The following is a 144,179-nucleotide window of genomic DNA, read 5'->3' as shown; positions in this document are numbered from 1 at the left end:
CTTGCTATTTTCTTAGGGTTATTTGTTTTTATCCATTAGAAAAGTCATCTTGAAAAATGTCATGCCGATCCAGGCTGGTCTAGTGCAACAGGTGATGTGTCTATACTAGGCATGAGAGCAGGGAAATTATGCCCTGGGCAGCAGCGATGGTGATAGCAGGGGCCACACCAGACTGAGATTCTAGAAGGAATGAATGGAACTGGGGGCAGGTCCAAAGAGAAAAATAGGAGAGGACTCAGGTTAGCTCAGAGCACTAATCTCTCCTCCCTGTGGTTTTCCTCTTAAAGTTAGACCCAGAAAGACTAACTTGCCCCAGGTCATAGATATATGTGTTAGCAGAGCTGGAAATACAAATGAAATCTCCTCTCTATGTCCTGATGTTATTCCCCTCTAAAATGCATTTGTGAAGGGAAAAAAAAATTATTGTTAAAAAAACATAAGCTTATTTTATTTCTGGGTGTTAATTGATGAATCCATTTCAACCCTAACCCTTTGATGTTGAATATGTTTTTTCAACAACCTGGATGAAGAAAAAGAAGGCAAGCTTATCTAATTTGCATGTGACACAAATCTGGGGGAACATAGTTAATATCGTGAATAACAGAACCATGATCAAAAAGATGTTGATGAGCAAGAGCAATGAACCAAAACTGAAAAGATAAAATTTAGCAAAAAAATTAGCTACAAAAACATAGGAAGGAAATATGATGTCACAGCAATGCTTATGAAAACTGTCGGTGCTTCAGGCCACAGCAGAGGTTTAATCAGAGGAACCTAATGGAATATACAATACTGAGCCCCAAACTCTCATTCAGGAGATTCTGATTCAGCAGGCCCAGATATCTGTACACTTTTTAAATGTCACAAGTGATTCAGAAACACACCCCGGTCTGAGGACCACAGTCTATAGCAAGATCAGGGTCAATCCCACATGTAATGTGACATGCACAAAGATCAATGTGGTCTTAGGCTGCATTAATAGAGAAATAGATTCTAAAATAAAGGTGATCACACTTTCTATTGTACATAGATTCAACTTCTTGTCCATTCATTCATTCATCAAATTTTGACAAAGGGCCTATTAAGAGTCAGGCATTGGGTTTACTAAAATTAAAAGATAGACATAGCCTGTCCTAGGATTGGGCTGATTTTCCTAGGAATCCTTGCCCTAGATATTTCCAAGTCTCCAGAAGTGTTTATAATTGTCCACAATTCACTCTGATTTCTTCTCACTTCTTGGCAGGAAAATGCAAACCTATACTTAGCCTAAGAAGCCAGACTATAGGACCAATGGCTTTAGTATTTTTTTTAATTTTTTATTGTTATGTTAATCACCATACATTACATCATTAGTTTTAGATGTAGTGTTCCATGATTCATTGTTTGTGCATAACACCCAGTGCTCCATGCAGAATGTGCCCTCTTTAATACCCATCACCAGGCTAACCCATCCTCCCACCCCCCTCCCCTCTAGAACCCTCAGTTTGTTTTTCAGAGTCCATCGTCTCTCATGGTTCGTCTCCCCCTCTGATTTCCCCCCCTTCCTTCTTCCCCTCCTGCCATTCTTCTCTTTTTTTTTTTCTTAATATATATTGCATTATTTGTTTCAGAGGTACAGATCTGAGATTCAACAGTCTTGCACAATTCACAGCACTTACCAGAGCACATACCCTCCCCAGTGTCTATCACCCAGTCACCCCATCCCTCCCACCCCACCCCCCACTCCAGCAACCCTCAGTTTGCTTCCTGAGATTAAGAATTCCTCGTATCAGTGAGGTCATATGATACATGTCTTTCTCAGATTGACTTATTTCGCTCAGCATAACAACCTCCAGTTCCATCCACGTCGTTGCAAATGGCAAGATCTCATTCCTTTTGATGGCTGCATAATATTCCATTGTATATATGTACCACATCTTTTTTTTTTTTTTAAGATTTTATTTATTTATTTGAGAGAGAGAATGAGACAGAAAGCATGAGAGAGGGGAGGGTCAGAGGGAGAAGCAGACTCCCTGCCGAGCAGGGAGCCTGATGCGGAACTCGATCCCGGGACTCCAGGATCATGACCTGAGCCGAAGGCAGCCGCTTAACCAACTGAGCCACCCAGGCGCCCCATACCACATCTTCTTTATCCATTCATCTGTTGATGGACATCTTGGCTCTTTCCACAGTTTGGCTATTGTGGACATTGCTGCTATAAACATCGGGGTGCACGTACCCCTTTGGATCCCTACATTTGTATCTTTGGGGTAAATACCCAGTAGTGCAATTGCTGGGTCATACAGTAACTCTATTTTCAACTTTTTGAGGAACCTCCATACTGTTTTCCAGAGTGACTGCACCAGCTTGCATTCCCACCAACAGTGTAGGAGGGTTCCCCTTTCTCCACATCCTCGCCAACATCTGTCCTTTGCTGACTTGTTCATTTTAGCCATTCTGACTGGTGTGAGGTGGTATCTCATTGAGGTTTTGATTTGGATTTCCCTGATGCCAATGGCTTTAGTATTAATTGTAAAGGAAATTTCCACCACAGCCAGTCTCTCATCCTTACGGTGTTATGATCTTTTTTTTTTTTTTTTTCAGTGAAACAGAGAATTCTCTCTCCCTCTGTATAGGGTACCCCCACAGTAAAGCTGTCTGTGCCTGGAAATATTACCACTCCTGGACCTCTCATCTATATAACCAGAACCACCAGCACCCACACCACCACCACCACCACCACCCACCCTAACCACCCACCCTAACCTGGCTAGGTCAGGATGGGTTCCCTATCTCATACTATAAAAATGCCCCAGGTATCAGACTGAGAGCATCTGAACTAGATAAGGGGCAATGAGAACAACAACAACAAAAAGAATTTGATGAAAAAGATATTATAGAAATAGAGTTCTGAACACCCAGCAACCGAGTGGATGGGGGGAGGGAACCAAGATGAGGAAAGAGTCAGACTGGACCTGCTTTTTCAATTCCAGGTCTATGGGAGCAAAGTAATGTCATCATGAGAAATTTCAAAATCAGGAAAAGATTTGGGTTGGGGGAGGAGAGTATGGAGGGATTGAGACAGGTAAATAAAGAATGCTATTTCCATTTTGGACATTCTGAGATTGAGGTCCTGGTAGACACCCAGCTGAAAATGTCTAGCAGATGGTAAAGAAGGTAGAAGTGATCTCCATTGGAGTAGGTTGAAGTTAAGGGGGAGGGGGGAAAAACCACTATTGTGACCCTGGAGAGAACAACTTCAGGAGAGATAAGGGGATAGAAGGTGAAATTCAAGGATTAGTTAAGAAGGGAGTTAGTTAGAGGAAGACAAATAACAACAATATAGCTCTTTTTCTGATTATAAAAATTAACGCCATTTTTTTAAATTTTAAGAATGTATAAGGAAGAAACTTTAAATTTCCCATACTCTCTGCCCAGAGATAACCACCATTAACATCTTGGGACAGTTCCCTCCAGACATTTTTCTATGCCTTTATTAAGGAGGTTCATATTTTTTATTTGGAATCATACCTTATATGCAAGTCTTGTACACCTGATTGTTTCATTTACATTATATCTGAAGAATTTTCCTATGTAATTAAATACTTCTCAAATTCTGTTTTTAATTTGGGGGATAAAAATCCACCTTTTGCCTAACCCAAAATGTATGTCAACAGCTAGGATAGTCGGGGTTGTTTCAAATCTCTTACTGTTGTAAAGATCCATCTTTCTTGATGAAGGAAAGAAAAATAAAGACAGGACGTTTGCTCCAGGGAGAGAAGAGTGATTTGAGGGGTTTTGTTTGTTTTTAATGTAGGAGAAACCTGAATTTGTTTGAAGACCTATCCAAGAAAACTTGAGACCGAAGGCTTTAAGAGGAAGTCTCTGGAGAAGGCATGAGTTTATGGGAAGGTGGTGCTCGTGAGCCTTTCCCCAGCCCGTGGATGACAGTCCAGGAAGACCTCACAGAACCTGGGTCACCAGGCTACAGAGGAAGGAAACACCGCCCTACTTCCCTCGAGGCTCCCTGCCCTCCCCTGTTGAGGACGTGATATCCTGCTCAGGAAACCAGGTGTCACTGGGGGACTTATCCTCACATAGCTGCCCTTAGGGCTAGTGAGATCACATCTTCTGAGCTCCTCAGAGAAAGAAACTACCTAGATTCAGGAAAAAATTCTGTTCTAATTATTTTGATAGAAGCAAAATAATTAAGGGCCACGTTGCTTCCTCACTTCCTGTAGGATGATCAGTCCAGGCTCCAGGGGCTCAAGGTTATTTCCTTTTCCCTCGTTTTCCATCCCTCCCAGGAGCTGTGGGTCTGTTCCTTCCTCCCCTCCCCTCCCCGTCCAGTTCCCACCCAGGTCCAAAGCACCAATTAAGACCTCTGAATGCCAGCTTCTGAGTTCAACTCCCACACACCAGAGCAACCCTTGCTGCGTGGTTCGAGGCCCAGATCCCTCTTGCTGAAGTTCTGTTTGAGCAAACCCCACCTGGGGTGTTATCTGAGCATCAGCCTATCCTCTGCCAAAAACTCTTGACGTCTCTGTTCTTAAAACCAACGAAATAGTGCATTACCCGAAGAAAAGGCAAACAGATCTCCAAAGGGTACACATCCCTTTGCATATCTGGTTGTCTGAGACGGTCATGCCAGGGAGTAAATGAAGCAGCATTTATGAGACCACGTGCACTGGTGCCCTTGCCAGTTTCCCCAGAGACAATGCTGAACAAAAAAAATGAATGGGAAGATTAAGCAGGGGGCCATTCGGTAGCCAGGAGCGCCCTCTAGTGTTCCATCGGAGGCCTTAGCTCCCCCCACAACCTGACAAGAGGAATAAAAACAGTATGAAGCTACAACTGAAACTGAAGTAATATTGTATGTCAACGATACTACCACAATTTTTAAAAACCTAGGAAGCTACTTATTGCTGCATAGTGGATATTCATCTCACAATATCTTAATTTTGTATTGCGTTACTGTTACCAGTCTAGGTCACACAGAGAAACGCTGTGTGTTCTCTTGACAAATTATCAGGAGTGAATAAAAGATTTTTTTAAAGGAAACGTGGGTCAGGGGTGCCTGGGTGGCTCAATCAGTTGGGAATCTGCCTTCGGCTTGGGTGGTGATTCCCGGGGTCCTGGGATAGAGCCCCATGTCAGGCTCCCTGCTCAGTGGGGAGTCTGCTTCTCCTTCTCCCTCTGCCCCTCCTTCCCTGCTTGTGCTCTCTCTCTCTCAAATAAATAAAATCTTAAAAAAAAAAAGAAAGAAAATGTGGGTCATTTAATTCACTATCCAATAGCAGTAGTTACCATGTTTAAACCCTGAGCAGAGTTATTATCATTCTACATAAACCCAGGAAATGTTTCTATGGTAACATCCAGCACTGTCAAAATGGTGGAAAACCATAAACTCACCCTGTGCTGGCATCACTGTATACTGGAAAGCAAGGTGACAATAAGTTTAAGCATCATGAAATATATTACCTTTTGATCCTGACTTCAGGAAATAACGCAACAGGATTTTTTAAATTATATAGACAGGAATGTGGACCATCATTTTATCTGCAATAGCTTTTCACTATTACATTATCCACTTAAAATAATGACTTTAAAACCTCTATCTGTGTTTGATGTGAAATGAAAAGAGCTGATTATAAATTGCATGCACAGGATAATTACAAGTTGTAAAATGTGGATATTGTGTGGATATGTACAATTACTGGATTAGAATATGAAGACATGAAACTTGAACATAGTCATGTTGATGTAAGGAATGATTGCTAGGGGTTTTGTTTTGTTTTGTTTTGTTGTTTGCTTTTAATTTTTTCAACTGTTTTTTAACTGCTTGTTAACAGATATCTAGCTTAGAATAAATTTCTCAGGTCTACAATATCCTTTTCCAGTCAAGGCTAAAGCTAAGTCCCTAACAAACTCTCAGCTTGTAGCCTGAGGCCTAATGATCATTTCAAGGCTTTTGTTTCTAAAGGCCAAGAGGCCTATAAATTGAAAATAAAAAAATAAATACACAATTTTAAAAAAAGAATAACTAAAAACAGTTTATCAACAAAGCCACATTATACAAATTATATGAACATCACAATGAATGTAAGGTTGATACAAATAAATTGGAATAAAGACTCAAGAAAAATATTAGAACACAAAATTGTACATTCACATCGCTTAACAAGTTTAATCACCAGTATAGGTACATGGATCAGAGGTAAATTTGAAGGGCTTCGTGTTGAGGAATTGTTAATTCTTGCTATAAAGTTCCTGTGGTTTAGGGAAGCCTGGCTGGCTCAGTCAGTAGAGCATATGACTCTTGATCGGAGGGTTGTGAGTTCGAGCCCTGTGTTGGGTGTAGAGATTACTTAAATAAATAAAACTTAAAAAAAAAAAAAAAGTTCCTGTGGTTCAGAATTTTTTACAACAACTAAGCTTAGAGATTAAAAACACTGGGGTCAAGCAAACATGAGCTTAGTCCAGGCTCATCACTCAGGAGAAATTCCTGTGCTCTCAGCAATTTCCCGCATGACCCAGAAGTATTTTCAGAAGCAGGAAAGCAGTAGCCAAAGCAAGGCCATTGTCTAAAAGGCAGCTTTGGAGATCAGTAGTAACATCCAGTTCAGGATGTGTGACAAAGATAAAAATCCCTGACAAGTTTTCGTCTTTCCCTGAAGGTTCAGCTTAAGCCACTGCAATGGTCATAGGACAGATCTGAAATCACAAGTCATGCTCAGGGTCATACAATCTAAAACAAATGACACAGCTATCCAAATATCTCTAGAAACATGAAATGGGGATAGAGATCCAGCCAGGGAATGCTTCAGAAACAGCCAAACCATTCAAAGGCAAAACAAAAAAAGGTAAGGTATGTCCTTAAAGCAGGTCAAACCATGGTTCAGGGACAAAGAAATCAATCTTGGCACATAAAATTAATGTTCTCATAGATGTTTTCCTGGCTGAAACTCATATGCAAATCAATTTAAGAGTAGAAAGATAAGGGGAAAAAATGGAGACTGTTCATAATCAAAGTAAACAAAATCCTTCACAAAGATAAACTTATTATACTAACAAAGAAAGCCCTGGGGGAATATGAGTGGTTCGGCATGTAAGAATATGCCTCACGGTTGTGGCAAATGCAATATGCAACTATCATTGCAGAACGCGTGAATATCTGAGCTGGAGTTCCCTTTATTTTCATGGTGTCAAATTCCATGTGAGTTAGACTTAGGGGGAAACAGGGCTTTATTTTCTTTTGCTGGAATAAATTCCACTACTCTACTTCAGAACCACTGTTCAGAGTTCTAGGCTGTTTCTCATACCCTCCAACTCCAGCTTCCTCTTCTTGACCTCTTTCCTCCTTCTGACATTTCAACCTTCAAAAGTAGGGAATAACAGATGGGGGTGTTTCTGGGCATACTCCAGTATTATGCAAGGGCCTATATCTTTTCTTTTCAGAGCTGTTTTCATGGCCCTTAAATACACCACTGAAAGCTCACTGGGATCCTAACACTCACTTTAAATGGCTTACCTAGAAAGTGGATAGCACGGGGGGGAAGGGGGCAAATGGGGGAGCAGGTGGCCCTAAGCTGAAATATGAGTGTTAATCAGAGGGAGAGTTTAAAAGGAATATTTTTTTTTTTTGTAGGAAAAGAAAAAGGCATAAAGGTAGCCAGCAGAAATAAATTGGGTTAAATTAACAAATTTAGAAGAAATCAAACCGAACAGCCAGAACTTGTAGCAAGAGACAGGGAGTGGGGAAACGGAAAAGATAAAAAGCAGAACTGTGGGATGCTTTGCATCTGTGACTTCAAAAGTCAGAATAATATCCAACTAATTCTGAGCCACATATGCCCACTGTTAATTGACCTGGTGGTGCATTCCCCTGCTTTTGGAAGCTTTATGATAAGGATACAGAAGCTTTATGATAAGAAGCTTTATGATAAGAATACACTCCAAACAAGAAAACAGTAATGTAAGTCTACATGCAGACTACATGCTGATTAATTGGCTACATGCAGACCAATTAGCTCCATCTTGGAGATGGGAGGTCAAAAGAGAAGTTTGAGGGAACTTAACACTTTGGGCAAAGAATGAACATGAAGACAGGAAGCCAGGCTCCTTCTGCTTTGTTGTTCCTAGAGCCTTGACCTCATGATCCAAGATGGCAGCCTCTTCCTCCCAGGCAAGAAGATGAGGAAGGTTCTCAAAATCTATTGCACAATATTTCCACTTATATTCCTTTGGCTAGAATTTAGTCACAAGGCCATACCCAAGGCCAAATGCAGTGTTTATTCCAGACAGCCAAATGCTGAACTAAAAATCAGGAGTTCTACTACTACAGAAGAAGGAGAGAACAAATAATGGGAGAAAATTAGCCATCAGGGCCTCCTGTCCTTGACTTTACCATTATCCAGACAGAACAGGGAAGGGAGAACAGAAATAAATGTACAGCAGCATGTGTGTTGACTTTAGAAACATCAGTGCCCAAACACGCTTTGAGGTTTGGTCCAATGTATATTGTGGTTTTAATGGCTAAGTAGACCAAGAATTGACCTTTTAGAAGAAAAGTGTTTTTGGATGGCTATTACCATAGCAGCAGGAGAGGGGTGAGGGGAAGGGCAAACAGGAAAGGGACAGCGTTGAGATGCTGGAACCTGAGAAGACAGGCTTCCAGAAGATAGAGAGGAGCAAGGAAGGGAATGTTAGCAGATGTCAAAAGCAAACACCATCTCCATGTTGGTACCACAGTAAAACCTCTCCGAGTATCTTGGGTTGCTGATACCTCCATCAATTTTAAGCTCTACCTCCGGGATCGTTAGCTCCCAGAAGCTACATCCTGCAAGAGCTTAGGGCGCCTGCAAAGCACCTTGTAGATGGGCACCAGGGCGGCGGGAGGGACAGAGGGCTCTGATTCCGCTCTGCTGACTCTGGCCTGCGCCAACTCCTCCACCAGGCCCGCTATCCCCAGGGACCAGCCACAGCCCAGCCGGGTGGCCGCCTTGGGTGGGTTTGTCTCACCCACCCTCCGGGCCTGTGACCTTGCGGAGCAAAGCAATCCCCGAAGCCGGCCACGCCTCCCCCAGACCCTCCCCGCGCGTTCCCGCCTCACCAGCGCCACCTAGCGCGCATGCGCCGCGTGCTAGCCGCCCCCACCGGCCCCCCTCCCACACCCCCCCCCCCCGGGGGCCGCCCCTACCCCAGAGCTCTGCCCCGCTCGCTTGGTCCGGCGGGCCCTTCTCCTTCACCCAGAGGTCCCCACCGCTTCCAGTGGCTAACACGACTTCGTCGGCCACGCGCAGAGCGGAGCACTTACCCCATAGCGCGACATCTCTCGGCAAGCCTGGCCGTCGAGCAGCCCCTCAGCTCATTGTCCCACAGGCTGAGGCTCCCTGGCGCCCCGCGTTTTCCCGCCTCCTCGGCCTCCTGACCTCCGCGGGGTCTCCGAGCTCACCTTTAACCACCTCACCTCTTGGTGAGAGCCTCGGCCGGCGCACACTGGTCCCCTGCCCGGGACTTGTTGGAGAAGGTCACGGAGAGGACGTGACCTCCGGCTGAGGCGCAGGCTGGCCCGGGCAGTTGGGGGTTTCTCCCCGCCCCCTGAGCCCCTGAAATGTGCCTTGGGGCCACCATCCCTGCAGCTGGAGCCGTTTTTCAGGGTGCAGCCCTGAAAAAGCAGTTTGTTGTTCAGATCGTCTGATGGCACGGACATGACTGAACCCAGTGAAGGCCTCATCAACTCAAGAGGCTGGCGGGCAGGTGCGGACAGCTACTCAGCTTGCAGTGCCCAGGACGAGTCTCCTAGGTAAGTTCCGTCACTTATTATATCTGCCACCGACCCATCCGGAGTGGTCTTCCCCCTTTTTTGGGTCTCCCCTTGCCTCCCCTGTGCGGGGGTCAGTTTCAGATTCCCCCTGGGAAACTCCGAGCCAACAGGACTGCAATGTCCTGTATTCAGCATTTCCACCCCAGCCCTCCTCCACACTCACATGCCCCAGAATTTGGTCCTCACAGACCCTTTATTTGGTGCCAAAACACCTATGACCCACAATTCCAGGAGAGGCGGAATCTCTTGTACCAGCAGCTTTCCAAGAAAGGAAGGAGAATGTGCAAATCCATCTAGAGCAGTCAAGCCTGACCTCTCCCTCCTCTCATCCTATCCTCCTTCCCAGAACCAGCAGCTACTCCCAAAATCCCTGAGTGTGCCAGACCTTTAGGTTACAAATTACAGAGTTTGACTTAAATCTCATAGGTGAATGGACAAATATGTGCTAAACACTACATAAAAAGAAATCGCCTTCTAAAAACCTTACCATCAGATGAAAGAGACAAGAGTAGCGCACATAACATCAAGAAAGAATGAATAGCATAATGATGTATAACAGTGCAGAACTCCATGGCATAGTCTGTAAATCAGTTTCTTTAGTACACATCAGAGCACCTGAAAAAACTAATTTAAAAATGTATTAAAACTTGGGCGCCTGGGTGGCTCAGTTGGTTAAGCGACTGCCTTCGGCTCAGGTCATGATCCTGGAGTCCCGGGATCGAGTCCCGCATCGGGCTCCCTGCTCGGCAGGGAGTCTGCTTCTCCCTCTGACCCTCCCCCCTCTCATGTGCTCTCTCTCATTCTCTCTCTCTCTCTCAAATAAATAAATAAAATCTTTTAAAAAAATGTATTAAAACTTTTATTTAGAAAAAATAAAATAAAATAAAAAGCAAATCCACAGGGTGCCTGGGTAGTTCAGCCAGTTAAGCGTCTGCCTTTGGTTCAGGTCATGATCTCAGGGTCCTGGGATCGGGTCCCGCATGGGGCTCCCTGCTCAGCAGGGAGTCTGCTTCTCCTTCTCCCTCTGCCCCACCCCGCCCCTCCCCCTGCTCATGCTCTCTCTGTTTCAAATAAATGAATAAAATATTTTTTAAAAAATAAATAAAAAGTAAAAAGCAAATTTAAGCCATTAAAAATTTTTCTACTCAGTAGGTCTGGAGTGGGCTTATGTTCTTTAAAAAAAAAAAAATCTCAGTTGATTTTGATGCTAGGAGGCCAAAGATACAACACAGAGATATACCACAATAGGTATCGTGGATTACTTAGGGTTTTCCTTGCCATAATCAAATTATAACTAAAATGATTTAAAACGATCTGTTTTCTATACTAGCCAACACCATTACTGCACCAATCATCACTCTTAGCAAAACCAACTAACTACTCTATTTCAGAAAGGAAAATCAAAGACTAGAGAAGCACCACTCTGTAAAATCTCAGACATGCTCCTTGCCTTAAACAAACAAAAAACCTATTGTGTACCTCTGTGAACATGGGGCAAAAAATATATTCACCTTTTCTATTGAGGGATTACTGAATTCTGTTGCTGTGGGTTGGATCGGGTATTGTGGGAAGCTACTGTCGTTGGTACTGTGAAAACTCGAATATTTTGAACTTACTCAAGCCTTCGAACCTGAAAGCCTCAGCGCCCCCCCCAAACCACCACTACCATGTCTCCCCGAGGACCTTCAAACTTTCACCAGCAGGATCCAGCTCAGCATCACTAGGAGGAAAAACAAGAAAACCGTAATTTGTTTTCTGTCTGTATTTCCAGCTCAAAACAGGTTCTCAATAAATGGTGGGGGTTTTTTACTATAATAATGAAAAAAAAAAAAACCCTCTAAGTTGCCCAAATTATTTTTCTGTAACTGAAAGACCTCTGAAAAGGAAAGAAAATAATGAGCCCTTTTAGGGGGATTTATGTGAATTCTTCGGTTGACATAGAGATAGAGGATACCTCTGGCTTCTTGTCATTTTGATCAATGGCCTCAGCCTCCAGGGCCAGAAACACTCATTCCCCAGGCCAGACCTGCTCCAGCTGCACCCACAGCAGCAAACTGGGTGACCCCTCCTTAGTCGTGGGCAGCTACTTGTGAGCCATTGCCAGTCCCACCTGCTAGGAGAGGGCCATGCAATTCTAAAATGGAAAAGATTGTGTTCATCATTTCACCTATTACAAACCTCCTCATTTTACAAGTAGAGAAACAGACACCCAGAGACTTAAGGTCACAAAGCTAATGCCACCCCTCCTGGAAGTCAGATAGGAGAAGCCCCCATGCCCACTGCAGCCCAAACTCGGTCTCTTCAATTTTCCTTCGTTTGGAAAGTTTACAGAAATGAGACTGAACTCCCCAGCCTTGTTATGGCACTATTTTCAGCCCCCCTCGGGCCCAATAAAACCCGTTCACCAGTGGAAAGGGGACTAAATGACTTGGGTGAGTGAAAATCAATTCTCAAGGAGACAGAGGATGTCAGGTAGGAAACCTGCACTCATGGGGTCACTGTCTCCCTACACAGAGCCCAGAGCTAAAGGGCAAAGGGAAGGCACCATCCAAGCAAGGGAGCAGGCCAGGCTTTGGTTCAAGGTTTCCTTTCTGCAGACTGTAGGGAAGAGTAGCTCCCAGAAAAGAGGAGGGTTCGAGAATGCTCTGTCTACACCTCCAAGGTCTGGCAGGGCCAAGTGCCTAAGCACACGGAAGAGCATCTCAGCAGCCCAGGCAAACCTAAAGTGGGTCTGGGCAGTCAAGTGCTGGCAGGGGCAGGACCAGGAGGTTGGCCTCCGGGTTCCAGTGCCAGAGGTGTGGGCAGACAAGGAAGGAGGAGGCTCTTTCCGCTGACTCACCTCCTCCCCCTGCAGCTGCTCTCCCTCTCCCACTCTGCCCGCTCCACTCCCACCTTTTCCTGGTTTGGGTTCAAACCTTAGCAACTAGCTCCAACAGCTAACAACACCTGCCCACTCAGAAACCTGGCGTGCCATCAAGGGACCGGCACAGAATCTACTATTTTGACACAGCACCTTCCGTTGAAGCCAAGATGTTTGAGAGAAAGAAAGAGCTCAGTGGGCTGGCTCCTGGCAACATGGTCGCCTCATAAACCCGCATTTGCATTTGCTTTCTCGGGTCTCCACCCCCTGCCCCAGTTAGTGGAGCGCGCATGGACTCTGGCGATGCACCAGGCGCCCACAGCAGATGCAGCGTCACTCTCCTTGCAGGTTTCTTGGCACCTTCTGGCCCTTCATGAGCCAGCACCTCACAGGAGCTTGCTTCCTTGTGCGGGATCCAGCCCCTTCAGTATAATCATCCAGGACGTGTCACTCACCCCACGAGAACTGGGGGCCTGCGTTTCCTAGGTCACAGGAGCCTCTGCCTCACCGCCTACAGCTCCTGCCAGGTCACAGAGACATGAAGGACGATGAGACAGAGGCCGAGGTCATACAGGCCTTAAGGAGGAAAATGAACGTCCCCAAACAATGGCAACAGCCAATAAGAGGATCCTTCACCCCTCTGAAAAAATAGGGCTTCAGAGCTAACCACTTACTTGTCCCACCCTGGACAAGCCAAATGATGCCCCATTTTCACACAGCTCTCCCCACACTCATCAGCTGTCTGGTTAAAAAAAAAAAAAAAAGATTTTGTTGTTGTTTTTGTTGAAATGGCTATTGAATGTTAGATTTCAGGTCACTGGAACTTTCTGTGTATGAGGTCAATGCCTGACCTCAAGGCACCTATGGGTAGCTGGTTCATGAAGCTCCAGGACACTGGGCCTGTTTTTGTTTTAATTAAGAAATGCCTTTTTTTTTTTAAGTTAAATTAAATCTAATGAGACCCTATTTTCCAAAGGTGGTAAAAAGTCTAGTTCTGTCATGTAAGAGCCCATGGAGCTTATAGGATCCAAAGAGATTCCTGATCATAACCCCGAGATGAAACACACTGCTTTTGCTCCTAATCCAGGATGTATACTTCGTGTATTCAGTGGCAGGCAGTTTTATTCCCTCCTCTATGCCAAGTTCAACCATGAGGGAGAATCCCTTAATAAACAGTATTTGGATAGTCAAGCAGCCATTGCCTTTGTATGTCTTTCCATCTCTGAGATGTTCAATTCAAGTGAGTTCAGCTCTTCCCTGTTTATGGAACTCACAATCCTCTTTCTAGCCCCAGGGGACTTAGCCACTGCCTCCCAAGCTTCCAGTCCTCGGCTCAAGTAGCACCTCCTGATGCTCAGCTCAGATAGAACCTCACTTCTATGTCTCACAGCCCTGTCATAGGTCTTCGTCATAGCACTGATGACTCTCTGAAACCAGTGGATTTATTGAGTCTGTGTTGGTTGTCTGTATTCTTCAGAAGAACATAAATTGTATGAGAGGAGGATCCCTGTCAATCATATTTGCTAATATATATCTAATACCTAGAAAAGTGCCTGGCACATGTCAGTGACAAGTATCTGTTGAATGAATAATTGAATATGGCAGATCTTCAACTTCTTCCTTTTCTTACACTACCCAATGTTCTTCTGCCAACAAACCCTATCCCTAATGGATCTAGATCTTCAAACACAGCATAACTCAGGGATGTAAAAAAAAAATGGGAGTCTTTCCATTCTTTCGAAACAAGTCCATAGCAGGAGAAAACCCAATTGTTCTATCACTTATTAGACATATACATACAGATATATATATAATGTCAGGATTATTTTTAGGATTGATCAGGACTGAGCTGGACCACATCACAAAACTGATCTGAATTCAACGATCTGTAGAAAGAGGATTCGGACTGGCCTTAATGTTGCTTTCCCATCGGTTTGTTACCCAACTAGCCAACGAGCAGTGAAAAGAATATACACGAGAATAAAGATACAGATGAGTAGAATACTTCCTGTTGCCTTCCTAATTCCTCACACTGAAGGCCCCAGAAGTGAGTGGTTTCATCAGGTCAAGTAGAGTAAGGAATCCACCAAGACAGAAGAACCCAGAATCATTCACTGACTTTCATAGGAACTTCCTAAACCATATGGGGAAACTTCTGCTGCATGGTTATATTCATCTGCACTTTATTTCCCACAGTACCCATGGGCCAGCTTCAGGTGTGAGCCCCTAGGCCTGGCCACAACCCACTGTAGGGATTATAGTAGAGAATAGCTTGGTATCTATTTAACTATCAGATTATTCTTTGAGTCTTGATCTATGGTTTAAGCAAGGAAAGTAATGTGCTATGGAATATAGGAAGAAAAAGATGTTTTCAAACTTAAGAAGAGGTTTTGTTTAAAAACTTGGAGAAGACGGGGCCCCTGGCTGGCTCAGTCAGTAGAGCATGTGATTTTGATCTTGAGATTGGAATTTTGAGCCCCACACTGGGTGTAGAGATTACTTAAAAATAAAAAATAAATGTTAAAAAAAAAAAAAAAACTTGGAGAAGAATAGAAATTGAGTGTGCAGAGAAGAATAACTCACAAAAGCAAGCCTGGCTCAAAAGGAGGCTGTGGATAGGAGTTTACATTGAGAGACTAGAGCCATCTGGTGGAGAATACTGAAAGCAACTAAGAATAATAATCAGTGAAAATCTGCTAATGAAAGCAAATCCCAGAAATGGTGACTGGAAGAGACCCTTAATTTTCACATATGAAATTGAGACCCAGCAAATTTAAGTGCCTTGCCTAAGCTGAAAGAATTAGATAGTGGCATTATCAAACTGGTCATCCTTGGATGTGATTTAAGCCCAGTATGAACCAAAAAGTGGAGAAACTAGTTTTGAAGAGGCTCAATTATCAAGGGATTTGTACATGACCCTAAAACTTTTCAATTCTTGCCTCTCCCTTAAGCCAGGAATCTATAAAGGAACAATCATGATCACTTAGTCGATCTTGATTCTCCACCTGGTTGATCTCCAAGATCACATAGCCAGATTTCCAGCTATGTGTCTCAGCCTCACTGCCCACTCCCCCTCCTTCCCCAACAGGGAGGGAAACAGAAGTGGCAGCACCCCATCTAGGGTTAGGTCTGCACCCTCCAGACCACCTCTTGTCATTAGTGGCAATGACGAGATTCCAAATGAGGCAGTCCTACCTCAACTTCAGAAGAATCATGAATATTTACCTTGTTCTCATTTAGTTTAGGAAGGTTCTCATTTAGTTTAGTTTAGATGTCTTTGGGCCTGACACTTGCAAAATGGGTCCATTGTGAACATGCTTTTGTACACATGTGGCCTTAGGTTTGTTGTTAACATAAGTAGGGTATACAGATCTCTGTGCAGAAAGGGGTAAACACTATTACTTATTTCAGTAGAGATAGTCTCTGAGGCCCAGTCCCAAAGACAAATACGAATAAGCCAAAGAAAAAGACAATTAAGAAACTAAAACACTCAGGATTCTTAGCTACAACCCATGAAATCCTCTCAGGCTCATCTAAGCAGTAAAGGAACTTGCTGAAGGATATTAGACAGCCAGCGGAATTACTGGGAGGGCTGGAAGGCCAAGCGCTGAGGCTACATGAGCAGGAACAACACACAACTACGTTGTGGAGGCTTCTACGAAGTACCTTTGTCACACCGCTCGGAGATTTAAAAACTCCACTATCACTTTCCCTAGGGAACCAGCCAACTGTCACCACACTAGCCAAAAGATCATTATGCCGTGTAGCAGAGCTACTATGCATTTATCAAAAACTCATGACTAGATCATATTTCTGATACTGTTAGGTGTGGCATGTGCCTGAGTTCTGGCCAATAGAATGTAGGCAGACAAGAAGTGTACTGCTTCCGGGAAAATCCTGTAAAAACCTCCTACCGATGGTCCTCTCTTTCCTCTTCCATTGCCCAAGTCCCTGAGAGACCACATGGAAGGCTGCTCCACCAAGAACTCCCACATCAGACATTGATATGAGTGAGAAGTAAATGTATATTGTTTCGGTGCTGAGAATAAGATTTATCTGTTATAGCAGCTAGCGTTGCCCTAAAGATACCACTCACATTGCTCACTTCTAAATTAAGTCTTACATCAGCCCCTCTGATTGGAAGAATCTAGGTTATGCAAAAGAGCCTGGGGTTGCAAGTTTTCTGACATCATTCTTGTGAAAGCAGGATTCTGAATGTGCACAGTTACCAAGATGTAGAGAGATTACTTAGAGAAATTATAAATGAAGCATGACCCCTATAGAAAGGAAGAAACATTCCACAGAAAATGAAGCCCAAATGGCCAGTAAATATATGAAAGGATTGTCAATTTCACTAGTCATTGTGGAAATCCATTTTACACCAAAAATAGACCATTGTATAACCATTAGATTACAAAAAATTTTTAATTATTTACAAATTGGGTAATGATGTGGAGAAATGGGTTCTTTCTTATCACCTTGGTCAAAGTGTCAATTATCAAGCAAAGCTGACATTATATAATATAGTTGAAGATGTACATAACAACACAACCCAGTAAGTCTGCTTCTAGACATATATCTTAGCAATGGAGAGTCTCACATCAACAGATAAGTGCTTCAGCTCAGAAATGACACACATATTGCTTTTACTCATATCCCATTGGCCAGAACTAGTCACATGCAAGGGGCAAGGAAAAGTATTCCTCCCACATGCCAGAGGGGGAAGAAAACTGGAGATCACTCAGTACTAGAAATCTCTACCTGACTTTTCAAAGAACATCAATGTTGAAGCCTTTCTTGCATGCATCAGCAAAGAAAGCCTAACGACAAGACCTTCTCACAATGCTGAGACTTGTGGTTATTGAAGGGTTGCAAGAACTTTTTACTGGAACTGAACCCATAGTTGATGAAAAGGAAATTTTTGTAGAGTTAAATTTAAGAAAGGTAAAAAGTAAATTCCAGTGATGAGATCAGAGGGATTCATCCCTTGCCCATCCTATAAACCCAGTCTGTGATGACACCCTACCATCTGTTGCATCTGAGTGTCCCAGTAACCTACATGTAAAACCGATTCTCAAGAGCTCTTGATCGGGGCGCCTGGGTGGCTCAGATGGTTAAGCGTCTGCCTTCGGCTCGGGTCATGATCCCAGGGTCCTGGGATCGAGCCCCGCATCGGGCTCCCTGCTCCTTGGGAGCCTGCTTCTCCCTCTGCCTCTCTCTCTCTCTCTGTCTCTCATGAATAAATAAATAAAATCTTTAAAAAAAAAAAAATTTTTAAAAAGAACTCTTGATCGATAGTAACAGTGTCTTGTTTATTTAGTGTGGTCCATTCCAGGAAGGCATCTTGATATCGCTATGTTGAAAAGCAGCCAACTGGTAGCAGCGATTAGGCCTATGAAGGATATAGATACAATCATCTAGATAGTCCAAGTTCAGACAGGTCTGTCCTATTGAATCCACACAATCTCCTAGACAATTTAAGCAAACAAACCAGCAAAATCGACTGCCTTCTACCTCAATTACAATTCAAATTAAGGTGATGTTTTCATACTTGGTTCTCACAACAGCATCTAGCTTAATACCCACCTGGCACACAGATAGTTTGTTAAATGAATGGATCAATCCATCAATCAACCTGGATAATCATATGCATACCATCAGTATCTGCTTTACAAGCTAAATTCCAGGATAAACGAACAGCCAATAAATTCACTACCAGAGCTAAATGGTTGTATATGTACAAAGATTTTTGTCCAAATGCCAAGGGGAGATGGAGGAGGAAGATGGGAAACATCCCAGCTGGCAGAGCTCGACATATCCCATTGCCAAAGGAAGCACAGAGGCAGAAATGCATCTTGGTGCCAATCTGGTGAATTCAGAGGCTGAAAGATTTCATCCCAACTCTCCTCATGAATGACTGAGGTGAATCATTTATTCTTTGTTCCTGTTTTGCCATCTTTAACAAGCAGTGTGAGACAGAGGGAACTAAAGTTCTCATCAGCTTCCCAGGCACGCAGGAAGGAAGAGCTTATCTGGCTGCTTACTAAGATCCCAGCTTTAAAAGCTCAATTTTCCTGCTTGAGGTAAAAATCCAGGCAGATAAGAAATTGCAAATTTTACCTGTGTAAAGCATATATTACCCCCCTCCCCAGGCCTCAGTGATTTAAGTCCAAATCCATCTTGATCTTTGCAGGCAGTGGTCTCTGAACAAAGTTTTCACAAGACCATGGAAGGATTATAGCCAAGCGGAACTACCTAGATATTAATGAGTCATTGCCCTAGGAGAATGCAGGCAAGAAAAGAGATGCTGTTCCTATGATAAACAGCAAAGGGAGGATCCTGGGAACATCCTTACTCAATTCAGATGGCACCTACCCAAGTGTCTGAGTAACTCAAATTGTTCTCAGACGCCTTCTTCTCACCTTTTCCCCTCTCTTAATTTAGTTTGCTACTTCTCATGGCTCTAGATTTTATGCTATTAGAGTTTTCCTCACTCGAAGTCCGCTAAAAACAACTCATATTATTATAGTTACCACCTACGAAGGACTTACCATGTGCCAGGCCTTGTGCTAGTGCTTTACATTACATCTCTCTCTTCACACACCCCCCCCCATTCCAAGAGAAGCGTCATTATTCCCTTGTAACAAATGAGGGAGCTGAGGCTCAAAGATGTTTACTGGAGGATTCGAGGATTCGAGCTCCCAGGGCCAGGGAGGTGTATAGCTACACCTCAGCTGTTCTCTTTTAAAGATCATATCAGATACTGTCTTCATTCTCATTCCTGAGTTCAGGAACTGACTATTATCCTTCCCGAGTGCATTTGCACTCTGAAAGACTTCCACCCCATGTTAGGGGTTTTGTTTTCTAAAATGAGTTTTTGTCTTTTAGTGACATCCACTAAAATATTTCCAGATGAAATAATATGATGCCTACATAATCTTGAGGTGGTAACAGATGAAGCAGCATTGGCCAAAGTAGATACAACTACTTAAGTTGGGGGTTATAGGATTTTAAAACATATTGCTTTATAATATATTGGAATTCTTCCAAAATGCTGAAAGAGAGAAAGAAGAATGAAGCTGAGTTGAAACTACCAGCACACAAAATTTAAAACAGAATCAGAGAACATTGTGTTCTGAAAATTGAGCTAGTGAACATTCACCAAAAAATGGATGATAGTAGTTATCAACTGAAATACCCCAAGCTTTTAGATTGCAAAAACATTTTTTCCCCGGCCCATAAAAGGACATCATACAAAGATAACTGAAGTATTCATCACATACAAATGATTCACATTTATCACTGGTTGGTTGTGGTCCGCAGAACATTTAGAAAAGGGGTTGAAACATTAAGAATGTGTCCATCCTATCTTCAAGGAATAGTGGTTCTTTCTGGCACTGGGGTCTGTATAATAAAGGAATGACCAAGTTCGCACAGTTCAGTGACAGAATCCCCCAAGTTTTTCGAATCCTGACTCTGACTCTACAGATCAAGTAACCATCTGGTATTAATTTAGTTTCATGAAAGAGGCAATATACCATAAGATTCAATTACTGAGTGACATCAGTGAAAATGGCAAAGAAGGGAAATCTGGAAGTCCATCTCTCCATACAAGCAATGAATAAACTGGCGAAATTTGTCAGAATCAACTTTTTCAGAATGCTGGAATTTAATCAGCACACGGCAAATAGGGGGTGTTTAATCGAGGAAAAAAACAGCTGAGTCTTGGGAAGAGCAAGTTGCGGCATTTGTAACTTACCCTGGCCCCATCCTCCACCCCAGCTTGGCAGTGGTCTTGAAGACAACAGCCCACATTCCCAGTGTTGTCACCTAGTACTGGAGGGAGCGGGGCAGATCTTAAAGATGGTTGTTTATTTTGACTAGTCTGGTGGTGCCCTGAAGGACTAGCTTAAAGGGCTTGCCACTATTTCACAGAAGTCAGAACTTGCCCAGAACTGAGATAGCTACCTAGAGGGAGAAAGTTTGGGGGGCAGGGGGGCATGTTTGTTAAAAGTATTTAAAGGAAAACATATTAGCTGATGCCATCTAGAGTAAAGGGTAAAATTTGGAATGAACAAGAGACAAACTGAAAAGCTTGGGAGCAAAGGCTAGGATATAAAATGCTTTGGAGAATAAGGGCTTTGAAAAGGTCCCATGGGCGTGCCTGGGTGGCTCAGTCGGTTAAGTGTCCGTCTTGATTTCGGCTCAGGTCATAATCTCAGGGCTGTGAGATTGAGCTCCATGTTGGGCTCCACCCTCAGCAGGGAGTCTGCTTGAGATTCTTTCTCTCCCTCTCCCTCTTGTTCTGCCCCTGCCCCTACTCATACTCTCTCTCAAATAAATTAATAAATCTTGAAAGAAAGAAAGAAAAAGAAAGAAAAAAAGAAGAAAGAAAGAAAGAAAGAAAGAAAGAAAGAAAGAAAGAAAGAAAGAAAGAAAGAAAGAAAGAAAAAGAAGGAAGGAAGGAAAGAAAAGAGGAGAAGAGAGAAGAGAAGAGGAGAAAAGGTCCCACATATTCCTTGGAATCTAGAAGGACACACACATGTGTAGGGCTGAACACATGCTCACAAAAGACCGGAGAAAGCTCCAAGCTCTCACTTCTGGCTGATTTTCAGGCTCTACACAAGCAGGAAACAAAGGCTAAAGCAGAGTTATAAACTGTCTGGCTGAGTGTTGAAGGCATGCCCAACACATGCAGAGCCCATCTCCAAAGAATGGGAGATTTTTGTTTGGATTCTAGGCGTTTAAAGACATCTCTGTAGAATCACTAAACTAACAGAATAGAGATTTCAGTAGCCATGCGTGACAAAGAATACAGACTCTACAAAATTAGTTCAGGAAAGTCACTAAGCAAATAACAATTACTACAACAAGCAGCAACAAGATACCATAGGGGGAGAATAGGAAGAAGAGTGGGGAGAATCTGCTGAGTGGAATTGCCATGTTTGAATATTCAACAAGTTCAGCTTTCAACAAAAAATTACACGGCATGAAAAGAAGTAAGAGGGGTGCCTGGGTGGCTCAGTCGTTAGGCGTCTGCCTTCAGCTCAGGTCATGATCCCGGGGTCCTGGGATCGAGCCCCACGTTGGGCTCCCTGCTCAGCGGGAAGCCTGCTTCTCCCTCTCCCACTCCCCCTGCTTGTGTTCCCTCTCTTGCTGTGTCTCTCTCTGTCAAATAAATAAATAAAATCTTTATTTGAGAAAGACGTAAGAAAGTCAAAAAATAGGATATAAAGAAAGTAATAGAAACTGTCCCTGGGGAAGCCCAGGCATTGGACTTACTAGACAGAAACTTTAGATTAACCATTTTAAATATACTTAAACAGGCAAAGGAAATAATGTACAAAGAAGTGAAGGAAACCATGAGAATGATATCTTACCAAATAGAAAATATCAATAAACAGCCAGAAATTATTTTTTTAATATTTATTCATTTATTTGAGAGAGAGAGAGAGTGCACAAGTTGGGAGGAGGGGCAGAGAGAGAGAGAGAATCGTCAAGCAGACTCCCCACTGAGCATGGAGCCCCAACATGTGGGGGCTCAATCCCAGGACCCTGAGATCATGACCTGAGCTGAAACCAAGAGTTGGACTCTTAATCAACTGAGCCACCCAGGTGTCCCAGTAAACAGCCAGAAATTATAAAAAGGAGCTGAATAGAAATTCTGGAGTTAAAAAAAAAAAAGTGCAATAATGAAATGAAAAATCAGTGTCATTACTAAGGAAATACAAATCAAAACCACAAGGAGATACTATTTATACCCACGAGGATAGCGTGATTTTTTTTAAAAAATGGAAAATGGCAAGTTTTGGCAAGAATGTAGAGGAACTGAGGGGCACCTGGGTGGCTCAGTCGTTAAGCGTCTGCCTTTGGCTCAGGTCGTGATCTCAGGGTCCTGGGATCGAGCCCCGCATCGGGTTCCCTGCTCCCCAGGAAGCCTGCTTCTCCCTCTCCCACTCCCCCTGCTTGTGTTCCCTCTCTCACTGTGTCTCTCTGTCAAATAAATAAATAAATTCTTTAAAAAAAAAAAAAAGAATGTAGAGGAAGTGGAACCCTCATACATTGCTGGTAGAGATGTAAAATGGGGGTGCCTGGGTGGCTCAGTCAGTTAAATGTAGCTAAATCTTGGCCTCAGCTCATGGTCATGATCTCAGGGTCATGAGATTGAGTCCCACTTTGGGCTCCACACTCAGCACGGAGTGTGCTTGAGATTCTCTCTCTCCCTCTCCCTCTGCCCCTCCCCCTGCTCATGCTCTCTCTCTCTCTCTCTCTCTCTCTCTAAAATAAATATTTTTTAAAAAGAAATGTAAAATGGTGCAGCCACTGTGTATAAGTTTGACAGTTCTTCACAATTACCATACAACCCAACAATTCCTCCCCTAGGTATATACCTAAAAGAATTAAAAATGTATGTTGAAATAAAAATTGTACACAAGTGTTCATAGCAGCATTATTCATAATAGCCAAAAGGTGGAAACAATTCAAATGTCATTAATTAATGAATGGATAAACAAAATGTGGTATATCCATACAATGGAATATTATTTAGCCATATGAAGGTATGAAGTACTGATGCATGCTACAACATAAGCCTTGAAAACTAATGAGAGAAGCCAGACGTAAAAGACCACATATTACATGATTCCATTTATATGAAATGTTCCAGAATAGGGAAATCCACAGAGACAGAAAGCCAATTAGTGGTTACCAGAGACTGGTGGGAAGGGAAAGTGAGAAGTGACTCCTTAATGGGTGTAGAGGGCTTTTCTGGAGTGATGAAAATGTTCAGAATTAGATCATGGTGATGGTTGCCCCACCTTGTAGATATGCTCAAAGCCACTGGACTGTATAATTGAAAATGGTTAAAATGGTGAATTTATGTTGTATGAATTTTACCTCAATTTTTAAAGAGTGTGTGTGTGTGTGTGTGTGTGTACCATAGTATTAAGCTATCAAAGCTATGGTCAGTCCATTGACTGGATGTGAAGCCCAGCTCCACCAGCTAGCTGAATAAGGGAAAAAAACTTAACCTCTCTAAGTCTCAGTTTCCTATGTAAAAAATGGGATAATAATAATAATAATGCCTGTCTCATAGAGCTGTTAGGAGCCTTTAATGAGCTAATGAAAGTAAAGAACATGTCAGGGGCCCTAGAACATAGTAAGCACTCAAGAAATAGTGCAAAACATAAATAAATGCTCAGATATCAGATACCTAGGTAGGTAGAGGCAGTGAGAGAGAAGGCAGGTAAACAGACTCCTAGTGGGAAGAATGTGCTCATCAACTCACAGGAACTTTCTTGTCTTGAAACTTAACTAGTAGGAATTTGTAATTTTTCAATCATTCTTTTATATTTGCCTAGAATGACTCAGCCCCCTAAAGGCATAACACCTGATAAAAATGGCTAAATTAAGTCATGGAATTAAAATGTTGAGAGGCTGTACACACACACACACACACACACACACACACACACACACGAGAGCCTCCCTGACATAACATACTAGTTCATCTTTAATTAAACAGCATCAGCAATGACTGAGGAAAACTATTCATTGCAAGGCAAGAGAAGTGTTGTGAATTTCCATTTTGTGCAATTCACCAAAATTACAGCTCCAGTAACTTTCAGCCTCTTTGCCCATACAAATCTTTCCAATGGCCAACTCAAGTCCCACCTCAGGTGAGCCTTTCCAATCACCCCAGCTTTAAGATACGACCTCTTCCACTGAGCTTCGCAGGAAAAGAAGGGAGGGAAGAAGGAAAAGGCAACTAATTCAAAAATCCCAATCTCCTATCATAACCCTTCCTTTCACATTCACATCACTTTCTCAAGTTCCTCCCATCCCAGTTGTCTTCAATGTCCCCAATACATTGACACTTCTGTCACTGTATCCAGCATATCCCTCCTCATCCAACTTCAATTCCAGTGTCTCACACTGCATTTCTCTCTTGCAAATACCTTTAATTCCTTGACTTTCTCCTTCCAAATTAAAACCCTAACTGTGGGCGCCTGGGTGGCTCAGTTGGTTAAGCGACTGCCTTCGGCTCAGGTCATGATCCTGGAGTCCCGGGATCGAGTCCCACATCGGGCTCCCTGCTCGGCAGGGAGTCTGCTTCTCCCTCTGACCCTCCTCCCTCTCATGCTCTCTGTCTCTCATTCTCTCTCTTGCAAATAAATAAAATCTTAAAAAATAAAAAAAATAAAAAAAATAAAAAAATAAAACCCTAACTGTGCATGGATCTAATATCACTTACCTTCTCTGTACCGCAACCTGAAACATTAGTTACTGCTGGAGAAAAGCACCCAACTAGGCAGAATGGTAACAAGTCAAATTCATAGTGACCAACTTCAGATTTGCTCCACCATGCCAAAAATCTTCCTAATTTTCTCTACTAAAGCCCTCTCCTGTTTTCCATTACTATTTCATACCTTTCCACTCCACTAAAACTCTGACTTCCTCCTTGCCTTCTGCCCTCAGCTGGTGATCATTCCTCATACTTCACGAAGAATACAGAACCCACCATGCCAAGCCTTGTGTTTCAACCACCAATCCTCCATTTGCAACTACTATCTTCTTTTTCCTTCTGTTACACAAAGGAAGTGCCTTTCCCTTGATGAAATGCCTATTTCTCCATATCTGCTCTGGACTGAATCTTCTCTCCACTCAGAGCCTTACTCTATACCTGGATGTTAATACGGCTAGTTCTGAGTGATCCTGGGTGATCTGATTTCGTTTTTTTTTTTTTTCTTTTGTTTTTCTTTATTACATCTGTTTCACAGATGACTTATATAATATTTTTAAGAAGAATTTCAGAGAAATTGTCATCTAAAAGTTCTGACAGGCTTGGAGATATGGTAATGCCCCCTTTGTCCTTGGAGTCAGCTTTCAGCCACCATTCAGTGTAGGAACAGAAAGTAAATCCCACCAGCCAAGAAGGTAGATGAGCCAGTCTTGAGATCACATTAAGTGCTACAGAATGTAATAACTATGTCTTGACAGGCCATATATTTCAAGCCTCTCCCATAGCCGATTTAATTGTCACTAATTTTCTAACTTACCTTAATCATAAAAACTGAGTCTGAGAGGTTACCTAATCACTGATCTCTGAGAGAGGAGTGAATTTAAAAGGAGGCAGACAGCATTTGAGAGGCTGTGGTGTGGGAGGGTTTACCTCCGCAGAGCCGCTTTTCTTGTCAGTGAATCACGCAGTCAAATTACAGGAGAAAGTGACAGAAATTAGGTTAAATTCCAACTCCCAGTGTCAGGAGGTTATTCATCAACCCTACAGCATCAGCTCTCTGTTTGGCAAGGGATGCTGCTTCTAATTATGCATTACTCCCTGTGGGCCACCCAACAGGACCTTTATTTTCTCCACAGTTACTAATCAGCTATCCACAGTTAACAAGAAGATCAGATCTAGAAGTATGTAAATTCATTCTCAATTCTTTCTCCTAATCACTCAGCGGGACACCTTAGGAGCTCTCTAACGAGGTGCCCGGCCAACTAACAAGCTGGCTAGCTGCTATTCTTAATGATCACTTCCAAAATGGCATTTTTTTTTTTTTTTCGGATACATAGGGCCAGTTCAATACACTGAAATGTATAACTTTCCTGCAACTTTCTGGTAAAACTTTAACTAAATTAGGCAAAGTTAAAATTGAGTGACTAAATTAAAAAAAAAAAAAATTGAAGAAGTGCCCAGTCAATGGGGAATTCAGATGGGCACAATTCAACACCTGGGGACTTTTAGGATTGTCCCCAGAGAATGAGCCCTCATCTGTATTTCTGTCTCTAAAATGCCTTCCTTCTGACTGTTCTTCCTCTAACAACTGCAGATTAGTATTCATACTCTAAAACGAACCATATGAAGTTACCAATCTTTGATGATTTTTGACCTAAAATCATGGCAATTTCATATAGTTCAGCCTAATGCAGAGGCCCTCAGAGGCTTTTTGGAGGTGGTTGAGTTTTTCCAAGCATAAAGGTAAATAATGATAAATAATAATTGTAATAACTAATGTATTCTTGAGATCTTTCTATATGCCAAGCACTATGCTGATATATATACTCACTCATTCGGTGCTCTCAGCATTTGAACACTCTCATTTCACAGATGTGAAGACTGAAGCATAAAGAGATCAAGTAAGTTGCTCAGTGTCAGAGACTGGCAAAAGCTAGATCCAAACACAGGCTTTCTGACTGTGTAGGTATTAACCACCGCACAGTCTTCCTACAAAGTTTCTATTGATAAATGGGGAAATAAAGTAAGAAGCTCCCACTGGTTCCATATACTTTGCTAGCCATTCAAACATCTCCTTTTTCACTTAGACCCTCTAAAGGATAAAGTGACACGTAGATGCTAATGGTGAGTCTATCACTTGTAACAGACTTCTTAAGCTCGGATTTGTAGATTTGATAAGCTGAGTTATGCGGTATTGCTTATAATTAAGAATCTTCTAAGCTCTCCATTTGGTTAAGAGACCAGAAAATAAAAGACAGAGAGAAAGAGAGAGCACATGTGTAAGTACATGTGTCATGCACCATGCATCTGTGTGAGTGTGTACTCTTGATGTAAATTAGTCTGCGATAAATGGTATAAAGTCCTTTGACAGATTAAATAGAACACTGAAAATTTCTAGTTGTATTAGTAGGACAGACTTAATATTCTGAAAACACCTCCCACCATTAACACTGGGGAATACCAGGTGAAATATCCTTTTAAATGTATAACTAAGCTCACGGGAAAGTAATAGAAATTCCCAAAGGCCAGAAAGGAAGAGGTTACTAAAAACCAGAGCAGTATATGATTGAGCTGATGTGGCAGCTTATCTGGATTGGTGAGCTTTATTTCCACTTTGACTAATCTAGAGAACTGGGTCTTAATGTGCACTTGGTGACAAATCAAAAGGTCTTGAGACTCTCAAATAGGGAGTTGAAACTGGGGTCCTGCCTACTCTCCCTCCCTTAAGAGTGGACTAGAAAATCTCTTTCTACCAGCATAAGGAGATGGTGTGGAAACTTGTCTCTTTTAACCTAGATTCTAAGTAGGGGGGGACAAAAGGAGTTTCCTTTTGTCCAATTATGGATCAGTGCTACATGAGAGTCCGGGAATTCTCAAGCCAAAATTAACACATAAATAAATCCCAGGATAGACAAGTATGTAATATGTATGTATGTATGTATGTAACAAGTATGTAATAAAGTTCAGGTGGAAGGAAATCAGGCCCTCAGAACTTCAGATACTTAAATAATTGATCAAATGAAGACTATAAAATGATTAATGACATTTCAGAAAGGAATTAAAACATGAGAAGATAAGACTATGGAAAAAAACTTCTAGAAATGAAAATGTAATCGTTGGAACTAAAAACCCATTAGTCAAATTAGGCAGCATATTAGACACAGATGAAGAAGGAAACAGAACTAAGAAAATTACTCAAAATGTAACAGAGATAGAAGAAGGAAAATATTAGAGTTTAAGAGACACAGAGGATAAAATGAGAAGATAAACATATGTCTAACAGGAATTCCAGAAAAAAATAGAGAGATGTGAGAAATAATATTCAGAGACATATGGCTGAGAATTTTCTAAAATTAATGAAACACATGAATCCTCAGACTGAGGAACCACAAAAAAGTACAAAGCAATTAATACGGAAATAAATCTTTTTTTTTTTTTAAGATTTTTTATTTATTTATTTGAGAGAGACACAGTGAGAGAGGGAACACAAGCAGGGGGAGTGGGAGAGGGAGAAGCAGGCTTCCCGCCGAGTGGGTAGCCCGATGTGGGGCTCGATCCTGATCCCAAGACCCTGGGATCATGACCTGAGCCGAAGACAGATGCTTAACGACTGAGTCACCCAGGCGCCCCAGAAATAAATCTTAATACCTCCTCGCGTTACAGTAAACTGCAAAACACCAAAACAAAGAAAATATTTTAAACACCAATAAAAAGAATAGAATACCTTTTCCAGCCCTCAGACTGAGATTTAAACCATCTGCTCCCTTGGCTCTCAGGCCTTCAGATCCAGACTGAATTACACAAATGGCTTCTCTGGGTCTCCAGCTTGCAGACAGATCTTGGGACTTCTCAGCGTCCATAACTGTGTGGGCCAATTCCTCATAAGTGTGTGAGCCAGTTCTTCATAAGGAGCCAATTCCTCAATTCCTCCATTTTTCAAGCAGGAAAAAAAAAATGCTTAAGCCCCCAAAACTGGAAACTGAGAAATCTGTGTCCTCAAAATATATGCAATAGTGAAAGATACATAGATATAGATAGATAGAGGCACACATATATACATATATTTATGTGTGTATATATATTATATACTTACACTTATATATATCCTATGTATATTTACATATATATATATCCTACTGGTTCTGTTTCTCTGGAGAAATTGGACTAAGTAATCCACCATTTAAAACAATAATAAAAAGTGGTAAATTTGCAGGGGAACAAAACATTGTAGAACTAGAATACGAAGTACAGTATATTACTGGGAGTAATTTAAGATTAAAGGTTTTTTACATACATAGTTCTGGAGGAGGTTGATTTTTTTTTTTTTTTAAGATTTTATTTATTTATTTGACAGAGAGAGACACAGCGAGAGAGGGAACACAAGCAGGGGGAGTGGGAGAGGGAGAAGAAGGCTTCCTGCAGAGCAGGGAGCCCGCTGCGGGGCTCGATCCCAGGACCCTGGGATCATGACCTGAGCTGAAGGCAGACGCTTAACAACTGAGCCACCCAGGCGCCCAGGAGGAGGTTGATTTTATTAATTTCCAACTTTCTTTTTCTTTTTTTAAGTTTTATTTATTTAAGTAATCTCTACACCCAGCATGCAGCTTAAACTCACAACCCTCAGATCAAGAGTCATATGCTCTTCCGACTGAGCCAGCCAGGGGCCCCAACTTCAGACGTTCTGAAATCAAGATGCAAGTTAAACGTTAAGAGATACTGAATGCATAACTTCTAGTTTGCTAAGAAGAAAAATCTGAATGCCTACTATAAGACTGTCACCATTCTAAGTAATGTGGATATAGTATAGAACAATATAGACAAAAATAGAAAATGTATAATAGAAAAAATAATAAGGTAAATTAGTAAGTTAGAAAATAATACATGCTCTGGGGGAAAAAAATGCAACAGAGTAAGGAAGATGCAAAGTCCTAGGGCAAAAATAGGGACTTAAAATTTTTAAATGGAGGGGAGCCTGGGTGGCTCAGTCGTTAAGCATCTGCCTTTGGCTCAGGTCACGATCCTGGGGTCCTGGGATCGAGCCCCACGTCGGGCTCCCTGCTCCTTGGGAAGCCTGCTTCTCCTTCTCCCACTCCCCCTACTTGTGTTCTCTCTCTCGCTGTGTCTCTCTCTGTCAAATAAATAAATAAAATCTCTTTAAAAATTTTTTTAAATAGAGTAGTTTGGCTTCATTATTATTGATCACCAAATATATTTAGTTTTCCATTTCCAGACCCATGCTAGAATTGTACTTCCCTACCATTTACACATTAGGTATAGCCACGTGACTCGCTTTGGCCAATGAAGAGCCGAAATGGCACGTGTCATTCCTAGACAGAAGCTTTAAGAATAGTGCATGATTCCCCCACATGCCTTTCCCTCTGCTACAGCAATTGCAGAAGAACATGCCAAATGGAAGCTCCCATCAGCCAGAATGCCTGAGGAACTGTGATGAGCAGAAGCCCTGCCAACCTATGTAAGACGCTCAGAGTGAGCTATGTGTTGATTAAGCAAATGAGACGTGGGGATTGTTTGTTACTGCAGAACATGCTAGCCTAACCGATGCAAGTAGTTAGCATAGACCTCACTGAGGTAACAGACCTTGGTAGCTTGAACCTGAGTTGCAATAGTGGAAAAGATGAGAAGTCATCAGACTCTGGATATGTTTTTATACAGAGGAAAGAGTGAAGTCCTCTGTGACTGAAAATGTGAGACCAGTGACAGCAGACCACATGGGTTCTAATAGTATGTCAGAGACATCGTGTGTGAAAAACCCATTCTAATGTAAGCAACCCTTATATTCTGGTAACAGTCTGGGAGGAAATAAATAATCTCTCTAGCAGGTCTGCAACAGCACAAACAACCCGCTAAATATTAAAAGTTAAAGAGAGATTTCACCACCCACTATACTTTGATTACTGGAGCATTATTGCCCTCTAGTGATGAAAGAAAAAACTGAACTTAGAAAAAAACCAGACAGTGACAATCAATGCTGTTGAGTTGAAATTATGGGCCCTCTTTGTGCCATGACAGGCTACTTTATAACAACTTTTAGTTAGGAAGTACCATGAGCAATTCTATATCAGGGAAGATAAAATCTGGCATTGCTTTGCAAAGTTATCCATAATTTTCAAGAAAGCAAGAATCCTGAAACCCACTAGTTAAAGTACAGGACTACTGTGGGGATACAAAGTAGTAGTATTCATAGTGATAACAACCATACAAATCTTTTCTTGTCTTCCATAAAGAAAGATTATGAGGTTTAATGAGTATAGCTGGGAATTCCTGGATTTAGTTTTTTGGTTTTTGTTTTTTTAGTCAATCTCATAAGTGCAAAATGGTGACAAACTTCTTGCGGGCAGTTCATGTGAAACAGAGTGGCATTTTTTTCTTATCCTCCTCATAAACTGAATATGAAATAGTAGAGAGCTGTAGCTACCAAAAAGGCTGCAAAAACAAAATGTTCATTCACATTAAAGAGGTAGCATATCCACTTAATTTTGTACTGGTATAACCAGCATGATTTATTTAATCCACTTGAGGAACAAATATGGTTGCATCTCTTATTTTTCCTAACTAAACTGGACTGGAACCCCAGTAGTTTAGATTATTTTTATTTATTTTTTAAGGTTTTATGTATTTATTTGACAGAGAGAGACACATCAAGAGAGAGAACACAAGCAGGGGGAGTGGGAGAGGGAGAAGCAGGCTTTCCACTGAGCAGAGAGCCCGATGCGGGGCTCGAGCCCAGGACCCTGGGATCATGACCTGAGCCGAAGGCAGACGCTTAACGACTGAGCCACCCAGGAGCCCCTAGATTACTTTTAAAGTAATCTCTATGCCCGATGTGGGACTCAAACTCACGGCTCCAAGATCAAGAGTCATGTGCTCTACCGAGCCAGCCAGGAGCCCCTCCAATATTTTAGATTAGCAGGAGGCATAATACCTTTTGAGGGACCTCACTTCCTCCCCCACTGCTTATTCAAGAATCCCAAGGACATTGCCCAGAGTGGCTGAACATATTTCTCAAATGCCTTCTGGAGAGCAATCTGGAGAATCTGATCCATCCACCAACTGACCAGATTTTACCATCATTAGTGCCACATTCTGAAAACCACCCAGTCTAGTGTATTCTTTTCCACTGCTCTTTTCAGTCCCTATTCCTGTGGAGGCCACAGTGGCGCCCTACTCCTAGATTTCCCAGGTTACAGCTCTCGTTTAGACCTGCACCTTCAGCCGTTTTTCCAAAGCACACTCATTGTGCCCTGGTGTAAGTAAGATCTGGGGCAATTCTAGTTCCAGGCATAGCCACAAGTTAATTCAGAACCCAATTTCCCCCCAAGACCATCTAGAATTTTGTAATAAGCCAGAATCCCTAGTCTAAACTCATTCTTCTCTACCTCAGTAAGAGTTATCTCTAATCATCCAGGAGGTGTGATCCATGAGGAACTCCAAAAGAGAGGGGTGAAAAATATGGCTACATTCTTTTCCAACAGTCACCTTGGTCTCCAAGAAAATTACTTCCTCTTAAGCAAACTTTGATCTCCATATTAAAAAATATTAAAAGGAGTAGCCTTCATCAAGCCATTTTTTCAGCAGTGACTGTAGCCAGATGAATTTTGGTGAGTGGACTCCTCTGTTGCTGGAGATATAGCCGTAACAAAATAGGGAAAAAAAACCCTCCAAAAAAATTCCTGCCCTCATAGAGCCAACAATCAAATGAAGGAGACCAACCGGCAGCTTTCCACACCAGTGGACCCCCAGAAACTTCACTGTCAGATTTATTTCCCACCCTCTGACACACCTCTTACTAAAACATCCAGAATAGTCTTTACTTCTTATTTGCCAGGTCCAGTCAGCGTATCATCGTCATGGACTAATGTGATATCTTACGGAAGGGAAAAGTGACCAGGGATCCTGCAAACTAAATTATGACATGGGGCTGGAGCGTTGATATACCTCTGAGGTAGGACAGTGCCAGTGTATGGCTGGCTTTGCAAACTGCTTCCGGTGGTCACTATCAAGGTATCAAGGAAAAGTATTTGCGGGATCCAGTGCTGCATATCAGGTACCAGGAAATGTAGTAATGTACTCAAGGAATGAAACCACATCTGGAGCAGCGGTTGCAACTGGCGTCACCACCTAATGATAAGTATGAAAATTCACTATTATTCTCCAAGAGCCATTTGTTTTCTGCACAGGCCAAATATGCACGTTGAATGGGAATGCGGTAGGAATCACCAGACCCGCATCCTTCAAGTCCTTGATGGTGGCACTCATCTCTGCAGTCCCTCCAGAAGTGCCGTATTTCTTTGGTTTTGTTTTGTTTTGTTTTGTTTTCTTGAACAATAGGAATTTGTTTCACAGTTCTCAAGGCTGCGGGCCTGAGATCAAGGGGTTGGCAGGGCCGAGCCGTCTCCACAAGCGTGAGGAAGAGTCGTTCTTTGGCTTCCCTCCTCGCTTCTGGTGCTTTGGTGGCAATCTCTGGTGTTCCTTGGCCCATGGCAGCACGACTCCAGTCTCCACTGGAGTCTCCCTGGGTGCACGATTCTGTGTCCACATTTCTCCTTTTTATGATGACGTGGTCATATTAGATTAGGGGCTCACCTAATCCAGTAGAACCTCATTTTAATTTAACTAACTACATCTGCAACAACACTATTTCCAATTAAGGTCACGTTCTGAGGTACTGGGGGTTAGGGTTTCAACATATGAAATTTGGGGAGACACAATTCCACTCATAACACATGTTAAATGCATTTTTCTAGCTTTCTGTGTTCCTCCATTTCATCTCCCCATTCCCACTCTATTCCTAGCCACTATCATTTCTCACTTAGATGTTTTTCCTTCCCACTAGGGTCCCCACAAACCCTCTCGGGCCCTTTAATCCAGTGTGCATATTGCACACCTTTGGTTTTCCATTTTGGAGGTAGAGGCAGTTCTATTAACTTCCATTTGGGTCTTTCTTACAATAACATTCCTCACTCTCCAGGTCAGGGAATCGATGTGGAGATTCTGGTAGCTACTGTGTATTCCAGAGTTGGGGAAATGGTCACAGGACACGCTTGGGGACCCACTGGACTCACACTGAGAGATCTAAGCTAAAACTCCATTAATTACCTGCTCTGGTGGGTGACCACAGTAGCATTTTGGGCCTCCTCGAATTAGTGTCAACTCAGAGACAGTGTCCAGTGATCCCCAAAATACCTGATTATTTCCCTTTCCACGGTGCACAGTCTCCCTAGTAAGGAGCCATAGGTCCTTTGGCGGAAGGTTGGGGAAAAGATTAACAATATACATTTTGGCAGTGTGGTAGTTAGGCTTCTGTTCACTCAGCCTAGAACTCTTCCACTTACACAGATCAAGCAAGAATTTGGTAGACTGCCCACCTATTTCTTCTCTAGGTACACCATAATCAACACCAATGCCCTAAATCTCTGTGAGTTAGATAACTCTGTTACTCTGTTTATTACTGTAACCAGGCCATGTTGTCTTTGGCAACCAAGTGTCACCACTTAGCCCCTGCTACCCCGGGATCACATTAACCTCACTTCATTTAGGGATCCCAGTTTGATGGAAGCAGTCCCCACTGTATTTTCTGACCTACAAAGAGCAACCACTGAGCTCAAGGATGCTGGGGCCCCACACCCAAATTTATTTCTGAAAGTTAAATTCTGAAAGGTGCCTTCCTCTGGACTCTCCCAGAGTGGGTGAGTAGGTCTGACATGATAAATCCACCCCAACATTCCAATCCCATTAAGCTTTTGGATCCCTTCCTCTACAATATACCCTCCAAGGCAGTTGTGGCATTCTGACTTTAGTGTGGGCCACCTTTGAGTCCATGGTCAGCCAACTAACCAAACTGTTAGAGCCCTTTCAAATCCCTGGAGCTAAGATACTGAATCCAGAATTTGCTTAGTGGGCCCATATCAATAAATTTGGCCTGACTCAACTTCCTATTTTTCCACAATTATCTTACACCCTTAAGATCCATTCCCACATAGTCCCCAGATTCCTATCTGTATAGATTTGAAAAATTATGCCGTTCTTTTGGTATGCAATGCACCTCGTGGGTTAAACTTTGTACTTCACACTTTGGTACCTGCGGGGACATGAGTCTATGTACAGTTGAAGAAGCAAAGTAGGGTGGTGAGGAGAATCAGTAATGCCTTGCAAGGAACACCTCAAGAGAGATCATAACAGGTGTTTCAGGCAAAGTCGGATTAACATTCTCAGGGGTGGAAGGGCTACTTCTACTGGCAAGAAAGACTCAGCAGAACTTAGGGATGTGATGGCCCGAACTTTATTGGGATCTTCCCATATGTCCCCATTCCACTTTTTAGGTTCCCATTCTTTCCCACTCAATGCCCCCACTTTAACAGTAGACACTGCTTGAGGTTGGAAATTCATTTGTGTTGTAATTCAGCCACTTATGGGACAAGACTGGGTTTGGTTTTCAGAAGTCTCAGTCCTGTGGCTAAGGAGGTTAAGGGTTTCTTTCAGAGAAAATTTAAAAGGCTTTCAGGTCATTAATGTGAAGCTTCAGCTGGGAATTTGAAGCACTGAACTCATCCTTTTCTTTTTTCTACTTTGTCCATCTCAGGAGCAACCATTACACTCATTTGACTAAAATGTAATAAGGTCAGATTCGAAGGGGTACATGCACCCCGATGTTTATAGCAGCATTATCAACAATAACCAAACTATGGAAAAAGAGCCCAAATGTCCACTGACCAATGAATGGATAAAGAAGATGTGGTATATTGGGGGCACCTGGGTGGCTCAGTCAGTTAATCATCTGACTCTTGATTTTGGCTCAGGTCGTGATCTCAGGGTCATGGGATTGAGCCCCACATTGGGTTCTGTGCTCAGCGGGGAGTCTGCTTGTCCCTCTCCCCCTGCTCATGCTTTCTCTCTCTCTAAAATAAATAATTTTTTTAAATGTGGTGTGTATATATATACAATGGAATATTACTCAGCCATCAAAAAGTGAAATCTTGCCATTGGCAACAACGTAGATGGAACTAAAGTATACTATGCTAAGTGAAATAAGTCAATCAGAGAAAGACAAATAGCATATGACCTCAGTTTTATGTGGAATTTAAGAAAGAAAACAGATGAACATACAGGAAGGGGGGTGGGGGAGGGAAGGAAAGAGAGAAACCAGCCATAAGAGACCTAAAGATAGAGAACAAACTGAGGGTTGATGGAGGGTGGTGGGATGGGCTACATGGGTGATGGGTATTAAAGAGGGCATTTGTTGTGATGAGCACTGGGTGTCGTAAATGATGAATCACTGAATTCTACTCCAGAAACCAATATTGCACTGTATGTTAAATAAAATTTAAACGGGGGGGGCAGAGCAAGATGGCGGAGGAGTAGGAGACCTGGATTTCGTCTCCTCTCAGGAATTCAGCTGGTTAGGGATCAAACCATTCTGAACACCTACAAACTCAACAGGAGATCGAAGAAAAGAAGAGCAACAACTCTCTCATCAGAAAAGCGACCACTTTCTGGAAGGTAGGACGTGCGGAGAAGTGAATCCGAGGCCATATTCGGGAGGATAGACGGCGGGGGAGGGGCCTCCGTCGGCCGCTTCTGGCAAGTGATAGAGCCGCGGAGCACAAAATCGGAACTTTTAAAAGTCTTCTCCGCTGAGGGACGTCACTCTGGTGGCTAAGCGGGGGGTGGAACCCTCCGGGACAGTGTGGTCTCAGGACCCTCGGGGTCACAGAAAGACCGGGGGTGCCTGAGTGCGGCAGAGCTCCCAGGTAACGGAGCAGGGAAGCCGGCTGCAGAGGCGGAGCCCAGACGCGGGCTCTCAGCTCGGGGTGGCCATAAACTGTGATCCGCGGCACAGTCGGGCCCCTGCTCCTCCAGCAGGGACCCAACAAGCGGCAGATCCGGGGAGACTCACCTTCCTCCCCTGGGAGGAGCCCCGCGGGAGTGCACCGCAGGTATCTGCTGGGTTTGGAGACTCCACCCGGGGTCGGGTGCCAGAGAGAGAAACGCGCGGTCACAGGCCGGGCGAGCACGGAGTGCGGCCGGAGAGCGGGAGACGGGAGTGACTGACGGCTTTTCTCTGGGGGCTCACTGAGGAGCGGGGCCCCGAGTTCTCGGCTCCTATGGAGCGGAGATTGGGAGGCCACCATTTTCACTCTCCGCCTCCAAAGCTGGACGGAAAGCTCGCAGGGAACAAAAGCCCGGAGAGCAAACCCGAGCAGATGACTTAGCCGGGAGGGGGCAAGGGCGGGGCAATTCCGCCTCCGGCAGAGACATTTGGAAACCACGGCAACAGGCCCCTCCCCAGAAGATCAGCGAGAACAGCCAGCCAAGACCAAGTTTACCGATCAATGAGAACGGCAGAACTCCAGCGCTAGGGGACTACTGCACATAGAATTCACGGCTTTTTTACCATGATTCTTTAGTCTTTTAAAGTTAATTTTTTTTTAACTGTCTTTTTTGTCTTTTTATTTCTTTTTGAATTTTTCTTTTTCCCTTTTTCAACCAACATCTTATCAATCCCTTTTTTTAAAAAAAAACATTTTTATTTTTCATTTTTAGAGTCATATTCTATCCCTTCATAATAGTTACCCATATTTTTGGCTTATATATATAAGTTGTTCTCTCTTTAAAATTTTGAGATAGTTTCTTCTAACAGATTAAAATATACCCTAAATCTCTAGTATATGGTGTTTTCTATTCCCCTGCCTGATCACATCCTCTCCCTTTTTTTTTCTTTTTCTTTTTTCTTTTTTTAAATCCTCTTTTCTTTTTTCAAACAACTTATCAATTCCTTTTATAAAATTTTTTATAATTTCCATTTTTACAGTCATATTCCATCCCTTCATCATATCAACCCTTATTTTTGTACATATATAAGTTTTTCTTTCTTTAAAATTTTGGGAGGCACTTTCTTCTAAAAGACCAAAATACACCCCAAATCTAGTGTGTGGCACTGATCTATATACCATATAGATCATATCTGATCACATTCTGGTTTTCCTTTTGTTGTTGTTGTTTTGTTTTGTTTTTGTTTTTATCTTTATCTTTTTCTTTTTTTTTTCTTTTTTTTTTTCTCTCTTTCCCTTTCTTATCCCACTGCTTCAGGTCTTTTCTGATTTGTTTAAAGTATATTTTCTGGGGACGTGGTTACTCTGCTAGCATTTTGTTCTCTCATTAATCTATTCTCCTCTGCACAAAATAAGAGACGGAAAAAATCACCTCAACAAAAAGAACAAGAGGTAGTACCGACTGCCAGGGACCTACTCAATACGGACATTAGTACGATGTCAGATCTAGAGTTCAGAATCATCACTTTAAAGATACTAGCTGGGCTTGAAAAAAATATGGAAGTTATTAGAGAAACCCTTTCTGGAGAAGTAAAAGAGCTAAAATCCAACCAAGTAGAAATCAAAAAGGCTATTAATGAGGTGCAATCAAAAATGGGGGCGCTAAGTGCTAGAATAAATGAGGCAGAAGAGAGAATCAGTAATATAGAAGATGAAATGATGGAAAATAAAGAAGCTGAGAAAAAGAGAGATAAACAACTACTGGATCACGAGGGCAGAATTCGAGAGATAAGCGATACCATAAGACAAAACAACATTAGAATAATTGGGATCCCAGAAGAAGAAGAAAGAGAGAGAGGGCCAGAAGGTATAATGGAGCAAATTATAGCAGAGAACTTCCCTAATTTGGGGAAAGAAACAGGCATGAAAATCCAGGAAGCACAGAGAACCCCTCTCAAAATCAATAAAAATAGGTCAACTCCCCGACATCTAATAGTAAAACTTACGAGTCTCATAGACAAAGAGAAAATCCTGAAAGCAGCTCAGGAGAAGAGATACGTAACCTACAAGGGTAGAAACATTAGATTGGCAACAGACCTATCCACAGAGACCTGGCAGGCCAGAAAGGACTGGCAGGATATATTCAGAGCACTAAATGAGAAAAATATGCAGCCAAGAATACTCTATCCAGCTAGGCTGTCATTGAAAATTGAAGGAGAGATAAAAAGCTTCCAGGACAAACAAAAACTAAAGGAATTTGCAAACACAAAACCAGCCCTACAGGAAATCTTGAAAGGGATCCTCTAAGCAAAGAGAGAGCCTAAAAGCAACATAGACCAGAAAGGAACACAGACAATATACGGTAACAGTCACCTTACAGGCAAAACAATGGCACTAAATTCCTATCTTTCAATAGTTACCCTGAATGTAAATGGGCTAAATGCCCCAATCAAAAGACACAGGCTAACAGACTGGATTAAAAAACAAGACCCATCGATATGCTGTCTGCAAGAGACTCATTTTAGAACCAAAGACACCCCCAGATTGAAAGTGAGGGGGTGGAAAACCATTTACCATGCTAATGGACACCAGAAGAAAGCTGGGGTGGCAATCCTTATATCAGACAAATTAGATTTTAAACCAAAGACTGTAATAAGACATGAGGAAGGACACTATATCATACTTAAAGGATCTATCCAACAAGAAGATTTAACAATTGTAAATATCTATGCCGCTAACATGGGAGCAGCCAGTTATATAAGGCAATTAATAACAAAAGCAAAGAAACACATCGACAACAATACAATAATAGTGGGGGACTTTAACATCCCCCTCACTGAAATGGACAGATCATCTAAGCAAAAGATCAACAAGGAAATAAAGACTTTAAATGACACACTGGATCAAATGGACTTCACAGACCTATTCAGAACATTCCACCCCAAAGCAACGGAATACACATTCTTCTCTAGTGCCCATGGAACATTCTCCAGAATAGATCACATCCTAGGTCAGAAATCAGGTCTCAACCGGTACCAAAAAATTGGGATCATTCCCTGCCTATTTTCAGACCACAATGCTTTGAAACTAGAACTCAATCACAAGAGGAAAGTCAGAAAGAACTCAAATACATGGAGGCTAAAGAGCATCCTACTGAAGAATGAATGGGTCAACCAGGAAATTAAAGAAGAATTAAAAAAATACATGGAAACCAATGAAAATGAAAACACAACTATTCAAAATCTTTGGGAGGCAGCAAAGGCAGTCCTAAGAGGAAAGTATATAGCAATACAAGCCTTTCTCAAGAAACAAGAAAGGTCTCAAGTACACAACCTAACCCTACACCTAAAGGAACTGGAGAAAGAACAGCAAATAAGGCCTAAACCCAGCAGGAGAAGAGAAATAATAAAGATCAGTGCAGAAATCAATGAAATAGAAACTAAAAGAACAGTAGAACAGATCAACGAAACTAGGAGCTGGTTCTTTGAAAGAATTAACAAGATTGATAAACCCCTGGCCAGACTTATCAAAAAGAGAAGAGAAATGACCCAAATCAACAAAATCATAATGAAAGAGGAGAGATCACAACCAACACCAAAGAAATACAAACAATTATAAGAACATATCATGAGCAACTCTATGGCAGCAAATTAGATAACCTGGAAGAGATGGATGCATTCCTAGAGATGTATCAACTACCAAAACTGAACCAGGAAGAAATAGAAAACCTGAACAGACCTATAACCACTAAGGAAATTGAAGCAGTCATCAAAAATCTCCCAACAAACAAAAGCCCAGGGCCAGATGGCTTCCCAGGGGAATTCTACCAAACATTTAAAGAAGAATTAATACCTATTCTTCTGAAACTGTTCCAAAAAATAGAAACGGAAGGAAAACTTCCAAACTCATTTTAGGAGGCCAGCATTACCTTGATCCCAAAACCAGACAAAAACCCCATTAAAAAGGAGAATTACAGACCAATATCCCTGATGAACATGGATGCAAAAATTCTCACCAAAATACTAGCCAATAGGATCCAACAGTACATTAAAAGGATTATTCACCATGACCAAGTGGGATTTATCCCTGGGCTGCAAGGTTGGTTCAACATCCGCAAATCAATCAATGTGATACAATACATTAACAAAAGAAAGAACAAGAATCATATGATCCTCTCAATAGATGCAGAAAAAGCTTTTGACAAAGTACAGCATCCTTTCTTGATCAAAACTCTTCAGAGTCTAGGGATAGAGGGTACATACCTCAATATCATAAAAGCCATCTATGAAAAACCTACAGCAAATATTATTCTCAATGGGGAAAAACTGAGAGCTTTCCCCCTAAGGTCAGGAACGCGGCAGGGATGTCCACTATCACCACTGCTATTCAACATAGTATTGGAAGTCCTAGCCACAGCAATCAGACAACAAAAAGAAATCAAAGGCATCCAAATTGGCAAAGAAGAAGTCAAACTCTCACTCTTTGCAGATGATATGATACTTTATGTGGAAAACCCAAAAGACTCCACCCCAAAACTGCTAGAACTCATACAGGAATTCAGTAAAGTGGCAGGATATAAAATCAATGCACAGAAGTCAGTGGCATTCCTATACACCACCAACAAGACAGAAGAAAGAGAAATTAAGGAGTTGATCCCATTTACAGTTGCACCCAAAACCATAAGATACCTAGGAATAAATCTAACCAAAGAGACAAAGGATCTGTACTCAGAAAACTATAAAATACTCATGAAAGAAATTGAGGAAGACAGAAAGAAATGGAAAAATGTTCCATGCTCATGGATTGGAAGAACAAATATTGTGAAGATGTCAATGCTACCTAGAGCAATCTACACATTCAATGCAATCCCCATCAAAATACCATCCACTTTTTTCAAAGAAATGGAACAAATAATCCTAAAATTTGTATGGAACCAGAAAAGACCCCGCATAGCCAGAGGAAAGTTGAAAAAGAAAAGCAAAGCCGGCGGCATCACAATTCCGGACTTCAAGCTCTATTACAAAGCTGTCGTCATCAAGACAGCATGGTACTGGCACAAAAACAGACACATAGATCAATGGAACAGAATAGAGAGCCCAGAAATGGACCCTCAACTCTATGGTCAACTAATCTTCGACAAAGCAGGAAAGAATGTCCAATGGAACAAAGACAGTCTCTTCAACAAATGGTGTTGGGAAAATTGGATAGCCACATGCAGAAGAATGAAACTGGACCATTTCCTTACACCACACACAAAAATAGACTCAAAATGGTTGAAAGACCTCAGTGTGAGACAGAAATCCATCAAAATCCTTGAGAACACAGGCAGCAACCTCTTCGACCTCAGCCGCAGCAACTTCTTCCTAGAAACATCGCCAAAGGCAAGGGAAGCAAGGGCAAAAATGAACTATTGGGACTTCATCAAGATAAAAAGCTTTTGCAAAGCAAAGGAAACAGTCAACAAAACCAAAAGACAACCGACAGAATGGGAGAAGATATTTGCAAATGACATATCAGATAAAGGGCTAGTATCCAAAATCTATAAAGAACTCATCAAACTCAACACCCAAAGAACAAAGAATCCAATCAAGAAATGGGCAGAAGACATGAACAGACATTTTTCCAAAGAAGACATCCAAATGGCCAACAGACACATGAAAAAGTGCTCAATATCGCTCAGCATCAGAGAAATCCAAATCAAAACCTCCATGAGATACCACCTCACACCAGTCAGAATGGCTAAAATTAACAAGTCAGGAAACGACAGATGTTGGCGGGGATGCGGAGAAAGGGGAACCCTCCTACACTGTTGGTGGGAATGCAAGCTGGTGCAGCCACTCTGGAAAACTGTATGGAGGTTCCTCAAAAAGTTGAAAATAGAGCTACCATATGATCCAGCAATTGCACTACTGGGTATTTACTCCAAAGATACAAAAGAAGGGATCCGAAGGGCTACGTGCACCCCGATGTTTATAGCAGCAATGTCCACAATAGCCAAACTGTGGAAAGAGCCAAGATGTCCATCAACAGATGAATGGATAAAGAAGAAGTGGTATATATATACAATGGAATATTATGCAGCCATCAAAAGGAATGAGATCTTGCCATTTGCAACGACGTGGGTGGAACTGGAGGGTATTACGTTGAGTGAAATAAGTCAAACAGAGAAAGACATGTATCATATGATCTCACTGATATGAGGAATTCTTAATCGCAGGAAACAAACTGAGTGTTGTTGGAGTGGGGGGTGGGGTGGGAGGGATGGGGTGACTGGGTGATGGACACTGGGGAGGGTGTGTGCTCTGGTAAGCGCTGTGAATTGTGCAAGACTGTTGAATCTCAGATCTGTACCTCTGAAACAAATAATGCAATATATGTTAAAAAAAAAAAAAAGAAAAAGAAGAAGAAGGTAGCGGGAGGGGAAGAATGAAGTGGGGGAAATCGGAGGGGTAGACGAACCATGAGAGACAATGGACTCTGAAAAACAAACTGAGGGTTCTAGAGGGGAGGGGGGTGGGAGGATGGGTTAGCCTGGTGGTGGGTATTGAGGAGGGCACATTCTGCATGGAGCACTGGGTGTTGTGCACAAACAATGAATCATGGAACACTTCATCTAAAACTAATGATGTAATGTATGGGGATTAACATAAGAATAAAATAAAAAAATAAAATAAATAAAATAAAATTTAAATGAAAATATAAAATGTTCTAAGTTATCATATGCATGGTCACCCAGAATCTTGCTTTTCATGTTATCAAAATGTGGTACTTTGTCTATCTCCATTGCCACAACACACCATGGACTACCAGTATCCTCTTTACCACTGGCCAACAGTCATTAGTGTTTTTTAATTTAATCAGATTAGAAAAAATAATCCAGAAAACCCAGAACCAGCCAACACATACCACAGCAATCATCCTGTTAATATGTCTCCCTAGGAAGTACCACCAGACACTCACCAATACCTCAGCTAAATCTTTGACTACTCTATCACTGCTGGGAATAATCTCTTAACTGTCCTGAGGTCTTTGTGCCATTGTCTCCATAGACCTAGAGGGAACATCTGACAGAAATATTGGCAGAATTCAGTCACATGACCATGCCCTAGCTGCAAGGGGCAGGAAGAAGTAATATTTGGCCTCCTCTAAAGAGCTCAGAGTCGTAAGAAAGATCTACACTTAAGAAATAATTACAGCGGAATGTACTAAGTACAACAGTAAAAGTGTGCACAATGTGTTATGGAAAAACAGTAGATAAACTTGAGCCAGTCTTGGAGGACAGGGGTCAGAATCCAAGAGATCAAGGAGCTTCAGAGAGAAGCATTCATGAAACTACAAAAACACACCTAACTGGTTAAATTACCAGCAATCCCATCCTAACATCTGAAGTTCTGCTGAACCCTCATGTGAGTAAAACTATAAAGGCCCCTCTCACCTCTCCTTTCTCCTTTTCACGCCCACCCAGCCAGGTCCACGAACCTCCCAACTTCAGGACCTAATTTCCCCTGGTGCCATCCCCTTTTGGGGGCCATCACCCCACTAATAAGACCCAGTTGTACTGTCCTTCTGAGTCTTAGATTTTGAAGATGATACCTCAGAATCTTTTCCACAAATAACAAGGAAATGTAAACATACAACAGAGGAGGAGCACCCTAGTGGAGGTTGGGGGCAGAGGATCTTGAGCCTTATGCGCCAGTTTCTTTCCCTTCCTTCCCTCCAGGCAGTCTTTCAAAGAGCCTCAAAGAACACCCCTAGTGCTCCTGAGAGTAATCTAAAGCCACCAGTATAGTCAACTCTATATTCACTCATTATTTTCTTAAAATTCCAATGACCTGAAATAATGCATTCAAAAACAGAAATCGGACCTGAAACTAATGTTAACATTGTGTGGCAACTATACTCCAATTTAAAAAAAAATCACTTCATTAAAAAAAGAACAGCAAATTTTATATGCAGATCACTATCACTGGCACGATCTACAGCAGTTTTAAATTAACAATTTTTTTTTACTTTGCTCTCCATGTAAAACATACTCAGTTCAAGATTATCAACTCCTATAGCAAAAAGTAAATTAAAACCCAAAACACTAAGCAGATGGGGGAAAAGGCAATAAACTGGATTTTCTTTTATTCCATCTCCTTTTACTAAGGAGAAATGGGGTAAGGATTTAGTGCAACATATTAAAGAAAAACTCTTTCCTCTGTGACATAAATTTTCTACCAAGTTTTACTGATGAGAGAAAAGAGGAGCTGTGTTCACAATATTCCTTCAACTAGTCCCTAAATCACATTTTTAAAGAATAAACAAAGGTTTGTTTTTAAATGATTCCTAAAGGGTAAAAATGAGACTCTCAGGTTGCAGAGCTTAACTAAGACAGATGGTGCAATCTTTGAGAGTTGGGAGGCTTGGAGATTTCATTATTTTTTTTTAAAGCCATTTTTTAGCAGAGGCTTCCTTCCACACCATTTCTGAATTACTTTTTTGAAAACAATTACCAAGAGACTGGTAGCAGGCAACTACCATGGGAAATTAGGGAGACAGAGCTTCTGCATGCACCCCTTGTCCTTTGGGAAAAAGGGTCAAAAAAGTAACACCAATTTGTGTCAAAGCTGGTAGAAAGAATAAGAATGAAACCCCTTGTTTTTATTTTTCCTGTCATTTTAATGTAAGATTGAAACAGATAGCTACAACACTGGAGATCCCACAGAGAACTGCATGCTTTTGCTAGTAAAACACCTTTGCTGAAGCATTTAAACCTTACTTAAATGAATATGGAGGTTTCAAGCCATCTTTGTCAGCACAGAAATCATTCGCAACAACTTTCTAGATATTTTCTATCTCTTCCCAAAAAAGGTCATTCTCACTTAATTGAACTCCACCGCCACTGAAGGATTCAAAGCTCATGAGCTCAAAAGTGATCAGAACATACAGATAAGTATAATTGGTAGTCCAAAGCTTGGTTTAAATGTCTGAAGAACAGTAAACACAACACAGTAAATGCCAAATAGATTATTATCGTTTTTATAAGGTAATGACTCATCAACTAAAACCACGTAAGATTGACATTTTCTGTACCCAGTGTCTAATGGTCATAAAGCCTTCATTCTTAATGACGTCATAGGTTTTAGAAATTAACGCACTTTCAGCTTTTCACAGTAATCATCACTTTCAGAAACTAAAACACAACTGCACATTACACTAACATACAATTCTCTACAGAAGCATTTTCTCATATATCAACTGTTAGTCTCAAGTAATAGAGCACAAAAAGCAATACAGGACCAAAAAAACCACACAGCTTTTACATATTCCCCAGTTGTTAGCAGGTAGCACTTTTTTTTTTTTTTAATTCACACCAGTACTTTAAAATCAGAAATTTTGCATCCAGTGTTTGACTTCAACTTTTTAGTCTCTTATCGTCTTCTGGTACCACCATATCCTAAAATGAGAAGAGTAAAATTTATATTGGCTTTTAAAGATGCACTGGCATTGCTTATAAAACTACAACAGGAACACGTTTATTGTTAACAAATGAATAAAGAGACACGAGGGAAGGAGGAAGACAGTGCTTCGCCACCCACAACAGCCCTCCCCGTCACCCAGGCATCAAGTTGACTAGACTCAGACATGCTGCTTAGGAATCACTTGTAGTCAGGAAACCAAAGAACACGTGTTCTATGGTGGGGCCAACGTGGTACGTGCAATACTCAAAGTCTAAGCCAAAAAGCAGAGAGGCCAATGGAGCTAGCCATGCCCTGCTACCTGTCGCAACTCCAGCGGCAACAAAACTACTGCAGGAGCAAGTTTCAGGCTTTCAATGGTAAATGTTACTCAGTCAACCTCCCCCTCCACACACACACACACACACACACACACACACACACACACACACGAAAATGCACTAATAGTTTACAAGATGACAAGTGTTCCCATCAGGTTTTCCTTTAGGTTATTCGGTAACATTTAATGATTTTCTTCATTTAAGTCCCAAAGATTCCTAGTCGATATTTATGGGTTTTTTTACAATTTTTGTTTCCACTGAGAATGAGTTTTCCTGTTGTGTTATGTCCTACGTAGCTATATTTTTATATATCCTCCCAATCACTACCTCCCCTCTTCCTCCCAAAAAGTAACCACCACCTTACATCTAACACCACAGGTTAGCTTTGCTTGTTTTTAAACATGCATATTTATAAAATATGAATGTTGTAATCATATTTATATATATTCCTTTGTGTCTGGCTTCTTTCTTTTCTTTTTATACTTGGTAGATCTACCCACATTATTGCATACAGCTGTTTATTCTCTCTCTCTGTTGCACAGCATTGCACTGTATGGCCGTAACTCAATTTATTCATCTCGTTTACTACTGCTGGATACATGGTTTTTTCCAGTTGGACGCTATTAGGAATAAAGATGCCATGAACGTTCTCGTACTTATCTTTCAGTGTACAAGTATATGCATTTCTGTTGCTATATATCTTGAGAGCGAAATTGCTGGGTCTTGAAGATGTTTGTGCTTAATTTTAGTCGGTAATGCCAATCTTGCAAAGGGATCATGTCAATTTATATTCACACCAGTACTATGAGAAATTCACTCTTACACTTCAAAACATATTTTTTTTTCAAAACATATTTAAACAAGTCTTCTGTCAATATCAAGAATTAACCTCTGTTCCATAACTTCCCCCTGCTGAAGAAGACGAATCCAATCCACAGCAATCTATTACTACTTCATTATCCATGTCCTCCCATCCTCTGCTAATTAGCTGGATGTTTTAAAACAAACAGCTTTTTAATTTTTTATATTATATCTTTGCTTTTTACAAAATTTCCTCTTAACAATAGCAATAAACATAACCACCATATTTTTGACAATTATTTAAAGTATGGATTTACTGAGTTATTTACTGAGTTTTACTGAATTTTAAAAGTTCAAACTTCTACCTAGAAAATTCCATTTTAAATAAGCTTAAAAGAAACCTAGAGGTCACAGAATTAAACATATGGTGAAACCAATGTTTAGGAAGGTTTAAGGTAAAACCCTGGTTAGTGGTAGAAGTGAGTCTAAACCAAATCCCTGTTTGATTTTTAAAGAATGTTGAGAAAAGAACGAATCTGAACTACATTTTAATCTGAGTTAATTATGCTATTAATATTTCTGATGGGTATGCCAAATAAAATTATGATTGCTAATATATAGTTAATAACTATCTTCTTAAGTTCCAAAACTATTTCTGTACTTCACTGCTACGTACTAGGAACTTCTATGCTTTCATTCTTACCTGATGCTGTTCTGGTTCTTGTCTCTGAGCTTGAATATGCTGAGGCTCCACGAAGGGGTGAGTAAACACGACTATTCCATGTGCTAGAGTATGAAGGAGACGGGTAGTACCACGAGTCTGAAAAGGGTGTTGCTGCTCTATTAAAGACATAAAAGCATATCAGGCATTTTTCTTATGACTTTTAAATATCTTCCTATTCCTATGCTCTCAGAAAAAAAATACCTTTATCAAGTGTTTTTCCTCAGTGATCTGGTATAACATGAAATAAATACTGTTTTGTATTTCTGATATTGTATAGTCACTGCCATGGGGGGCAGAGTGACAGGAAGAAGAGACTCTTTCTTCCAGAACTCATACTCAGATAAAATCTAAAATTAAACTACCAATAATAAGAAGACATCCCAAAATCTGGCTCTAAGCCCTTTTCAGCCTTGCTTCTCTATCATTCTCCTATGAAACCAGACTGCTAACTGTTCCTCAAATGCCATGTTCTTTCCTGTCTTCTCATTTTCTCAGATGTTAAGTAAAGAGTCTTTTTCCTATCTCATGATCTCTATAAGGATGACACTGGAAGAAGAAACACAATAAAAGAAAACAACATATACAATATTGATGAAAGCCCATATAGCAGAGAATCTGATTTAATAGGGTAATGTCACCATAATTTATTTTCCTAACAACACCACATCCAATAAAACTGCAAAGCAAACAAAGAAGCCTCTAAAGAAAAGTGGAATTAAAGGGCAAGGGAGATCAGTGCAAAGCCTACCTGTTACTGCCAAACAAATATCCTAATATTCCTCCAGTTCCCAAGCCAGTCCAGAACCCTGGTCCTGAATTGTCATATCCCTGTTGTCCTGTGAAAGCACTGCCGAAACCAGAAGCTGCACCGTGTGGTCCTAGAAATAAAAATGATTTATTATGTATCCTCACTTAAAACAGCCCACAAAACCAAAAATAATATGGCATTTCAATTACTTCATTTGTCCTATGTATTACTAATACTCAACCCTCGACTCATAAACAAGTTGTATTCAAAAAGTGTATACTAACAAAAGCGGGGGGGCGGGGGGGGGGCGCCTGGGTGGTTCAGTCGGCTGAGCGTCCTACTCTTGATTTCGGCCCGGGTCATGATCTCAGGGTGTGGCATCGAGCCCCATGTCAGGCTCCCCACTCAGCAGGGAGTCTGCTTCAAGCTCTCTCCCTCTCCCTCTGTTCCTCCACCCCCACCACACACACTCTCTCTCTCTCTGAAATAAATAAATCTTTTTTAAAAAAGTGTATTCATAAAATACTGATTTATAACTAAGGAGGAGCTTTCCCACGGACATGAAAAAAAAGAGATATATTTTAGAAGGGGGGTTAGTTCCCTCCTGTAAAGTCACATCTGCCCTGCTCAGGATCAGCTACTGGAAGATGACCCCCCTGGGAGTTCCTTCTTTTGTATATGAACATCTGTAAGAGCTTCAGGTGATAGCTGTACTTGAGTGTCTAATGGAGGAATCCAAGTGGAGGCAGCAGCCAAAGATTTGTATCAACTGGGAAGTCAGATCTTAAAGAGACCAAAAAAGTATCTTCAGCTCAGAGGAAGTTGTTTTTTTTTTTTTAATTGATGTACAGCACACATAAAGGAAAGTGTGCTAATCTCACATGAAACAACATAATAAATTTGTACATATGTACTCGTGCATGTAACCACTATGCACATCAGTAAAACATTTCTAGCACCCCGGAAGGCTCCCTCGTGACAATTCCCAATAGACACCCACCCACACCAGAGATAAGCATTACCCTGACTTCTCTCACTATACTTTAGTTTTACCCATTCCTGAACTTTGTATAAACATAATCACACACTAGGTACTCTTCCGTGTCCAGCACATCATTGTGTCTATGAGAGTCAACCCCCATTATTGCATTGTATCAGTTTTTGGGTTTGTTTTTTTAAACTGATCCATTGTGTATTCCATTGTGTGAAAAAAATCACAATTTGTCCCATTCTTATGTTTACGTACATTCTATTTCCAGTTTTTTACTGTTATGAATAAAACTGTAAAAATACTCTGTGCATGTCTTTTTGTGTACAAATGCATGCATTTCTCTTAGGTATGTATTGAGAATGGAACTGCTGGGTCATAGGGGAGGCAGTGACAGTTTTCAAAGTGTTTTCTATTTTAACTCCTATCATCAAGTTGCAGTTGACTACATCCTTACCATTACCTGGTACTCTCCCTTTTTAATGTCAGCCATTATGGTGGTTATATAGTGGTTAATAATGAACTCAGTGTGGTTTTAATTTGCATTTTCCTGAAAACTAATGATGCTAGGCACCTTTTCATACTGTTACTGGACATCTGGATATCTTCTATTATAAAATGGCTGTTCAAGTCTCTGTCCATTTTAAAAACTGGGTTGTGTGTCTTCCCTCAGATTTGTGGGAGAGTTCTTTATATATTCTAGGGCTCGCTTGGGCAGCACATACATATATATTCTAGATACATACCCTGTGTTGGAAATAACGTTTTACAAATATTTTCTCCCAGTCTGTGGCTTGCCTTTCCACTCTGTTAATGTGGTCTTTTGGTGGCTAAACATTCTTAATTTAAATAAAGTCAAATTTATCCACCCGTTCTTTATGGCTGGAAATTTTTATAGTCTAAGAAATTTTTACCTACTGCATGATCATGACAAATATCTTCCTATGTTTTCTGGAAACCTGTTTTACCTTTTATGCTGACATCTATAATATTTAATGAATAAATTTTTGTGTATGATATGAGAGTTCAAGGTAAATGCTTATTACCAAATCTGATCAAGTTTTTCTGATTAAGGTGATTTATAATTTAATCATGCCACCTTCAAATAATAATCACAATTACCCTTACATAGAATAAGAGGTAAAGAAGTTGAAAAAGTAAAATATAAGATGAGAAGACAAATCTGCTTTGGTTTCCCAATCTGACCACATTCTATTTCAGAAACCAGCACAAGATTCACTACCTGGCGGGGCGCCTGGGTGGCTCAGTTGGTTAAGCGACTGCCTTCGGCTCAGGTCATGATCCTGGAGTCCCGGGATCGAGTCCCGCATCAGGCTCCCTGCTCAGCGGGGAGTCTGCTTCTCCCTCTGACCCTCCTCCCTCTCATGCTCTCTTTCATTCTCTCTCTCTCAAATAAATAAAATCTTTAAAAAAAAAAAATTAAAAAAAAAAAAGATTCACTACCTGGCATCTACCCTACTTATTGCCATTAGGGAAACATACCTGTGAATTCAGACTTAAAGCCTGCAGGAGGGGGTCCTGCTGAGTTGGTGAATCTCTGATAATGATGGGAATTTGGAGGATACTCAGAATATGGTGGAGGAGAATCTTGACCATCGCTAAGGAACAATTTATAAACTCCAAAAGCAATAGCAAGTAGTACTACGATGGTAATCAATCCACTGATGCCACTTGAATCTGAGGAGTACAGCTTATTATAATAATCAGAGAAAGAGTTAAAGCCATGTTTTTTTCCAGACTCTCTCAATTTCTTCAGGCCAAGTTCTGTATAATCTAAGTTATACTCCAAGCCACAGGAACCTCTTAGTATATACTGGTCTTCAGAGGATTCATAGCCTTCACAGCTTACCACAGTTTTTCCAAATTTATATGCAATATCTAAATCGGTCTTACATTCCCACTGTGAAGAAAAATAGAAATAGGCTATTAGAATCAAAAATTGTTTTTCATCTAATATGTACTATTTGGGGAGTCATAAAACTGCAAAATGAAGTCAGGGAATGATAAAATTCACAACAATGAGTACTTCTGTGTTGGGGGAAGGTAACCCAGGGACTTCAAAGCTAGGTACTAGGTACCTGAGTGTCTGTTTTATTACTATTCCTTATTCCTTACATACACGTGTAAGCAATTCTTTTGTACATTAAATATTCCACAATTGTAAATGTTAAGCAAAATTTTTAAATGTCAACTTTTTGCCACTGTTGTTCAAGATGTTTTAAAAATAAGAGGTTTTGGGGGGCACCGAGGTGGCAGAGTCAGTTAAGTGACCGACTCTTGGTTTCGGCTCAGGTCGTGATGTCGGGGTGGTGAGATGGAGCCCCGCCACTCAGCACAGAGTCCGCCTAAGACTCTCTCCCGCTCCCTCTGCCCTGCCACCCATCCCCCATGACAGCATGTGCTCACTCTTTCTCTCTCTAAAATAAATCAATCTCCTAAAAATAAATAATATAAGGGCGCCTGGGTGGCTCAATTGGTTGAGCGACTGCCTTCAGCTCAGGTCATGGTCCCGGAGTCCTGGGATCGAGTCCCACATCGGGCTCCCGGCTCAGCGGGGAGCCTGCTTCTCCCTCTGACCCTCTCCCCTCTCATGCTGTTTCTCTCTCTCTCTCTCTCTCAAATAAATAAATTTTAAAAATCTTTAAAAAAAAATAAATAAATATATAAATAAATAAATAATATAAATGGAGTTGGTTTTTTTTTAAGTTAAGGCTCAAACATCAGCATCATACAGGAGTATCTGGTAACTACATATAGCATCAGAGATAGTATATAACCTTCTGAGAAAAACTTTCTGCACAAATTTTATAATACTATGGACTAACCTTCCAAGGGTCCAATCCTCTAAGTAATTCTCTTAAAAAAATGTTTAAAGTAATCTCTACACCCAGCATGGGGCCTGAACTCACAACCCCAAGATCAAGAATCACATATTCCACTGACTGAGCCAGCCAGGCGCCCCATCTCTTAAAAAATTTTTTGAAGATATTTAGAAAAATGCAAAAAGAATTCACGCTAGCCTCAAAAATTTCCACCTTAAAAAAAAAGTCCACTCCCCCCACCTGTGCATGCTCTCTCGCTCTTGCTCTCTCAAATAAATAAAATAAAATCTTTTTTTAAAAAGTCTGAGTTTAAATTTCATAACTATATTTTGAGCAAAATAGGTAATATGCTTCTTTAACAGCATTTAAAGAGACACAAGCTAAAATAGATCTGATTTGTTCTTCTGCGTTTCTGTAAGTTTTTGGCCAATTATCTTCCTCTCCCAAATTTCAGATATGTTATTTTATTTTTTATAACAGCTTTATTGAAATATGATTCACCTACCATACATTCACCCATTTTGATGGTTTTTAGTATATTCACAGTTGTGCAACCACCACCACAATCAATTTTAGCATATTTTCATCACCTCAAAAAGAAATCTCATATCCATTAGCAGTCATTCACTTCCTCCCAAATCTCCCAGCCCTGAGCAACTGCCTTTATGGATTTCCCTATCCTGAACATTTCATACAACATGTGACTGACTTCTTTGACTTAGCATAATATTTTCACACATGTTGTAGCATGTATCTGTTCTTCATTCTTTTTTATGGCGAAATAATATTCCATTGTATGGATACACCACATTTTGTTTATTCATTCATCAATAATAGACATTCAGGATGTTTCTACTTTTTGGCTATTATGAATAATGCTGCTACAAACATTTATGTACAAATTTTTGTGTGGACATATATTTTTAATTCTCCTGGGTCTAGACCTAGTAGTGGAATGACTGGGGCATATAGTAACTCTATGTTTAACCTTTTGAGGAACAGCCAGGCAGTTTTCCAAAGCAGCTGCACCATTTTACATTTCCTAACAGCCTATGATTCCTGATCATGTTAACATTATTTCTCAAGGGCAGGTTGGTATTCTTTGAGGAGTGACAGTAAAATTACAACGAGAAGAGAACCTCTACCCCTACCCTCAAGTATATAAAGTTTTGAAAATTTACTAATGTGTTAGAAGAAAATAACAATGAATATTTCTAGGCCTTATTTTTATTTATTTTTTTTAAAGATTTTATTTATTTATCTGACAGAGAGAGCAGGAGACCACAGGCAGGGGGAGAGGCAGAGGGAGAGGTAGAAGCAGGCCCCCCACTGAGCAGGGAGCCCGATGTGGGACTCGATCCCAGGACCCTGGGATCATGATCTGAGCTGAAGGCAGATGCTTAACCGACTGAGCCACCCAGGCACCCCTATTTCCAGGCTTTAAAATCAGTTCATTTCTTTTGGAGGATGTTCTTCCAGAAAATGAATAACTGATTTATATTTATATATTTAACTTGAGATTTTCTATATGTCTTTCCCAAAAATACTGAGTAATATCCCAATAAACACTTTATTGAATAAAAACTCCAGTTAGACTGTCATCAACATAATGAATATTACCTGTACATCATAACCATCCCAACCTTTGTTCTGACATTGTATGACTTCGGGGGTATAAGAATCACAACCAGCTGTGCCTCCAACACATTTCAATTGTGGGATCGGATCCAGCCTACGAGAGGTGGTATAGCGGTCATGGTAGAGGGTGAGAGCTTTTACATCCCGCAACAATATTCTGTCTAAAACAAGAACACAGATGAACAGGTGGTAAATATATTGTCAAACACAGAGTCATCCTAATAAAACTCTTGTCATAGAAAATACTTTCAAAAGTAAGTGGATGTAGAATTCTAGATTGTCACTCAAGCAAGAGAGTAGATTTTTCAGACATCTGAAAGGTTTCAAAATCTTTACCTCCCAGGTATCAATTCTCAGTAAGATAATGAAGGATACTCACAAGAGAAAAACATAAAAACCAGAGGTCTAAAGAAAGAGTAGTGGCATACAGAGGGACAAAGTTAATCCCAAGGAGAATGATAAGAGAAGATAAGATAGCAGGATGATAACCATGGGTCAGGCAGAGGGTAACAAGTCCACACTGCAAGCGTACTGCTCAAAAGGGCTACCAGCAAAATTCCCTGCTGTTACCTTACCTTCTTTTTTAAACCTAAGGACAGAATGTCCAGGTGAACCTGGCTTTGGTTTTTATCTGTATTTGGTCTGTCTTGACCTTGAGGTGATGGAAGTTCCTCCTCTTCCCCCCATGTCCTGCTACCTGGGATCAGCTGAGGACACTCATATCACCCCATCGTTTTATTCTTCTTTAAACTATTCATGTATGTTTATGATATATTTCATGATTTTTTAAAATAGTGAAACCCACTCTTCCTCCAATTTCACATTTCTGTAATAACCCAAATTAACGACCTGGTAAGTACCTTTTTCTTGCTTACCCAGACACAGATACAGGAGTTGTTTTGGGTTTTGCTAATCTATGGTTATAAAAACTGAATATACAGTCCACATTATTCTTCACATGGTTTTTCCACTTAATTATACATCATAGACATTCCCTCATATCAGCAGATACAGATCATATTTGTACTTATTTACCAAAAAAAGAACTTAATAAATGTGACTAAGCTGAGATAAAACTAGAAATATAACATCAAACATATAATAATATATAAAATCAATAATGGAAAGACAGCTGAAAACTAGTAACAACAAAGAAAGTAAATGTGGACTACATATATCAAAATATATTATTAAACCTATAGTAGTATAAACAGTGTAATATTGGCAGAGGATTAGAAAAATTGATCATCATACACCATGTACAAAAATTAATCCATGATGGCTAAAAACTTACCATAAAACATACAACAAATAAAAAATACTGGAAGAAAGCACAACAGAATGTTTATAATCCTGGTATGGAGAATTCTTAAGACACCAAAAGAAAAAGACCGACCAGCAAGATAAAGACTGTAATTGATCAAATTATGTTCAATCTATGAATCAGAGTCTATAATGATACTCAAAGAGAATGCCAAAAACTCATTTGTCACTAAAAGTTGCTACCTACCTCCTTACTCCGAAAATTGGTAATTAAAGATTAAAAATTAAATTTATATTCTGACTTTCCACCAGGAACTGTAATCTGAAATAGCCTCAGGTGATAATGGAAATCTCAACTTTACTGAAGAATGACAGCTAATAAATGCAGAAGAAATGACAGAATTAGAAAAAAATCATCATTTCATAATGCCCAAAGAAACCGATGCAGACAAGGATTTACTGGTTTTAAAATCATTAAGAGACTGGATATTGGTATGGGACCAAGTAACATTACACAGAGTGCTTTCTGGAAAAATGTAACTTCACAAGGGTTATAAAGCCACTTTTAATCTACTAGTTAATCTTAACATCAATAATGGTAGAACAAATTGATATTATACCATCTACTATGATGTAATCCCCAAAAGTATTTAACATGAATTTTATCAAACCTTTGGACTTAACATCCAGTCTATGAGAAAAACAGGGAAGAAAAAAGCAAGCTAAAACACCATGAGAAAACAGAATCCAGAAGGTAGGATACTCTAAAGGACAACAAGCCCAAACCCTTCAGCAAAGCAGTAGCATAAATAAAGGACTCTTTGTTCTACATTTAAGAAGACTTAAGGGAGAATACAATCAGATGGGATGCACAGACCTGGATTGGGTCGGGTTTTGAACCAACTAGTTTAGACATTTCAGGCATAATTGTGATATCTGAATATGGAATGGATAATTAGTTGATATTAAGAAATTAAGATTAATTTTGTCAGGGGTAATGTTATTTTTACCTTGTGGGGAAAAGTTCCTTTTTAAAAAAGGAAGGGGGGCATATTGAAGGATTTAATGATGGCCTGTCATAATGCCTAAAATTACATTGACATATTTCAACCCTAAATACAGAGTTGAGAGAAAACAGGAATATGTAAAGATTGATAACTTTCCACCAAAATTTAAAATATCTTTCCCAGAATTCCTCTGGTAGACTGACTAGAATGACTTAGGATCCAGTAATTCTAGTAAAATGAGTATTTGGCTTTCCCAGTATCTACATGGAGGTAGACAAGGAGAAGAAGGTAGACAACGGCTTCTGAGTAATCCTCCAGTAGTATCTGTCACATGTGGTACAAACAGAAGAAATAACATTTTATTCAGAGTTTCTGGACCTACAAAATCCAAGAGAACTTCCCAAAAGACAACCATGGCATAATAAGAGAATTTGATAAAACAGCTAGATATTTTATCAATTACCAAAGGTCAACAGTTTTTTCTATAACTGTATCCAATTAAAAATGAAAATAGGAAGCCTATCTCAAATTAGTGCCAAACTACATAAAACATAAAAACATACATAAAATATCTGGAAATAAACTTAGGATCAATATGTGATCTATATTTTAAAAATACATATATATGCACTACTGGGTATTTACCCCAAAGATACAAATATAGGGATCCGAAGGGGTACGTGCACCCCGATGTTTATAGCAGCAATGTCCACAATAGCCAAACTGTGGAAAGAGCCAAGATGTCCATCGACAGATGAATGGATAAAGAAGATGTGGTATATATATACAATGGAATATTATGCAGCCATCAAAAGGAATGAGAGCTTGCCATTTGCAACGACGTGGATGGAACTGGAGGTTGTTATGCTGAGCGAAATAAGTCAATCTGAGAAAGACATGTATCATATGATCTCACTGATATGAGGAATTCTTAATCGCAGGAAGCAAACTGAGGGTTGCTGGAGTGGGGGGTGGGGTGGGAGGGATGGGGTGACTGGGTGATAGACACTGGGGAGGGTAGGTGCTCTGGTAAGCGCTGTGAATTGTGCAAGACTGTTGAATCTCAGACCTGTACCTCTGAAACAAATAATGCAATATATGTTAAAAAAAAAAAAAAAAAAAGAAGAAGAAGGTAGCGGGAGGGGAAGAAGGAAGCGGGGGAAATCGGAGGGGTAGACGAACCATGAGAGACGATGGACTCTGAAAAACAAACTGAGGGTTCTAGAGGGGAGGGGGGTGGGAGGATGGGTTAGCCTGGTGGTGGGTATTGAGGAGGGCACATTCTGCATGGAGCACTGGGTGTTATGCACAAACAATGAATCATGGAACACTTCATCTAAAACTAATGATGTAATGTATGGGGATTAACATAAGAATAAAAAAAAGAAAAAAAAATCATCATAGATAAAATTAAAAAAAAAAACCATATATAATAAGATCTAAATAAATGTAATGCACTTCCCACCAGGAACCAAATTGGGATTTTTGGAACCAGGAAGAAATTATGTTAAAGGTCCTGTGGAAAAACTAATGTCTATAAATAGCAAAGAATTTTTTGAAAAAGAATTGCTTTACCAGACAATAAAACTTACCATAAAATAACTATAATCAAGATAGTATGGAATTAGAACAGAAATAGGCAAAGGAGGGGGGGGATGGAGTAATTGGGTGATGGGTATTAAGGAGGTCACTTGATGTAACGAGCACTGGATGTTATATGCAACTCTTGAATCACTAAATTCTACCCCTGAAACTAATAATATACTATATGTTAACTAACTTGAATTTAATCTTTTTTAATTAAAAAAAAATAGGCAAGGGAACTATGAAACAAAAGAAAGCCCAGAATAAATCCAGATATATGTAGGAATCCAATAGAAGATAAAGTGGACTTTTGGGGGCACCTGAGTGGCTCAATCAGATGAGTACCTGACTCTTAATTTTAGCTCAGGTCATGATCTCTGGGTGGTGGGATCAAGCCCCTCACTGGGCTCTCGAGTGGGGCTCCACGCTCAGCTGGAGTCAGCCTGAGATTCTCTCTCTCTCCCTCTTCCTCTGTCTCTTCCCCTGTTCGTGCTTGTGTGCACACCCGCACTGTCTCTCAAATAAATAAAAAAAAAAAAAAATGTCAGTCGTTAAGAGTCTGCCTTCGGCTCAGGTCACGATCCGGAGGTCCTGGGATTGAGCCCCGCATCGGGCTCCCTGCTCGGTAGGAAGCCTGCTTCTCCCTCTCCTAATCCCCCTGCTTGTGTTCCCTCTCTCGCTGTGTCTGTCTCTGTCAAATAAATAAATAAATAAATATATTTTTAAAAAATAAAAATAAAAATAAATAAATAAATAAATAACTTAAAAAAGAAAAGATAAAGTGGACTTTTTAATTTAGAAAAAAAAAAGAGTGCCTTCTTTAATACATGACACCAACATAACTGACTATGCAGCTAGAAGAAAATCCACAGCAATATAAAAACTTAATTCCACATGGGCTGAAGACCTAAAATTTCCAAGAACTATATTAAAATAAAATATGGTATATTAACCCCAAACGACCACCTCATACATAAAAAACTGTAACAATGAAAATATTCAAAGGTTTAAAGTCATAAGGTATTATTAAACTAAGTAACAGGAATAATAATAACTTGAAATTATTGTAGCAGGGTTGAGATAATGCAAAGAACACTGAACTAAATTCCCATCACCAACTTGCTGTATGACTTTGGCCAAGTCACTTAATTTATCTGCATAGAAGTTTCCTCACTTGTAAAATTAAGAAGATAATATCAACTTTAAAACTGGTCATGAAGCTTTGATTTATCAACCTTAAAATAGGTTCTGAAGCTTAGGTATGATTTACTAGAACTGTCCTGCAGAGTACTTGACACATAATAAATGATCAAGTACAATATATATTACTGAGAATGTTGAAGGAGCTATATACACACTGGGTTTCATTACCATAACCCTACGGCATTTTTCTTCCCTAGATCTCCTAAAGGTCGCTGTTTGTGGCCTTAAAAATTCCTATGTTGGGGCGCCTGGGTGGCTCAGTCGTTAAGCGTCTGCCTTCGGCTCAGGTCATGATCCCAGGGTCCTGGGATCAAGCCCCGCATTGGGCTCCCTGCTCGGCAGGAAGCCTGCTTCTCCCTCTCCCGCTCCCCCTGCTTGTGTTCCCTCTCTGGCTGTCTCTCTCTCTCTCAAATAAATAAATAAAATCTTAAAAAAAAAAAAAATTCCTATGTTGAAGCCCTAATCCCAATGTCAGTATATCTGGAGGCAAGGACTTTGGGAAGTGATTAGTTTTAGATGAGGGCTTGAGGATGAAGCCCCTATGATAGCAGACCTTTATAAGAAGAGGAAAAGACCAGAGCCTTCTCTTTCTCTGCCATGTGAGGACATAACAAGACAATCATCTGCAAACCAAGAAGAGGATCCTCACCTACAAACGAGGAAGAGGGTCCTCACCCGACACCAAACATGCTAGCACCCTGATCTTGGACTTCCCAGCCTCCAGAATATGAGAAATAAATGCTTGCTGTTTAAGCCAACCAATCACGGTATTTTGTGGGCACCTGGGTGACTCGGTTAGGCAACTGCCTTGGGCTCAGGTCATGATCCTGGAGTCCCAGGATTGAGTCCTGCATCAGGCTCCCTGCTCAGCAGGGAGTCTGCTTCTCCCTCCGACCCTCCCCCCTCTCAGGCTCTCTCTCTCATTCTCTCTCTCTCAAATAAATAAAATCTTTAAAAAAAAAAAAAAAAAAAACATGGTATTTTGTTATGCAGCCCAAAGGGAGACGAGGTCTAAGAACAAAGTGCTCATACCCATCCACCACTAGTTGTATCAGTCAAGAGTCACAGGGAGTTCCCACAAGTCCAGACTCACAAATGGAAATCCATTCACAGGTCTCAAACTTAAGATGAACAAAACCAAACATGCTTCTCTCACGATCTTCCACATCTCTCAGGTAATGGTCACTCCACACTTCCAGTCACTCAGGCCAAAAATTTGGATCACCTTTGTCCTCTCCTCTCACCCCTACATCTAATCCATCAGAATAGCATGTCAGCTCCACCTTCTAAACAGGTGAGAATCCAATCACTCTCACCAACTCCACTGCTTCTCCGCTGGCCACACCACCATCCCTACTCTTGGAACTCACTGTACCAGCAGCCTCTTCACTGGCCTCCCTGCTTCCCCGGACCTCCTACAGTCTGTTCTCCACAGAGAGGACAGAATGAGCCTTTAAAATGCAAGTCATGGGTCGCCTGGGTGGCTCAGTTGGTTGGGCGATTGCCTTCGGCTCAGGTCATGATCCTGGAGTCCCGGGATCCAGTCCCGCATCAGGCTCCCTGCTCTGCAGGGAGTCTGCGTCTCCCTCTGACCCTCCCCCCTCTCATGTGCTCTCTCTCATTCTCTTTCTCTCAAATAAATAAATAAAATCTTTAAAAAAATAAAATAAAATGCAAGTCACGGTTATCCCTCCTCGACCCTCAGGTTTCTGATCAAATGTCACCTTAACAGTGACTTCTTCCCTGACCAATGTATATTTTGAAAGTTCCACTTCTACCTGCACACCCTGTCTTCCTTCCCCTGTGTTATCATTGCCCATACCACTTTTCATGATATGACATGCTACTCACCAATTTGTGTATTGTTTATTTCTCCTCAATAGATGTAAACTCTCTGGGGGCAAAATGCTTCACTTTTGTTCACTGCTATATCGCCAACACCCAGAAAAGTGACTTAAATATAAAATAATTCCATAAAGAATTTTGAAAAGTCCGGTAATCTCTTTAGAACTGGTACAATTTTTTTCCAGACAAATTATCACTCTATGTTAGCTAAAGACAAAGTGCACCCAAAGTAAAAAAAAAAATTAGGGAGTGATTATTGTTTTATTACAAGGCTTGATACAACTTGACCCAATAAAACTTTTACAGAACAGTTCCTCAAAGTAAATTTAAGGTAAAGTAGAATTTATAAAAATCGATTGTGTTTACTCTGCAAAATATTTTGGTGCTTTTTGTTCCAGAACAATAGTTTATACATTAGATAGACTAAGAGCTACCAAGAAGTGGTTCACCATTCATTTAAATTTGGTTCCTTTTTTTAATTTCCCTGACTCTTCATCTGTAAACTTCCTTTTTTTATTTTTTTAAATTTTATTTATTTGAGAGAGAGAGAATGAGAGACAGAGAGCATGAGAGGGAGAAAGGTCAGAGGGAGAAGCAGACTCCCTGCTGAGCAGGGAGCCTGATGCGGGACTGGATCCCGGGACTCCAGGATCATGACCTGAGCCGAAGGCAGTCGCTTAACCAACTGAGCCACCCAGGCGCCCTCCTTTTTTTTTTTTTTTTTTTTAATTAAGAATTGAGGGTTCGGGGCGCCTGGGTAGCTCAGTTGGTTAAGCATAGGACTCTTGATTTCAGCTCAGGTCATGATCTCATGGTGGTGGGATAAAGCCTCAAGCTGGGCTCCCCGCTCAGCCGGAGTCAGCTTGAGATTCTCTCCCTCTCTCTCTCCCTCCGCTCCTCCCCCTGCACATGCGTTCACCCGAGCACACACGCACACTCTCTCTCTCAAATAAGTAAGTCTTCAAAAAAAAAAAAGAGAATTGATGGTTCAACTGTTTCAGTCCTGTTTTTAAATTATAATTCTGATCAAAATGTCCTCTGTATATACAACTTTCTAGGAATACATAAATAAATGGACATTTAAAGCCAACCTGTCTTTTATTACTAATAAAACATCCACATCAAATCAGTTACTCAAAGCCAAGTATTTGCAAACAGCACCTTCTCTCTCATTTCAGCATTTAGGAATAAAATAGGATATTACAGAAGTGAATCTCTTGCTTAAGAAACATGGGCATTTCCTATCACCCAAGTCACAAATGCAATGTTGATACCTTTCACGCTTTAACATCTTCATTCTCCAAACAAAAAATGTTCTAACTATTTAAAAGTCATTTCTTGGGGCGCCTGGGTGGCTCAGTCGTTAAGCGTCTGCCTTCAGCTCAGGTCATGATCCCAGGATCCTGGGATTGAGCCCTGTATCAGGCTCCCTGCTCTGTGGGAAGCCTGCTTCTCCCTCTCTCTCTCCCTCTCCCCCTGCTTGTGTTCCCTCTCTCGCTGTGTCTCTGTCAAATAAATAAAATCTTTAAAAAAATAAAAATAAAAAATAAATTAAAAGTCATTTCTTACATCACTCCAATTTAACAACATGCGTCATTAAATGGAAACCTTTATGTTTGTGTATATATACACATATTAATTACACGGAATATTATTTATCCCATAAAAATTCTTTAGAATATTCTAATAACATAGTAATAAAAAAAAAAATCTCTTCTCCAGAAATCACTTATCATGTATCATCGCACACAAGAAAATAACAATAAAATGGTTTTTAAATTCTAGTGTGCGGTGAAAAAGAAGAAAAGCTGACGTAACGAGATGAACTTCACTGTAGTGGTCGGAATAAGAAGCATGGGTTCTGCTCATGTAAGTAGTACAGTCTACGACTCTGCTAACCTACCTACAAGGTTTACATCGCTGCCCACTAAGTGTGACTCACAGACTGCCGGTGCTGTGGCAACTGTCAGCTATAGCAACAGGCAGCCTTGACAACAGGCAGGGAAGATGACTTCAGACAGTCATGACAACAAAGCAAGAGGAGCAGGTGAGAGCCGAGCTTTCCAGTTATTCTTAGGGATGAGGATTGTAGTCCGAGAAAGGAGAAGGTAGACAAATTCTGGGAGTCCAGGGAAGGGAGAAAGGGGACCGTAAGAATACAGAGTCGTCCCGCCCCGCCGACTTCCCAACAGTCCCCACTTGTCCCGTAGGACGTCTGAGAAGAGCAAAAGGAACAGGCAGGACGCAGGTGAAGAGGGAAGAAGATGGAAATGAGAAATCAGGGCTGAAAGGCCCAAGCGGAGGCGAACGGAAATGTCGCCCGCTGGGCCTCTGAGCGCTAGCTGTACGCGACAGAAAGGGACGGGTGACGACAGCACTCACCAGGGTCTTCCCAGCCGAGGGCAGGGCCCGCGACCAGCAGAAGCAAAAGGAGGCTGAGAAGGGGGCAGCGTCCAGCAGCTTCCGGCCCACCGGCTGCGGCCATGGCTCTGGGTGAGAGGGCGGTTGCCAGGCGGCTGCCAGGCCGGAATCCTGTTGCGGAAGTCTGTCCGCGCGCGGCCGCACCGCAACGCCAGGGGCTCCGGCCGCGGCGCAGGGAAGTCTGTCCGCAGCGCCGCAGCGAAGGTCCGTGCGCGAGTGTTACGTCATTGTCACTGAGTCGCGCTGGAGAACACGAGTGGACACTGCAGGCCCCGCCCCTGAGGCTTAGAGCGGCTGGGGGCGTGGCCAAGGGCAGGACGCTTCCGCTGGGGGCGGATCCATGAGCGGGGCGCGGGGTGCTGGGGCTGGGACCGAAATGACGCAACCCGGTTGCGTTTGGTCTGCGGCTCAGAAAGCGAAGGGACAAGGGTTAGAGAGATTGAAACCAACGTAAAATCTAAGAAATGTACTTGGGTTATGTATTTCCGAAACCTCCGTAACCTTTCTGAGGAAAGTAACTGCGCATTATAAAACTTTCTGTCTTCAGCACCTAACATAGAGCCTGGTACATGATTCGTGTTCCACTATTGTTTGCTAAGAATATTCAGGTGAAAGGTAGCAAGGGAATATGTTGTCTGGTTTCAGAAGTTCAGAGCCTTTATGTATTTCCTTGTACGTGGAGGCAGTAAGAACTTACAAAATATCAGGAGAAGAAACTACTACTTAACCAGTCAGAGAAAACAGTTCTAAGAGTGCACCAGCATTATCTTTGAGGCCTGACGGCCCTGGGTTTCTCTCATTCATTCATTCATTCATTCAACAAATGCAGGTTGAATGCCTAATACGTGTCTGGCGCTGCTTTAGGCATGGAAGATACAGACAAATCCCCGGTACTCGTGGACCTTACACTAAAGCCGGATAGGAAAAACAACATTAAATAATTAGTAAGCAAAGATAATAGGCAGTGATAAATGCATTGATGAAAATTAAACACGGTGTTACAAATAGAGACTGGGAGGCAACTTCAGGGAGGCATTTCCTTGCTGAGGAAGTGATTTTGAAGTTTGAGACCTGAATGAGAAAGAACCAGCCATACAACAGTCAGGGGAAGATCCTCCACAGCTTGGGGAACAGTGGGTGCACAAGCCCTTGCCATGTGTTTTGAGGAACAATCATTCATCGATTCAGCCAATAACTTTATATATCGAGCATCCACCAGTACCTAACAGTACCTGCCAGGCACTGTTCTGGGCACTAGGGATACAGTAGTGAATAAAACAAAATTCAGGGGGTGGGAGAGGCAAACAAGTCCAACATCACTGAAGCAAAGTAATTTAGGGGAAGAGCAGAACAAGAGGAAGCTGAGCAGTGGGGGCTTGGAGTGGGACCAATCAAGATTGTAAGAAAGATAATAGAAAATTCTGTTCTCAACATGTTAAGTTCGCAGTGACTATTAAGCATTCAGATAGACATGTCAAACAGACACTTGGATATGTAAGTCTGTATTTCAAAGTTAAGGTAAACTTGGTAGTTGATGTTATCAAAATGAAGATGGTATTTAATGCCACAGAAAAAGGTACAATGCATAGGAAGAGAATTTAGATATGGCAAAGAAGGAGGCCCAGGACTAAACTAAGAACACTATTATCTGAATTCTGGGCAGAAGAAGATCCTAGAAAGAGTCTGAAAAGTAACCTCTGGCGAGATCTGAAGAAAGCCAGAAAGGAAGCAATACGGTAGTTGAGAGAAAGACAATGGTCCACAGTGTCCACTGTTGTTGAAAGGTTGAATCCAAAAGCCACCTTTGGATTTTGCAATGTAGAGGGCATTAATTACCTTAACAAGAGAACTGCTGTTATTTGAGATCACATCATTTGCCATGTATAGTTCTGGATAGTGGTGAATACAACACTAAAGTTTATCCTAACTTACATTCTGGAGGGAGAGACAGCCAACAAATAATATAGTTCAGATAAATAATAAGCACGTTCAAGAACAAAAGAGAGTAATACACACACACACAAAACCAGATTCTTAAATACAGAGAACAAACTGATGGTTGCTAGAGGGGAGGTCACTAGGAGGATGGGTGAAATAAAGGGGATTAAGGGGTTTCCATTTATAAAATAAATAAGTCACAGAGATGAAAAGTACAGCATAGGGAATATAGTCAATATTGTAATTATGTTGTTTGGTGGCAGAGAGTCACTACATTTTTATCATGGTGAGCACTGACTAACGTATAGAATTGTTGAATCAATATGTTGTATGTCTGAAACTAATACAACACTGTATGTTAATTATGTTTCAATTTTTAAAGATCTCATTTATTTATGAAAGAGAGGGTGGGATGGTGGTGGGGTGGGGGGGTGGGGAGAAGCAGAGGAAGAGCCCATGCAGGGGGCTCTGTCCCATGACCCCAAGATCATGACCTGAGCCAAAACCAAGAGTCGGTCACTTAACTGACTAAGCCACCCAGGTGCCCCTATACTTCAATTTTTAAAAAAGAAGAAGAAAACAGCATAATATAAAGTGAAGTTCTGTAATACATGGGATGTCCAGGAAGTGTTCTGAGAAGCTACCATATGAGCTGAGATCTAAATAAGAGGCAGCTTCTTAAATCATCTCTGAGACACATCAATAGGAATGTGTGGACCTGATTTGGGTCCTGATTCAAACAAACTAGAAAATAAATGACATTTATGAGACAATTAGAAATTTGAACACTGACTAGATATATGATGTTAAAAAATTGTTTTTTAGGTTTCATAAATGTACTATGGCTATGTTATTTTTAATGGTTCTTTTAGAAATATACTAAAATATTAGAGAGGAAATTATGTCCGGAATTTTCTTCAAAATAATTTGGGGAAAAATAATATGGGGGGTAGGGGAAAGAGGATGGGAAGTATAGACAAAACAACATTGAACATGTGTTAAGTTTTTTTTTTTAATTTTTTTTTAAAGATTTTTTTTTTTTTTTTTTTTTTTTATTCATGAGAGAGCGAGAGAGAAAGGCAGAGGGAGAAACAGGCTCCCAAGGAGCAGGGAGCCTGATGTGGGACTCGATCCCAGGACCCTGAGATCATGACCTGAGCCGAAGGCAGATGCTTAACCATCTGAGCCACCCAGGCGCCCCATGTGTTAAATTTTGAAGGTAGTTCATTCATTATACTATCCTGACTCCTTTTTATATATTTACTTTTTCCATAATAACATTTTTTAAACCAAAACTAAAAGCTTCCCTGAAGTTTGTCTGACTTTATCTGTAAGAGTTAGTAATTCCAAATGTACAAAATTGTGGAGTGGATGAAATCAGATGTTTAAAGCACCAGACACATATCAGCTGCTCAATAAACAATAGCTCTCTTCCTCTCACCCCCATCCCCATCTTTGTGAGTTAACTTTGGAGGATAAGAAGCCATCTGAATAAGTTTTGAAACTATGTAGGGTAACACTGATTAACTATTTTGTAAGAATACTTAGAGAACGTTTAAAGGATACAACATTAACTAATGATTAGGATTTACTTGGCAATCTAATGAAGGTAATTCCTGACATTCTACCTTTTTCAGACAATTATTTTCAAGCTTTCGTTTGCATAGGAAGTCTTCAGGGTGCTTGATAAAATTTCAGATTCCTGGGCTCTGCCCTCAAAAGTTCTGATTCGGAACTTCTGGGTCCAGAGTGGGATCCAAGAATTTGTATTTTTGGGAAGCATCCTAAAGAATTCTATTGTAGGTAGTTGAAATACATTTGGAAACACTGTTTTTAAGGTCTCAAGTGTCTCCAGACAACATCTGTAGACCAAAATAGTACTTAGGATGGTGAGTGTTTTCTTGCTAGTAACACTGTGGATCTCATGGAAAAGTCAAAGAAGCATAATATCATTGGATTCTGTGACCATGGAAGCAAAAGAACATAGATCCTTCTAACCTGAAGAACAATCCCAGTTGCCTGTTAATGTTATCAAGGATGAATATCTGCAATGCCTAACCCATTTGTATTCACAAGAGGAAATTAGGGGACTAGCACTTACCTCAGCTACAGGGACTTGTGGAAGCCCCAAAAGGCTTCCTAAAATGTGATCTTTCCCCCAGGAGCCAAGCTATGAGTCCATGAGATAAGAGCCTATCACTTTCACCACCACCAATACCACCACCACTGATAAGCTATCTCTATTATGTTCCCTCAACCATCCTGCTTTCAAGGATGAATACTGTGGAACAAAACAAGAAAGGTGTTAGTGGTGACTATTTGGAGTCACAGAATCATTTATGTCTCCAAGAATTTCACCTACTCCTTTCAAGGTGGTTGGGGAATAGGATGCATACACCTGCTTCAGTTTAGAGAAAGGAGCTGGTGGTTCACAGACTGTCTTAAACAGCAACATTTCTATAGCATATGTTCAAGTTCGCCTTGTGTTTTCACTACTACAGTCCTTAAATGGAAACTCTTCATGATTCAGAAGATGCCAGAATTTTTTGCACTAACTTGAATAGAAAAAAATTCTACTCCTCCACAAGGTATCTATAGATTTATTGGGGACATTAAGCCTCAAGTGACCTGTTTTTTAAAAAATTATAATTCGGGGCACCTGGGTGGCTCAGTCGGTTAAGCATCTGCCTTCGGCTCAGGTCATGATCTCAGGGTCCTGGGATCGAGTCCCACATCTGGCTCTCTGCTCAGCGGGGAGCCAGCTTCTCTCTCTGCCTGCGGCTCCCAGTGCTTGTACGCTTTCTCTCTCTCTCTGACAAATAAAGTCTTAAAAAAAATAAAAATAAAAATAAATAAAAAATTATAATTCAACCCTGAAAGTAGTGGAGAGAAGCAGGGTAGGACAATACCTTTAGCTCTCAGTACCTCCCATTTTAAAGCATTTTGGAAACATCTCTTCTAGCCATTCACTCAACAACGTTTTACATGCCAGTTTATCTTAGTCTGGTGACTGAAAAGATTGAAAAATTCAAATCTTATGTCAAGCCCCTCCACCTGTATCTTTTTAAAACCCTTGGAGGGCGGCACCTGGGTGGCTCAGTTGGTTAAGCGACTGCCTTCGGCTCAGGTCATGATCCTGGAGTCCCCGGATCGAGTCCCGCATCGGGCTCCCTGCTCGGCAGGGAGTCTGCTTCTCCCTCTGACCCTCCCCCCTCTCATGTGCTCTCTCTCATTCTCTCTCTCTCAAATAAATAAATAAAATCTTTAAACAAATAAAAAATAAATAAATACAACCCTTGGAAAGATTCTCATTGCTCAGGAGGGGGAAAAATCTAATATAGGACTCTGCTGTCCTACCCTAGCCGGGAGCAATCCCACTCGCCTTCTCTCCTCTCTCCAACAGACCAAGCTCCTGGGCCCCAGTTTGCCTCCCAAGCTCACCATCCAACCCCTTCTTCCACCTCCGCCCCCAACACCATCTCTCTTCCCCATAACGGTTTTTCCCTTTTGTCTTCTAGTTACACACCCGCTCATCCTTCCGTTGTCCCTCCCTCGGGGAAATCTCTCTGATCGAAATCAAAGACTGTCAAGGACTATCTACCCGTCTTCCTAACAATTATCACTGTTACAATTTTACATTTGTGTGTGTGTGTGCCTGTGTCTCACCAAACTGCAAGCTCCTTCAGGGCAGAAACCGCACCTAGTTTAGCTCACCCCAGTACCTAGCCCTGTTCCCCAAACATAGTAAATGTTGAATGCATTTGAAGGATGACTTAAGTAAGTGTATTTGTCCCTCTGCTTTCTCCTTTTTATTCCTAGCCCTGCTACTACTAAAAACAAACAAACAAAAAAAAACACAAATAAACAGCGATTCTCACAGACTCCCAAGAGATCGGATTTGCATTAAAATGTGTATTTGTATTTTCTGGTCCCGCTGCTCCTTATCTGTGGAGGTGGGGCTCACCAGAACTCGATTTGGGTCGGAAACCAAGGAGCCAAGTGCCAACGACCTAACTGGACTGACTTCTATTACAAGGCTGGGGAGGAGAGAGCCAAGGGTGCGCTTTAAAGACCATAATACCATCCTCCGAAGACATCACAGCATGCCTCCCAAAGGACGGCGGCTACTCGCGCTCCCTTACACGCTCCAAGAATGTGGGAGGTTGCAGGATCCGCGATGGGGGATTGGGAGTGGAGCTTCCCCGAGCCTGAAGGGAAAATAGGAACGGAACCCAGGCGGGAACGCCAAGCGGGCGAGGACGGCAATCCGCACAGCACCACGGCAGGGAAAGCAGGGGTCGGCCCCGCCGCCCCCAACCCGGCGCGCCCCCCGCGCCCCCGCGCGAGCGCGAGTCGCCGGCGGAAGTGCGGCGTCGCGCACTTCCGGGTGTTGTCTGGTTGCCGCCGCCGCGCGTCTCCGGTCTCCCGGCCGCCGCCGCCGCCGCTGCCGCCTCGGGTCCCGGAGCCAGGAGCGACGTCACCGCCATGGCCGGCATCAAAGGTGGGCCTGGGGCGCAGGGCGCCGGAGGGCTGGGTGGCCGCCCGAGAGAGGGGGAGGGGGTCCCTCGCGGCCCCCGCACGCCGCCTCTCCGGCCCGGGCGCGCGCCGCGGAGGTCCCTGCGCTGGCGGCCGCCTCCCGCCCCTCGACCCCCGCCTCCGCCTCCGCCTCCGCCCTCGCAGCCTGGGAGCCGAGCTGGGCGCGGCGCCCTCCGGGAAGGGCCGGCAGGGTCGGCGGCTTCTCCGTCAGCCCCTACTTCCTGCTGATCTCGGCAGCCTCTCTCCCACCCATCGGCACCCGTACAAAGAATGAAGTGGTCCTTGGTCTGCGAGAGTCCCGCAGCACCTCGGGCCATCACACCCGTTTTGCAGGAGTTTGCATCCGAAGAGAGAGGCGAGCGGGGAGTGCTTTTGAGGGGCTTGAGGCCCCTAGAGATGCCAGTTACGGGAAATCAGTGTCATTTCCCCCTTAAAGGCACAAGTGCGATCTTCGGGTGCTGAGCGAAACCGAGTCCCTCCGGAACGCCCTGGAAGGACTTAGGGACGGTTCTTTCCGAAACCTTGGCCATCACATCCACTCCCAGGACCTGTCCTCGAAGCTTTACAGGCTTCAGAAACTGATGCGTTTTGATTTGTAGTGTTTGTCAGATAGGGTTAGACCCTGTAAGCGACCCCGAAGTGCCCCTGTTCTCCACAGTTGGGTTCGTTAAAGAAATAAAATAGTATGAAAACCTAATGAAAAATTACTCGTTTATTCGTCTGTTTTCTTTAGAAATAAGGAAGGCTGCATTCTTTCAAATTGTTTGGTAGTTTTGTTAATGTGACTAGAAGGAAACACCGTTGACAGCGTTTTCAACTTTTTGACCACGAATTGCATTGATTTCCTGACCTGCGGCTTTGTAGAAGGGACAGGCAAGCAGGAGGTGAAGAACTTTGATAGCAGTGTTTTTTTTCTGTGTTATTTATTTCCTTTAGGACAACTTTTATTGAGCTTCTTTCCCAGAGTCACATTTTTACTGTTTCTGGCTTAATGTCTGAAAACATTTCATTTCTGATGTAAAACTTTGTCAATAGATAAGCAACAAAGTTCATTTTCAATATTTTTTTGAACTGTGATAGACCTTCTTAAATCCTTGTGTGGAAAGGCAGGGTAGAATGCTGTGGTTTTTAAGGATGTTGCCAGTTTCCCAGTCCTTTCTCATTTCTTCAGTGTCATCAACGGAAATCTCCCTCTTAAAAAAAATAACTTTGTAATTTCCTTCTCCAAATTTAGGAAAATATTAACCAGGTGAAATTATCTCAGATGGAATTGTACTTACACTTTTGGTTTCAGTAAGATTTTCTGATTGTTATGACTGTTTATCAGGACATTTTCTTTCTTTGGCCTATCTTTGTATTAGGAGTGTTGCTATAATTGGAGACCATTACTTAATTCTTAAGCCATTTGCCTATTATTTGGCTATATATTAGATTTTTCTGATAACTCCCAGGTTAGGGAACTGGTCCCTGCTACGCTAATTTCTTTGTAGTCACAGAATCAGCACCCTGTCTCTAGAGAGTTTAGATAATTGGGCTGTTCCATCCTGAGCCTAGAGGCTTTGGGAGTAGAAAGCAGACTCATCTAAGTTTTGCCCTCCAAATGTTTCATCACTCAATTACGGTATAAATTCTTGCCTTGTTGATGTGTCATCTGGGACAACCATTTATACACAAATGATGAAATTTGTGTATAAATCAGCCTAGTTGCTGATTTCATAAACCTGGAGAAACTTTACAAGTTTTGAGAACACTTTTGAGCAATGTATTTAACACCATTGGGGTTAATCCAGTGTGATTAGAGGTGAGATGTCACATAAAATTATTTTTTGATACTTAAATCTTACCTTGTTCTCATTTTTAAATTTTCAAAAAAGAGATCTTCTTTTATTAACTTTCTAAGAGTGTACTCAAAGAATTTACACTTTCTTTTTTGATAAGAACATAAATAACTGTTCTCTGTCATGAAAGAGTTGCCTGCAGAGGCCATCAAGCCCTAAAGCTACTTGCCTTTTGGCCAAGATTACCACAAACAGGTATGCTTTTTGAAATTTTTCTGTCTGATTTAAGGTTTTTTTGTTTTTTTTTCCAGTCTCCTTTCTCTTGTCAGAGGGCAGATCTTGCTTATGTGCAGTTCTACCTCCTATTTCTCATTTGTTTCAATGTGGGAAACAAGATCTTCAAACTTACAAAATTTTATGTTACAAGTTACAGGTAATAGTGATCATTTCTGGGTAGGGAAAGTTACTTCTCACTTAATTTTGTTCAGGCTACATGAATTGCTATTGAAAAAAATGTATAAATGAATATAGATGGCTCTCTTTTTTAATTCTGCTGAAATTCACATACAACAATTGTATCCAAAAAAATGAATAAATAATGACTAAATAAGAGCCTAAGGGTCTGTTTATAAAGAATGGTAGCTTTAATGTGTGGGCTCTGTGACATCTGTTTTACTCTTTAGTGACCCTTGTTTCCTCCAGGATTCTAAACTATATTCTGGATAAATGGCTTCTGAATAAATAAGTTGTTACTATATAGTATTTATAGTGGTGAATTCAGCTGTTTTGCAACTACATTCAAAAAGTGGAGATGGTTCCCTGAAGCTAATTTAACACTGTATGTTAATTATACAGTTACATAAAAAAATTTTTAAGTGGAGATGGCTTTTTATTTCTTCAGCATGTCTTATAACAAGTACCTTTAGTGTTCAGAGAATTATTTGCATTTTAGTTCTAATCCAAGTCTCATTTTATAGAAGAAAGAACAGATACGATTATGTGGACAGCTAGTTAAGTGGCTAGTAGGGACTAGGGACCCATTGTCTCCTGACTTTTCATTTATGTGCTGTTTTTACTCTGCTGCTTTGGCATGATCTTCCCCTCCTCTTCCGTTCTGTCCCTTTCTTTTTTCCCTTGGGTTCTTTTTACTCATTCTACAGATATTTATTATTCAGTGTTAAGAGCTGGGGTGTGAGTATCAACAACAGAAAAACTTTTTCCCTGCTGTGGTGGACCAGACAGCTCATGAGGAAAAGCAGATACAGGGGCGCCTGGGTGGCTCAGTTGGCTAAGCATCTGACTCTTGATTTTGCTTCAGGTCATGATCTCAGGGTCATGGAATTGAGCCCCATGTTGGGCTCTGTGCTCAGCACAGAGTCTGCGTGTCCCTCTCCCTCTGCTCCTTACCTCTTTCTCTCTCTCTCTCTAAAATAAATAAAGTCTTTATTTAAAAGAGGAAAAACAGTTACAAATCATTATAAAATTACAGCTGTGATAACTGAGCAAAGGGGATGTATACAGTACAGGTGGTGGGGGGCCTCTGCACATGCATGGCCCTCTGCTGGAATGCTCCCCTCAGATATCCACATGATTCACTCCCTCTTTTCATATAAATCTCTGCTCAGATGTCACCTTATCAGAGATGCCTCCCCAGGCCACTCTGTCCAGAATAGTACTCCCATCCTCTTAACTCTACCTGATTTTTTCCATAACTCTTAACATTCATTTGCTAACTTAGTTTTTTTTTTTAATCATTTTGTTCTCCTGCTAGAATATACGCCTCATGAGAGCAAGAGCTTTGATTTTTTTTTTCATTGCTTTATCTCCAGTATCAAGAACAATGTGTGACATGTATTAGGTGATCAACAGATATTTGTTGAACGAATGAATTGAGGGAATTGGTCTAGCAGGAGGTTTGAAAAAACTTCAGTGAGGAAGAAATGATTGAGCTGAGATCTGAAGGACATGGAGGAGTTCACTTGGAAGAAAGAGGAAGGGAATGGGACAAGAATGCAAGCTTCATGCGTGTAGAAGGGCCTTGTCTGGTTTATTAACATATCTGCAGCACCTGTTATGTATTTGGTTCTCAGTAAATATTTCTTGAATAAGTATTTCTTGAATGAAATGAATGAATGAAAAAGTGTCTGAGGTAGAAGGGACAACATGTACAAGGGCCATGTGGGTGAGGGAGCCTGCTGATTTCCAGGAGAGGAAAGGCCAGTGTGACTGAAGTGCAGAGAGCAAGGGGTAATAGGCTGGTGTGAGTGTGTCAGGAGAGTAAGCAGGGCCAGATTTTGAGGGCCTGTGAACAAAACAAATGATAAACTCAGTATTTTCTTGACAGTTGACATTGCATTCCATTGTAAACTTGAGGTTATCTGCTATAAAATAAAAGTAATTCTTTTTCTTTCTTTTTTCTGTAACTGAAGATGTAATGGCATTAAGGATTAAATAAATGTGTTCAAGGTTGACATGACCTACATCCGTGATCTAAGTGAAAATCAAACTTGCCAACCTACCATGTGAATGGGTATTCTTGATTATCACCATTTTAATCCACAGAAGTCTGTCAGAAGTACTGGGCAGCATTTAACCCCTTTACTGTTAATTTTGGTTTGTATGTGTTAGTTTTTCTCCCGATAACTTTTAGACCTTCTACAACTCTTTTGAATTTTAGTATTTCTCTTAAGGTTAATGGACTGCATCCTTTAAGACAAAAAACACCTAAGTTATTCTCTTAACCAATGTAGTTGAGGAAATACAGGTTATATAGAACTCAAAATAAATCAATCATTTATATCTTTGCTTAATTCTAGGCCATTGATTATGCCTATTGAAGAAAGTTGTTTCTACTCACTACTCACTATAAAGTGAAAACACTTTATAAAATATAATGCTTTGTATATGTGTGTATATAACTTCAGAAACTATGTTTCACCTGTAGAATGCATCTGTTGCTTGTGATAATATCATAAAATAGTGATACCAAAGAAGGATTTTTACCTATTATCCTGCACATTTTCCAATGTGTAGAAGAAACCCAACTATAGTTTTGTAAACTACTCAAAGGTCTATATCAAAATTAGTTGATTAAAATTATTAACTCCAGATGTCATTGGACACTCTTAATCAGTTTTGAGCACATTGGGGGTGTATGTGCAATAAGCAGGAGTTGATCATGAGAGACTTTCCCATAGGATAAGGTTCTAAAGTCCAGTAAAGCTGAGAATGCAGTTTCTCCACATCCTGCTTTTCAAACTATAATGATCTGTGGAGTAAATATAACACTAATGACTGGAAGAGCATTGATCAGGCGGGCTAGGATACTCATTAGAAATGGAGCCAGTAACGAGGGAATGTGGTGGTGTGCTCACGATGGGTCAGGGCTTTGAAAATCAGTGTTGCTTTATTTTGCCTTGAAGATGGCACAAAAAACTTATTTTGAGACTATAGATAACTTACACTCTTGAAGATAACTCACTTTTAATGCATTTGTTTTTTGTGTTGTGTTTTGCTTTTTGCTTCTGGGGTCACACGTAATATGCAGACTGCTAATACTAATATTAATAAAAATAATACCTAGTTTAATTAATATTTGTATTTGACTCTATTTACTTTGCAGCTTTGATTAGTTTGTCCTTTGGAGGAGCAATTGGGCTGATGTTTTTGATGCTTGGATGTGCCCTTCCAATATACAAGTATGTAAAATTTTTGTCTTTTTGAGTGTTTAAGGGTAAAATTTTTCTACTTTTAAAGCTTTATAAATTTTTTGAATGAAAGCTTCAATGTTCATTTACCAAGGACAAACCTTTTTTGAAGTGCGAAAAACACTTTTGGTTATTGCACTACTGCTCAGTTTTGAGTGCCTATTGATAAAATTAAACACAAGAAAGTATAAAATGTCTTTTCAGCAAAAAATACCAGAAACAGAATCAAGAGACAGTTGACTATGAAAAAAAGTCATATAAGCAATTACTTTCCATACGATAGAAAATTTAAAAATTTAAATTAAATTAAAATTAAAATTTAAAAATTAAGAGGATAGATTAGTAAGAAAAATATAGACAACTAAATAGAAAAATTTGCACAAATATGAAAAAAGAACTACAAATTATTAATAAGCACATGAAATTATACTCAGCCTCTCTCAAAATTAAATAAGATCCTTTGGCAGAGATAAAAACTATGGGCAGACAGGCACTGTCCTGTGCAGTGGGGTGGAGGAATAGCTACGGGCAGTCATCTTGGAGGCCAGTTTGCTTGTAGCTCTCAAAATGTATATATTCCTTGAACTAGTCTTTCCACTTAGAATTTCGCATATAAATCTACTGGCAGGTGTTTGCCAAGATATGTGTAGTGAGGGGAGAGTATGGATACTCATGGCAGCCTTGTTTATAATAACAACCAAAAAAAAAAACAAAAAACCTGGAGGCATCCTGAAGGCCTGACGAAGGAGAAATGGTTAAACTCTGGTATGTCGATCAATGGAAGTAGTAGGCAGTCTTAAAAAGAATGAGGAGGAGCTGTAAGTGCTAATATGTCAAGGTGTTCAAGATACATTGTTAAATGGAAAAGTACAATGATTCATGTTGTTAAAATTTATCTGTATGGAAATATGGAAGGATCCACAAGAAGGTCATTAGGAGAGTGGAAGGAGAAAGCAGGAGAGATATGGGCAGCTTGGAGTTTTCACTTTTTGTGGCTTTTGTGTTTTTTCAACTTTTTATGTTGAAATGATTATGTACTATCAAGAAGCTGCAAAAATAGTACAGAGAGGTCCCCTGTACCCTTCACACAGGCTTCCCCCCAGTGGCCCTGTCTTACATAACTGTAGCTGTATTATCCAACCAGGAAATGACATTGGCATAATAGAATAGCTAGACTGTACATTAAAAGCCATCTATTTTCTATATTCTGACTGAAAGTCTTCAGTATTACTTTCAGTTTGTTTTCTACATTTTGACTTCAGTATTTGGGGAGCTCACAGTGACCTAACAAGAGTTTGGGGATGTTCCAGCTTTACCCTAAGAAGGCTGTCATTCATTAGGAGTCAAGGGCATGAATCTTGAATTTTAAAAATGCTGTGTTAATATTTCTATTTTCCATATGCCTCTTTATTTATAACCTAAAATAAAAAATATTTTAATTTTGGGCCTTGATTCCAACTGCTTTAATTTATAAAGCATTTTCTTTTAGTATAAGAAATATTTAATCACTGTGTCATAATTGACTGTAGAAATACTGTGACTAAATGTTTCTCTTTTGAGTGTTCAGGTTATTGTTTATTTTTAAACTGTATCATGTTTTGTACCTTGCAATATTTCTTTGGTCCTTATTTTTAAAAAGCGTATATTGTTGTGTAGGAAAATGACATAGATAGCAAAAACTACATTAACTTATTTTTTTTTTCTAGCCAATACTGGCCTCTCTTTGTTCTGTTTTTTTACATCCTTTCACCTATCCCATACTGCATAGCGAGAAGATTAGTGGATGATACAGATGCTATGAGTAACGCTTGTAAGGAACTTGCCATATTTCTTACAACAGGCATTGTTGTCTCAGCTTTTGGGCTCCCTATTGTGTTTGCCAGAGCACATCTGGTAAGTGAATGTATTCTTCAATTAACGATTTCACATTAGACTGTGTTAAAATTGTCTTAGGAAAAAGATTTTGTGAAATGACATGAAAAAGAGATGAGGGACATAAGATCCTAGAGAAAAGAGATAATCTTACTTTTGTTGTTGTTAACTGATAAAAATGATATTGGGGAGCATGGCTGGGGTCTGTACTTCACTCTCAGAACTGGGCACATCAACTCACCTGGGGCTTACCAACCACAGGCCACAGGCCTGAGGAGATTCTGTGTTCTTGGCAGGTGGGAAAGGATGGAAGAGGAGAAGGGGCGCTGGGCTCCATATATTTGTCTTCCTCTCAGACTCGCCAGTCAGATTCACTCCTCTGTCTCTGAGGAGGTGGAGAAGCCAAGGGCCAGCCACCCTTCCATATGGGGAAGGCGGTTATTCCCTCTATCCCTTTAAAAGAATGCACATGAGTGTGTTTTCATCTTTGGTACTTTAATCTGCTCTCTAGACACAATTTTAGATTCACTGAAGAAGAGTTGGAGCGAATTTCTTTATAAACAGAAAGTTGTAGAAGTCTGTGCTGCCTCCTCAGAGTCCAGAAGTCTAGCTGTTGAATAATTACCATCTTCGTGACTTTCTGTCTTTTTAAGGAAGCAAATTAAAAACAGCAATATAGGGCGCCTGGGTGGCTCAGATGGTTAAGCGTCTGCCTTCGGCTCAGGTCATGATCCCAGGGTCCTGGGATCGAGTCCCACATCGGGCTCCCTGCTCCTTGGGAACCTGCTTCTCCCTCTGCCTCTCTCTCTGTCTCTCATGAATAAATAAATAAAATCTTTAAAAAAAAAAAAAACAGCAATATAGAAAGACCATTAAGTGTTAGTAGAGCGAAAGTTATTATTACAAATTGTATTTGTTTTAGATCGTGATTGGCTTACAACGAGAGTGTGATTTGCTTTTCATTCTCCTTTTGTTTTTCATGTGTCTATTAACTAAGTGTTTATTTTATTTCCCTAGATTGAGTGGGGAGCTTGTGCACTTGTTCTCACAGGAAACACAGTCATCTTTGCAACTATACTGGGCTTTTTCTTGGTCTTTGGAAGCAATGATGACTTCAGCTGGCAGCAGTGGTGAGAGGAATTACTGCACTATTGTCAAGTGGACTTCTTGTCATTTGTTGGCCATCTACGCACACAGGAGCTGGGGCAGGGAAGCTGAGTGGCACAGCAAGCCTCTTGGGGGTATTCTAGGTGCTCCCTTCTCACTTTTATTGTAAGCATACTATTTTCACAGAGACTTGCTGAAGGATTAAAAGGATTTTCTCTTTTGGAAAAGCTTGACTGATTTCACACTTATCTCTAGTATGCTTTTTGTGGTGTCCTGCTGAATTTAAATATTTATGTATCCCTCTTCAGTTACTTTTTTAAATCAGTATGCAATGTTAAGCATTTTAAAAATGTAATAATAACCATTTACATTGGTTAGAAATTAGATTTCTGCTGGCTATTACTGGGCTAAAGGACATCTTTTGTCTTAAAATTATTTAACCTCCATTGCAAAAGTTCAAAGAAGTTTTCAATCAGTCAGGATGACATCACTCCCAATTTTATGCAAACATACAGACTGTTGGCATACCTTATAGACTGTACACTCAGCGCAAATATAGCTGCATTTATACCTCAGAGGGGCCAAGTATTAATGCCCGTGCCCTCCTAAGGGTTGCTGGTTTTGCCAGGAAGCAGGTGTTTTGTGAATTGAAAATTATTTTATGGGATTGCTGCAAAGGAGTGCTTTTCTTCTCAATTGTTAGAAGAATTTATTGTTAAAGGTAAGCGTGTAAAAGCAGATTTTTGAGATGGTTTTTATTTATGTTTATTATAGTTAAAGTAGAGTGAGTTGCATTGTGGGAAGAAACGACATTGAAATTCCACTTTTTGAATCCTCTTTCTGTCTCTGAGTGAAATGTTTGATCTTCTATCAGCCTTCCATATTTTACCATGGGTGAAATGGACATACGTGGAACTATACTACTGATAAGGGAAAGTTGTATGTTTGCGTCATCTAGACCAGAAAACCTTTCCCTGCTTCCTCCTTTTAACTTATTTTATACATTGTATATATTAAGTAAAATAACTTTTCAAATATAGTTTAATAACACTTTAAATTAGAGGTGTTTATCTCACCTGGAAAGTAATCGCTATGCCATACAAGCCAAGCGCCCCCTGCCCCGCAAGGCCTTGACATGATTAACAAGTGACTTGTTAGTCTTGCAGAGAAGTGATGCATTAACAATTTAAGATTTAGACCATGGTAATTGTAGTTCTTATTCTCTAAGGTTATATCATATGTAATTTAAAAATATTTAAGACAAGTTTCCTGTATACCTCTCAACTTTCTTGATTTTTATTTCATCATGATAGATACGCTGTTCCTTTTAAATGGCATTTATTGTGTGAATTAATGCAAAGTAGCCAAATCCAGCTGTATAGCAGCTTCAAACACAGACCTGACCAAAAAATTCCCGGTAATCAGGCATGATCAAATGGTAGTGGTCATTTGCATCTCAACAATTATCAGTACCTTTTTCTAGAGCTAGTTAGGAAAGTGTTTGAGTTGGTCTGACAGTATGTTGTTGAGGATATTTGTGTGTTTAGTCAGTATACTTACAGGAAAATTATTTTGCCTTCAGACAAAACTGAGTGATCATGACAGCTATCTTTTGTTGTTTTATAGAGTTTATTTCTCAAGAAAATGGAAACAGATTTTGGGTTTGTTCAGCTTTTTACTGAAGATGTGTAAAGGCCACAGGTTTTATTGCTGAACCCATGTTGTGACTTTAGCTGTGAGATGGGCAGCAGAACAAAAGATCTGCATGTGGCCGTCCCACTTAGACAGTAGGCTGGACATGACTTGCGGTGTTATAATGACGGAGACCTAAAGAGGAAGGTACAGGTACGCATGAAGTAGCTGGCCATACAGTTGGGAACTCAGTGCCTGTGATCTACTTGATTTTTTTTTTTTTTTTTTTTTTTTTTGCAGGCAGTACATCCTCTGGCCCTTCCCCATTTTCTGTTCTAGAATATCAGTGCAGTGCACTGCTACTGTTTTATTCACTTGGCCATAGACTCTTTTTCTAACAGCTGCATATTCTTTCTGTGTACTGATTGCATTGGCAGCATTGTGTCTTTCGTCTTGCACACTAGCTTGACATAGTGCTGTCTCTGATTTCTAGGCTAGTTATTTGAGGTATGAATTTTCCATAGAATATGCACTGATCCTGCATTGCCATTCTTCTATGGAAAGAAAACTTTTGATGATGAAACAATAAAGATTTTAAATATCTATTTTAGTTGTGGATGTTTTTGAAATGAAAATATACTATGCACCTCAGGAACTGAAGTGCATTACTCGTTTTAATAATGTGATATAAAACAAGTATGGCATTAATCATTAATGTTGGACTTGCTGGAGTTTCACTCCCAAAATAGAATTGAAACCATAGTAATAAATGTTAACAGTGAAGCCCTATGATTTTGTGCTATGGTGAAAGGATTGGTAACCTGGGGAAGTAGAATTTTTACCTAACCCTTTATAAAAAAGCCATAGATGATTTTGTTGAAAAAAAAAAGATCGTTGATAATCTAAAGTCAAGGTTGTACCTGTTCTTAAATTTTCAGATCTTTTTTATGACTGTATGTTTTATTGTGCATTTATCACCATTCATTAGTAGAGCAGTTTGCTTTTTGCAAACATTTCAAATAGTTAATGGTAAAAAATCTGTGTGGTACAGTGTGAACGGAGAAAAATACTGTTCTCTTTTATCAAACATGAATCTTGTCCCAAACTGTCCTAATTATATAACCTCATTATATACTTTAAAAAGTTTAGATCATAGTTTCTTAGTGTTTGCTCTAATACAATTTTTGGGGTGTTTTGTCAAAATAATCCAGATTTCTAGAGTAAACCCTGGAATATGTATATTGAATGTGACAAGATTCATTCCTAAGTTTCAAGTAACTTTAAATCAGCACGTCAGATTTAACAAGCAGCCATGCAACAACAGTACTGTCAAGTGATATGTACGTTTTACATCTCGGGATGCTTTATGGTTTGTAAAACTGGTGGGAAATTCAAAATCATGTTTCTTCCATATAAGCCTATGTTATCCTTTCTCTGGGTGAAGATTAGGGAGCTGTTATTTTATTACAGGCCTCCTAATTTTCTGGCGTTCCCAGAGAAGAGAACATATCCTATAAAATAAATATCCCAGGTAACTGAAGTTTATCTCAAAGAGAACTGACATTTGTTTTATTTATTTTGGTGAAGTATTAAATGAGTCATACACTTTTGTACTTTCTTAGAATATATTAAGACATTTTGCGTTTTCCTTGGTAATTTAGGATTATCATAAATTATTTCCCCCTTTTTCAAATGGCCCCAGACCTGTATTTTTCTGGAATTGTGTTTTTGCTGGCTTTTCTTACAGCTGAATTTGTTCCTAGCATGCCTTACCTTGTTTTGTTTCTAATTTTCTAAACTATAGTACTTTAGGGGACGTCTGGGTGGCTCAGTCGGTTAGGTGTCCAGCTCCTTGGTTTCGGCTCCATACTCAGCGGGAAGTCTGCTGGAGGTTCTCTCTCCCTTTCCATCTCCTTTTGTCCTTCCCCCCAGTGGTGTGCATGGGCGTATGCATGTGCTCTCTCTTGCTTGCTTGCTCGCTGTCTCTAAAATGGGTGGATAAACCTTTTTAAAAAATAAATAAATAGACTATACTACATTAGGAGGAATAGAAAGTTGCCAGGGGAAAAATTAGGTAACCAAGTGGACTGAATCAATTATGTAACATTTCTATACACAGTTACCTCAGTGGGCCTAACCAGGTGCTCCCACCTCTTGTACAAATGAAATGCTCTGTGATGAATCTTCTTCCTGCTGCAAAGGCCTTTTTAAAAAACTGTACACCAGCCAGTGGGGGTTGTGAGAGGGAGCACAGACAGGGAGGTGTGACTGCAGCAGGAGGTGCCTCCGAGGTCCCCTTGCTAAACTTGAGGACTTACCCCGAGCTTAGATACCCATAGGCCTCTAACTGATTTCTGAGAGCTTCTCTCTCTCTCCACCATTTGTCTTCAGTTGCAGAAAGTCTAGATATGAAGACAGTTTTACAGTTCATTTTTACTGGACACTCTGTACTGAATATTTTGCTTCCAGTCTCTTGAAGATTATTTGAATCCATCTTAGGGTTTAGGACCATACACTGTAGTCACAACAATTCAGATATTAATTGTTAAGCTTGTAAATTCCTATCAGAAGGACTAAAACAGTCAAACTCAAAAATGTTTTCACAAGTGAGAAATTATGACCATGAAACATTCCTTTTTCAGTTGCAGTTTGTTTTCTTGTTTGTATTTAGAGGAGTACTCACAGGGGACAATCAGGAACTTTTGTTTCAGAAGCCAGTAGAATGGCTAATACTGTGAGAGAGAAACTTTGTGGCAGCTTACAGCCATAGAAACCATCAAAAAGAATAATATAGAATGAAACTGAGTATTTTCTTATCTCTTTGTAAGAGCATTGCTGTTTAATAGTTTAGTTATCTTGACTTATACTGTGTTGGCATTTAATGTCAGAAGTATCTTTTTCTCTTTCGGCTGATCAATGTATTATGTAATATGTAAATATAGTTATGACATAAAAGTGAGTGAACTCGTGTATATATGTGAACCTCCAAAATAGAACAGATGTTTTCCTGAAAGCTTGGTATACGTCATAGAATATTTGGGGACTGTCTCTGAAAGTGTTCACAATTGAACAACTTTCTAGGATTAAGTTAAGATGGATGGATTTTAATTCATTTTTTGTCATGTCTAAATCATCAACTTCCAAAATATACAATCAGCTCTAATATCTAGTCAATGAGTATAGCAGTGAAGAAGAGGGTATTAGTCTCCCAAGGATTTAAAAAAAAAAAAAAAATGGTTTTGAGCCATACTCCATACTAGAAGGGACATTTGTCATTTACAAGTATAAATGGCTTAATTAATCTAGTGCTTAAAGGTGTCCTCAAAAAATATATTATTACAAGGGCGCCTGGCTGGCTCAGTTGGTAGAGCATGTGACTCTTGATTTCAGGGTCACAAGTTTGAGTCCCATATTGGGCATAGAACCTACTTTAAACAAAATACGTATATATATATATATATATGTGTATATATATATATATATATATATATATATATATGTATGTATATATATATATAATATGTATACTTAAAAAAACACCTTCCAGACACTGAGAAGTATCCAACTAATTAGGTAGAAATGGTTTATATTTCATCTTGACTATGTCACTGAGATACTTACTCTGAAACACTACGTTTGGTTCAAACTTTTTATCTAGATAAGTTCTTTGTTCCCAATGGCAGTTATATTCTACATGACAACATTCTAGGTACTAATGGGGAATAGAAAAAAAATAGGAACACAGTCCCTCTCTGAACTAGAGATTCAAGAAGATATCAAAGGAAGCTGATTCCTATATATGCCAAAAGGGAAGTGTGGGGATTTGCAGGAGGAAAAGATTTGGGAAGCAAAAGGGAGGTGGGGGTAATTTCCTGTTCTGCTTTGGCCTGTCTCTTGCTGGCAGACAGGGTCTTGGCATGAGCCTTTCTCTGGAGCAGCATTGTGTGTGGTGTTGGCTCTTAGGATTCCTGGGACTCGGGGAAGTTGGGCAGCAGAAATGGTGGTGGGCACTTCTTGATTGTGACCCCCTCACTCTGGATCCCAGATACAGTGGAGATGTGAGAGGTGGGTGAGATTTATGTTGTGTTTTAAAGGAACGACCAAGCAGATTTGCTGAAGAACTGTGTGGGAAAAAGAGAGGAGTCAGGGGTGACTACCAAGTTTTTGATTGTCATGTCAGGGGGTGGGGGATGAAGAAGAGGTAGTGAGGGAGAGTTTGAAAACAATAAGGTCTAGACCATATGTCCAAACTACTGGTTCATCATATCTACTTGTTACGTGGAAGTGACATCATTCGCCTTGTTTCAAACCTTTACCCTACAAAACAATACTATGGACATTTCAGCCTAGTAACTACTTTATAAACTCCTGAGGGTTGACATTGTAGCACACGTCTTGGCATAGTGGTTACACAGTGAACTCTAGAGTGAGCCTACCTGTACCACTGGCTGTTCCTTGTACTAGATGTGTAGCCTTAAGTGAGTTATTGAACCTCTCTGTGTCTCAATTCCACATCTGTAAAGTGAGGCTGCTAATAGTACCTGCTTCATAAGGTGGCTGCGATGTTTAAATGTGACTTGCCGAGGGCTGACAGCGATTGAGATGGTTAAATGTTAGCTACCATTACTGTTTCTTACCAGTTCTCTCTACTGCTAAGCAGTTCCCTCTTCTCATGGAAGTAGACAAACTAAAAAAAATAAAACATTCTAGCAATCCAGTCTTAATATATTGCTGACAGGAGTCACCCCGTCAGCCTCACAGTATCTCTTGGAAATGCTCTACCTCCCTGGTCTTCAGTCATTCATTGCGGTACTTCAAGGTAATCAGGAAGACCTATTGATTATCTAATAAACACTGCCACAGTGTTCCGATGGGTTAAGTCTACAGGATCCTCTCTCCCCCCACTCCTCCACCAAACCTGAAAAATGATATGCCTTTTTTTTTTTTTTAAGAATAGGGAAATATATTGCCAAACTTAAAACAAGAAGGGGAAGTCTTGATAGATCAGAAACTAAGAAATCCCTGAGAAAATGAAAACCAGCATAATCAAATTGAAGAACAAAACTGTAGCCTAGAATGCTGGTGGCAAGCACATGGGAGGATACAACCATAAAATATGGGAGCCATGCCAAGGAGGCCCTTTATCACCACAAGTGGTGGCATCCAGAGGTGGGAGGGGGCTCAGAGAGGCAACATACCGAGGCAATTTGCTGAGGGATTATTTAGGGTGCTGCAGTGGGAGCAGCAAAACCATCAGATCTTTATGCATCCCCATCTCACACTTCCCAGTTTAGGTTGGAGAACATGTTTCCTGAAGGAGCAAAAATGGGAACACCCAAGTCCAGAAGGCCAGCCACCAGAGTTACCCTGCTCAGTGGCGCATCTTTCTCCTCCCTAACTCACTGAAAACACCGCCCCTCCCTTTCCTCAGGCTGCGCAAGCAGGAGCAACAGATGGTCTAGCCAAAAGTTCTCAGTAGCAAAGGTGAGTTCCCAGACAGGGATAACCAAACAGTTCAGGAGTGCCCACTGGAAGAAGACAAATTCACAGAATTTAGCACTGAGGAAACAGTTAACAGAACAAAAAGAAGCTCCACGTTTACAGTTTTGAGAATTCAAGCTGTCCAAAAGACCAGACCAACTGTGTATAAAATCAGGCTAATGAAGTTACAGAACATTTTACATATTTTGCACCCAAATCCAATTAGATTACCCAGGACCACTATTTTGCTTTTTCCTCAGAGCTGCTTTATCGTATTGCAGTGGATTTAATTCAGAGACACATAGTATAATCTTACTACGGATAAACCTTATTCTCCCTGTAACGTCCTGTCCTGTGAGCGTGAACGTGGAACCCAGTATCTGCTTGGATGGAAAGGAAGGGAAAAGCTATACGTGCCATTACACATCTTACATGATGTTTTGGATTCCCACCTGAAACATTGCATAGCCCACCATAAGCATTTATTCATTCCACAGACATTTTTGGAATCAGACACCAGGGCTATGGAAATGGAAATAAAATGGAAAGTGAGATGAGAACAAAAGTATCTCAGACGTCCCCACTACATTATATCTACCAAGTAGCTGTGTGACTCTAGAGGAAGTAGCAACAACAGCGAAGGGAGGAAAGAGAGATGCTTCACAAAGAAAATGGTTGTTGGGGCACCTGGCTGAGTCAGTTGAGCCTGCGACTCATGATCTCAGGGTCATGCATTTGAACCCCATGTTGGAGATTACTTAAAAAAAAAGAAAAAAAGAAAATGGTGGTTGATCTTGGTCTAGGATGGTAATAAGGAACCATTCAAGCTCCCAACCAGTGTGACAGTTAATGTTCTTTTGTTCATGTTTCTCTTCCAAAGTATTTCTGGGAATCCCAGGATTGCGTATGTTTCACACACTGGTCATGGTTGGTGCTTGTCCCTCAGCCGGACTCTGGCACTGGACTGGCCTCCATTCTCTGCAGCCACCTTTTCACCACTTTCTAATTGCTTTTTCCTTTCTCCCTATATCCTGCACCCCAACCATGGATAGGACCCTCTCTCTTGATCCCTGCAAAGCACATCTAAAATCAGGCTATAACTTCAAACAAATCTTTTACCAAAGGCCTGAGGAAAAGAGAGAGGAATTACTACACAACCCTCACCCCCCCCAAAAAAAAAAAAAATGATCATTGTACTCACTGTCTTCTATAGTCTCTTGGCTGTGTACTTGCTTGAAGGCAGCCCCAAGTCTGTCCATAGCTCTGACTTGTGCCAGGTTGCAGGTAGCATTTACTTCCCCTAGAAGGGAGGGATTCTCGAATCCCTTGTGAAGGGACTCATGAGGTCCCCTTACATGAGTCCAGGCCCCCTGCTCCAAAACAGCATGATCTGTAGTAATCCATCTCTGCCCACAGAAGACAGGGTTCTTCATAATGAAGCATGTTATCCTTTCAAACATTTTCATCTGGAAGGAAGATTTTTTTTTTATCTTTGTCTCCATTGAATCATGAGAAAACATCAGATAAACCCACTTTGAGAGACATTCTGCGAAACAACTGGTACTCATCAAAGGTCATGAAAGACGAGTCACCGAGGTCATGAAAGACAAGGAAAAACTGAGGAACTGTCACAGATGGGAAGGAGACCCAATTAAATGGAAATGGGATCCCCCATTGGATCTGGATCTGGAGCAGACCAATGACATTGGGGGAGAATTGGTGAAATTTGAGTAAGGTCAGTAGTTTAGTAGTTAATAAGGTACTGATACTAATTTCTTGGTTTTATAATTGTGCTGTGGTTATGTAAGTTGATAAAGAGAAGTTGGGTAAAAGATAAATGAATTCTCTGTACTATTTTTTGCAACTTTCTGTAAGTCTAAAACTATTTCAAAATAAAAAGTTTTTTTAAATACTACTAGCACCCATCAGATCAGCAAAATTGTGAGTCTTGACAATATCAATAACTGGAAAGGACATGTAGCAAATTAAACGTACCACAAATACTGCTAGTGTAAGTGTCCATTGGTACAACCACTTTGGAGAGTATATAGGAATATTTGACAACATCTAGCAAAATTGGAGATATGTAAGCATTATAACCAAGTGACTCCATGAGTAGGAGCATATCCTATGGAAACCATCATACAGGCACTCAAGGAAACATGTTTAAGAGTGTCCATCACTGATTATTTTAATAACAAATACTTGGGGGGGAAAGGAGACTGGGTAAATAAATTGTGGTACATTCACACAGTGGAACACTATACAGCAGTGAAAATGAAGGGACTAGGGCCTATATGCACCAGCATGGATGAACCTAACAAGGAATTGTGAGTGAAAATTCAAGTCACAAAAGGATACTAGACAATAATACCATTTATATAAAGTTTTAAAACATGCCCAAAATACTGTATATTGTTTTGGGATAAATAAACTATGACATTAAAACATAAAATACAATCTCTTCTGAAGTGATAAAGTGGGGATAAGTAATCAAGGAAGGATTCAAAAAGGACTTCAATTGTATTCTCAATGTTTTATTTTTTAACTTCATGGTACATACACAGACATTTATTATATTTTACTTTACTTTTTTTTTTTAAGATTTTATTTATTTGACAGAGAGAGAGTGCACAAGCAGGGGGAGCAGCAGAGGGAGAGGGAGAAAGCAGGCTGCCCGCCTAGCAAGGAGCCCGATGCAGGACTCGATCCCAGGACCCCAGGATCATGAACTGAGCCGAAGGCAGATGCTTAACCGACTGAGCCACCCAGGCGCCCTATACTTTAACTCTTTGAGATAATTACTTTGAAAGATAGAAGAATGTCTTACAGGGAAGTCTTACAAATAGATTAGTGAAAAAATTTAAAAAGAAATAGCAAAATATATGAGCACACAATTTCTGAATAAAAATTTATAAATAGATGGTCAATAAGGAGTGTATGGAGGGGGCGTTATTGTTAGTAATCAAGTCAATGAAATGTAAACATCAATATGACACTTTATACCACTTACAAATATGGCAGAGACTTTTTTGAAATTACTAATATTCAAGTAGGGCACATGAAACGATCACTCTCACAGATTTTCGTAGGAGTGTAAATTGGTATAAACATCCTCAAATGTGGGGCACCTGGCTGGCTCAGTCAGTGGAGCGTGTGGCTCTTGATCTCGGTGTCGTGAGCCCAAGTCCCATGTTGGGCATAGAGCTTACGTTAAAAAAAAAAAAAATACAACAACAAGAACAAAAGAAAGCCAAAAATTTCTCAAATGTAATTTGGTGATAAATATTAAAAGCCTCTATGTATGCATACTATTTAACCTATTAACTACCTGAATAGTAGTAATCCTAGGGAATTAATCAGAAGATAGCCATCACCTTATTAATTATAGCAGTGAAAAATTAAAACAATGTTAAAGTCACATAGCAGTTTGATTAAATAAGTCATGAATGTTTTAGGCAGTTACTAAAAATCACATTGTAAAAATGCAGACATAAGAACACTTTATAATGTTAAGTTTAATAAGCAGGCTAGAAAATACAAATGAGTATAATCCTAATTTTTGAGAATATGTAAGTACACATATATAATACATAGGAATGTATATGTAGAGAAAGTTGGAAGATTTTTGTAGAAGTCTGCTAGGCTGCCATAACTACCACAAACTGGGAGGCTTAACCAACAGAAACTTCAGGGCACCTGGCTGGCTCGGTCAGCAGAGCATGCAGCTCTTGAACTTGGAGTCATGAGTTCAAGCCCCATTAGGCATAGAGCTTACTTAAAAAAAATAAAACAAAAGGAGTTTATTTTCTCATTGTTCTGGGGGCTGGTCCAGGATCACAGTGTCAGCAGGGTTGGTTTCTTCTGAGGCCTCTCCTTGACTTGCAGAAGGCTACCTTCTTCCTCACTGTGTCATCACCTCTTATAAGGATACCAGTCGTATTGGACTAGGACCTATCCTCTGACTTCACTTAACCTTTATTACTTCTGTAAGGGCACCATCTCCAAATACAGTTACATTCTGAGGTACTGGGAGTTAGGAGTTCAACATCTGAATTTTGATGGAACATAATTCCACCCATAATACCTATATGTCAAAATATTAACTAGATATGTCTATGTAATTTTAAAAATGCTTTTTTATTAAAATGAGATCTTACTATACTAATGATAAATAGGACTCTTTCAATCTCAGTTGAGGTCCCCCAAACCAAGAATAATACAGAGATGCCAATTTCTATCTCTTTGTCCTTAAATGTGGTGCTAAGTCACATCTATTGAGCGCGCACCCACTTCCTACCTGTAGAAGTAAAATGTGGAGGATGGAGGAGTAGAGAAGGTAACCCTTTGAAGAGAGTCACTGGAGCACTTCTGCATTTCCTCCCTCCAAGGGTCTGAAGAGAAACTGCTTCTTCCTCCCTCAAGAGAGCTAGGGCATTTGCCAGAGTCTGTGGAATGGACACTGATGTTCAGATAAATAAGCCCCAGGTATTTGTCATTCTGTCGTTAATGCTCAAGATTTAAATTCTTAGCTTAAAAAAAAAATTTTTTTTTAACACTGAAGACAAACTTGGGACTCCTGGGTGGCTCAGTCAGTTAAGCGTCTGCCTTCAGCTCAGGTCATGATCCCAGAGTTGTGGGATCGAGTCCCACATCAGGCTCCTTGCTCAGCGGGGACCCTGCTTCTCCCTCTGCCTCTTTCTCTCCCCCTGCTCGTGCCTGTGCTCCTGCTCGTTCTCTCTCTCTCTCTCTCTGAAAAAACAAAAACAAAAAACAAGACAAACTACAGGAGGCAGACACTGTTGTTTGTTTGCCCCATGGCTATTTCTCTTAATTATTGCCACAGAAACACATTTTGCTTGGGGGGCTATGTGGGGAGTTACAGGGAATGAATCATGGTGGTTTAGAGAATGACTTGCTAATTTTACCTAAATGCCTTAAAAAGATCTTTCATTTTCCTTGCAGGTTAATAATTCCAGGGTAAGATTGGTTGAAGAGATCTTTGTCAAATCACCCAATATGAGACTAAAGCCCCTAGTATTCACCATACCTTTCATTATTTTTTTCTCTCAGGATAAAGATTAAAATAAGAAATGATTTAAGAACTATAATTAAACAAACAGCCCAATTTGAAAATGGGCAAAAGACTTAAACAGACTTTTTCCCGAAGAAGATAAACAAAAATTCCATAAGCATATTGAAAGATGCTCAACATCAATAATCAGAAGGGAATGCAAATCAAAACCACAGTGAGGGGCACCTGGCTGGCTCAGTTGATGGAGCATGCAGCTCTTGTCTCCGGGTTGTGGGTTTGAGCCCCACGTTGAGTGTAGAGATTACTTAAAAATAAAATCTTTAGAAAAAACACAATGAAATACCATCTCACACCCGGTAGAATGACGTATATATATATACATATGTATATATGTGTATATATATGCATATATATACCCTTTTTTTTTTTTTAAGTAGGCTCCTTGCCCAACATGGGGCTTGAACTCACAACTCTGAGATTAAGAGTCACATGCTCTACCAACTGAGCCAGTCAGGCACCCCCAGAATGACTATTATATTTAAACAACACCAGAAAAAAACAAGTGTTGACAAGGATGTGAAGAAATTGAAATGCTTGTGCACTGTTGGTGGGAATGTGAAATGGTACAGCCACTGTGGAAAATGGATTGGTAGTTCCTCAAAAATTAAACATAGAATTACCATGTGATCCAGAAATTCACTTCTAGGTATATGACCAAAGGAACTGAAAGGAGGAACTCAAAACAGATTTTTTTTTTTACACCAACGTTCATAGTATCACTGTTCAGAGTAGTCGAAAGGTGGAAACAACCCAAATGTTCAGCTTTAAAAAAGGATGAACTTCTAATGCATGCTACAGCATGGATGAACCTTGACAACATTATGCTCAGCAAAATAAGCCAGACACAAATGGCAAATATTTTTTTTTAGATTTTATTTATTTATTTGACAGAGAGATAGACAGAAGAGCACAAGCAGAGGGAGTGGCAGAGGGAGAGGGAGAAGCAGGCTTTGCACTGAGCAGGGAACCCGATGCGGGACTCGATCCCAGGACCCTGAGATCATGACCTGAGCCGAAGGCAGACGCTTAACCATCTGAGCCACCCAGGCGCCCGACAAATGGCAAATATTATATGAAGTACCTGGAATAGGGAAATTCACAGAGACAAAAGATAGAACAGTGGTTACCAGGAACTGGGAGGGTGGGAAATGGGGAGTTGCTATCTAGTGAGTACAGGGTTTTCATTTAGAATGACGGAAACATTCTGGAGATGGATGGTGGTGATGGTCCCACCACTATGTGAATGTTCTTAATACCACTGAAGTGTACACTTAAAAATGGTGAAAATGGTAACTTTTACGTTATATTTTACCACAACAAAAGCAGTCTTAAAAAGTGATGACAGTTCATTGTTTTTTATAAGTAAGATATGTGTGCAACTTTTTCAGAAAATTAAACTTTGCATTGTTGCAAATATGTACTACTTGCAATTTCTTGAGGCAATTATGCTAATTTACTTCTAATGTTGCATATGAAGCCATTTCTTTTTTTTTTTTAAGATTTTATTTATTTATTTGAGAGAGAATGAGAGAGAGCACATGAGAGGGGGGAGGGTCAGAGGGAGAAGCAGACTCCCTGCTGAGCAGGGAGCCCGATGCGGGACTCGATCCAGGGACTCCAGGATCATGACCTGAGCCGAAGGCAGTCGCTTAACCAACTGAGCCACCCAGGCGCCCGCATATGAAGCCATTTCAAATGAAATGATAAAATTATAAATGTCATTATTAAACCAATTGTTTTTGTCCCAGGCAAGGCTATAAAAAGGGTCCAAATAGTTCACCCCTTTGAAGCAGATTCTAAGTGAGGGTAAACTCTTAGTTGATGCCCACTCCATGACAAATAAAAAAAAATAGGGTGGATCCAGATCTCCCCAGACACTTGGGAAAAAATAGAAGAATGAGAAATATCATAAGACTGCAACAGGGGTTATGTGATATTATTTTGGTTGTAGAATATAAAGAGGGCAAAATAACCCTTTTTTTTTTAACCTGTGAGTCTTTTTTTTTTTTTTTAAGATTTTATTTATTTATTTGACAGAGAGAGAGGGAACACAAGCAGGGGGAGTGGGAGAGGGAGAGGCAGGCTTCCCGCCGAGCAGGGAGCCCAACGTGGGGCTCGATCCCAGGACGCTGGGATCATGACCTGAGCCGAAGGCAGACGCTTAACGACTGAGCCACCCAGGCGCCCTGCAAAATAACCCTTTGAATGATTTTTCTATAAGATGGATAGATGTAAAAAAAAAAAAAAAAAAAAAAAATGAGATTTACTGTCTTCATGAATTTTAAGCGTGCAGTATAGTATTGTTAGCTATATGCACATGGTTGTACAGCAACTGCTAGAGCTTTTTCATCTTGCATAACTGAAACTCTATACCCACTCAGTAGCAACTCCTCGTTTCCCCCTCTTTTCTAGCCACTGGCAATCACCATTTTGCTTTCTGTCTCTATGAATTTGACTACTTTAGAACCTCATATAAGTGGAATCATGCAGGGGTGCCTGGTGGCTCAGTCAGTTAAGCGTCCGCCTTCAGGTCAGGTCACGATCCCAGGGTCCTGGGATCAGAGTCCCACATTAGGCTCCCCGCTCAGCAAGGAGCCTGCTTCTCCCTCTGCCTCTCCCCCTGCTAGTGTGCTCTCTCTCTCTCTCTCTCTCTCTCTCTCTCTCTCTCTCTCCCAGTCTTTCTCTCAAATAAGTAAAATCTTAAAAAAAAAAAAAAGTGGAATCATGCAGTATTTGTCCATGACTGGTTGATAAGCTGTATATTTATTGTTCAGTGATAACCAGCATTCATTCCCACCACCTCTATTATAGGGGTCTTGAAACTCTATTTTCCAGATCCTCTTGCCTCCAGGGTCCTGTGTTTAATCTATATTTTGCTAATAAAATACACTCACCATGCTTTGGGAAACCTGAGGAGAGCGAAAGATGTTCTTCCTCTGCCAACAGTGGTATGCAGGCTTAAGCAGATGTGAGTTTTCTCAAGGGTTGACAAGACTGCATTCCACTGCTTTTAAGCAGATGCAAGGAATTTGTGACTTTGGCAGTGGTTTCCTGACTTGTGGGTGTTATTGGAAACTTTCTGACCTCTGGATTAAGGTATGTGATGACCTGAGCCGAAGATAGACGTTCAACCAACTGAGCCACCCAAGTGCCCTTTTCTGGTTCTTACTTAAAAAAAAAAAAAAAAATCAACTTTAGGGGCCAAGACAATTCAAAGGGGAAAGAGTAGTCTTTTTAGCAAGGGTGCTGGGACAACTGGATAAACACATGCAAAGGAATGAAATTGGACCCCTACCTCATTCTATCTTCAAAAGTTAAATCAAAATATATCATAGACCTAAATGTTAGAGCTAAACTATAAAAGTTTAAGATTTACGTAGGTGTAAATCTTCATGACCTTGGACTAGGCAATGGTTTCATAGATATGACAAGCAACAAACAACCAAGGGAAAAATACAAATTGTGCTCATCAAAATTAAAAGCTTTTGTGCTTCAAAGGACACCATCAAGAAAGTGAAACTACAGGGGCACCTGGGTGGCTCAGTTGGTTAAGCGACTGCCTTCGGCTCAGGTCATGATCCTGGAGTCCCGGGATCGAGTCCCGCATCGGGCTCTCTGCTCGGCGAGGAGCCTGCTTCTCCCTCTGACCCTCCCCCCTCTCATGTACTCTCTCTCATTCTCGCTCTCTCAAATAAATAAATAAATCTTAAAAAAAAAAAAAAAAGAAAGTGAAACTACAACCCACAGAATTGAAGAAAATATTTGCAAATTATATATCTGATAAGGATCAAGTACCCAAAATATTTAAATAACTCTTAACAACTCAACAGCAGAAAGACCCAAATAACCCAATTTTAAAATGGGCAAAAGCATCTGAATAGACATTTCTCTCAAAAAAAGATACAAATGCTAACAATCATATGAAAAGGTGGTCAACACTGTTAGTCATTAGGGAAATGCAAATCAAACCCACAATGAGAGGGGTGCCTGGGTGGCTTGGCGTTGGTTGAGCATCCAGCTCTTGGTTTTGGTTCAAGTCATGATCTCATGGGTCGTGGGTTGGAGCCCCACATCGGGCTCCCTGCTCAACGGGGAGTCTGCTTGAAGATTCTCTCCCTCTGACCCACCTCCCACTCTCTCTCTCAAATAAATAAATAAAATCTTTAAAAAAAAAATGAGATACTATTTCAAACCCACTAGAATGGCTAGAATGAAAAAGGCAGATATAACAAGTGTTGACAAGGATGTGGAGAAACTGGAATCCTCATACATTGGAGTGAGAATGTAAAATGTACAGCTGATGTGGAAAACAGTTTGACAGTTACTCAAAAAGTTAAACATAGTTACCATATGACCCAGCAATTCTGCTCATACATATATACCTAAGAGAATTGAAAACTTAGATCTACACAAAAAATTGCACACAAATGTTCATAATAGCATTATTTATAATAGCCAAAGAGTGAAGTACCTGTTTTTTTTGTGAGAAGTCTGTTCAATTTCTTGCACATTTTTATTGTTTTGGAAATAGGTGTAGTTGACAAGGTTCACATAAAATATAACTACTAACCCTCCACCTCTCAGTGCTGAACCCTGGGATTACAGGGAGCCAAGTTTCCTGCACCATCTGCTATGTTAAAACATGTAGAGAAGAACCTGTTGGAAGTGACATGAATCTACAGTCTAATACTTGGCATTTTAATCAGGATTGTTACTAGTGATTGCTTTATTCTTTTATAGCAATTGGTCACTGTAATGCTCATAATCTGTTGGTCTCCATAGTGCTTGTATGAATACGGTGGTCAAATCTGTTCTTTCACACCTACTGAACCTGCTTCACCATCAACCTGCTTCTCATTGTTTTATCCCTTCCTCTTCGCCCAGGCTCGGCAGGCTGGCTGCCAGAGCGGCTCAGGTGACCTGAGAGAGAGTTCATTGATGCAAGAGATCAGTCAAGTGAGTAGCATCCTTTGGGCAGAGATAGAACTTCGCTCTCTTGGTACTTTTCTGGTTTGAAATATCTACGAATGTATGCTAGGACAAACTCCTCAAAACTCTCCATCTGGGCCTCCTTTTCCATGTTCTCATGGAATTGATGAATCAAGGATTGATGAACTAATTGTGTGGACGTTTGTCAGTGAAGTCTCCCTATGGCCTGCTTTATAAAAACTATATGGACAGAAAAAAAAAAAAAAACAACTACATGGATAGAAAAAAACCAAGATTGGATAGTCTCCTTTGGAGAATTTTAACAATTGGGATGGATCGCTAAATCGGAGTTACCCATTGAGAGCCACTTGCTGCCTATTGGTTATGGCAGCTACCAACAGATTTGTAAGGAGGCCAACATAGGTGAGTGGTGCATGTGCACCAGGGGGTGCCCTGTGAGCCTACCTTACCCAAAATAATAGATTGAAAGGTGGACTGAAGTTTTCATGGAACACTTCCTAGGCAATGCCATTTCAATAGACAAATGATGGCATCTACAGTTCCTGAGTCCTCTTAGGAAGGCAAATTTTGTAGCTTTGTGTTAAATTTTTTCTAATTAAGTTTTGCCAGCATTCTGAGCTTTTTGGTTATCATGGCTTATCCCGTTTTTAGGGCTCTCTGAATCAACAGAATCTCACACAATGATATTTTCCAACAACTGGATGAGGACTCATGGGGGTGTCTGTAAAGGCTCCTACCAAATTCTTCAGAGTAATTTGGCTGATAAAAGATAGGATGCCAAAGGGTGCCTGGGTGTCTCAGTTGGTTAAACTCTTGATTTCGGCTCAGGTCATGATCTCAGGGTCATGACATAGAGCCTCCCATCGGGCTTAGTGCTGGGTGTGGAGCCCGCTTAAGATTCTCTCTCTCCCTCTCCCTCTGCCCCTCCCCCACCACGCATGGTGCATGCGCACGTGCACTCTCTCCCTCAAAAAAAAAATGAGAGAGGTGAATAAGCAGGTGCTATCCATCATGTGTCAAAGGGAATGTGTCAATGGGCAGGGTCTGGAGAGTGACAATCAGTAACTGAAGAAAAGGGAAACTAAAGTTGGCAATTGTTGAGGAAGCAGTGGGGGCAGGAGTCAGGAACTCAGAAATTAAGTCCTAACAAAGGAAATGAGGATTGAAAGAAGATACATTCTCTGTTCTCTGCTCTTGGATCCGGGATCTTCTCTGTGCAGACAGATGGCTCCTGGGTCTACATCTCTGGCTGTGACTTTTTTCCTTAGATTAATTCTTTCAAATCACATGTTCTTTATACTGTCCAGTATAAATGGAACACTTTTATAGGATGCAAATAGAAAGGGAAGGAAGTACATGTCCTGGTTTTAACCAGAGGAGCAGAAATTACCCCTGGCCATCAACGGGGAGATAGATTTAGAGACCAAATTGCACTTTGTTTGACTTTATTAACCAACTTTTTATTTTTTTAATTTTTTTTATAAAGGGAGGGGGCTAGGAGCAGAGGCAAAGGAAGAGAATCTTAAGCAGGCTCCATGCCCAGTATGGAGCCCGACACAGGGCTCTCAGTCTCACAACTCTGAAAACATGACCCGAGCCCAAATCAAGAGTTGGACACTTAACCAACTGAGCCATCCAGGCAGCACCCAACTACTTTTAAAATTGAGCATTCTATCATAAGCCTTTTCCTAACCATTAAAAGCATTCATGTAAGAAAATTACAGAAGTGTAATATACATACAGAAACTTGTACATAAGTTAATCATATAATCATCACAGCATTATTTATCATTAAAAAATGGTCAGCATTAGGAGAATTAACACGTAAGTGTACAGTTTGAAGGATTTTCATAAACAGAACACATACAGCCACGTGGCTAGCTTCTCAGAAGCCTCTATACAAGTACTCATTTTTTTTTAAAAAAAGATCTTATTTATTAGAGAGAGAGCATGAGTGGGAGGGGGGCAGAGGGAGAAGCAGACTCCCCGCTGAGTGTTGAGCCCAAGGCGAGGCTCTATCCCAGGACCCTGAGCTCATGACCTGAGCCAAAGTCAGACGCTTAACTGACTGAGCCACGCAGGTGCCCCCAAGCATTGATTTTTAATAGCTCTATCACAGTCCATTGTAATTTGCTTAATCATTCTCCTAATGCTGACCATTTTTTAATGATCAGTAATGCTGTGATGATTGTTATCTTTCCTCCCATAACACCACCACCGCCATCCCACTTGCCCTTCTGGATTGGATTCTAAGGATGGTCCTTCCAGTGACTTGCTTGTAATAGTCTTAGAGTACTTTACCACCCCCTTGGCTATTGGCTGTTTCCCCTTGACTATCGCCAACCCTGGAAAGCCCCGTTTGTCCACATTGTCTCCTCTGGGCTATTGAGTGTGGAGAGAGAAAGTCCAGAATCAGGCCAGTTAAGGCCACTACAAATTCATACCACCTATTCAAGGCCCTCACTGCTTGCTGTGGTATGTTCTGTGTGTGAAGATTGACATGAAGGGAAACAAACAGCTCAGGGAGTGATATTGACATAACTTTCTAAGTGATCCATCACTTCTTAGTATTATCTTTGTCAACTTTTAAAGATTAGAAGCCCACTTGCAATTTTATATTTTGGAAAGAATGCAGATGGCTGGTTTTGGAAGATTCGATGCTCATACCATGCTTCCTGCAGTGGGATAGATGGGGTAAGCGGATGATTTTAAGTGGGACACAAAGAAACATTTTGTACATGTTTCTTTTAGTGGGTGTGATAGTGAAATATAGTTAATCCACTAAACTCAATTTTAAGCAATGCCATTGCTCAGAGGGTAAGTTTTAAAAGTAAGCTGAACTAAAGTTAATTTAAAGAAAACCTCTAATTATGGGGCGCCTGGGTGGCTCAGTGGGTTGAGCTTCTGCCTCCGGCTCGGGTCATGATCCCAGGGTCCTGGGATTGAGTCCCACATTGGGCTCCCTGCTCGGCGGGAAGCCTGCTTCTCCCTCTCCCACTCCTCCTGCTTGTGTTCTCTCTCTCTGTCAAATAAATAAAATCTTTAAAAACAGAGAGAGAGAGAAACTAATTATGTGACCAGCTGGGAGGTCGGCAGAGGCACTGTGACAGCAACCATGAGATGACACGGCTTCGCTACCACTCAGAGGTCTTCACAGCTTTCTCTTGGGGCCCTCACAGAGGAAGAAACAGAGTTATTTAGGCTATGCCAAGAAAAGGGAACCAGACCCTCAACGTCGTACTAAAATAGGGCTTACTTCTTGTTTTTGGCCTCTTTGTGTGATATATCTCATGGATCGGTTTTGTGCTTAACTATTATGTAAGTGGTTATCACAGGTCAGCCAGATTTTCAGTTTATTGACATATTTGGAGATAATAGCAGCTTTTCCATTTTGAGACCAAAATTTTCAAATTACCTGTAGATGAGGATGAGTCTCCAGTTCATGCAGCAAACCAATACAATAATTTGATTTAGAGGTTTTTTTTTTTTTTTTTTAAGATTTTATTTATTTGACAGAGAGAGACACAGCAAGAGAGGGAACACAAGCAGGGGGAGTGGGAGAGGGAGAAACAGGCTTCCTGCTGAGTAGTGAGCCCATTGCAGGGCTCAATCCCAGGACCCCGGGATTATGACCTGAGCTGAAGGCAGACACTTAATGACTGAGCCACCCAGGGGCCCCTAGAGGTTTTTTTTTTAAGTCATCTCTACACCCAACATGGGGCTAGAACTCACGACCCCAGGATCAAGAGTTACATGCTCTCCTGAGTGAGCCAGCCACACGCCCCGGTTTAGGTTTTTGTTTTTTTTGTTTTTGTCTTGCTAAACTCACAGTCCAGGATCCCAAGTGGACATGTTGGAGACTCAGTGTTTGGATGTCCATGTGTTTACCATTTGCCATTTGCTTGGCAGTACCTTATGCTTTTTACCTATCACCTTACTTTGCTTCCGCCTAAACTATAAGTCCTAAGGGAAGAAACCATGTCTTTGTCTTTGTCTTTTTTTTTTTTTGAATCTTCAATACGAGTGTAATAGTTTGTGAAAGTAGATACACAAATTTCTATGGCAGACATCAGATATATACATCCAATACTTGGAAAAAAAAAAACTTCTAGTATGGAAAAGTTCAAGCATAGCCATCATCAACACACCATCTGGCATTTTCTAAACTCTGTTTCATGGATGTATAAGATGAAGGCTGGGGAAAGATATCAGTTAAATGTGTGCTTTCTCTTTCCTAACAGAAAAAGCAAAATACAATACACGAGGGGGAAGACACTGTTGTAAGAATTACACAGCAGCCAGAGAGAGGAGAGGCTCCTGGCCTCCACGGCCAGCATTATATAAGCAATGATGAGCTGGGTGTGGGCCCAGGTGAGGGTCCTATAGAGCAGTTGCATCGGCCAGGATCTGACAAACAAGCGGGCAAAGGTATGAATCAGGTAATCAGCCTCCACCATCAGAGCCCAGCAGAGGAAACCGAACACCTGTCCTGGATGGAGTCCATGCCACCAGGCCGAGAAGGCGAACGTCTGCAGCAGGGGCCAGGCCCTGCCGTGCTGGAATACGAGGCGTCTGAGCCACTGTGCTGTGCTTTGGTTCCATTTTCTCGTGAACAGGGAAATCCTGTGGGTTGTTTCCAGGGTCCAGATGTCCCCATCAGGAATGTATCCCTCCTCACCAGGGCTCTGACCAAACCCCGGCCCAAAGCCCGCAGCATGGAGGAGGGCGTCATCCAGGATCCAGCAGGAGTAGTAGGTGAGTTTGAAGAGCCCGGCTGTGGACCACATGACATGGATGCACTGGAGTTGCCCGCAGTCAGTCAGACCTGCTCCTGCACTCACCACCTTCCCCAAGACCACCTTTAGGCACTCGAGGCCCAGGATCTGCAGACCCCTCCAGCTCAGAGCCCAGACAGAGTGCCTGGGACACAAATTGCCGGGCCTTTGAACACGAGCCTGAAATTTCTGGAAGGAACATAGGGGGCCTCCTAGGAGAGCAGGGAAAAAGAGCAAGTAGCTGAAATAGGGCAGTGTCTTACACAGATGCTCAGACAACGAGCTTCTTTCCCTGATGTCTCTTGATGGTGCCTTCACTTTTCCCTCACAAATGTCCAGAGAGAGGGATGTGACCCTCTGGGTCAAGAGCATGAGGGAAGAAAGAGTGATGCAGAACCTGAAAGAGATTTATTTAAAATGTGAAAATGCTCCGTATTTATTTCATCCCATCCCAGTCCCTCACACGTGACCCCACAGCGAACAGCCACTCTGAACAATGGAGACCGATGTCCTGCCCTGCTGTGCCCCCACAAAGACTCTTGGATTAGTTCACACCACAGGCTACTCTGGGCAGGATCAAAAGGTAAGTGGGGAAATGAATCCTTAGAGAGGCAACTAAAAGAATGCCAAGGAATATTGTGGGGGAAATATTGTTAGGATATTTCTAAGAACAGCTTCTATAGATTAGAATCAGGGACCTGGGAGAAATTTGCCATGGAAGGAACAAAAATTTAGTACTGAAGAGACTATAGGAAGGCGAAGATTTTAGATATGAACCGGTCCCTGTCAGTAAGATTCTGTAGGCTTTGGGATCTGTGCTCAGGAACGGTGAGTCAAGCTTGGGGTTCAGGGTGTGCACTGAGTCATTAGCAATTTGAGGTGTGTTCTTAACCAATCACCTGAACTGCTCCTGCCTCAGTGTCACAAGGTAGAAGAGATCCTGCTGGCAAGATTATTATGGAGAAGATTAATGAAAATTATATGTTCTCTACAATCAGGAACGCTGTCCTATGGAGAGAAAATGGCAGTGTTTCCCACATGCCCACAGTTTCTATCTGTGAGTCTGAGGATTTAAGGACAACTGACCTCCTCACCTGACTTAACCAAACAGTAAGCAAAGTAGCCTCCAAATACCACCAACCCCTGTTCGTACACCTGCTGTTGTGGCCCGAATGTGTTTCCTCCCAATTTCATACATTGAAGCCCTAACCCCCAGTACCTCAGAATGTGACTGTATTTGGAGATAGGGTGATTAAGTTAAAATGAGGTCACTGGGGTGAACCCTAATCCAGTATGACTGTCGTCCTTATAAGAAGAGGAGATTAGGACACAGACACACACACAGGGAAGACCAGGTGAGGACACAGGGAAAGACAACCATCTACAAGCCAAGGAGAGAGGCCTCGGAAGAAGCTGAACCTGCCAACACCTTGATCTTGAACTTCCAGCCTCCAGAGGAAGTAAATATCTGTTGTGTGAGCCACCTCATCTTTGGTACTTTGTTATGACAGTCAGAGCAAACTACTACATCTTCCCATTTCAGCTCTGGCTCAGCCTTCTTCCCATTGACCAGATCCTGTTCAGCTTGCTCCTTCAGCCCCTATCAAGTCCCAGCTTCTTAATGAAATCCTAATTCACCACACCCCAGTCAGTACTCCCCGCCCCCTACCGCCTGCCATCTTGCCTCTTCTTCCAAGAAGCAAACCCTAAAGCCTTTGGTGAACACAGTGAGGATAAAGAAAAGGATTCTGGGTGTGGCAGGGATGGCAGAATGAGTGAACCAATGGCAAACTAGAATCAGAGAGGGGACCCGCCTCGACAGGTCACAGCCCCTGTTCTCTGAGTGACCACAGACCCACACCAATTGTGGTAACAGAGGAAGCCAGGGACCACAGGCCTCAAGATTGCAGAGATACCTGTTCTCCCCTAATCTGGGTGATCTCACTGACTCATGAAAACACTTCTCTAGACTGTAATTAGTGCCTGATTCTGTTTCCTAGACTGGGTAACTACCCTTCTTCTGGGAGGAGGAAATAGCTGAGTCTCAGTGAAAGCAAAACCCTTGCGTAGCAGCTTCCATAGGAAGGCAGAGAAGGTTTACAGTGGATTTTTACCTTCCCGGTCCTGCTGAAGGGGAGGAGAGGATACTGGCTGTGTGTCTAAACCACCCACTCTGAGTTGAGCAAACTGTGCTTAGTCACTTCTAGGCAGACCTCATCTGTGGGCCCTGAGGCTCCTGGTTCAATGCCCTTTTCAAGCACAGTGATAAATACAGCAAAGTGCCAGGCACTGTGTGACATGGGCAACACATGGTTGTTATTTATAGTCATATAATTACATTTATATTAATTATCTCAAACTTAAGAGTCTTATAAGACTGGTATTCTTATACACACACATATACATATACACATACCCACACACTGGTTTTGTTTTTTTTTAGGAAAAAAAACTGAGGCTGAGAGGTTAAATGACTTGCTTAAGGTCACACTGCTCCAATGTGCAAGAATTCGGATTCAAACTCACTTCCACCATGGTGCAAGCAAAGCCTTGGCTGCTTTAGTACAGCCAAGTGAATAGGTAGCTTTACCTCGTGGAAGCACGTTCTTGCAGATAGTATTCCGTATAGTGCAGCCCCAGGTGACACAGAGTCTGCCAGCTCATCTGAAAGAAGAAAGCCCACCTGTGGACATCCCGTGGGCCAAGCCAGGAAATCAGAACCACGGCCCACAGAGCGGGGATGAGGACAAGCACAGCGAAGGAACCCATGGCGGCCAAGGCCAGGGCCCCCCCTCCAGCCAGGAGAAAGAGATACCTAAAAGAGAAAGGACAAGTGTGAGACTGAATTGGTGTGACAAAGGAGTCACTTCAGATGTCATTCTGGATAACCCAATGGAGGTAAACCCCATGTACCACCTGAAGAAGCCATACCGTAATCACCCCAAAGTCTTCCTTTTGTTTTTCTGAAGGAAAGAACCGAGGGAGAAAAAGCCAGAGTCCATTTGAAAACGACTATCTCAGGAAACAACTTTTAAAAAAAGATCTTATTTATTTATTTGACACAGAGAGAGAGAGCATGAGTAGGGGGGAGGAGCAAGGGCAGAGGGAGAAACAGACTCGTCGCTGAGCAGGGAGCCCGATGCTGGGCTCGATCCCAGGACCCCGGGATCACCACCTGAGTCGAAAGCAGATACTTGACCGACTGAGCCACCCAGGGGCCCCTCAGGAGATGAATTTTGATTCCTACCTTAGTGATCCTGGGAACCTCTCTTTGATGTCCATCACTCAAGTGGGAACAACACCTCTGACAATCCTGTGGGTGATAGCTCCAGAGGTTTCCTGGTGGGGACATCTTAAAAATCTAGTGGCTTGCTGCCTGAATGAAAAGTGTTGTAAACCTAGTGTCAAGGATCTAGGAGAGCTCTCTAGACATCGCCTCATCGAGATGAGCCTCTTTCCTTTTCGCTGGGTTGCACTGCCCTGAACCATTCCAGAGACAGTGGGAAAGGGGATTCCGTCTCTCTCTCTAAGTGTTTGAAAACTCACTTAGAAAATCTTTATATGTGCTCTTAATCCTCTCGACTGCACTTTCAGATCTTAGGAGTTGGTGGTTTTTTTCATGTTGTTAAAGACCCACATCAGTGGTTTGTGGAAACTACCTCTCTTGGAAGCTGTCAGATGCCCTGAGGATGTGCAGAGACCTGGGAAATTTCACATGACAAGGACTCAGTTCTTCTTTCCACTTGAACTCATGACCCCATGATCCAGAGTCACATGCTTTCCCAAAGGGGTCAGCCGGGTGCCCCTGTTTGTTTTAATTGGTGCCAAATTAATAAATCTGAATGGAGAGGTGTGAAAATAGGTACTGACTCCTCAGATAGGAAAATAGAGTCAAAGCGGCCTGTGTTTTCTTGACCATCAGAGGGGACATATCCTGGCCCTGTGGCACAGTGACATCCACATATGGGTGAGAGAGTCTTTCTGGGGAGCAACTGGTAGGTGCCCCAGTGTGAGAAGCTCTATCACACAAGGCCTGGGCCATTCCTGTGCTTCTCTTTGACCTAACCCACCCCAATTAACACTGTGGCCCAAGACTTTACCTCCTTGCTGTGGAAAAATGAGGGGAACACGGATTCCTTACACAGTGAAGCCTAAAGTGGCAACTGCCCTAAGGCTTTGTCAACATTAAAATGTCTACACATGTACAACACAGGATACTTGATATACGGAGTGCTTATTTTATTCTAGGCATTGTGCTAATAATCCCTGTATAAGAAATACCTTTATGTAATCCTTAAAATAACCCCATGAGATAGGCATTATTATTTCCATTTCATGGATTAACTTGGAGAGAACCTATTCACATACACAAGGACAACTCAGGAAGGGAGGGACCCAGGACCCACCAGGCTGTCTCCAAAGCCAACAATCTTACCCCAATGGGAATTAACCTCTGTTTTTGCACTTGTTTTGCTTTATTATTTGTGATTCTTTCTCAATAGGAAACTTTTTTACAACGCCCCCCCCCCCCACTGCCCCATCTCCTAAATGAAGGTAAGGGCCATCAACCAGTTGTGAACGTGTAATAACATACCACAGTTCAGTCAAACTCAGAAATTCTAACTGATAATTAGATACAGCTGGATTTTACTTAAAAATCCTCAGTGTATAAAAATCTTAATTTCTAAAATAAGTGAACTATTAGGAGGTAGCGCTCTGGCAACGGATTTTCATTTTACAAAAGGATATTCCACAAACTTCTTTAAAAACAGGGACTATTTCAAGGGGTCTGGGTGGCTCACTTGGTTAAGCGTTCGACTCTTGGTTTCGGCTCAGGTCTGATCTCAGGGTTTTGAGATCAAGCCCCATGTCAGTCTCCGAGCTCAGCACGGAGTCTGCTTGTTTTTCTCTCTCCTTCTCCCTCTGCACCTCCCCCCTGCTCTCTCTCTCTCAAATAAATAAAAAAGATTTTTTTAAAGATTTTATTTATTTATTTGACAGAGAGAGACACACAGCAAGAGATGGAACACAAGCAGGGGGAGAGGGAGAGGGAGAAGCAGGTTTCCCCCCCGAGCAGAGAGCCCGATGCAGGGCTCGATCCCAGGACCCTGGGATCATGACCTGAGCCGAAGGCAGACGCTTAACGACTGAGCCACCCAGGTGCCTCAATAAAATAAATCTTTAAAACAAAAAACAAGGACTGTCTCTCGTGTATAGAATCTACTAGCTAGATCTAAAATCATTTCAATCAAGTTGTCAAATCTCTAGTGACAATATTTTAAACCCTAGATTGAGACATAGCTAATCTAACATAATTTGCTTTGACTTAATTCCATTTCTCTGAGAAACCATACAAGGCATTTTAAAAATCAGTTATATATTTAACAAAATTTAATTTTATTGAAAATGATAAAATTCCATGAAATTAAGACTGTTCAAGAACATGTAGGACATATGGTGGGGGTACAGATATATCTGATTGGGGAATTCCTGTACCATCTCAACAGCTATCTCTCCCCAGAGTTTATTTTTATCCTTTTCCCATTTAATGGGAAACTTTGAGTCAATGGAGTCATGATGTCAATTTCCAGTCTCATTTCACTCTATTAGAGATACTCATGACCAGGGCGCCTGGGTGGCTCAGTCGTTAAGCGTCTGCCTTCAGCTCAGGTCATGATCCCAGGGTCCTGGGATTGAGTCCCACATCGGGTTCCCTGCTCGGCAAGAAGCCTGCTTCTCCCTCTCCCATTCCCCCTGCTTGTGTTCCTGCTCTCGCTGTCTCTCTCTCTGTCAAATAAATAAATAAAATCTTTAAAAAAAAAAAAAAAAGATACTCATGACCAAACAATCAATAATCAGTGGTAGTGATAATCACTTAAAAACAACCGTATAATTAATTATTTAATCTTCATGTCTACAGGCCGATCCATGCTTTTTGACCTACTATGGTATTCATAGATGTAAGAGCAAAATGAGCCCTTAAACCTACCTGGCATGGGTGGAAAATGAATCCATGACGCAGAGATAATTAAACAGAAGTGCAAAAGGAAAAGCAGCCCCTTGATAAAGTGATACAGGATGGAGGAAGAACCCCTGAAGCCAATCCATTGTGAACTGGAACAAAGACACTGTTCTTTCTAGAGTCCTTAACTGGTGCCTTCCTGTAAGAGATGCCTCAACCGGGCTCTCTTTGAACTTTTTATATGGCTCAGGAAGGCCTGGGTGAGTAAAGAGCAAACAAAATCACCAGCCAGAAGCTGCATAAAAGTTGGCTTTCTGATAAAGGGAACTGTGCTATAGAAACCAAAACACATTCTGGTGTTCTATTAAGAATGTACGGAAAACATTGCTTTCAGAAATTCTCATTTCGTTTAGTTTACATACTGCATTATTTGCCTTTCCAGTCATCTGACTGTCATATTTTCTTCACTAAGTTAATGAAAAATCTCATTTTCCAGTTGTGGACAGATAACCAGCCAGCTGGGGAGGGTGAGCGAGGACATGAGCATGAGAAAGGGAAGCAGGTTCTCAAAGAGCAGGAAGATTCCTTCTCCCAACCACTGCTGTCTTCCTTATACTATTTCTTTCTCTCTTTTTTTTTTTTCATAGTACCTATCACCACCTCTTCTCTATTTTTCAATTAGTTTATTGTCTGTCCCCTGCTACAATGTGAGCTCTACAAGGGAGGAACTTTGTTTTGTTTATTGCTGTATCCCCCTGCACATAGAACAGTGTTGGGCGTATGCTATGTAATCAGTAAATACCTGTTAAACTTTATAAGGTTTTAAGGAAGTGAAGTGTAGAGAAGAACATTTAAGGAGAAGCTTTTCTTCGGAGTGTGGACAAGAAATACAAGAGACACTGCCTAGAAGCAAGAAAAGAACAGGTCATCTCTTGGCTGGTAGAGTCCATCTACTGAGCCCAGAGTATTACAGCGATGTACCTGACTGGCCATTTTTCATCTTTGAAGACACATGCAAGAGCAAGCAGCCTTAGATAAAGGACAGGAGAGGGCGCGTGGGTGGCTTAGTCGTTAAGCATCTGCCTTCGGCTCAGGTCATGATCCCAGGGTCCTGGGATCGAGTCCCACATCGGGTTCCCTGCTCGGCAAGAAGCCTGCTTCTCCCTCTCCCATTCCCCCTGCTTGTGTTCCTGCTCTCGCTGTCTCTCTCTCTGTCAAATAAATAAATAAAATCTTTTAAAAAAGGACAGGAGAGTAGAGCCTGATACAAAAGCGTCCTAAGGACAAGGACCATCTCTTAGTGAGAGAGAGCTCTGCAAAGAAGAAAAAGCAGAGAGAGAATCTCTTATTAACTAGGGGACTCTGAGCTAAATCCCTTCTCTTGGAGACTGAGCTCCTTGATAAAAAAAAATCAGATATAATAATGCCCGTCTCAACAGAATGGTTATGAGGATTAGATAAAGTATGGAAAGGCATGGAGCCTAAAGCTGGTTGTTAAATGTAGTTGAAAGTAAAACAGTTGGATAACAATAAAAATGGTAGCATTATTGGGCTACCATTTTATGATAGACTGGTGCCAAGCACTAGGAATATAAAGATGAATAAGACATGGCCCCTGCCTTCAAGCAGCTTTCAATCTACAAGGGAGATGGAAATGGCAATGAATACTTTCATCAAAGAATGACAGGTGCAGTATACCATGGGTATCCTGTAGTGGGTAAATAAAAAAGCAATTATCTGCAGTGCTTAAATTGGCTCTGGAAGGAGGTTTCCAAACAGATGGACAGCTTATTTCAGGCCACACAGGTGGTACAAAGATCTAGATGAACAGTAGAACAATGAATAAGCTCACACAATATTGAACATATTAAAATGTAATCACATCCCTCATTAAATTTAACTGTTAGGTACAGAGGAATTGAGTTGCAGTTAATTTGTTAGGGAAAAAAGTTATGCTTTGGGGCACCGGGGTGGCTCAGTCTTAAGTGTCTGCCTTTGGCTCAGGTCATGATCCCAGGGTCCTGGGATAGAGTCCCACATCTGGCTCCTTGCTCAGTGGGGAGCCTGCCACTCCCCCTGCTTGTGCTCTCTCTCTGTGTCAAATAAATAAATAAAATCTTAAAAAATAAAAAAAACCAAAGTTATGCTTTTTGTCTTTGAATTAAATATTTTTTAATTTTTAAAAATTTAAAAATTGATTTATTTGTCAGAGAGAGAGGGCACAAGCAGGAATTTATTAATTCCTACTTGTACTTTTTGTTTTGGAATCTGTACTTTTTTTTAAATTTTTTTTTTAAAGATTTTTGGGTTTTTTGGTTTTTTTTTTAAGATTTTATTTTTTTATTTATTCATTTGAGAGAGCGAGAATGAGAGAGAGAGCACATGAGAGGGGGGAGGGTCAGAGGGAGAAGCAGACTCCCTGCTGAGCAGGGAGCCCTATGCGGGACTCGATCCCGGGACACCAGGATCATGACCTGAGCCGAAGGCAGTCGCTTAACCAACTGAGCCACCCAGGCACCCTGGAATCAGTACATTTTTTAAAAAGATTTTATTAGAGTGTGTGCATGTGTGCAGTGGGGAGGGGCAGAGGGAGAGGGGGAAGCAGACTTCCCACTGAGCAGGGAGCTGCACTCTGGGGCTCTGGGGCTCAATCCCAGGACCCTGGGATGATGACCTGAGCCCAAGGCAGACACATACTGAGCCACCCAGGTGCCCCTGGAATCAGTACATTTTATTTTCAGGTCTCCAACAGTTTGTAGGTCCCTAAAAAGCTTATAGGCACTAGACACTGTACCTAATGTTGATAAAATGGTCCTTCTTATAAGCATGCTGTGATGGTTAATTATTGTATCAACTCAGGCTATACTGCTCAGTTGTTTGGTCAAACACCAATCTAGTAGTTGCTGTGAAGTTTTTTTGTTTTTGTTTTTAGATGAGATTAACATTTAAATCAATACTTAGAGTAAAACAGATTACCATCCAAAATGTGGCTGCACCTCTTCCAATCAGTTGAAGTCCCTAAGAACAAAGACTGAGGTTTCCTAAAGAAGCAGCAATTCTACCTCCAGATTGGGTCAGAGAAACCCTGAGTTTCCAGTGTGTGGATTTTGGATTTGAGCCTGCAGCATCAACTCTTCCCTGAATTTCCAGCCCATGGGTCTACTTGTACAAATTGCAGGTTTTCCAGCCCCCATAATCACATAAGCCAATTCCTAAAATAAATGTGTGTGTGTGTGTGTGTGATTTCCCGTGCTTGTGTTTCTCTGGAGAAGTCTAATACACATGCCCTAGAAGTCTTTCAAATTAATTTAGACAGAAATTGCTTGAAAATGAGTAAGTGCTTATATGCTTGGGGACAAAAGAATGTTCTCAATTCATCCATATCTTTATTCAATAATTCTTTTTGAGTATCAACTATGTGTCAGGTACTGTGGTCAGTATTGAGTAAAGAGTGGGGACAAATTCATGTGACTACTTTCATGGAACTTAGTCTTTTTTTTTTTTTTTAAAGATTTTATTTATTTGACAGAGAGAGACACAGCAAGAGAGGGAACACAAGCAGGAGGAGTGGGAGAGCGAGAAGCAGGCTTCCTGCTGAGCAGGGAGCCCGACGGGTCCGATCCCAGGACCCTGGGATCATGACCTGAGCCGAAGGCAGACGCTTAACGACTGAGCCACCCAGGCGCCCCTGGAACTTAGTCTTTGGGGAGATAGTAAGATAAAAAATTACAGCTGCTGGATGGTCCCTTTTTTCTTAAGTAAACTCCAACCCCAAGATCAAGAGTCACGTACTCTATCGACTGAGCCAACCAGGTACCTGAATGAGGGATCCTCTTCTTATCCGATGGAGAAAACCAAAAATACAGCAAAAATGACCTATTTCTGATTGGGTGGTCAGAGGTTTCTCTGAGTGTGATGGTTAGTTTTTTGTATCAATTTAGCTAGGCCACGGTTCCCAGCCATTCAATCAAACACCAATCTAAGTAATGTTTTGAAGGTATTTTATAGGTGTGATTAAAGTCTATAACCAGTTGACTTTAAAGAAGGGAGATTATCCTAGATAATCTGGGTGGGGCTGATCCAATCAGTTAAAAGGCTTTAAGAGCAAAGCTGGAGATTTCCTGAAGATATTCCACCTATATAGACAGCAGCTTCACTGCATGCATGAGAGTTCCAGCCTGCCCTACAGACTTCTGACTTGCCTAGCCAGCCCCCACAATCAGGTAAGCCAATTCCTGGCAATAAACCTCTTAATTTATGTCTCCTAGTGGTTCTGTTTCTCTGGTGAACCCTGACTAATACACGGACGATGGGACATCTGAGACTTGAACCCGCGGGGAGGGGGGGAGGGGAGGGCAGGGCAGGGAGCAGGGCAGGTGGAAGCGCTCTGGGGCAGAGAGTCAGCTTGGCTTCATGGAGGATGAAAGTGTGATGGAGAAAGAGGAGGAGGAACACGACAATAAGGAAGAGAGAAGTAGGCAGGGGCTGGATCTAGCCCAGAAGTAGTCGATGGAAAGGAGTTTAGGAGTTTGGATTTTATAAAGAATGGGAAGTAAAATAACTGGATTGGTTTTTAAAGGATGATTTTGGCTGCAGGAGAATGGCTTGGATGGGGGGTGGAGGGCAGGGATGGGGGTGTGACTTTAGAGGTCAAGGGTGGAGGGAGCTGACTACCCAGGAGAGATCGCGGCTGAGCTTACATTGGGGAGGTGGCAAAGTCTTGCCGGTGAATTATATACACGGAGGTGAGGAAAGCCCAGGATGCCTATTGAGTTTCTAGCGTGAGCATCTAGGTGAATGGTGGATCCCTTTACTGAGATGGAGATCAAAGCACCAACTGAGGGTGTAAATCAAAAGCTCTCTTCTTCTATACGTTTTAGGTTTGATACAACTTTGAGGCATCCAAGTGGAGATGCCAAGTAAGCAATGGAATAACCAGATGTGAAGTTCGGTAAGGAGGACAGAACTAGAGATATTAACCTGAGAAAGCCAGCAGGTAGGAAGGTATTTAACTTATGGGAATGCTGAGATCGCCCAGGAAGAGATGAGCTCACCCTGAACAGAAAAGGGCGCAGGGGCCTGGCAGGAATCTTAAGGAGCAGAGACCGGAAAGCAGACTGAAAAAGAACGGTGGGGTATGATGAGATGAACATGACGTGTGTTGGATTGGACTAAGCGGCTGTTTTAAATCCGAGTCTATCCATCCGCGGGCTGCCCTAACCATCAGCCAGTGGCCATGAACGCTGCCTCGCACCGCCGCCTCAGCGAGGGGGAGGAGAAACCACTAGCCCCGGCAGGCCCCGCCCCCTCCCGATCCTGCCAGGCGCTCCAATCGCTTGTAGAGATCATCGCTGGCCCCAGGCGGTTGTGTCGATCTCCGCTCCAATTGGAGACAGGGTCCACACCATGGCGGAGAAGGCTCAAAAGAGGTGAGTCCGCTGTTTGAGAAAAGCCTATTTCTACACTCCGCAGGAGTGGAAAATCTGCTGTTGGGCGCCAGTGGTAGGGACTAAGATGGTGTCTCATCCCCGGTGCTCGGCGGGGCTGGTTCTTAAAGCCCGGACCTGGCGGCCCTGAGGGAGAGGGCAACGAAGTGGATCTGAGGGAGGATCGGGAAGGGATGTGGAATCGGTGCCAGGAAGGTTTTTGTTCTTAGATCCCGCCGCCCTCCTCCGCAACGCGCCGGCGCAGAAAGTGTCTCCGGCGGCGTTGCGCGGGGAGCTTGGCGTCGCCCACTGCCCCGGGACGCGGAGGGACACCCCCGCCCCCCTAAATGCTGCTGCGTTTGGTGCTGCTGGCCACTGTCGGCGGCTTGTACAGTATCCTCCGCCGGGCGTTCCGAGACGGCCGCGAAGTGCTGGCCACACCCCAGTCCCCTCCTGCCCATGGTGGGCGGTGTGCGTTTGGGCAAACGCGTCACTGTCGCTCGTCTAAAGGGGCCTGCGCCCGGACCAGAACTGTGTGCGACGGTCCGCTCGGCGTGGATAAGCCCCTTTGCACGCATGTGAGGACAGCGATGGTGGCGGCTTGTCCAGCAGTCTTCACTGCTGGAAACTGGTGGTGGAAAGGAACGGCTTGGGTGGGAGAGGTGCTTATGTTAACCGTTTCCGAAAGCAGCAGCGTTGAGCACCCTCTACTGACTCTTCTTTGAACAGGAAGACCGACAAACCTTGGTTCTGTTGTAATTAAAATTTAGGGTTTTCTTCTATTGAGGCAGGTAACTGTAATCCTTTTTCATAAGCTGCAGAGGATCAGACCTACTATGAAAATTGTGTGCAGTATATAGTAGTGTACGGTGGAGATGATATTGTTGCCTTGTTATTTTAGTAGGTGCTCGGCTAAGCCTTTTCCTCCCAGCCGTCTGAGCCACCCCCCCGCCCCGCGGCCCCACGGAGATGTTTGGACCGCGTTTAGCTGGTCTAGTCGTGAATTTAATTATTTTATGCCTCAGGGAGAAGTAGGCTGATCGGGACACAAACTCTACCTGGGTCCTCTCCCTTAGGCATAAGACTGGACAGAGGGACACTTGGGAATCGCTCCTCTCCTCACTTGTCTAGGACAACTTAAATGTTAGATAATGCTCTTTTCCTAAAAAATCATAGTGAGAGGGAAGCTGAGGAAATTGAAACCCCAAATAAGGTCTAAAACAAGAGGTATTTTATAAAACCTAGCTTATTTGACCAGGGCCTAATAAAATTGCTTTATTTTAACACGCACACCCACTCTAAATGGAAACCATCAGAGGAATAGCATTTACAAATGGTGATGCGTTCAAGGACAGCATCATTCAGCTCTCACAGGAAAAATACCCAACATGTCAGGATGTTCCCAGGAAACTTTCAGCTAACAGAAAAGAAATGATTGGTGTTCGGATAATGATGCCCCAGGGACGAACTGCTTCAGGAAATTTCTAGTCTCTGGGCTTCAGTTTCCTCATCTATAAGATGAGAGGGTTGGGCCATTTCTGCTTTCTGTTCCGTGGTACTAAAGTTTTTCATGTACTGGGTAGAAAGATTGTATTTTTTCTGTGACTTCAGCAGAGTTAGACACATAACCCAGATGCATCATTTCTAGAATTTCACTAACTTGTGCCTTGTAGAAAGTCACTGTATATCAAAATGATGGAAACAGATGTAGCTGTGTCTGATCTCACAAATATTTCTTTTTTTTTTTTTTTTTTTTAGATTTTATTTATTTATTTGACAGAGACAGCGAAAGCAGGAACACAAGCAGGGGGAGTGGGAGAGGGAGAAGCAGGCTTCCTGCGGAGCCGGGAGCCCGATGCGGGACTCGATCCCGGGACTCCAGGATCATGACCTGAGCCGAAGGCAGTCGCTTAACCAACTGAGCCACCCAGGCGCCCCTCACAAATATTTCTTGAAGACAGACTCGGGGATTAATAGTTTTTGTTTGGTATATATTCTTTTTACTTAGAGCTTTAAAAATACTTGGTGGTAGGAAGGTTTGTTCACTGAAATTTGTAGGAGAAAAAAATTGTGTATGTCTCCTTTTTTTAGTTTTCCTTATCAGTAGGGAAGTTGGTGTGATTTAAGAAAAATATTTTTGGTGTTACTTTGCACTTGTATTAGGGAATATTTAGGGGGATTCTGGAATGTGAATGATGGAGGGACATGTTAAAGAGTTTGTACCCTGGTGGTGCCTGGGTGGCTCAGTCGTTAAGCATCTGCCTTGGGCTCAGGTCATGATCCCAGGGTCCTGGGATCAAGCTCCGCATCGGGCTCCCTGCTCCGCGGGAAGCCTGGTTCTCCCTCTCCCACTCCCCCTGCTTGTGTTCCCTCTCTGGCTGTGTCTCTCTCTGTCAAATAAATAAATAAAATCTTAAAAAAAAAAAAAGAGTTTGTACCCTGCTGACTCTCAGAGCTTTATTTCTGGTCTAGAACTCCCATGAGCTCTGTGTTTTCACTTTCTTACTGGGTCTTTCTCTTGAATTTTCTGTGGACCGTCAACCTAGGTTAATCTAAAATTTAACAAAATAACCATTTTTTTTCATTTCCTTACTTTTCTATGTACTGATGATTTTCAAATCTTCTAGCAGATATACCAAATATCTAGTAATCATCACATAATCTGTCTTCTTTTTTTCTTGGAGATCTTCCCCTTGAAACCCTCTATCATCTTTGCTCTCTGCGGCTGATACATGGCTGTTGCCCTGATAATTTCCCTCTGTCCTCACACACTGGGGCCTCTGTTTCTAGAATCTATCTTGTCTGTTGGCTTTCTTTTATTTAGCTTAGTACATCTTTCAGCATCTTCCTAATAAAGAGTACTTAAGAGGTAATTTTTTTTTTTAAGTTCTTGGAAGTATGAAAATGTCTTTATTCTCCTTCCAATACTTGATTGCTAGTTTGGCTGGATAGGTAGCTCTAGTTTGAACATAGTTTTTGCTTAGCATTCTGTACGTATGGTGTTCTGGTCTTGTAGCCTCCAGTATTGCTGTTGAGGACTCTGATGCCATTCTGATGATTTTAATCCCTCTGGGTGACTTTGTTTTTGGTTTTGGTTTTGTTCTGAACACTATAAGGATCTTTAGCATGGCATTCAGAAATTTTAAGATGATGTTACTTGGCATGGGTCCTTTGCATTTGCATCCTTTTAGAGTTAAGATTAATACCCTTTAGTAGTGGGAAGTTTTCTTGTATTATTCTTTAATAGTTTTTACCACAAATTCTTTTCTCCTTTTGAGATTTTCTTTTTTAATTTTTTTTCTAATTTTTTTCCCTTAGAGAGAGAGAGAGAGCACAGTGGGAGGGGCAGAGGCAAAGAGAGAGAAGAGCAGACTCCCTGCTGAGCTGGAGCCCAATGCAATGCAGGGCTCTATCCCAGGACCCGTGAAATCATGACCTAAGCTGACCCAAGAGTTGGACACTCAACCGACGGCACCACCCAGGCGCCCCTTGAGATTTCTCTTATTTGGATTCTCTAATTTTCTCATTTTTTTCTGTCCTGTTTCTTTTCTTTTTTCCATTTTGTTCTACTTTCTGGAAGAGCTCTTTTTTTTAACCTCACTCCTAGTGATTTCAATTTTTGGTCGTTTTTAATCTCTAGGAGCTCTTTCTTAGACTTTGTTCCTTTTTCATAGACTTTTGTTTTATGCAGTAGTGTCTCTTATTTCTCTGAATTATAAGGGTTTTTTTTTTAAGTTTTCTTTTACTACCTGAATTGTCTGTTTTTCCTCAGACTATTTTTTCCTCTTTGTTTTGCTTTTTTCCTTTTTAGTTGGAGGCTTTCCTGATTTATCTGATAATCTCTGGCTCTCGGTCCATTATTAAGAATGAGAACTAAAGAACTGGAAAGGGAGTTGGTGGACTAAACTAAACAACACAGGGAAAGGAGAGCTGGTGGACTCACTGTTGCTCTATCATCATTACCTACCTCTGGGCCTGATGTCTCGAGTGCAGTGCCCACAGGGAGGAGCAAACTTTTTCTATAAAAAGGTAGTTTTATCTTGCTTTTTATTGTTAGGGAGTATATAGTATTCCAGTAAGTTGATGATTATATTTTATTTCATTACTCCTCCTCCCTAGTTTCATTATTCTAAATAACATGGCCAATTTGTGCATATATATTCCTCCTATTGAATTCTTGATGATAGAACTCCAGAATAGATTTCTAAGGTCAAACATAGTGACTGTGTTGATGATTGCTGATGCATATTGGTACAGTATTTTCCAAGAAGTGCCCTGATATTGTCAACAAAAGTGTCCCAGTGTCTTAAATTATAGGTGCATCATCATTTGATAGCCATCATAAATAGATAAGCAAAAACACCTCATTACCCTGAACAAACTAATACAAGAAATGGACCAGAATATGATCATACTGACTATTCCAAGTATTCATATTTATTTCATAACACAGCCTTTTATTTCTTATTTACATTGACTTGTATCATGTTTCTTCTAGTACAGTATCAAGCATCATGGATGTAATATGACACAGAACAGTTACAGACAATGGTCTGGAGATACTATAACCAATGCCATTGTGAATATGGCATAATAGGGTTATATTTGTGATAGCTGGTTATTTATTTGAAGATTGGAAGTAATGAAAAGTGATACTAATGAATAATAATTTTTTTTTTTATTTTATTTATTTGACAGAGACACAGCGAGAGAGGGAACACAGCAGGGGGAGTGGGAGAGGGAGAAGCAGGCTTCCCGCTGAGCAGGGACCCCGATGTGGGGCTCGATCCCAGGACCCTGGGACCATGACCTGAGCTGAAGGCAGATGCTTAACGACTGAGCCACCCAGGCACTCCATGAATAATAATTTTATCCTTGGTTAAAGAGGATTGTTGTTGAAGCAGTGGGAACAATGATTTAAAGAACAAAACATTGGTCTTGGGGCACCTGGGTGGCACAGTGGGTTAAGCATCGGACTTTTGGTTTTGGTTCAGGTCGTGATCCCAGGGTTGTGAGATCAAGCCCAACATCGGGCTCAAGGGCGGAGTCGGCTTGAGATTCTCTCTCCCTCTGTCCCTCCCACTGGTGCTCTCTCTCTCTCAAACAAATAAATCTTTAAAAAAAAAACTGGTCTTAAAGGGAAACTAAGAAGTCTAAAATTAATTAAATGATACTTAAGAGTTACAAGAAAGTATTTTTAGGTAAAATGAAGTGGGGGAGGGCATATAGGGATCCTGATTTGAGGGAGACTTTTTAAGGAAATAGGGATAAAGTTTCATCCTGATTATGGAAATGAATCCAGGACCCCCTTAGCACCTGGTATAAAGAAAATTTTATCACTCTCTTTTTTGTTTTATTTATTTATATATTGAATAGGCAGTGCATTTGTAGGATTCAAAATGCAAACAGTTAAAAAATGGGCATGTAGTGAAAAAGTTTCCGTCTACCATTGTGTCCCTGCTATCCAGTTCCTCTCTCTGAAGGTGATGTATATTATTAGTACCTTGTCTGTTCCTCTAGAGATAGTTTGGAAATATTCAAGCAAATACAAATATTCAGCAGTTACGCACTAGTGCAGCTGTATTGGTTTCATCATTTGTAAATGATGCTCAAAAGTCAGAGAAATTTAATGTGCTAATGACTTAAAATATTTTGTTAGAATGGCATGCATGTCCTATTTAAGTTTGCGTTACATATAATGAAAATTTGCATTCATCAAGGAGGACAAATACAAAAACATGAACCTGTCTCACAGTAAAACATTTGCAAAAAAAGAAAACCTGGCAATACAATTTTTTTTAACCAAAGAAATGTCCAAAAAAAGACATGAAAAACAAATAGAAAGTACCATTAACATTTTTATACTATCTACTATATGTTAAAAATAAGCAAGTAGGGCGCCTGGGTGGCTCAGTTGGTTAAGCGACTGACTGCCTTCGGCTCAGGTCATGATCCTGGAGTCCCTGGATCGAGTCCCGCATCGGGCTCCCTGCTCGGCAGGGAGTTTGCTTCTCCCTCTGACCCTCCCCCCTCTCATGTGCTCTCTCTCATTCTCTCTCTCTCAAATAAATAAATAAAATCTTTAAAAAAAATAAAACAAACAAAAAAGTATTTTCATACATGAATATTTGTAGAACTTAAAAAAATAATATTGATACGAATGAATCATTACACTCTACATTTATGGTTCTTACTGGTTGAAAACATATTTGCTAAAATAAGAAAGCAAGTCTTTACAAAATTAATAGACCAAAGCATGAACATTTTGGTCAAGAAAGTTTCAACTGTTTTACATACCAGGTTTTAATAATTTATTTAAAATGCATCATTCATTTCTTAGAAAGATAGTTTGATAGGTTTTGTTTATCTTACAGACCCAGAACATATTAAGGATATTAAACATCATACTGAAAGTCTTAGCCAGGGCAATAAGACAAGAAAAAGAAATAATATGCATACAGATTGGAAAAGAAGAAATAAAACTGTCCCTATTCACAGACTTCAGAATTCTTTATGTGAGAAATCCCAGAGAATCTATGTGAACTGAGTGGGTTTAGCAAGATTTTAAGAAACAAAGTCAATATGCAAAATTATTCTATTTCTTCCTTTTTTTTTTTTTTTTAAGTAGGCTCCACACTCAGCATGGAGCCCAATGGGGGTTTGAACTCACGATCCTGAAATCAAGAGCTGAGACAGGAGTCCAACGCTTAACTGACTGAGCCACTCAGGCAACCCCCCAAATTATTGTATTTCTATATACTTGCAGTGAACAACTAGAAATCAAAATTTTGAAAAATCCAAGTAGGATTATAAAGTCAAAATTGCTAAAATGGTATTGCTGCTATTTTATAGAAGCTGAGTACATATTTAACACCATCAATAATATCATTACTACTAAGGAAAATTCTTTACTTAATAAGAACAAGTTACCAAATGATTATCAGTTTATGGGGGAAATTGTTTGGTATAGTTCTGCATGTCAGCTCATGGCCCAGCTAAGGTAGCATTTAGCTCGATTCAGCTGTGTCAAACAGGACGTTACAGAATATCAAAAAGCATCAGTAAATTATTTGGAAGTTAGTAATTTTGGGACAGTTTGCACTCCAACTTAATTCACTTGATAAGCAGTTTTATAACATATATAGTTAGAGAATAAATAGGAATCTTTGTAAATTTTGTATCTCTACATTGATTTCTATATTAGTATTACCTTGCTGGTTGTTAAATATTTTGAATGTACATTCTTTTTTTCCTTTTCACAAAAATAACAGTGTGTTATATACCATCCATTTTCTGGTTTTGACTCTTTTTTACTTAATATAACTTGGAAATTGTTCCAGATCTTTACATAAAGGATTATTCTTTCTTTTTTATGACTGTGTATTAGACTGTGTTGTACCATAGTTTATTAACCAGTCCCTTACTATTGGATAGTTAGGTTGTATTCAGCTTTATCCTATTTGGAGACAATGCTGGTGTTAAAAGAATCCGAAGCCTCTTATCAAGCATTTTATTTCTATTATTTTTTAAAAGATTGATTTATTGGGTTTACTGGGTGGTTCCGTTGGTTAAGCGGCTGCCTTCAGCTCAGGTCATGATCCCAGGGTACTGCTCAGCGGAGAGCCTGCTTCTTCCTCTCCCTCTGCCTGCCGCTCTGCCTGCTTGTGGTCTCTCTCTATCTCTCTGTCAGATAAATAAACAAAATCCTTTAAAAAAATTTTTATTTATTTATTTTAGAGAGAGAGAGTACGCGCAGGGGATTGGGACAGATGGAGAGAGAATTTCAAGCAGACTCCCCACTGAGCACAGAGCCTGACACGGGGCTCAATCCCGTGACCCTGAGATCATGGCCTGAGCAGAAACCAAGAGTCAGTCGGTTAAGCCACTGACTCACCGAGGCACTCCCTCAAGCATTTTAATAAGGTATCGTTATTGATTTTAGCCTGATGGATAGTATGCCTCCTGAGAATTTTATAATATATTAAATACCTTATTCTCTTACAGTTTTTTAATCCATTTTTTAAACCATTTTCTCACTGCAGTGTCAAGTTAGCTTCTGTAACAATATTTTTAAAACGTACCCATAGTGAATATTACCTTTTCCTTTCTACAGTGTGAAGATTGCTCCTGGAGCAGTTGTGTGTGTAGAAAGTGAAATCCGGGGTGATGTAACCATAGGTAAGAAAACAGTTTATTAGTGTTGTTTCTCAAAAATTGATGTAATTTAATTTATTTCAGTGCTTTACAGTTAATTAGGTTTTATATATTTATGTTTCACTGATGTCCTAATTTTATTGACCAAATAATTTGTTTTTCCTATAAGTGTTTTTTGTTGTTTTTTTTTTTTTAAGTTTTATTTATTTATTTGACAGAGACAGCGAGAGAGGGAACACAAGCAGGGGGAGTGGGAGAGGGAGAAGCAGGCTTCCCACCGAGCAGGGAGCCCGATGCGGGTCTCGATCCCAGGACCCCGAGATTGTGACCTGGTCTGAAGGCAGACGCTTAACGACTGAGCCCCCCAGGCGCCCCTGATGGACACTTTTTTAAGATTTTATTTTTAAGTAATCTCTACACCCAACACGCGGCTCAAACTCAAAACCCTGAGATGGAGTCGCATGCTCCACCCACTGAGCCAGCCAGGCCCCTTGATGGACTCTGTATTGAAACTTCTATCTGATAAAATAATGAGGCAATATAATAAAGTCATTCGTTTGTTTGAGAAGCATCAGGTGTGTACCTACTGTGTGCCGGCACGATGCTGGCTCTAGGGACACAGCAGTGAACACAGCAGACAAAGGTACTGCCTTCATGGGGCTTATGTACTCCTGTTAACAATGTGGACCGTGGACTCGGAGAGACCTAGGTTAGCATCCTTGCTCTTTCCCTGCTAATGATACTCTTTACCTTGATTATACTACTTAACCTCAACAACCTTCATTTTCCGCATCCATGGGTAATTGTGTGTATTAGAATTAGGTTCAGCTGCATAGAGTGGTGGCTTAAACGATGCAAAGGTTTATTCTTTTATATAAATAAGTATAGAGGTAGGCAATTCAGGGCTAGTTAGTTGATTGTCCAGGACCTCCAGCCTTGTAGGCCAGAATGAGATAGCTAAAGCACCAAGAGCGATCTTGGATAAGAAAGGGAAGAAGTGGAGACAAAGGGTGTACCTCCTAGTTGAGTCAGCTTCCTTTAAATGGTCTTCCTGAAAGTTCCACACAATCTCTCTTTGTATGTGTGATGCCTTGGATTTAGTGTCATGGACACATCTAACTGCCGGGAAGGCTGGGAGATCATAGTCTGAACTGGGCGCTTGGCTTCCCTTAGCCCAATAGGGTTCTGTTACCAGGGGGTTTTTTTGTTTGTTTTTGCTTAACTTAGCAGAATAAAGTCTTTTTCTCTAATGCTATGGATAGGGAGATTTGAACGATTAATAAGCTCTATTTTCTGGGTTAAGTAGTAATAAACTTAAGTGTAGTTGAATTAATGGATTTTTCAGAGGATGTTACGCATAACTTTCCGTCCCCTAGTTGGTTATACTCCTACCAAATTATTCCATTCTGAAATATTTCGGAAGGAAGGTAATTTTTTCCTTCTCTATGTTTCAGTGGTGTAGTAGAACTTTAAACCTGATCTTCTGTTCTCCTAGAAAATCAGGTATTTGGTTTATCAGAGAAACTAGTCTGAAGCTTTGAAGTATTGTCCTTAAGTAGAAACTATGACTTGAGGCTCTGCTGGAGCCTTGACCCCTTTCATTAGAGGCTGCTAGGAAACAGACCTTAGGAAAAATAACAGCTCTCTTGTTAATTACAGTGTGGGTAAACAAGGTTTCATAGTATCAAGCCTGTTTGTAATTAGGCTGCCTTGATTCCTGGGCCATGCATTATTTCCTTAAATCTTGCTTTGAAAGCTGAAAAACATTTCAGAAAGTTACTTCTAAGCAAGTTCTGTAGTCCCATTATAGAGTGAAAGTCAGTCTCCTTGTCTTAGGACAGGGTTTGGTTGGGACATTGCAGTAGGAAGGCAGAACTCCACACAGTGGTAAAACTTTGAGATGGAAGCCCTTTGTCCCACTTATTCTGTCTTTCTCTCCATTAGAGTTTTTAATACAGATCAAAAGCTTCCCTTTACCGTGGAAATCTTTTTCAATAAGGCAGAACGGTGGCTTTGACTTGAAATTCATCAAATATAAAGCAGTTCTTACAGGTACTTCAGCTTACAGGTAAAAAGAATTGTTTTAATTTTCAAAGGAAAAAGCTTATGGCTTTTTGAACTATTTATTGACATATGAAAATGGCACAAGGATTGCTTTCTGTGGCAAAGATAGACAGGAAAAATGTCCTTTACCAAATGAGGGGAATGGAAATTTGATGTGAGGAATGCCTTTCTGGCTGTGTTGCACCAGGCCCAGCCAACCATTTAGAAAAATAATTCATCAGCTGGTAAGGCAACTCCAACTCTAGACACATTTATCCAAACAAGGAGATAAGCCAAATAGGGTTTCAGCACATTTGGTAAGAAAATATACAAACTACCCTGCCAGCGAGAGCTCCAAGAAAGTTCACAACAACCTTTAAAAAAAATCTTTCCATGGTGACAGATTTTTATTTTTAAAGCATTTTAACCTCAGTACCCTTAAACTTGCTTTGAAATCAGACCCATTCTAGGTAAAAGTGTTTCTCGCATGTAGAAGAGTGTGGAGCAGTCTTTGCCCACATTTTAGTCCACTGCGGCTGCCCGGGACTTGGAATAGCACTTGGACTCCTGGGCTCTCTGGTGCCAACCTCCAGCACAAAACTGTGCAGAGACGAAGCCCACACTGTGGACCGCACACCTGCATCGGAACATCCCTTTAGCAAGCTCTCCAAACCAAAATCTTAGCACTCATATGCTGAAGTACATGTGTACTAACCTCTCTAGTCTCTGCTCCAAAAGACCTGACAGTTTATGATCACCCATGACTTTTGTTGTTACTTCACAATTCAAAGTTGATTCTCTCACCTTTTAAGTTCTTTCCGCCCGGAAACACGAGGACTTGTAGTTTGGCAGTGCTGCCAGCAGGGGGAGGTGCTGTCTTAAGTGCAGGTCTCACCTAGGCTGGTGATCCTGCTTTTTATCTCTGGGCCCTCAGATTTCTAACCAGGAGTTTTCCAGTTTATCTTCTAGCTAGCTTATTAGTAATGATAAAAATGATAATAACAACAATAAAATGCCTGGTTAAAATAGCTCAGGCATTATATTTAAAAATTGTGTAAGACATGGGGACTTGAGTTCATTTTTTTTCATTTGTGTTTATATAATTAATATGTATTATATCATTTTGAAAAATGGAAATATCAGTTGTTTTCAAAGCTACACTTTAGAGAAACTTTTAAAGAAAGACAGGTTTCAGTGATAACCTTTTCATACTAGTCCATTCTTAGGTAGCTTCTTGCAAGTCTGCTTGTTGTCAAAAGCTACCGCTTGAGGACCAGCAGAATATCTAGTGCCCCTGGCTTCTTATCTAGCAGTAGCAGCAGATCTGCTTTCTATCACAGCATGATGATCTCTTCCCCGTCTAAGATTCTAATGCTAGCATGGAAAATACTTTTTAAATTTCTTTTACTATTTTACAGTAATATGTAAATTTCTCCCCTCTGGTTAAAAGGAGTTATCACCCTAATAACCTGAGTAGAGGAGTAAAGTGGACTCTTTTTTTCTGTTTCTCAGATCAGAAGGAGTTTTTTGCTTATTATGATAGTTACACAAATAGCTTTTGGTGTCAGATAGTGATGAACCTCCCATTTTTAACAGCTGTGGGCCAGACCCTGTAATCTCCCTTTGAGACGTTATTTCATATAATCCACACTTCAACACAATGAAGTAGGTTGCTCTAGGTCTCATCTTTTTATAGATGAGAGAACAGGCATTTGAGAGATGAAGCATTTAGCCTTTACGTGGTAGAGGCCGGAGTCCGGGCTTTCTAGACAAGGGGTGGGGTGCTGGCAGGGCTATAATTACAGAGAACCTAAAATTGAATGATTTGTCCCTTTTATCATAGAACATTTATTTTCAAGATTTTATTTGAGAGAGCGCGCGTGCAGAGCAAGAGTGAGCACGAGCCGGGGGAGGGGCAGAGGGAGAGGACCAAGCAGGCTCACAGTGGAGCAGAGAGCCCAATGCGGGACTCCATCCCAGAACCCTGGGTTCATGACCTGAGCCAAAGGCACACGCTTAACCGACTGAGCCACCCAGGTGCTCTGTCATAGAACATTTTAAAGTAAAATGCAAATCTGGTATCGTGCAAACGACACTTAAATTGGTTCACATAGCTGGAAGACCTATAAGAAATTTCTCATTTCAGAGGCATCCAGTGTTTGTTTCAGCATTATTTAGCACCTCTCCCCCAAAAGTGATAACATCTAAATGCCCATTATTAAGGGCTTGGTTACATAAATTATGGTATGTTAATATGATATGAAATACTATTCAGCCATTGAAAAGAATAGCTAACTAAATGTACTTCTATGGAAAAATCACCATGACTTTTCAGGTGAATAAAGCAGATTGCAGAATAATAAGTACTATTCCTTGATTAAAAAAAAAACAAAAACAACTATGTGCCTATAATCCATATTTTTCCACCTTCAAATTCTATTCTTTAACTTTGAGATGAATATATTTTATATACAGTGACATTTACAGGTCTTAAGTATACAGTAGAACTTAAGTCTGGAATAATATATCCCAAACTAGTTACCTCTAGGGAATAGGATTAGCATAAAGAGAGGATCTTTCACTTTTTGCTTTGTTTGGATTTTTATAATGGGCACATAATACTTTTATAAATGTGAGTATTTTTTTAACAAAGAAAAAAAAGTTATACATGTTCACTTGAGAACCTTCCCAGAGATCCGAGAGATCCCATCTTCTATTCTGAATAGAAGTTGCCAGAGAAATTTTAATTTGGCAGCTGAGGATTTGGGGAGCCAGAGGTGACAGAAATAACAAAGCCTCTCTCATGTTGTTTCTTTATCAGACCGTGCGGTCCTTTGACTGTGCATCCTGTCTTGGGCCCCACCCTCCTTATCAGTCCCCAGCTCTTCATTGTTAGGGGAAAAATAAAGCTGCATGGAGGTTCCTTCCAATTCTCTAGGCACCAGGAACACCTCCTTATTTATTTTAATACATTTGTGTATGAGTATGTTAAGTATTTCCGGTTTTCAAGCTAAACAAAACAAAGAAGATCGGCGAGCTCAAAAGGGCAAAAGTAGCCTGTATTCCTTTATGTTTCCCTGTGACGTATAGCACTAATCTTGCCTGTCACAAGCAGGTAATGATTGTTGAGTAAGTTAATTTACACGAATACTGAATGACATGGACAGTGGCATCTTCCTGACTGCCTCCCCACCTTCTGGCAACACTTTTGCCCACCCTCTCTTACTTTCAGAGTGGTTACATCACGTCATCTTATTTACCAATAAAAATAGCCTTGGCCTTGGGGGTGGGTGGGGCTGGTGCTGCAGGGAGGGGTGCATTTTCTCTTGGTGGTTTCATTATCACCAAAATGCTAGCTAGGCCTTCCAGGAAATTAGGAACCAGGGGAAGGAATGTGTTAGCGCTCCAGAATCGGGTCCCTGTTTGAGCCGTGTACTGCCTCCTTCACCCTGATGGTGAAATGGATGTGCTAAGACCCCTTCCTGCTCCCTTCAGTTTGAGATGGGAGACATTGCCTCAGTCGGCCTGTTTCAGAGCCTTAGGACTCCAGTAACCAACCACCTTTGTCTCCTTCCACTGCCTCCCTGTAACCTTTTTCTGGTTAAAATCGTATCTTAGGTCAGACACAACAGAAGCTCCGCCTCCTTCCAGTGGTTAGGCTTGTTGTAGGGATGGTGACAAAGTAACAAAGGCAAGGTTAGTTTACATATTTCCTGTCTCCCTTTCCACCCATATTTCCTCTTAGCCACTTAATACAAAGACTAACTCTGTAGTTCACTAGCATAAGAAAGCGTTATGTGGTTCACCAGCATGAGAAAGCACCAGCGTTGTAAGCAAAGAGAGCCTCACTTTTATGAGGGAAAGCAAAGCATGGAAGGGAATTAATTTTTATTGCCAACAATGTGCCAGAATACCGTGTCTACAAACATAATCTCATCTAATCCTTACAACGACTCTGCGAGACTGGTATTCTCACCACCCCCATTTCACCGCTGAGATAACAGAGGCTTCCAAATAGCGGGTGAGCCAGGGCTGTCTGGCCCCAGAGCCTGGGCTGTCTCCACTCACCTTGGCTTGAGATTTGGCACGAACTAGTATTGATAATAGCTGAGGAGATAGCGTTTGTAAAGTGCCTAGTGTGGGGCTTGCCTGCTTTAGAAAATGTGCCTCCCAATGGCCTCGACCCCCCTCGATCGTCTTCTCCCCTCCTGTCGGACGCGTAGCCTCCACCAATAATTCCGTTTCATCATATTTTTAACAGGACCTAGGACGGTGATCCACCCCAAAGCGAGGATTATTGCTGAAGCCGGGCCGATAGTGATTGGTGAAGGTAACCTCATAGAAGAACAGGCGCTTATCATAAATGCGTGAGTACAACTCTTAGAGATACTCTGAACTAAGGACCACAGGTTATGTTTTTGTTAATTTCAGCTATCCATAGGAACCTTTTACGACAGACATCTGGAAAGCCCACTATTTTAGAACTAGAGAAACATTAAGGATTTTTTTCAACACAAGTAATTAGTAAATGAAACGAGACCAGATGGGTGAAGAGACTTGTCCAAGGTGAGAGAACTCGTCGGTGGCTGGCTAGAATCCCTCTGGGTCTGATAACCTTCCCCTTACGTGTCACTCTCTCTTTTGTGCCTTAAGCAGACATTTCCTGATTCCAGCGACTAAGTACTGTGCTGACCACCCCGAAGAGAGTCTTTTGATTGGATTTCTCAGTTCTGGCTGAAATGTTATTACTCATGCCCAGACACATGAATTTAACTCTGATGTATATTTTCATATGCTTTGTGGGGATAGCACCCAGAATTATATTTGAAAATTTGGGGGGGTTCTAGAGGCAATTTTTAACTTTGAAGATTAAAGAAATAATAAAATATTAAACATGTATATGGTCTTAGTGAACTAGACTGTAATACCAATGAAATTTTCATAAGCATTTGTAAAGCTTTCTAGATAAAATTTTGGCAGGAAATTCAAGCTTATACCTAATTTATAGCAACAATGTATGGAATTTGTAAGAAAGACCTTGGGAAAATATTTAACTGTGATAAAGAGGTTGATTTGTCTTAACGCTTACTTAGAATTTGGGAGTTTCTTACTATATTAAACAGTTTCTTTTTAAAATCTATTTTGGCACCTTTAGTGTAAGTCAGTTGACAACAGCTATATTCTGTAGTAACTCAACTGTCAGAGATAAAGCTCCATTTAAAAAATGGCTTCCTCTTAGACCACAAACATTTTATGTTCCAAATATTTCAAACTACCTAACAGCATAAAATAATTATTTGATGTGAATATCTGTTTGCATTTCACAATCTCGAATGATTATTAAGAATGGAAAATTTTCAAGCCAGGCCTGATTTTGATTCTAATTTAACAAGCTAAAAAACGATAGCCAGCAACATTTTTACCTTGTCCTGGAAAAGGCCCTCTGGCCTTTGAGCTTTAATAATAAGCAAAGGAAAGCTGATCTATGACTTCTTTAGGCATCTGCCTTGGGCTTCTTTGCATTTCAATAGTTCTTTTTCAACTCAGAATCAATTCTTCAGCACAGAGGATAAATAATTCACTTGGATTAAGAAAGTACTTTTGTAGTTACATATTTTAAGCTTGATGAAAGTAAAATTGAAAGAATGAACCCGAATTCTAAAACAAGAGAATTGCTTATTGCATTATTGACTTTGATAATTTGTCTCTTCTTTTTATAGTCACCCTGATAATATCACCCCTGATGCTGAAGATCCAGAACCGAAACCTATGATCATTGGCACCAATAATGTGTTTGAAGTTGGCTGTTGTATCCTTTACAATAATTTAAGTAAACTCTTCTTCCCAGCTGTCTTTAGTATTCAGATCTATTCCATAGAAATGGTCATGTTCTAGCTATCAAATATATCAAATATATTATAAGCATGCGTTCACGCACACACATACATATCTTTAGGTACCATCTTGCTCCTGTTGCATAACTTGTTGACAGGTAGCAATGACTGAGTGGCAGTAGACATAGAAACAGGAATCCTGGCTTCCATCCTGATTTAGGAACCACAGCTCTGTCCATTTGGTTCCTGTATAGTTTAGGTTAACAGAATGTTGTCTGATGCAAAGAAATGGTGGATAGGGATGGAAATACTTCATTCTTTGTTTTTTTTCCCCTGGAGTGCTACCATTTCTTGTGCTTGATTTTTGTACTCTAAAAAGATAGTAAAATGCTTTCATGGTGTCAGCAAAACATTATTTTTTGATAGGAAAACTTGCACGAAAAAAATCTAAATGTTTAACAATAGCAAAATATTTAAATAAATTAAGCTATATGCACAAAATGGACTATTAAGGCCATTAAGCAGTCATTTTAAACTATGTTTTTAAAGATTTTAATGTTATGGAATAATGCTTGCTTGCAAAGTTAATTGAACCAAATAAAGTGAGCTGTGAAAGTTTATACAGTTTGATTTTATACAATTTGATTCCCAGTTATATAAAAGGAATTATATGTATTTATATAAAGATATATCAGACTGTTAACAGTGTTAGCTTTAAGTGATTTGGTGATAAGTAACTTTAATTTTTTTTTTTTTTAAAGATTTTATTTATTTATTTGAGAGAGAGAGAATGAGAGACAGAGAGCATCAGAGGGAGGAGGGTCAAAGGGAGAGGCAGACTCCCTGCTGAGCAGGGAGCCCGATGCGGGACTCAATCCCGGGACTCCAGGATCATGACCTGAGCCGAAGGCAGTCGCTTAACCAACTGAGCCACCCAGGTGCCCCAGTAACTTTAATTTTCTTAAGACAATCATGAAAATATGTTACTCATAGAATTGGGGTAAAAGATGCTCATTTCTTTAAAAACTGTAGAAGGCATTTATGTCTGCTTACAGATACTTATATTTAAAGATGAAAACTTTACTTTCAGGCTGCCCTGAGCAAGCCATTCTGGCCAGACTGGAGCTGCGTGGCCCTTCCCATGCCTTTGTCCTCTGCCCCAAGCAGGATAAGGATATAGTGAATTAGGGACACCTGGGTGGCTCAGTGGGTTAAGCATCTGCCTTCAGCTCAGGTCATGATCCCAGGGTCCTGGGATTGAGTCCTGCATCAGTCCTTGCCCAGCGGGGGCTTGCCTCTCCCCCTGCCTGCCGCTCCCCCTGCTTGTGCTCATTTTCTCTCTCTGACAAATAAATAAACTTTTTAAAAAAAAAGGATATAGTGAATTAGTGGAGGGAAAAAAAGATGAACACATTTACAATATTTACTTAACTCTGGCTTACAGATTCCCAAGCCATGAAAATGGGAGATAATAATGTTATTGAATCAAAAGGTAAGCTATGTTTGGAAATTTTATTGTGAAAAATGATTACCTCCTTTACCTCCTTTGTCTTTATTGTGTCCTAGAGAACAACCTAAGTAGAAACTATGGCAAAGTGGAAGGAAGGTATGGTTGAAAGTGGACTAAAATAGTTATGAGACTAACTCTTTGCCTATGTTTAATACATTGAATTAAAAATTCAGCCGTTGGTCTGCCTGGGTAGCTCAGTTGGTTAAGCATCCAACTCTTGATTTTGATCTCAGGGTTGTGAAATTGAGCCTCATGTCAGGCTGGGCGTGGAGCCTGCTTAAGATTCTCTTTCTCTTTCTCCCTCTGCCCCTCCCTCCCTCTCTTAAAAAAAAAAAAATTCAGCTGTGTACATTTAAATCAGGATTGAATTAAACCATAATGTTCAGATGAAAGATTTGAAAAAGATTTCTGCTAAATACTAATGTCAATGATAATTTAGTTGATTAATATAATTGCAGAATTAAAGGAAAAAAATAATTTTCTGTAGCAGTTTGCTTTAATTGCAGGACTCCTTTACCCTAGCCAGTCAGGAACAAATGGAAGCTACTTATAAATGGAGCTAGGCAGGAGGTCTTGTAAAGTCACCACCGCTATTGGAAAGCAGCTCCAAGAGCATGTCCCACTACAGCCCAGAAAGAACCTGAACAATGAGACATCTTTAGAATAATGATTTATCTTTGATGGTCCTGATTGGTGTGAAAGAAAATGTTTCTTTTTTTTTAATTAATAAAAGTAGACTTTTTGTTAATCTACTTAATGGTTTTTATTTTAATTTGGATTACCAATTATTATCATTGTTATTTTCTATTTATTATATACTTACTATGTGTCAAACCTTTGCTCAGCACTTTACGTTTAATATCTCACTTATTCCTTACAACAAACTGTAAGTAGGTCAGTCTTTCCATCTTATAGATAAACTTGCTCAAAGAATTTACAGTGACTTGCCCAAGGTCACACAACTAGTGAGCAAAGCTCTGTTTTAATCCATTTAGTACTAGTCAGGCGCCTGCCTGCTTTACAAACTCTGAACTGAAATATTTCCTTAATTTTCTTAAGGCTAGTTTGCAATTTAATACTTCAGTCATTTTAGAAAAATATTAACGTTCCACTCATTTGTCTTAAATTGCAGTTCTTTCTATGTTTTTACTGCAGCATATGTGGGCAGAAATGTAATATTGACAAGTGGTTGCATCATTGGGGCTTGCTGCAACCTGAATACGTTCGAAGTCATCCCTGAGAATACAGTGATCTATGGTGCAGATTGCCTTCGTCGGGTGCAGACTGAGCGACCACAGGTACTAGACCCTGTCTTTAAAAAGAGTTCTTTCTAAAAGAAACAAAGACTTAAATACAGAGAACAAACTGGTGGTTGCCATGGGGAAGGTGGGTGGAGGGGATGTATGAAATAGATAAAGAGGATTAAGAGCTACAAACTTCCAGTTATTATAAAATAAATAAGTCACAGAGATGAAAAGTACAGCGCAGGGAATGTAGTCAGTAATATTGTAATAATAATGTTGCATGGTTGCTGATGGTGACTACATTTATCCTGGTGAGCACGGGGAGTAATGTTTAGAATTCTTGAGCCACTATGTTGTACACTTGAAACTAATATAACACTGTATGTTAATTATATTTCCAAAAAAAAAGTTCTTTCTAGGGCTGCTGATTTTCCCCAAAATACCGCATAATTGTTTTAATGGGGCAGCAGTCTGCTATTTAAAAAGCAAATGATTAAAATAAAACATCAAAGAAACATTCCTAAAGCTAGAATTTATTTGCAATGAAATCATTCAGTCTTTTTTTTTTTTTTAAAGATTTTATTTATTTATTTAACAGAGCGAGAGAGAGGCAGTGAGAGAGGGAACACAAACAGGGGGAGTGGGAGAAAGAGAAGCAGGCTTCCCGTCAAGCAGGGAGCCCGATGCGGGGCTTGATCCCAGGACCCTGGAACCATGACCTGAGCCGAAGGCAGAAGCTTAACCAACTGAGCCACCCAGGCGCCCCAAATTATTCAGTCTTTTAAGTTATTATCAAAAATACATACAAAGATGACAATGACAAATTGATAGAAAAAAGAAAATCCAGAGATGTTATTCCTGGTCTTAAGTGTTTTCACTGAAGATGCATCACCAAACTTTATAAACTGTTGATTCACTCTTAAAATCCTCCAGGGTAAGGAATGACCCTACCAAATTTATATTGGACAGCCAACTTGGATCCATCTATTAGTTTGCCAACATAGACGACTTGAAAGTAAACACAGTTTTGTGAATATGCAAATGTGTTTGGATATTTTCCTGGCTTATGAGAAATTATCTTTTCTTCCTCCTAAGAACCAAGAATAATGAAGAACATGTATTTAGACTTTCATTTAGGAGATAAATAGGGCATTTGGGGCTTTCTTTGGACAGAAGACATTCTGATTGAGGTTTTGAGCCTCATTGCTTGGCCCACAATATAGTGCTTCGGTTACCCAGCCTCTTTCCCCTCCCCCAGAAGAAAATATTTGTCAAGACATTTATCACTTTGCATCTGATTCTTAGCCATACTTTATCAGAAATTAAAACTCCAGTTCTCTTTGGGGTATTCTGTTTCTCTAACATTTGGCTTTTATTACTGTTATAAGTAAGTATGACTTCCATAGACTAAAAAGGCAATAAGAACAAATCAGTTTTTCTTTTCACTGTCATTCTGCATAACAGCAAAACTGATTGAAGAGGGAGAAACGAATTGGGTTGAGGGAGATTAGAATTAAGTAAGAAAGAATATCTGAAGTTTAACACCTACTGTTTTCCACATTTCAGTGATCACAGTGATCACGTAGAGGTCCTTATTAAAAGAAGGATTCCCCAGACTTATTGAATCACAATGTCTAGGGCAAGGGTCTAAAACTCCGTGTTTGTCATGAATGCCCCTTGTGAGTTTCACAGTGAGGGAAGTCTGGGCAAAGCTGATGCGGGAAGAGTGAAGAGCCGATGAGGACTGCAGCTGCGTGCTGTGTAGGTCCTGTGGGAATCCGCGTGCTCCAGGTTTCTACTTAACGTTGTTGTCTGTGATTAGAACTGTTTAATTTTTTGGAGGCCAGGGTAAAGTCTACAAAAGCAGGGTTGAAAACTGAGTCGTGTATATTTTGTCTATGTAAAATCTTTTGGCTTTTCTTATTACCATACTTAACATACATTCATTGTAAATTAAACAAACAAACAAACAGGTAAGCAAAAATAAGCCAGTGAAAATCACCTATATTTCCCTGGCCTGGTGGTAATTATTTCTGCCTGCTACTCTTAACTTTGCCTTCTGCTTGTCAGTCCTTAATTATCTTATCTTTTTAGCCCCAGACACTACAGCTGGATTTCCTGATGAAAATCTTGCCAAACTACCACCACCTAAAGAAGACTATGAAAGGAAGCTCAACTCCAGTTAAGAACTAAGAACAATATATGACATCAAGATAATAGTTTGTCTTTGACCACTGTCTTTTGAAAGGGCCACAGTGTTCCTGCAGTCTTAGCAGTTCCCAGAATAATACATGCTGACTTTATTTTGTAAAATTGAGTCAGAGAGGAAGGTAATGGATTTTCACTGTAACTGTCCTCTATAATTTATATAAAATGCATTATTTTCCTGTATCCTTGCTCCTTTTCTGAGAATTTACAGGTTTGGTTTATTTTTCTTTTGTCATATAAAATGTTGGCCATGGAATTTAGTTGTATAAAAGATTCCCCGTGATAAGAAAGGACATATTGTTATGTATTTATATTCTAGCATATATTGTACTAAATAAAAATGCTAATGACAGGACTTTAGTGAACATACTTTAGTCGATTTTTCTACTTGTGTTAACTTTCCCAAAATAGATCTTTTCATTTTTATTGCATACTAGCTATATTAAAGCTAATGTGTTTATCTTCTCCTTTTGTGGCTTTGGAGCTGTTTAAAATTTCAGGTGAAATTTCAGCAGCTGTTGAATTAATTTGACTTAATTTTGTTTCCAAGAAAAAAATTGTATTTTCATTTTAGTAAAACAAATAATTAGGGAAAAATGTATTCAGTAGCATACGAAATCAGTAAGAATGATCTCTGATGAAAGTGACAAGTAAATGACCATTGAATGGTCCTGGGTTTCTGAAGGCAATAAAACTAAAAGAGATTTTGATATATTTATAAATGTTTGAAATGATTTTGGCATACTACATCATAGATCAACATGACTGTTGATGTTGTTATAATTTATCTAATTACATAATGGCAACATTAAGGATTTTGTTGTCTAAGTTTTAATAATTCAAGTGCATACATTTGATGGAACAGACTTCAAATTTTGAATCAATAGCTGTTGCTTCATACTAAGACATTAAATACTAAGATATTTTTTCTTAAAATTAAATACTTACATAGTAAAAACAATTTTTGAAGTTCTGAAACTGACACCTACAAATTAGCCTTTGTTCTAAATTTGAATGATTCAGTTTGGGTGAGAACACTCATGCCTCAGGTACTACCACATACAATGGGTTGTAAAGAGGATAACATCACATAAATGCCCTATTTTTGATAACTGCTGTTTATTCATTTTTCCGTCCCTGGTGATCTTAACTTCAGATTTTGTTGATCATGGAAATTTTCTAGAGAAAAGATCAGAAATTACAAAACTGCCTTTCAGAGGCTATGCCAGTTCCAAAATACTATCTCTGGACAAGCTCTGGTGTGCTAATAAATGTCCTCTGATCCAAACGGTACAGGTAATGTGTGAAGACAACAGGGAGACACTCCAAGGACATGGTAGTAAGATACCCCCAGAGATTTAAACTAACTAAGTCAGCATGTGGTGAGGAGCCCCATTGTTTCCTAGAAGTGATACTAACTCATTTGAGAAAGAAAATCTGAACAGAAATAGTCAATTTGCCAAGAGTTTGGAGAAACAAAATATGACAGTACATACAGTGTTATCCATGGAAGGGAGGTACTGAATCCAAGACATGTGAGCAGTTTAATGGCCCAAAGTGTTCTTTTCTTCAGGTAGTATCAGTTTATCAAGCCTTGCTGCGGTTTGGGAAGAACATACTTGAGACTCACCACTTTGGGCTCTAATTGCAAGCTTAACTGAACCACCTTCTGGTTCGCTAATATGACCTCCAAGCTATCATTCAGGAAAAGGAGGAACTCTGGATGAGAGCATCGGAATTCCATTCCACACAGAGCAAAATCAGAGAAGCTTTCTGATTTATACATTAGTCTCATGTGAATTTAGTTTGTAGAGTTCAGCCCCGAAGTCTGTCAATTTAGTCTATGAGTTCTGAACATTCTGAAAAATACAGTTCCTGACCCTTTAGGACAAAGAACCAAAGCCCAGACAGTGTATTGCACAAACTTCACTCTTTGGGGCTTCTCCATAGCCAGGCTCCTGCCTTCTCTTACTAATAGTCTCTATCTCACCGAGACTGCCCTCAAATTTCTTCACAGACATTCTGGGCAGTTATGCTAAGGGGTAGGATAAACCCTGACATGTTTGGAACATAAAAAGTAGCAACTGGGCAGGGAAAAGAAAGAAACCATTTTATCACAGCAGCTAACTGCAACGTGGCGATAGGTCTTGGGTCAAATGATAGATTTTTCACTAGTTGGATAGGATCAGGTCTAGAAAGGGTACTTCACACTGCTCTCTTATTCACCCGTGAACACAAGCTATAATAGTTATCTGTACTGTGTAGAAAATTACCCCAAAATGTAGCAACTTAATACAGTGAACATTTATTATCTTACATGGTTTCTGCAGGTCAAATCTAGGAGTGGCTCACCTGGGGCTTCTGGCTCAGTGTGCTTCATGTTTCTCTCAAGCTGTCAGACCTGCAGTCACCTGAAGACTGGGGCTGGCTGGTCCACTTAACAAGATGACTGCCTCACAGGGCTGTTGGCAGGAGGCCTCCGTTCCGTACTCTGTGAGCCTCTCCACTGGGCTGTTGGGTATCCTCATGACCTGGCAGCTGCCTTCCCTCAGCTTCCCTCAGATCCAAACAAGGAAGGACCTTGTCTCTGAAGTTGTCACCATCACTTCCACTTCATTTTATTTTATTAGTTTTTAAAGATTTTATTTATTAGAGAGAGAGCACACACAAGCGTGAGGGAGGGGCAGAGGGAGAGGGACAAGCAGACTCCCCGCTGAGCAGGGAGCCCAACGCGGGGCTCGATCTCAGGGCCCCGAGATTATGACCTGAGCCGAAGGCAGACGCTTAACCAACTGAGCCACCCAGGCTGCCCCTTCATTTAATTTCTTAGAAGCAAGTCACTAAGTCTATCTCACACTCAAGGCGGGAGGAGATTATGCTCCACCTTTTAAAGGGAGGAGCATCCAAGAATTCAGGTTCATATTCTAAAAACCACACACACACACATCCTGGGTTATGCCTGGGTTCCTTGCTGGGTCAGTATCTCTCAAGGATCTCCACATTGGGAAAACAGGTTCAGGAAGAACTCTTTATTAATGGACATGGCATATGACATTATTAGAGGTCTTCGTCATAACCTTCCCTAAACACCATCATCTTAGAAATTTAGATTACTTGTCCCTAAATAAATATCTCGTTAAGCATAAGTTTAACTTCTCTAGGCTAAGTAGAAATTATTATTAATAAAAACCCTGAAGGGTAAGAATGTTGAATAGGAGAGTGTTGAAAATAATACAAAAACTTTCTTTTTTTCATTTTTTAATTTATCTCTGCACCCAACGTGGGGCTCAAACTCAACCCAGAGATCAAGAGTCACACACTAAACCAACTGAGCCAGCCAGGTGCCTCCAGAAAAACTATTCTTAATATATACTTAGTAAACTCACCGACATTTTTTTTAAATTTGCATTTATTTATTAAATGTGTATAGAACCTACTACATGTCAGGCACTGTTAAAAGCGGTTTACACATAACTGGTTGATTACACATGAAGTCATTTAATTCTCTGAACAGTCAGATAAGTAATATTATCACTATTTTACAGATGTGGAAATTGAGGCACAGACAGGCTAAGTAACTGTCCTAAGGTCACTGGCAAGTAAATGGCATTTGGCTCCAGAGTTCATGATCTTAACCGCATTTAGCGCTGCCTTTTAGAGATACCATAATACAGTGGGCTTCCTAAGTGCTAGTTAGGAAAACAGCTGAGGATTTGCCTTGCATATCAGTCTTTGTTATTTTGAAAGTTCTTAAACAGCGTGAGACAAAACAATAGGAAAACTTAAAAAGCATTATTGGTCTTCCCCCTGAATTCAATAAGAATTTCTAGAAGAGGGGGATGCCTGGCTGGTTCAGTTGGTAGAGTGTGTGACTTTTCTTTTTTTTTAAGATTTTATTTATTTATTAGAGAGAGCATAAGTAGGCAGAGTGGCAGGCAGATGGAGAGGGAGAAACAGGCTCTCCACTGGGCAGGGAGCCGGATGTGGGGCTCAATCCCAAGACCCCAGGATCATGACCTGAGCCGAAGGCAGCCGCTTAACGGACTGAGCCACCCAGGCGCCCTGAGTGTGTGACTCTTAATCTCTGGGTTGTGAGTTCAAGCCCCACAATGGGTGTAGAGATTATTTAAAAATAAAATCTTAAAAAAAAAAATTTACTAAAAAACTGTCCTCATGTTAAGGCTATAGGTCGTTCTGTCCAAAACTTTAAAGTGGTTCTGCTTATTATTAACTAACTGTGGTAAATCGTGGTGGTGTTTTTGTTGTTTTTACTTACAAAAGTAATATAATTTCATTTTAGATAATTTAGGAGGTGGGGAGGAAGTACTTCTAATCCTATGGCCCTCCCTCAAGCACCACTGCTTTTATCATTTTGGTGGCTGGTTCTTAGTGTGCAGTCCAACCATTAATGAAGGGAGATGATCTCTTTCAGATACTTGGATCTTAAAGCTTTATAATCCCTACTGTCGACCTGCTGTTTCATCACAAGAGGGCACCAGGAAACAGGATCGTTTTCCCCCTCTTGATTAGCAAATTGGTTCTCTTGGAGAATTTTATTATCCTTAGTAATCTGACCCATACTAAGGCTACTTGAGACTTCAATAATTTTTTTTCTTTTTCGGCTGTCAAATGATTCTTTATTGAAATATTTTCCTTTCTAGTTTTTGACGAGCTGGGCATTCCACTGCACCACTGTTGATATCATCTGTGATATCACAAGGGTGGCGGCCATCAACATTGCAGCCCACAGACTGGGCGTTTCCAGAGATTTCTCGGGCTCAAGATCAGTGCCACATCGGTCGGGCAGCGTTGACAGTCACATCCAAAGTGCTCTTTCCACTGTGCTTAATGTTTTTTCTGCTTCTGTCTTTTTTTTGTTGTTGTTGTTGCCTTCAATAAGAAATTTGTTTTTAAAAAATCCAAATGCGGGCGCCTGGGTGGCTCAGTCGTTCAGCGTCTGCCTTCGGCTCAGGTCATGATCCCAGGGTCCTGGGATCGAGCCCCACATAGGGCTCCCTGCTCCGCAGGAAGCCTGCTTCTCCCTCTCCCAATCCCCCTGCTTGTGTTCCTGCTCTCGCTATGTCTCTGTCAAATAAATAAATAAAATCTTAAAAAAAAAAAAAATCCAAATGCTGGCATTGTCCAGAAAAATTTAACAGGTTTATTTATAATTGTTATACAGTTGAACTGCTGAAACGTGTTCACTGAAACATTTTGACTTGCATTAATGCTTTATGTCCCTGCATTTATATTAAAAATTCACACACAAATGACAATGGAAAACCTGCCAATACCTGATTTCTGTCCCCTCTTTTTCCACTTGCAATCATATACTCAGGTACCTTTTGACCCCATAGAAAAAAATATCTAACGTTCAGAACTACCAATAACAGGAAGAAGAGAAAAAAAAATTTTTTTTTCTTAAGAATGACATGTTTTCCATCATAGTGGATTCTTTTTTTTTTTTTTTAAGATTTTATTTATTTATTTGAGAGAGAGAGACTGAGAGAGAGAGAGCATGAAAGGGTCCCGGGAGGGTCGGAGGGAGAAGCAGGCTCCCCGCCGAGCAGGGAGCCCGACGCGGGACTCCAGGATCATGACCTGAGCCCAAGGCAGTCGCTTAACCAACTGAGCCATCCAGGCGCCCCCATCATAGTGGATTCTTAAGCACTTTCCCCACGTATGCGGCGCGCTAGCTGGATGTCTTTTGGCATAATCGTGACACGTTTGGCACGGATAGCACACAGGTTGATGGCGTCAAAGAGGCCCACCAGATAGGCCTCGCTTGCCTCCTGCAAAGCACCAATAGCTGCGCTCTGGAAGCGCAGATCTGTTTTGAAGTCCTGAGCGATTTCTCGCACCAGACGCTGGAAAGGAAGTATGCGGATCAGAAGTTCACTGGACTTCTGATAACGTCTGATTGCACGGAGTGCCGCGGTCCCAGGCCTGTAACGATGCGGTTTCTTCACCCTTCCAGTAGAGGGCGCACTCTTGCGAGCGGCTTTTGTAGCCAGCTGCTTCCTTGGTGCTTTACCACCTGTCGATTTGCAGGCAGTCTGCTTTGTACGAGCCACGGCTTAACCCCCTTCTCCTTCGGCTGGAGCTCGGCGAGCTCTGGCGTTGGCGAGCGACGGCGGCCGCGAACACCTTTCTGTCTCTTGGTGGCCCCTTGAGGGCTTTGATAATCAGGGCAGAGGCCGAAGGTACCACTTCAATCCGGCCTGTCTGTTCTGAATGTCTGTTTCACTGTAATCCTCAGACCCTTCCAATCACCTGTTGCCTTGGTGATGTCATCACCAACGTTTTTTGGAGAAAGACCCAGGGGGAGCCGATCGTGCCAGGGCAGACGTGGCCTCAACTTCCCCACCGCTGCGCCTCACCCATGCAACTTCGATCTCGTTGGGGTCGAACTTAGGCGGCATGATGGAGGCAGCTGATGTTGGGTGAACCTGGAATGGGGACAACCGAATACAGCTGCACCTTGGCCTCCTTCGAGCTGAAAGCCAAAAGCTAGATTTCAGTATTTTCTTAAACATAAATTAGGAACAGTTCCTTTCCTGCTTTCTTCAAAGAGAGAGAGATTTTAATATTTTAGAGCATTCACCAAGAGTAGGCCCAGTGACCCTAACCACCTCCAACAGGAGGCTCAGGCATTATGCCCTCCCCCAGAGAAGCATGGCTGGCCCTACTGCAAACTCCGTAAAGAAAGGTTTGCTCAGGGGCGCCTGGGTGGCTCAGTCGTTAGGCGTCTGCCTTCGGCTCAGGTCATGGTCCCAGGGTCCTGGGATTGAGCCCTGCATCTGGCTCCCCGCTCTGCGGGGAGCCTGCTTCTCCCTCTCCCACTCCCCCTGCTTGTGTTCCCTCTCTCTCTGTGTCTCTCTCTGTCAAATAAATAAAAAAAAATCTTAAAAAAAAAAGTTTGCTCAAATCCTATTCATTAGCATTCCTCTCAAAGGAGTTTCATAACTTCATATAAATGTAAATGCTGTTTCTGAATTTAGATTTTCTGTTTCTAGAACCAACTCTGCCTTCCTCTGGCTCAGACCTTTGAACCAGTCCCTGTTCTGTGTGAAAAACATTCCTAATGCTGAAGGCCCATGCAATTTTTACAACCAGTAAGTAGGCTAGTCCCTGATGGGCTAATCACTTCTTCCTGAGTTGTATGCTTTCCAAAAGTCAGTCGTTTGTTCCCAAACTTGTTTATGCAAGTTTTGCTTAGTAATTACATAATTTAATTCAATATTACCCAAAGCAGACAAAGAGGAGCATGAAGAGAGTTGTGATCTCTATGAAAATAAGTTGAATGCTTGGGAAGACCTGATAAAGACCTATCTGATATCAGGGCCTCTCTCTAAAGATAGGTCTTTATCACGCCTTAAGAAAATCTGTTGTGGAATTAGGTGTGGGCGAAACAAATGTGTAAGTTTAGGTGGAGGAATCCATCGGAATTCTGCCCTCAGTTTTCTCCACAGGTGTCTTGAGTCCTCACTCCACTGAAACTAAAATTGACAGCAGTACTTGCTGGTGTTAATGCATGTCTTATGTACCACCCCCATCTGTAGACTCCACTCCTGGAAAAGGCCTTTTAGCCCGATATCAAAGGAATGCTGGAGAAAGGACTTGTATGTTTTTAATTAAAAATAACATTTTAGGGACGCCTGGGTGGCTCAGTCGTTAAGCGTCTGCCTTCGGCTCAGGTCATGATCCTAGGGTCCTGGGATCGAGTCCCTCATAGGGCTCCATGCTCAGCAGGGAGCCTGCTTCTCCCTCTGCTGTGCTCTCTCTCTGACAAATGAATAAATAAAAAATCTTTAAAAAAAAATAAAATAAATAAAATGCACCTATTTAATTATGTAGCCCAGTGATTCTCAAACTGCAGTGGACTGAAGCATCAACAAGGGTACTCTCCAAAATGCTGATTCTTGGCCTTAGACAAACTGGGATAGGACCATCTTAAGTGGTTCTGATGGAGGTGACCCAGGATCTTCACTTTGAAAAACCCTGGTACATAGTCCAATTTAAGAACTGACCTTGAGGGGCGCCTGGGTGGCTCAGTCGTTAAGCGTCTGCCTTCAGCTCAGGTCCTGATCCCAGGATCCTGGGATCGAGCCCCGCATCGAGCTCCACATCGGGCTCCCTGCTCGGCGGGAAGCCTGCTTCTCCCTCTCCCGCTCCCCCTGCTTGTGTTCCCTCTCTCGCTGTGTTTCTCTCTTCAAATAAATAAATAAAATCTTAAAAAAAAAATAACATTTTAAGGCTACTTATTATAAGTTTGTGATTCCCCACTTTAACTGACTTTTCTCTTTAACTGACCAGCTATGGATCCTGGCTACCTAGGGAAGAGAGCTTCTACCACAGACTTCCACGAGCTGCCAACCACACAAAGGTAGGGGAATAACGCACTGCAATGCTTGCTGGTGACTTATATATACTGTCAGGTGAATAAAATTTCATTTTTATAAAGATAACACATAGAACCCCTTATCTCTGGGTTAAATGCACTTGATTTTTAATAGAGCAGATTTTTAGAGTTCAATTACCTATAATATATCTAGGTCTATTAGCTGAAAGAATGGTTTTAGGTCTTTCAGCTTACCCTATAACTGTGCCTAAAATATGTTTTCTTTTTACTTAAGGCTGACTGGCACAATTGTAGATGTGTGGTATATATTGCTTAAATGTGTAGAGCCCAAAAGGGAAGTGTTTGACTTGTATTTACCCCTCTGGTTAGTGAACCTCTGCCGTAGTGCTCAATATATTTTATAACTGGAAAAAGAATAACCCACACTTGATCCCATATGATCTTTACATTTTAACTTTATCACAATGCAGTAAGAAAAATCAGAAAGCTCTTTACTGAATTACGATAAATTGTTACATTTTGTTTGTGCCAGATGACAGAAAATGCCTTTGAATTTTGAAATATGAAGAGGGAAACCTCGTGCTGTAAATGATATTTTGCTAAAGTTAGCTTCCTCTTTCTGCAATATATCAGGGCCCCTTCCCTATATTTCAAGTCTTGCCTAAAAGAAGAGCCATATTATTGGATCAAGGGTAAGTGCCCATCCCCGTCTTCCTCCTCCTTAGCAGATTCTCAAGTTTTATTCAGCTGTCCATCCAGTCCACAGGTAGACCTCAGTCAGTCCATGCCAACGAGTGTTTGGCCTTTCCCTGGTCCACAGGTAAGCCTATACCTTAAATTTGCCTAATACAAGCTAAGGGGAGAACTTATCCTTGAGGGAGACTGTCCTTCTATCACTGGATGTGAACAGAGGATGGCAATAGGGAAAAAATGTAGGTGCTTCCAGAGATAATATCTCAGCAAGCACGAGCTGGTTTTTCTGTTACTTACAGAACTGCTGTATCCTAACTGATACAAAATACCAACATCTTCCAAGAAATTTTACCTCAATTTGTAAGTGGCCTGCTTTGCTGATGTAATTAGTTAGTACGTGCCTGGTCTATCTGCTGAACAATCCAGCGCCACCAGCTGCAGCAGGGATGGCAAATTGAAGAGGGGCAAGAGTGCATACATGAGGAGGCCAGATGAGAGGGGTCATTAACGAGAGATGGTGGCTTTGGGATGGACCGTTAAAGATAGGGACAGATGAGGGCGCCTGAGTGGCTCAGTTGGTTAAGCGACTGCCTTCGGCTCAGGTCATGATCCTGGAGTCCCAGGATCGAGTCCCGCATCGGGCTCCCTGCTCGGCAGGAAGTCTGCTTCTCCCTCTGACCCTCCTCCCTCTCATGCTCTCTGTCTCTCATTCTCTCTGTCTCAAATAAATAAAATAAAATCTTAAAAAAAAAAAAAAGATAGGGACAGATGGGAAAAGAGCCATTTCGGAGGTAAAAGTGATAGGATTCAGGGATGGACTAAATATTGGGGGAAGGGAGTAACAAGCTGGCAAACATGACCCAGGGTTTCCATTGTGTGAGTAGATGGATGGTGGTCTACTCCCTGAGCTCCAGAGCCCAGGAAGAAGACAGGGTTTGATATTAAAGAACAAGACTTGGATGTGGGGCACATTGATTTTGAGATGCCTTTGAGACATCCGATTTAGAGTTTTCTACAGCAGCTCAGGACATAATTTATCCTTTTAAAATGGACAATTTGGGGGATTTTAATACATTCACAGAGCTATGCAAACATCATTACTAATTTCTTTTTTAATATTTTCATCACTCCAAAAAGCAAACCCCATGCCCATGAGCAGTTATTTCTCATTCCTTCTTCCTCCTAACCCTGGCAATCACCAGTCTCCTCTCAGTGTCTGGATTTGCCTGTTCTGGACAAGCAACTCATCACAGAAAATGGATCCTCAGTCAACTTACTGGCTGATTTCTCATCATAAATCATGGAGCTTTTTCCTCTCCTGGGGCTGGCATCCACAGGCATTCAGAACGGTCCGGCACTTGACGTACGATCGTAGGCTGTCCTGTGATACAGCCTCTGGCAGAATTAGGCTGTCCCGAACCCCTGGGAGTAGAACCATTTAACTCTGTACCAGGAAGGTTGGGAAAGCCCCAAAATCCGCAGGTGGTATGGGCCCAGGCCGATTGGAGGAGTTCGTGCTGTGAGACCTACGGTTCTTATGACGTTGTCTAAAACGAAAACACATGTCAGCAGGGCCTGTGATGGTTCCATGTGTGCTAAGTTTGTTCATGACAGGATCAAGCACGCTTTCCTTATCGAGGAGCAGAAAATCACTGTGGAAATGTGGAAGGCTCAAGCACAGAGTCAGAAAGCTAAATAAAAAAATGAAGTTATTTTTAACTTTTATTTTATTTTTGAGTAATAAAAGAAATAAAAAAAATCATGGAGGCTAGAAGGCAGTAGGGTGGTTTGTTTATTTATTTTTCAGATTTTATTTTAAAGTAATCTCCACACCCAGTGTGGAGCTCCAGCTCACAACCCCGAGATCAGGAGTCGCCCGTTCCTCTGACCTAGCCAGCCAGGCACCCCTAGGGTGATACAGTCAAAGTCCTGAGAAAAAATTGTCAACCAGTTGAAGAGAGGTGCTCACAAACAGGTATTTGTACACCGGTTGTTCACAGCAGCATTATTCACAACAGCCAAAAGGTAAAAACAAACCAAGTATCCATTTACAGAAGAATGGATTAAAAACTATGTATTACGTCCATACGGTGGAATATTATTTGGCCACGAAAAGGAAAGAAGTAGGGATACATCCTCCAATATGGATGAGCGTTGAAACATGCTGAAGTGAAGGAAGCCAGACCCAAAAGGCCATATGCTGTAGGATTCCACTCATCTGATGTGTCAAGAATAGGCAAGCGTACAGAGACAGAAAGTAGACTAGTGGTTGGCAGGTGGTAAAGAAAAGGGCAGTTGGGAAGTACAGAGTTTCCTTTTAGGATAAAGGAA

General features: G+C 41.1%; 5 protein-coding genes, 1 long non-coding RNA gene and 1 pseudogene across 6 annotated transcripts; 4 read left to right on the top strand and 3 right to left on the bottom strand.

Annotated features, from left to right (window-relative positions):
• Nucleotides 1-44,620: 44,620 nt before the first annotated feature.
• SARAF (store-operated calcium entry associated regulatory factor) lies at nt 44,621-63,775 on the bottom strand. Its single transcript, XM_035004106.1, has 6 exons — nt 63,503-63,775; nt 54,201-54,379; nt 51,241-51,658; nt 48,750-48,879; nt 47,981-48,117; nt 44,621-46,134 (listed from the first exon to the last, which is right to left on the bottom strand). Exons 1-6 carry the CDS (start codon nt 63,603-63,605, stop codon nt 46,109-46,111), a joined length of 993 nt encoding a protein of 330 aa, XP_034859997.1. The 5' UTR covers nt 63,606-63,775; the 3' UTR covers nt 44,621-46,108.
• Nucleotides 63,776-69,854: 6,079 nt separating this feature from the next.
• On the top strand, nt 69,855-80,984 carry LEPROTL1 (leptin receptor overlapping transcript like 1). Its single transcript, XM_035004104.1, has 4 exons — nt 69,855-69,980; nt 75,416-75,491; nt 77,207-77,393; nt 78,390-80,984. The coding sequence occupies exons 1-4, from the start codon at nt 69,965-69,967 to the stop codon at nt 78,504-78,506; spliced, it is 396 nt and encodes a 131-aa protein (XP_034859995.1). The 5' UTR covers nt 69,855-69,964; the 3' UTR covers nt 78,507-80,984.
• An 18,350-nt stretch (nt 80,985-99,334) lies between these two features.
• On the top strand, nt 99,335-103,105 carry LOC118010001. The gene is made up of 3 exons (XR_004679075.1): nt 99,335-100,995; nt 101,411-101,522; nt 102,856-103,105. It is a non-coding gene; the product is annotated as an uncharacterized LOC118010001 (long non-coding RNA).
• MBOAT4 (membrane bound O-acyltransferase domain containing 4) lies at nt 99,571-107,080 on the bottom strand. Its single transcript, XM_035004105.1, has 3 exons — nt 106,402-107,080; nt 103,003-103,227; nt 99,571-100,809 (listed from the first exon to the last, which is right to left on the bottom strand). The coding sequence occupies exons 1-3, from the start codon at nt 106,518-106,520 to the stop codon at nt 99,846-99,848; spliced, it is 1,308 nt and encodes a 435-aa protein (XP_034859996.1). The 5' UTR covers nt 106,521-107,080; the 3' UTR covers nt 99,571-99,845.
• A 4,623-nt stretch (nt 107,081-111,703) lies between these two features.
• Nucleotides 111,704-133,502, top strand: DCTN6 (dynactin subunit 6). The gene is made up of 7 exons (XM_035004103.1): nt 111,704-111,803; nt 119,914-119,978; nt 126,259-126,364; nt 127,718-127,806; nt 129,276-129,323; nt 130,497-130,639; nt 132,680-133,502. Exons 1-7 carry the CDS (start codon nt 111,781-111,783, stop codon nt 132,776-132,778), a joined length of 573 nt encoding a protein of 190 aa, XP_034859994.1. The 5' UTR covers nt 111,704-111,780; the 3' UTR covers nt 132,779-133,502.
• Nucleotides 133,503-138,440: 4,938 nt separating this feature from the next.
• On the bottom strand, nt 138,441-139,215 carry LOC118009792 (histone H3.3A-like). The gene is made up of 2 exons (XM_035003829.1): nt 139,095-139,215; nt 138,441-138,869 (listed from the first exon to the last, which is right to left on the bottom strand). The coding sequence occupies exons 1-2, from the start codon at nt 139,213-139,215 to the stop codon at nt 138,457-138,459; spliced, it is 534 nt and encodes a 177-aa protein (XP_034859720.1). The 3' UTR covers nt 138,441-138,456.
• Nucleotides 139,216-141,047: 1,832 nt separating this feature from the next.
• On the top strand, nt 141,048-143,594 carry LOC118009843 (annotated as a pseudogene).
• Nucleotides 143,595-144,179: the final 585 nt, after the last annotated feature.

Source organism: Mirounga leonina, unplaced genomic scaffold (genome assembly GCF_011800145.1).
Source record: "Mirounga leonina isolate KUSES-001 unplaced genomic scaffold, KU_Mleo_1.0 Mir_128, whole genome shotgun sequence".
NCBI lineage: Eukaryota > Metazoa > Chordata > Mammalia > Carnivora > Phocidae > Mirounga > Mirounga leonina.
This window is presented reverse-complemented; position numbering and strand designations above follow the sequence as displayed.

Bases quoted from the DNA above. Each gene is read 5' to 3' on its own strand.
- MBOAT4 (XM_035004105.1), bottom strand. From the start codon at position 106,520: ATGGATTGGCTTCAGGGGTTCTTCCTCCATCCTGTATCACTTTATCAA. The intron at 103,228-106,401 runs GTAGGTTTAAGG...TTTCTCTTTTAG, and splicing joins TCATTTTCCACCCATGCCAG to GTATCTCTTTCTCCTGGCTG. The intron at 100,810-103,002 runs GTAAAGCTACCT...AATCTCTTTCAG, and splicing joins CAAGAACGTGCTTCCACGAG to GTTCTGCATCACTCTTTCTT.
- LEPROTL1 (XM_035004104.1), top strand. The intron at 75,492-77,206 runs GTATGTAAAATT...TTTTTTTTCTAG, and splicing joins TGTGCCCTTCCAATATACAA to CCAATACTGGCCTCTCTTTG. The intron at 77,394-78,389 runs GTAAGTGAATGT...TTATTTCCCTAG, and splicing joins TGTTTGCCAGAGCACATCTG to ATTGAGTGGGGAGCTTGTGC.
- DCTN6 (XM_035004103.1), top strand. From the start codon at position 111,781: ATGGCGGAGAAGGCTCAAAAGAG. The intron at 111,804-119,913 runs GTGAGTCCGCTG...TCCTTTCTACAG, and splicing joins GCGGAGAAGGCTCAAAAGAG to TGTGAAGATTGCTCCTGGAG. The intron at 126,365-127,717 runs GTGAGTACAACT...TTCTTTTTATAG, and splicing joins CAGGCGCTTATCATAAATGC to TCACCCTGATAATATCACCC.
- LOC118009792 (XM_035003829.1), bottom strand. From the start codon at position 139,215: ATGCCGCCTAAGTTCGACCCCAACGAGATCGAAGTTGCATGGGTGAGG. The intron at 138,870-139,094 runs GTTGGTGATGAC...AAGGGGGTTAAG, and splicing joins TGGGTCTTTCTCCAAAAAAC to CCGTGGCTCGTACAAAGCAG.
- SARAF (XM_035004106.1), bottom strand. From the start codon at position 63,605: ATGGCCGCAGCCGGTGGGCCGGAAGCTGCTGGACGCTGCCCCCTTCTC. The intron at 48,880-51,240 runs GTATGTTTCCCT...TTTTATTTCTAG, and splicing joins CTTTAAGTCTGAATTCACAG to GACCACACGGTGCAGCTTCT. The intron at 46,135-47,980 runs GTAAGAATGAAA...TTCTCATTTTAG, and splicing joins AAGAACCAGAACAGCATCAG to GATATGGTGGTACCAGAAGA.